The sequence below is a fragment of the Lineus longissimus genome, chromosome 16 (genome assembly GCF_910592395.1).
Source record: "Lineus longissimus chromosome 16, tnLinLong1.2, whole genome shotgun sequence".
NCBI classification, from domain to species: domain Eukaryota; kingdom Metazoa; phylum Nemertea; class Pilidiophora; order Heteronemertea; family Lineidae; genus Lineus; species Lineus longissimus.
In genome coordinates this window covers 7,737,051-7,881,229 of record NC_088323.1, presented here as the reverse complement: position 1 = coordinate 7,881,229, position 144,179 = coordinate 7,737,051, and the positions used below count along the sequence as shown (strand labels likewise).

General features: G+C 42.7%; 8 protein-coding genes across 10 annotated transcripts in view; 3 read left to right on the top strand and 5 right to left on the bottom strand.

Annotated features, from left to right (window-relative positions):
- Window positions 1–5,906, top strand: part of LOC135500335 (ribonuclease P protein subunit p25-like protein) — an 8,610-nt gene extending 2,704 nt beyond the window's left edge. The window contains exons 3-6 of the mRNA XM_064791738.1: window positions 383–519; window positions 872–913; window positions 1,853–1,927; window positions 3,948–5,906. Coding sequence (XP_064647808.1) covers window positions 383–519; window positions 872–913; window positions 1,853–1,927; window positions 3,948–4,338 — 645 coding nt within the window. The 3' untranslated portion in view covers window positions 4,339–5,906. The remainder of the gene's footprint in view (window positions 1–382; window positions 520–871; window positions 914–1,852; window positions 1,928–3,947) is intronic.
- A 24,208-nt stretch (window positions 5,907–30,114) lies between these two features.
- On the bottom strand, window positions 30,115–31,160 carry LOC135500425 (uncharacterized). The gene has a single exon (XM_064791885.1). It carries the CDS (start codon window positions 31,064–31,066, stop codon window positions 30,134–30,136), a length of 933 nt encoding a protein of 310 aa, XP_064647955.1. The 5' UTR covers window positions 31,067–31,160; the 3' UTR covers window positions 30,115–30,133.
- A 364-nt stretch (window positions 31,161–31,524) lies between these two features.
- On the bottom strand, window positions 31,525–44,647 carry LOC135500621 (uncharacterized). The gene is made up of 6 exons (XM_064792169.1): window positions 44,474–44,647; window positions 43,358–43,454; window positions 43,123–43,245; window positions 33,056–33,568; window positions 32,771–32,839; window positions 31,525–32,521 (listed from the first exon to the last, which is right to left on the bottom strand). Exons 4-6 carry the CDS (start codon window positions 33,559–33,561, stop codon window positions 32,428–32,430), a joined length of 669 nt encoding a protein of 222 aa, XP_064648239.1. The 5' UTR covers window positions 33,562–33,568; window positions 43,123–43,245; window positions 43,358–43,454; window positions 44,474–44,647; the 3' UTR covers window positions 31,525–32,427.
- A 34,764-nt stretch (window positions 44,648–79,411) lies between these two features.
- On the bottom strand, window positions 79,412–81,348 carry LOC135500817 (spore coat protein SP96-like). The gene is made up of 2 exons (XM_064792469.1): window positions 81,246–81,348; window positions 79,412–79,944 (listed from the first exon to the last, which is right to left on the bottom strand). The coding sequence occupies exons 1-2, from the start codon at window positions 81,346–81,348 to the stop codon at window positions 79,412–79,414; spliced, it is 636 nt and encodes a 211-aa protein (XP_064648539.1).
- A 6,373-nt stretch (window positions 81,349–87,721) lies between these two features.
- Window positions 87,722–106,265, bottom strand: LOC135500101 (F-box/LRR-repeat protein 4-like). 2 transcript variants are annotated; one of them, XM_064791271.1, is made up of 15 exons: window positions 106,071–106,265; window positions 101,583–101,673; window positions 101,186–101,312; window positions 100,822–100,914; window positions 99,043–99,283; window positions 98,329–98,399; window positions 97,705–97,774; window positions 96,934–97,043; window positions 95,934–96,043; window positions 94,677–94,794; window positions 93,509–93,601; window positions 91,739–91,846; window positions 90,649–90,738; window positions 89,806–89,910; window positions 87,722–89,522 (listed from the first exon to the last, which is right to left on the bottom strand). In XM_064791271.1, the coding sequence occupies exons 1-15, from the start codon at window positions 106,263–106,265 to the stop codon at window positions 89,396–89,398; spliced, it is 1,749 nt and encodes a 582-aa protein (XP_064647341.1). In that variant the 3' UTR covers window positions 87,722–89,395. The 2 variants fall into 2 exon arrangements, with proteins under 2 accessions (XP_064647341.1, XP_064647342.1); XM_064791272.1 differs by lacking the exon at window positions 91,739–91,846.
- Window positions 106,266–106,345: 80 nt separating this feature from the next.
- On the top strand, window positions 106,346–126,733 carry LOC135500347 (sterol regulatory element-binding protein cleavage-activating protein-like). Its single transcript, XM_064791762.1, has 21 exons — window positions 106,346–106,513; window positions 107,283–107,462; window positions 108,157–108,301; window positions 108,839–108,999; window positions 109,103–109,240; window positions 109,458–109,537; window positions 111,081–111,195; window positions 111,742–111,923; window positions 112,049–112,175; window positions 112,372–112,588; window positions 113,591–113,689; window positions 114,166–114,453; window positions 115,013–115,317; window positions 115,702–116,259; window positions 116,608–117,146; window positions 117,735–117,871; window positions 120,237–120,447; window positions 121,246–121,418; window positions 122,198–122,278; window positions 122,888–123,100; window positions 123,891–126,733. The coding sequence occupies exons 2-21, from the start codon at window positions 107,344–107,346 to the stop codon at window positions 124,137–124,139; spliced, it is 4,137 nt and encodes a 1,378-aa protein (XP_064647832.1). The 5' UTR covers window positions 106,346–106,513; window positions 107,283–107,343; the 3' UTR covers window positions 124,140–126,733.
- A 1,400-nt stretch (window positions 126,734–128,133) lies between these two features.
- Window positions 128,134–132,498, bottom strand: LOC135500673 (transmembrane protein 98-like). 2 transcript variants are annotated; one of them, XM_064792277.1, is made up of 5 exons: window positions 132,410–132,498; window positions 131,490–131,817; window positions 130,607–130,816; window positions 130,252–130,372; window positions 128,134–129,737 (listed from the first exon to the last, which is right to left on the bottom strand). In XM_064792277.1, the coding sequence occupies exons 2-5, from the start codon at window positions 131,753–131,755 to the stop codon at window positions 129,621–129,623; spliced, it is 714 nt and encodes a 237-aa protein (XP_064648347.1). In that variant the 5' UTR covers window positions 131,756–131,817; window positions 132,410–132,498; the 3' UTR covers window positions 128,134–129,620. The 2 variants fall into 2 exon arrangements, with proteins under 2 accessions (XP_064648347.1, XP_064648346.1); XM_064792276.1 differs by having other exon boundaries at window positions 132,371–132,480.
- Window positions 132,499–138,812: 6,314 nt separating this feature from the next.
- LOC135500816 (uncharacterized) lies at window positions 138,813–143,797 on the top strand. The gene is made up of 2 exons (XM_064792468.1): window positions 138,813–142,799; window positions 143,768–143,797. Exons 1-2 carry the CDS (start codon window positions 138,813–138,815, stop codon window positions 143,795–143,797), a joined length of 4,017 nt encoding a protein of 1,338 aa, XP_064648538.1.
- The last annotated feature ends 382 nt before the right edge of the window (window positions 143,798–144,179 follow it).

Genomic DNA, 144,179 nt, shown 5'->3' with positions numbered 1-144,179 from the left:
CATTTGATTCCATCTGGACATTTTTCCTAACGGAGGACTGGAATGCAGACAATATGTGACTTGTCTGAGTGGCTTAGTCATTAGTGATCAATCAGATTTGATCAATCAATTAAAATTGATCGCCAGAAAAAAAGGAATGGGCGGCTTTTTATTGCAGTGTGTTGGTTCTTCCTCTGGTTCATCAGTCAACTATTTTTTTGTGTTTGATGCCTTTCCAATTTTGTTTTAGCTCTTAAGATATGTAGAATAGGAGGTGACTGGGCAGCCGGCAGCCGGGTAATACTGCCCTTGATAATGCCAATGGTCCTTTAGGATTGTTTTTGGTATACACCGTGCCGTTTAAATTAAGAGTTATTCTGACATGAATCTTTTGCCTTTTCAGGAAAGGGAGACTAAGCAGCTCACGTGGAATGGGGCAGGAAAGGGAACCTCAAAAGCCATCTCGTGTGCTGAGATATTCAAACGATTGGTCCTTCCAAACATTAAGCTTCATCAAATTACCAAAATCAAATTCAAAAGGTACTTTGCTTGTTTATGCTGCAAAACTTTGATGATTTGAAATCGATACTGTATGTATCTTGATCATTCTCAATTTACAAAGTTACGAGCTTAAGACATGATTTAGAACAGGGCTCTTTAGTAATGGTTTATAAAATTTAGCATGTGAATGATTATGGATTAGCCACTCGAATGTTTCTGTTTGCATTTGTTAGGCATTGCCATTGGTTGTATTTCTGTAAGTGAGTTAGTTACAAATTTTCTTGGTGAATCTCATCATGTTATTGTGTTAATTCAGGGGGGTCACCCCCCCCTTCTCAGTATGTATGTATACATCTCTCTCAGTATTTGTACTATCCATGCTTCATTGCAGAGTTGAAGAAATCTGGAAACCCAAGGTAGAAGGCTTGGATGTGTAAGTTGTGCGTCGTTTTAGTGCATTCATTCTTCACTGTTTAGTGAGCAATTTCATCAAAACCTGTCTTCTGAATAGACACAACTCAACTCAGTGAAAAAGATAAAAGTTATGAAAAAAATATTTCGGTGAAGAAGTTCTATTAGATTTTAAAACTTTAGCCCATTTCTCAGGACAACGGTATAACGATTTTTGGCTATTTTACTCAGAAAACGCACCATTTGAATGAAATTTATTCTTGTACAACATCGAAGTCTGAAGTATCTATCTAAGAAGACAACTGTCTACTCTGTCAAAACCAAGTAATCAATACATGACCAAGAATGAGCGATTGTGAAAAGCACCGTTATAAAGCTGTTTTAACCCACTGCCTGTCGCAATCCAACCACCTTCGTCATGTTGTCAGGACTCCGTCACATACAGCAGCTAAATTGCTCGTTAAAGCGATCCTCTAGTCCTGGGGCAGAAGAGTTGGGTCACACAGTTTGGAATTGAGCTTTTTGATTTTAAAATGTACCCTGTGACGTCTTGGTGTAGATAAAAAAATTTCTGTAGTCGCGCTGATGGCGTTACTGTGACGATATTGAAAATGACGTCGCGTCGTAATAGCGGGGTGACGTAAACTCGGATCTCGGCATGCACTTATGTGGCAGGAAAGGTCTTTCATGCCAGGATAACGAGTACTAACTAAGAGCTGAAACAAATTTGGAAAAACATCAATCACGTTTTGAAAACTAGTTTACTGATGAACCAGAAGAAGAACAAACAGACTACAGTAAAAAGCCGCCAATTCCTTCAAAGAATCAAAACAGAGCCTTCAGTGTGGGCCCAGTGTTTTACTTTTAGGCCCTGTCCACTTTCATTTGACTAAAAAATGCCCAGTTGCCTTGCCCGTTACAAGTACTTGTTATAAAATAGCCTGTTTTATATATTTTCCAGGTTGAAGGTGAATGTTGATATTCCAGCCATCAGTATTCTCTTATCAAAGGAGCCTTTGGATTCATTTGAACCTGGGTAAGTCACCTGTTGACATGGTGTTCATGAGTTTGACACTTGGACCTCTGAGGCCATGGGTCAAATAAAAAAAGCTCTTTCGAGACAACATTTAGAGGGCAAAGTTAAAATGCCGTAAAACCTCTCTATTAAGGACACCCTAGGGACTGACAAGTGCTGTCCTTAATAGAGAGGTGTCCTGATTAGAGAGGTCAAATTGAATGGAACAATCAATTTGGGACCAAAACTGGTGTCCTTAATAGAGAGGTTGTTCTTAACTCTTTACATGCGCTAGCCGCGGCTGGTCGGCGCAAAGAACTTACGCTGTTCTCCCAGGAGCCGCCATTACTCGGCTCCATTCAAACAGTGCGAAACTCCGGCAAGCCGACTACAAGCTACTCCAACTTTAATGTATCGTAATTTCTTATTGGCTGGCTCCATGGTGACCCTATTTGAATGGCCAATAAGAGATAAGCTTCTATTTTCTATTCAGGTCACTCCGTTCTAATTTAGTATTCATGAGGCATGAATAATAACGATGTATTGGCGGGGTTCCCCAGGAAGTTGACCTCGTCGGCCATTTTTAAACGTTTCTTTAATCTTTTTTTTTGATTGACGTGCCGCATTGTTCGGGACCAGCTGGGTTTATTTATGATAGATTTATTTGATTCGAGCTCCGGATCAGAATTTGAAGGTTTTGCAGATTCAGATATCAATGTTTCGGTAGGAAGTGATGATAGTGACTGGGACTTAGATTTTTATTATAAACATTTTGTGTCGGATGAGGACGATAGCGACAGTGATTTCTCTGGCTTTGAGCCAGTGGAAGACCCGGATGATGGAAAGTAGAAAATTTTACGGTGATTTGTAGAAATTTTTTTCTCTCCAAGTTTGCAGGCCTTGTTCTCAGTTACTTTTCGTTAGAATTCAAAATAAATTACATGAGTTTATGCGGAATTTAATTCTTAGTTACTCCTCAAAATTTAAGTCCTGTACTATGAACAGCAACGGAGATAATATCACTTATGTAAACACTTCCTGAAATACGGCCGCGTCAGTGACGCGCTCCCGGGAAACTATATCAGAATAATGACGCTGTGTATTCAGGACTTTGACGCTATGACGCACGCGGGTCTAGCGTATGTAAAGAGTTAATAGAGAGGTGTCCGCTAAGGGAGGTTCCACTGTATGTGATAACATCACGTAATCATAAATTCCAACCAAAATAGATGCACGTTTTAAAACTGGATTAACTGACATCCAAGCCTAAGAGCGGATGTTTTATTTCAACACTTCCCGCACACCGAGGTGACCAAATCTGCTTTATTTAATCCTGCAACTCACATGACGGGTGAAGAATTAAATTTCTTTTATTAACAGTTAGGAGCAATTGACAGAGTTTTCTGGTTACCGGTACTTTCAATTTTTGCAATATCTGGTTTATGAGCAATTCTAAAAAAAATTGTGTGAACTTTTGTTTTATGCGACGCAATATTCAATAAGCCCATATTGAGAAACTCGCAGTGTGCTTGAAATCAATATGGAAAGCCCTGGCTACCCAATTTGTAGCCACAGTGTGAGAATTATGATTTTAGACCAGATTTTCTGTGTTATTTCGTATTAGGTTTTTTAGTGTGAAAAATGTGTGTGTCGGTAATAGCCAGTTTGTGTAGGTCTGCTGGGTTGTTTAAATAGCTGTGCTGAACTGTCCATACATATCTGAGATCAGTTAATTCCATAACATTTTAGGAGTGGGTTTGTCTTGTCTTTTCGATAGGATGTTTGCCATTGGAGGTAAATTTTATGTTCAAGGCTGGTAACCAGGTGGCGATAGTCATCCCCTTGTACAACCAGAGAACCGTAATGGTCGAATGTATGCGGTGTATTACAAGACCACTGACTCATTTGAGGAGACATAAGGACTTTTGAATATTGTTTACTAATCGTTTAGTCATCTATGAAAGTTTCATGATTATGTCCCCTGAAGGAAGGGTTTAAATCCAAGTCTAGTGTTACTAACTGCTCCTCACCTGTCTTGTAGGTACCAGCCTCCAGGTCCATTTGATGTTTACTGGAGAGGCAAAATTGAAGATGAAAATAGCAGCGAGAACAAGACACAAAAGTCAAAACGAGGTGCTAGGACCAGTGTTGGAAAACCTGATGTAAAGTTTCAGAAAAAGCAAAAATCGCATCAAGATTCAAACAGAGCTGCAAGTGCTGCATATGGTAAGAAAGAGACTAAACAACGTAAGAATGAGAAGAGACGTGCTAGTGAGGAAACACGACGAGATGCTAAGGGCGATGAGAGGAACAAGGATAAAACTCTAAAGCAATCCGTTGATTCTAAAAAGGAGACTGGATCTGATGGTAATAGAACTTTGCATCAGCCTGTGCAAGTCAATATCAATGTGGAGGAGCCCATGGAAAGCTAGTCTCGGAGTGATGTACTGCCACCATGAGATGTTTTGACGTGGAAGAAGGTGCAAATCATTCGAAGCTCTGCTCTGGCATTAGCAAGGCAGATGACAGATTCGGGTCGTAAGGCATCTTGGGTCAGTATGATAAGCAGAAAGGGCGGGCAGGAAGGCCATACTTCATGCGTTTCCAGCTGAAAAAATTGCAGAAGTGCAAAATACCCCTCTGCCCTGGTGATTTCCTCAATATCTACCATACCCAAAATAAATATTACTAGCTTGTAAGTGTTAGATGACTGAAAGGCGAAGTCAGTAAAACATTTTTGGTGAAAATATCTTTTTATCCACCTCTGGGGAGCTTATACAAACCGTGGTGTCCGTCGTCGGCGTCCGTTAGCGGAGCACGTTTCGTCACCACTAGGGCAAGATAGCTAAAACTTGGTGTGATGGTAGCTTTGGGCAATATGCCCAGAAGTATTTGTCTTTTTCGCGATATGACCTTCTTTCTGGCCTCCAGAGAGCCATCTTGGAAATAGTTTTTTTGCGTTTTTGAAGCTAATGGTTGTACGTAGAGTGACGAAATTTTTATGGTGGGTGCACCTAATAAGGTTAAATGACATATCGCCCGGGTTTTTGATTTGACCTACTTTTCAAGGTCACAGAGGTCAAAGTTCACGAAATCGCCGATAGGTGGCACGTTTCGTTTCCATTTGAGCTAGAAGGTTCTGAAGTTGTGAGGAGATATTAGCTGCTCAGCGCAATAGTGGTCTAACTCCACTTTTGGTAGTTTTGAGAAAACACCTGACGAAGTCTAGAGGTCATAAAAAAATCAGCTGACCATGATCATCATCCTCATTGGCACAATTTGAAATCTTGGAATCTCCTTTGTTTTGGCCCATAATCAATTTTGATTTGAATAACCGTGTTTAAAATTTTGATTGATTGTTTTTCCCACAATTTGTGAATTTTGTGAATTTGTGAGATAGACCACTCTTGCACTAACCGTTTCGGCATATGAACTATGAACTGAGTTGGACCAAGTCATGTAATTCATCATAAAAGTAACTTATACGTTTTATTCATCTAAAATAAACCAGTTTAGAAAGAAAAAAGGTAGATAAAACATCGCACTGTCTACAGATACAGGACCCGTCATATACAATAACTAGCATTATACCCGTGGCGCAGGCAGGTTCAAATGGGCTATATCTTGAATAGATTAAATTGCAATGAAAACCTAATGCAATACCAAAGGAGCAATATCGAAGAGACAAATTAATCAAACCATTTGTCCACAGACTCGGACCTAGCTGTAGCGTGCTGTATGCGTGCATAAAAGGTATATCAATTGGTCCGATAGAGATGATGACTGAGGCAATGTCAGTGTGCCTCGTTCCTTAGTCAGCAATATGCCCCTTTTTATACGGAGAAGAAGAGGGAGAACTCAGATAGGCCTTCACATGTCGGCTTCCAAATGGCTCGAACCAACTGTACTATCACTACTATAACTTAAAGGCCATATATCAAGGTTTGAAAACATGCTTGATACTCATGAAATATGTTGAGGGTTAAAAAAACAAGATCCCAGACATTAAAAAAATTCTAATAATAAAGTCATTATTTAGTTATTTCAATTTTCAATTTTAAACTATTTGAATTTCCCACCACACACAACTTTAGATTAGTTCCACATGTGGCCGCTAGGGATTTTTTGATGACGTAGATCAGGTCAGTCAGAACAAAGCAAGATGGCTTCCGCATACAGTTCAGAGAGTGAGAGCAGTGAATTTGAGGATGTTTTGGTCGATACAGAAGGATATTTAAACGTTGAGCTGTACATGTTCGAGCCATTAATATCACTAGATCATAATGAGAGTGATCATTCGGACGAAAGTGATTAGAATTTGTGGTTAATCAATTTGCATGGCAGACCTGCCGATATAGCAAAGAAGACATTGATAGACGGTTGCAGATGCATAACATGTATGATTTTTGAACAGACTAATGTTGCACAATATTGTTTCGCCTCGTCAGTGTTGTATCGCCAGTTATGTCATGACGCTGAACTACAATTGAAAAGTGACGGTATTATGCACAATCATCTTGACGTGACGATATAATGCCGTGCAACGTTAGATAGGCCTAGATGTCAGATGACAATAATCTGTCATTGACAGTGGCTGTCACTGACACTGACCTGTGTCGCTGTCACCTTGCTATGGCTGGAACACAAGAAGACACTATGCGGTATCACATGCCCCAATGGGGCCTACACATTATGTATAACAACCGACCTCAGCAGCCTCGGGCATTAAATGCAATTGACATGGTTGGAACAGCTGTTTTTAACAAGTGGCATTTAATATTCATTTGGATGCAGATATCCGGCTTCATGTGATAATCCGTATCGATAAAGTGATCACTGCAAAGTTTGGCCGAAGGCCCAGGCTTCCAACACTCCAAATGTTTGCACTTCCGAATCCACAGCTTCCTCCTCTCTCGTTCAACTGGCTTTGGAAATTCATGAAAATGGGTCCCATCCGTCATTCGATTGTTCTTTGTGCTAGCCTTGACACAATTCGGAGCCACACAATACACCATAGTGAATGAAACACATTACTTCCAGGTGTGCATAATTAATTAAGGCCCTCCTGCTTTTATGATTGCATGACATGTACAGATGACCTGATCTACATCACAACTTTTGCTGAACCCGCCGCCTGGCTCTAACAAGCCAGTTGCTAGCCTGATCAGGTAATCAAGTTGTCAAACACATAATTGGCTATATCTTCAAAATGGATGGAGCTAATTGCATTTGGTTTTCTGTATTGTATAAAGTGTTAGGTACACTTTTGAAATCGTCTTACAGCAGAAAATGGCAAAAAACCTTGATATATGACCTTTAAAATACGTGCTCCTCCTACATGTAGCGATGTCTCGGGCAAGGCACTTAGTCGACAGGCAAGCTAGAAGTTCAGCACCGTGAGCAGCTCCTTGATAAGGCCATGTCAGGTTCAGCGCGCCTCTTCAGATACATCAAGTATTGAAAGCTGTGGTGAGCACATAAAAAGACCATGGTCACCTTAATTTGAAAATCCCTTCATAATCAAGGGCTGGCTCTGACTAAAACAGTACCCATAAACAATAGACCCCAATTTGACCCCAGCTCCTAGCTGCGGGAAAACCCCAGTCCAGCAACCAAAAGTACCAAAAATACATTTTTGTTTACATTTGAACTGCACACATGCGTTTGTTTACAATTTCATTTCCCGCGAAATCTCGAAAATCAGGTGACCTGCAATCGTGGATTGAAAATAACATTAACCTGGGTTCAGCAGGTCAGCAGGTATACCGGCTGTTCCAACCATCTCCCTACAGCCAGCTGTTCAAAATATTATGTTATTCACCCCACAGGGAGTGCAGGTAATTGATTAAGCCACTGCATAACTTAACAGAAATGGCTTGGCTCCTGTGAGTGGTAAGGAGAATTGACAGTGTCCGATTAAAAATCCCTCATTACTGCTCCGCTGAAGTAAATTTCCGAAAACAAACATTATGTTGCATCAGGGTAACATATGCCAACGTGCAAAATTTCGAGACGAAACACTACCCCCAAATGGCATTTTATCGAGCCGCCTTATAGTATTATGATATAGATACTTGGTTTATGCCTAAACGGTTATTTTCTGCTTACATTGCATTGCGGCTACTCTAAAACATTGCGTATTTAGGTTTGCAACAATGGCTTATCAGCCAGTTGCCTTGAAACTTTAGCTTCAATTCTAGGGATACGGGTGCCGCACACGTAGTCAGTGTCTAAAACATTGCAACATTGTAACGGAACAAAACAGAATTACTCACTGATACCTAATATCAGAAGTCTCTGTATTTCACGGTTTCATCCTTTCGTGAACCTTGTTAGCTCAGCTGACAAAGTCAGCGGAGCTAGTAGAATAGCTGTTCAAATGGTGTCCGTCCTGCAATCCATCCATCTAGGGACCCATCTGTGGACAAAATTGGACATTTCTGATTGGGAAGGCCTAGCCACTTCGTTGACGGTGCTAAATTAGGAGTTGCCCAAGGTGAACTCAAAAAACGAAAAATCAGCGCGATCCGACCTGTATTAAGAGAATGAGGTCATTTCGCGTGTAGATTTCTTTCCCTTTTTACCTCGGTCCACAGAGCAAATATTGTTTTCAAATGTGGCTGAATATTTTTTAATATTTTTTAATTTTTTACTTTTAATGGAATTAATATGGTTTTCACCGCCAGTTGGCGCTGCAGGCACATTGACTGAATTTTGGCGATTTCAAATTTGGCGGTGGCTCAACTTTTTGCAAGCAGTGCCGCTGATTGGCCGATCGATAGAAGAGATGCCACCATTTAAAAATGGCGGTAGTCGCTGCTTCAATGAAGATGAGTGAACTTTCTCATGTTCAATCGGTTGATACTCTTTTAATCAACATGACCATGTACCTGAAATTTGTTTAGGTACTGAAAAGAGTCTATATAATTCAGATTTATCGATAGTTTTTTATAATATTGCGGAAATTTTGTGCACAAATTAGCGAAAGTTGGTGCTCGTCTCATGTCATTTTAGAGCGAGAAATTTGTTTCCGTCGATCTCTACCACTGAAAAATCGCTTGCATAGCTTCGAATTTTTGTGAAAATAAGTATCTAAACTTGGTTTCAAATATTCTAGAGAGTTACCTTTGTGGTGATACATATGGTATGTGATAAATATTTGTGGAATTTGTGAAATTCGGTTTTCAAACGTGCCGATGATGCAAGCGATCTCGCGTGAATTTTGCAAGTCCTGATATGTCGACCGGGTGTCAAAAATCACTCGCCTAAATTCAATTCAAAGATCAAAAATAATATCTGAACTTAGTTTCAAATAGCCTACGCAATTATCATTTCGGTGATATATAATGCATGCATGTAATAATTGATTAATCTGCCTAAAACGCGCTATTAAAACGGCGAAAGATCGTGATAAACACTCTGGTGGCGGTCGCACTAAATAACGACCGGTAGGGCCCGGCGTCTGGCGGAGAAAAAAAGGTAGCGGCCGGAGGTTGAAACGGGATTTTTATGCACTTTTAACTGTATATATATGTTGTTTGGATGTATTTCTAACAGTTCTGTAACTTTGATGACCAAGCTTGCGCCCAAATTTGGTGAAATTGATGCTTGTTTATGGACTGCGCTAGCGACCGGAGAATTCGCCGTCGGCCATTTTGGCTACGGTCCCTGAGTTGTTGTGGTTGGCAATTTTGCAACAAATTTCGCCATTTAGGCTACGTTTGTTTACAATTATTTTGAAAGTCACATTATGACATCGTAGTATGAATTCCACTGCAGTTTCGTTACGCAGCAATGCTCATGTTTTTGGTTTGCAATCCTGTACTGTCTGTACACTGCGCTGTGCATGGCTGTACTGTAGCTGTAAAAAAGACAAAAAACATAGCCTAGCCCTATAGGACAGGCTTAGAGTATTACTCAACAAACAGGCCCTCATGATTCATTTGATGGACACCTTATTTGATAGTACCTCATCATTAAGTCCGCTAGATCCTGTTCTGTCACATGTCGTAGACGATAGACAATTTTCAAAATGTAGTACACCACTCGCTCATCTTTAAGCCCAGCTCTCGGCTCACATCATGTGGGCACGGTTGGCTGTTGAGTGTTATGGTTCAGTCTGTGAGACTAATTTAAAGAGGTTACACTTTTATTTTGAATTGGAAAACAGCCCACAGGACTGACTTTTCACTGAGTAATAAGTGTGCCCTTCGAAGGTAAAGTCTCTTTCTGGATTTGCTTCCATAGATGCCTTGTTCAGGATATCATCTGACCGATGCCTGATCAAGCACAGACTGTATCCGGTGGTGTACATTTCCCCGTCTATGTCACCCTTTTTTATTCAGTCAGTGTTAATTTCTCTTCTCTTTTTTTACAGATTAACTGTTGTTGGTTATTGCAAGAGGAGTCGTTGGCACATTTCAAGTCCAGGAAAGCACTTGCTGTTCCCACATTCAGAGTGAGGTGTGCTTACTCGTTTTACTGCTTTCCATTCCCGGAGAGCGTTATCAAATATCTGCTGCAAGGCAACAAATATCTGCCGCAAGGCGCTTCAAATATCTGCCGAAAGGCATCAAATATCTGCCGCACCAATAAAGTTCATTTTGTTAACCAACTCTTTATCTTCTTTTCTTCACATACAAAAAAGACCGTCCCAAACATTTGGCTGCATCCACTTCATCAATGTCCAGACAACAGTCGGTTCATTTGACCATTGTAAAGCACCAGGCCCCACCTCACAAAATACACTGTAATAATTATGTACCTTGTGTCCATGTGCATGTTATTAGTTCCACCTACGCTGCATGAAGACAAGGACTCCACTCTTAGACGTCACCACACAACTCCTTGACGTCATCACACACCCCACTACTGCAACGGCAATAGAAATGACTTTACGTCATAATACCAGGGTGACGTCAACTCAGTACTTCAGCATGCACTGATATAGCAAGAAGGTCTTTCGCATCAGCACTTCTGCGTGCTAGACGTTATAGCTTCACGTTGCCTCATAATAACGTTACCGACACACACTTGGCCCTTGCCTTCACCTATCCATTTCAGCTGAGCGCCAGGCCCTTGGGCCTCTTGTGTTAATTTTTCTACCCACTGTCCAAGCTGGGCGTGGAAAAATATGATTTGTTAGGGTTCACGAACACAGTTTACTCAGGTTTTGGATTGAAAATGGTTGAACTGCATTATGCTGGCCAGGCTTTTATTGGTCAAGATCTGAATCGTCAGAGTCCTCATAATCACTATTATCGTCCGTCGGTCCGTTAACTTTTCATTGTCCACGGGATTACTGAAATTCTACATCATGTATATTCACCAAACCTGGTTTGCAGGGCACTAGTATAGGCCCCAAGAAGCCTATTGATTTGGAGGTCAAAAGGTCAAAGGTCAAGGTCACGAAGACCTGTTTTCATTTTCCGCTCACCTTTCATTGTCCGCGTGATTACTGAAATTCTATATCATGTATAGTCACCAAACCTGGTTTGCAGGGCACTTGTATAGGCCCGAAGAAGCCTATTGATTTGGAGGTCAAAAGATCAAAGGTCAAGGTCACGAAGACCTGTTTCCATTTTCCGCTTACCTTTCATTGTCCGCGCGATTATTGAAATTCTATATCATGTATAGTCACTGTTTGCGCACCATCTATATCCACCAAACCTGCTTTGCAGGTCACTAATATGGGCCCAAAAAGCCTCTTCATTAAGTTTCGAGTGTGATAACTCATTTTCTTTTCTTTTGCATGTACTGCAGTGCATTTCCCCGGTACAACTGCAGAAATGCTACTTCACACACTTTCCACCCTGACCAACCACCCTTTACTCTTATGGCGGGCGTATAATGTGCTCGCTCTGCGTAGCTCTTGTTGATAAATTAATCTGTTGCATTACGATTCACAATAGATAATATAATTGCAATTGGTTTACTTGCTCTTTGCGGTAAGCTAGCTGCCTGCAGTCTTCTTCATGATGGTTCAGATGTAGGCATTCCTCCCTGCACTGGAACCTCATGTGGTTAGTGTCTTTTTCGATGGCGTTGCTTTCGGTATTGTTTGAGAATCAACTGAGGCTTCACTCTCGCTGTCGTGCCCTCTCTTACTGGTTGCAGTCGATATTGTCGACATCCTGTCTTCCTCTTTCTCTGCTTTCTTTGTCGTCTCGACATCTTGCAGCGTCACTTCCATTTGGGGATCAGCATCTGGTACAGATGTAACGTCTTCATGAGCCGCTTTGGTCTAGTTTTAATTCTACAGCATCCAAGAAGTCTGCCATTACATTTTCATCAATGTTACCTATTTGCTGTAGAGTTTAGAAAAAAAACTTCACCCACTCGTTCATAATTTCCTGTGTTGTATCAACCCTTATACCATCATCTTTTCTAACCGACCTGAACAGTCTGTCTTGTCCCCTAGTTTTTTCCAGCTTACAAAAATATCAACTGGAGATTTCTCCCTCTTTGTGCCATTGAGCTTTAGACCTTATTTTGAAGCCCTTGGCCTCTTGTACTTCCGGTTTCTCTTAGCTGGTCCCTGAGATATTGAGATTTCCCCTCTTGTTTGTTTTCATTAGCTTTATTTAAGTCGTTCAATGATTAGCTCTTGTGTTTATGAAATTTCCTACTAAGTTTCTTAGAGAACGTCCTAGATTTTCCTTAACTTGGATTTAAAATAATCCCACCTTTCTAAGTAATTTTCAAATTTATGCGTATCCGATACCAGGTTCCGGCAAATGATCATTTCTACGTTTGGCAAGATTATGTAGACAGGCAGTTGCAACTATAATGGCCATATTGTGATCCAACTGAAAATCAAAGTTAGGAATGAGCAGATTTTTTTCCCTGTTAATTTAGAATAGGGTTTGGAGGAGTAATTTATCGCCACTTAGTTCCGGGTATGCCTATACGTACAGAACCGGTCACTATTCAGGAATAAGAATCCGCGCAACTTCAGATCAGAGCAAGGTACGCTGATGTCACGTTCGGAAGTTGATCGGAAGGCTATGTACCTGAATAGTGACTGGTACTAACTGTATCAACATACTCACTGAACATCTCAGATGCATTCCCTTTGAAATACATGGAAACCTCTTCTTCCAAATTCCAAATGCTCTTTCAATGACTCCCCTGGTTCGTCTCTGAGCATTGTTGTGGCGATTCTCAGTTGGTGTCCTTGGGTTGCGCACAGGAGTAAGCATGAAAGTGCGGCACGTGTAAGCGGGATCACCAAGCAAACTGCTGTTCTTCTTCTTACAGAGGATGACTGGGGAGTGCCATTCACTTGTTGAGGCTTCAATGATGTCGTGTTTCAACATATCAGCTACCTGCTTCTCAATCTCAGCTTTTTCAAGGGGGCCAGTGCGATAAAAGGGCATGCGTACAGGTTTAGCTCCTGGTTCAGTTTCGATCTTATATTCATGAATATGCGTTCTACCAATTTCAGACAAATCAGTGGCAAAACACTATGCCACTCTTTCAAAAAGTTCCTAAGTTCTAACTTCTGAGGTTCTGTTAGATCAGCTTGTGAAAGGTCGAAATTGAGATCGGATTCACCTGTATTGTAATCCTGGGGCATGGGCAAGTTGGGCATGAAATCTTCATACTCGCTTTCGTCTTCAGGCGTCCGGACAGTGTTTACCGTCGGGGGCGTTTCGTCTAGTGATTGAATGGAGTCTTCACAAATATCAGACGCAATGGCGATGACCTTGTTTGACCTGATCCGAACAGGGTGGTCGTTCGGGTTCAGAATAGTGACCAATGACCTCCCATTGTGTATTTTTGACACACAGCGTGCGACCAGGACGCCATTGTTGTCAATGTTTGCGCACGGTTCGATCAAAATATGTTGGTTCTGGTAAATTTGGTCGACATGTACAGGTATTGTAGTTTGACTCCGAGGGGGGAGTTTCAGTTTTGGCAACACGCGTCAGTCCTGTTGGGACCTGTATTAAATCAACTTGTATTTCGTTCTGTAAAGTCAGCGTCGAGGTGTCATAGTCAAGGTGAGCCTTGTTGTCAGTGAGAAATGGTCGACCGAGAATGAGAGTTGAGGTCTCGTCTGGTATGTCAACAACATAGAAATCATGGGGAATGGTAATTTTGTGAAAACAGAGTTTAAGGAGAACTTTACCGAGAACAGTGTGCCTAGTACCACCTACACCAGTGATATATTGGAGTTGACATTTTGCTTTAGGTGTCCTAGGGGACAGGTTGCGTAGCATTTTGTTGGATATGCAGCTAATTTGAGCGCCGGTGTCGATGAGGCATCGCACCTGACGTCCACCGACAGTTGCGTTGATACAGTTGTCTGACATGCTTAAGATACAGGTGCCCTGATGAATTTTTTTAGAGCTTGTAGTTTTACCGTGCCCGACCAAGGGTGTTTTAACTCCCTGGACAGGCGCGCACCCCTATTGGTTAAATGGAGTGGAGCAGCACGACGACCTGCATTCACTTTGGTAGTGACCCAGTTTTTGGCAATATCTGCAGATGGCATTACGGGCGGGACAATCAGAACGATATCGACAATGTGACTTACCACAGAAGAATCCTCTGCACGGTTGATCGAGCTTGTAATCCGGTAAAGATCCTCCGTTGTTTGGACGGTTGTGGAATCGTCCATTGTTGTCTTGTCTGAATGAATTGTTCATTGTTTGTTTGGTGATGGGTCTGCTGTTCCTTGAGTCCTGGGCTGGATAATTGGGGCGATCTGGCTGTGGTGGGTGGGAGTTACGCTGCAGTGTCAGCACGGCTTCAGTGAGGGCGGCAAGTTTAGTTTCGACGGATGAGATATCCTGTTGGGTCTGGATTGTCCGTATGGAGCACTGTTGAAGTTCCTTGACAGTCTGCTCTGCTAATTTTGCCACACGGAGCAGTTCCTCGTATGTTCGCGGGTTGGACGGCATTACATGTGCCTTCAGCTCGGGACGGAGGCCACGAATAAGCAAGGGGAGGAGAAATGTCTCAGGCAGGTCGTGACCCGTGAAGTGGAGCCGCATCTTTTCGAGGTAGACGGTGCACGTTTCATCTCCCTGCTGCTCACTTAGAAGGCCAAGATCTATGTGCTGACGGGTAAACCGTTTCTTAAACGCCGCTTCGAGCGCGGTTCCGTCGTCCTTGTTTGGCTGTGGCAGGCCGGCATACCAAGTACTCGCTGCCGCCAAGAGGAAAAGCGGAAACCACGTGAGTTTCTGTTGGATCGTCCACGCCATGCCGTTGGCGTAACGGGACCACAGGCTCTACCAGTGACGGCCGTCAGTTGTGCCATCAAATTTGGGCAGCGACACATTTGCTTGTAAGTTGAACGTCTGTACCGGTGCTGCTGGGATTGCGCCGATCAGTGGCTGTGGGCCATTTAGTATTACGTGGACCTGAGCCTGCTGTTGTGGTGGAGGCTGCTGGGCTTGTTGCTGTGGCTGTTGAGGTTGCTACTGGGGTTGTTGCAGCGGTTGTTGAACCTGTTGTTGTTGTGGGGGTTGTTGTAGGTGCTGCTGCTGCTGTTGTTGCTGTTGTTGGTCTTGCCCTTGTTGAGCGTTGTCAGGTGCCTGGTTGCCTGCCGGTTGATGTTGGATCGGAGGGGCCATGTTGTATTGACGTCCGGATCGAGTGGTTACCATTGACTGTTGCCGTGGGGACACTCACTTGGGCTGTGGGAGGTTGAGATCTTTAGGTTCAGTCCACCAATTATTATAATGAGATTCCGTAGCTGTAGAGAAAGAGACGAGATTATCGAATGTGGTTAGATGAAGTTTTAATCGGTCTCCTGCAGCATGATCTCAACAATACACACAATACAATATAATATAGAATTACAGTAACAAATATCAAATTACTTATTGAAAACATTCGAATGGTTAACTGGCTCGATATTTAGGTAAACTAATTACAGCCCGAGAAGTATTTTGGGCGGGAGGCATATCAATTGTTTAAAGGTCTAAATCAAGTACAATTACACAATGTATGATGCATCATGAGAATTAAAAGCGTGGTAAAATATAACCGATGGAAGTTAAAGTAAAAGTTCGCTTACCTGCAGAGAAAGAGACAAGAATATCGAATGTGGTTAGATGAAGTTTTAATCAGTCTCCTGCAGCATGATCTGACGATTTCGCCTCGGTCCAGCCGATATAAAGCAGGCCTAGACCATGCCCGGAGCCAATCAAAATGCTTAAACCACAAACGACATCCTGTGCCCCTCACTAGGCTGACCAATCAACGTCCTCCACGTTGGGACGATTAGAAAGAGATCATTTTAGGCTGGACCCTGATGTGCCTAGGCGCGAACTTAATAACTTATATAATTTCAAGACCAGACAGTCTCGTTAATCCGAAACGTGCCAATTTTAATAAAATGTTGACCGGTCCCTAGAGTCTGTTCAGACACGCAGTATTTAATTAATGATCGTGGCAGTAAGATTCGATTGAACTTTGCCGAAGTGGCTGATTAAGCGAGAGTTACAACGAGCGTAGAAATGGTTAGGTAAACGACATGCTATTGTCCAGTTCGTGATAATAGGGAGTAGAGTGATCAAAATAGAATAAAGTGGACGTTCACGTTCAGGCGAGTTGCTGGACACGGCCTGGACAATTGTTACCAGCCAAAATTGGTCAAAAGTAGTTTCGTAAACATCGATAAGCCCACCTAATAATCTTGACAGTCTTATGAATTAGCAGGAGACATTGTTAAAGTTTGAAGAAAATAAATTGTGAAAAAAGTTCTAAAATACGCTACATAATATAGGCATCAATATCCTCTGTGGAAGAGGGTCCCAGTCAGTATCTTCAGTGAAGGCCAGCTTGTATAAGATCTTTCCATCATGTGTAAACTGGAGACCACGCAAATCATGGACTGTTGGGTCACCAGCTTTCTTGCCTGGCCTGACACTTGACAAGTACGCGCCATTCAACTTAAGAATTTGGTCATGCTTGACCACCTGAACATGGTATGGTGATGGCTTTATCCTTGCTGTTTGAAGCACCATGACATAATCCCTTGGAGTGAAGATGTCTGCTGTCAGTTTACGCCCGATCGTACTGTGCATGCTATCACACTCCATTTGGTAATGACCTGCCACAAGATATTTCTGGGTAATTGTCACTCCACAATTCCTAGCAAGATCGAAGAATGCATTGGCAACTTTGACATTTCGGTTCTGGTATCCGCACCCATCGCTCCAGATGATGATCTCTTTGATCTCAGGATGATCGTTTATGAACCTTTCAAAATGGTTGTATTGAAGGTAGGCAAACACCTCGCTGCTAAGGTCACCCTCCGATTCATACCAGATGTAACAATACCCTTCCTTGGATTTCAGGTTAAACAGGGTAAAGTTATGCACCTGCAATTTTGTCTTGTAGTACATAGTGCTTGCTTTGGTTCTTCGGCAAAGCAGGACAGCTTGCAGGTCCATAGTCCACACGGATCTCTCATGGTTCGCTGAATCCTTGTCACGGGATTTTTCTTCTCGTGCTTGGTTTTTCTTGGCAATGTGGTCATCATACACGGCTTTGTTTATATTCTGATGCTTGAATGAAACACACACGTCACATTGATCCTTTCGAGGAATGAACACAGAATATTTGCCTTCATGAAACATTTCAGTGAAAGGGCATATTACTGACGGCTCTCTGTCCAGCAGCAGTGGCTGCCAGTTGATATTCTCGATGCAGCTGGGCAATGGTTGTGCCTGGGTATAGAAATTTCTTGTCTCGGTATGTTGCTGTGTTTCTGCAATAATGCGAATCAACAGTGGGTAGGTCTTTCAACCAGTTCTTGACGAAGTCGATGTCCTCTGTTTCCAACTTTGCCATCTTGCCTGAAAGTATAGCAAAGAATGCCATGTACCCGGTAAAATATTTGTTTCTGGTTAACAACGTTCAACTGACAGTTCTGTGCACAGATATGAAGAAAACCAGAAGTAGTGATGAACAAGAACTCCTGTCAAACACTCTAAGAATGTATCTGTCTGTTGAATCAAATGTATAAATCCACTGACCTTTCTGAATTATTGAAAACTAATCAGATTAAAATAATATTGTTATACTCTTTTCAAGGAGCAATGAAAATCCTAAAACTGATTGCACTTACCACTTTTTGGTCCAGATTTGATTGGCTGGGGTGCCCCTATCGTCTGCAGCCTAGAAATCCACATCAAAAACATCAGACATCATCGGCAATTTAAATGGCTCTAACAACATAAACTCATAGAATATTAACTAAATATGTCTTTTCTCATCATTAATCATCATAGCTTGGCAGAATATGCATTAGATGGCAAGATATTTAGTGGTCAGAATGAGCTAAATTCACGGCTGATCGTCTTCAAATTTTCAAAATGGCCACTGATCAGCGGGTGAAAAAAATATCCTGGATGAAAGGATGGTCATGAATGTCCGACATTAGGCGTTGTACATCGTCTGCTGTATTCCATCTGTTTTCTGTAGTGGATGATTTGAGATCTACTTCAATAGGCGTTCTATTCCTGCAACCTCCAAAGCTCGATAAAATCTTTGCTGCATGTCTATCTGTGACGTGGCTGTCTTTCACTTGCAAAAAGTTAAATCCGGGTGGTGCTGATACCTGAGTATGATGACGCAGAAAAATCTCTTTTAGTCTGGCGGCCTCTGTGAGCTTTGAAACGTCGGCAGCATCTCTCAGTCGTTGGATCTACAAGCCGTAATCAAATCCGTGCGGTGGGTGTGGTGAACGCACCCAGTCTTTGCACCAATAGCCGAGGGACATCTCTCCTAACTCTTCAAACAGATCTTGTAAAGGGTCTTGGCAATCGATGTGAAACCAGGTAAAACATCCCTCGCAGAAAATGACATTCATACCTCTTGATCTTTTAGCTAAATCAAATCATGAAGTGGGATCGCTGGGTCGCATGTCATGCATGTCATGCATGTCACGATTTAGTAGCGAATGGTTGTATCTTCAATATGCGGGGTTTTAGATCGAGAATATGGCAGTGGAGAGGGTAAGGAGATTCAATCAGAAGCTTCCGTATTTTTTCTCCTGCTTTATTTTAGCCCAAAAGGGGACACTTACATCATGATAGTACACTTGGCCCCTGATAAAATATCCAGAGCGGGAGGTTGCGGCGAGCAGCAGATATCGCTTGGACTATATCGCTTGGACTCTGTTGCTTTAGTAGTGTAGATATCCGCCGCCAATAATCGTTAAGATTAAACTGATTTTTAATCTCATCAAGAGTTGTAACCACCTTCTATACCATACGTTTGTGCTCCGCTTTTGTCTAAATTGAAGTCTTCAACACAGTTGAAGTCTCCACCAAGAATATCATTATCATCAGCTGTAATCCATCCGATCTTTAGCTTCTCAGAAAGAGGTTTCCTGATTCTATTCGGGTCATAGATATTTAAAGTAGTGTATGTTTTTCCCTCCCATTCAAATTTTATTCGAACAATCCTCCCCTCGTTATCTTTTTTAAAGGAATCTTTACAACTTTCATTTTATTTGATACAAGAATGGCTACACCCCTGGCATGAGTTGTTCCATTGGACCAGAGAGATTCACCACCCCATTCCCTACCCCAGATCGTATAATTATCATACTCAGTTTCAGCATGGGTTTCCTTTAGGAACATAACGTCAAATTTATTATGTTTTATCCAATTGAAAGTTGCCAATCTTTTATCGGTGTCGACACTCCTTAACCCAGCTGTGTTAAGGGTGCCAGTTCCCAAATTTGTTGGTACTCATTGTGAGTAGAAATAGCAATATCAATAAAAATATCTTGTTATCCAGGACTAAAATGGAAAGTGAGGCAGACTTAAAATACATTAATAAATACATTACTTATTACTAAAAAAGCCAATCTTCTTCTGTTGTTTCTTGTCTTCTTTAATCCTCTTCTTTTCATCTTTCGTTGGTGTGACATCCAGAGGTCTTTTAGATAATCCCCCCATTTGAACGACTGTCCCAGGTGAGTGGAAATAAGGCATTGGCTGTTGCATTGCATTGAGGGGAGTCCCTTGTTGCTGCACCTTAGGTGGGGCGGCTTTATCAGCCACCTCTTCAGCTCTCTTTTCATCAATAACCAGTCGTTCCCCCTCCTCCTCATCGCTATCCTCGATTTGCTTTCCTCCTGTTTACTTTCTTCCTGTTGTTTATCTGGCTTGGCCCAGGCTAGCTTGTCTGGACATCGAAAGGACTTGTGGCCCTCTTTGCCACAGGTCCCACACGGTTCCATGCATGCTTTGGCCAAATGCCCTTTGTCGTTGCAATTCCTGCATTTAACTTCTTTTTTGCAGTTCTTGGCGAGGTGGCCCTTCTCTAAGCATTTGCTACATTTGGCCTTTTCGCATAAATTTCGCAGCTATATGTCCGAAACTGTTGCAAATGTTGCAGCTTACCGGTTGTCCCGTGTATAATAATGAAATAGTTATTACCAATATTACATACAATCATATTACTATACCACAGTTAATGCTCCATTTCTAATAAAATAATATAAGGTTTTTTGTTTATATATTTTATTTACAAGCATATAATATAAGTAAATATATTCCCTTCTCCCAGGTATTCTTTAAACAAAAAGTCCAAGGTAATGGTGACAATAATATGAGTTTACTACATCATAATAAGCTCTGACTCCTCTAACCCTTACAGCCAACTGCATATCCTTAGGTATTATTGTTACCCCATAGCAGTACATGCAACAGCTTGTTATCTCTGCTTAGGCGATTCCTCTGTTTTTAGGATATATGCTGAAAACATTGCATATGATAGCCATAATGTTTCCATTACGGTACAACTGAAATCCCCAGTCCTTCAGTTTCTGGTAAGATTCCTCGTCCTTCACCGTAATATGCTATTCTCCATGGCGCATCCGCTGTACACCCTCATCTTTTTCGATGTTGTAGCTTTCGGTATTGTTTGGGAATCAACTGAGGCTTCACTCTCGCTGTCGTGTCCTCTCTTACTGGTTGCAGTCGTTATCGTCGACATCTTGTCTTCCTCTTTGTCTGTGTTCCTTGTTGTCTCGACATCTCTCAGCTTCACCTACACCATTTGGGGATAGGCACCTGGTAGGCCGACAGATGTGTTTTCTTCTTGGTTTGTATCGTCCTCCTCAGCCTCTTTCGTCGCTGGCGTGTCATGAGTCTCGTTAGCTTTATTAGCTACATTTGTTGCTCTTCTTCCTTTAGTCACAGTTGGTTTACTGGCTCTTTGCGGTAAGCTAGCTGTATACAGTCTTCTTCATGATGGTTCGGATGAAGGCATTCCTCCCTGCTCTGGAACCACATGTGGTCCTCTTCTTTGCATATACCATACATCTTCGGCTGATCTTTATTAAAAGCTCTAAATGAGACCTGCTCACCGTTATTCTTTTCTGCCCAGCTACCGGCGTTTTTAGTTCAATTTCGATAATCCTTTTGGATATATTGTAAAGTTTTGTTCCTTTAATCAGAGTAAAACGGCATGGCGACGTTGTCGTTCCATATTTTGCAAGTACATTGTCAACATTTTCGTGTACAACTATTGGGGATATCCCCTCCAGCGTAATGAAAGCTGCCAATTTCTCTGGGTCCTTGGTTTGAAGCGGAACGTTTTTATATTTGAACACTTGCTCAAGAATGTTCTGTTTTGACTCCTCCGATTTGCCAAAAAAATTTCCAGGGTCAGGATCCAGGGCGGATGGGGAGGGAGGGAGGGAGGGAGGGAGGGAGGGAGGGAGGGACGCGAGGTCCAAAAAACAAATCGCTTGGGCAATCATGTACATGGGGGCAGGGATTCTAATGACGAAGGCTGATGAGAGATGCCGCAGATAAACGAGAGGTAATTCCATAAAAGTAAAAGAGAATCTGAAACCCTTTACATTTGGTATAGTGGGCAGTTTAAGTGCTGGTGGTGTTGTTCAACATCTACAACAGAAAGCCTATCAAGTAGTTTCTGGTCCAAGACACCTAGCAGAACATTAACAGTATGGGAGTATGTAATATTGTCCATTGATGTACTGCGCATGATCTATAACATATGTTTCTGAAGAGTGCATCTACATTCTGGTAAATTAATTATGCAATATTTGCAAGGCTTCAGGTGTATGCAGATCTAACATGGCAAGATATTTTCCATTTTGATTGTATATTGGAAGCTAAATACTGGTTTTGGTGCCAGGGGATCAGAAATTCATTCGTATGGTGTGGGGTCAGGGAAAAATTACGAAGCCTCATAATATTCCGATGATCAGCCAGGTAAAGTGAAGATAAACAATTTGGCACATTCACAATCATAATAACTGGCTTCTGGTTCCATCAAGAATCAATACTTATTGCAAAATATGGCTTGTCAGTCACAATTCTGGTTGATGCTGAAACATTGTCGTTTAACGCCTGTACAGATGAAAGATCGAACTATCAAATCCCATTGATTAAAAGGTGGTCAACTGTGTTGTAAAATTCAGCCACTCTTTTTCTATCGTAGCGGTGAGCTTGCTAAAGGTTGAATTTTTTCTTATCAACATGGTGGAGATTTCATTCAACGTGGATTGTAATAATTGTTGCGGGACCATTTGTATCGGTCTATTGTCCCTGAGTAACTTGGGCTGAAGGGATTACTGTTGTCCTGGGTACATATAAAGTGTACCCAGGTTCAATGTCGTCCGCTGAAACTGCACCCTGGGTCCACTTTCTTCTTACAAACTGTACCCAGCTTATGTATTACGCACCTGGGGGCCGGGGATTGGGGGGATGTGTTCTCAAGTTGTTTATGACGGGTGAATGAAGCGTTTGTTTACCTTTTGCGGATTATCATCGTTACAAAAAATCCGTAAGATAAAAACAAACCATCGGATTGAAGGCCGGGGATGATGAGGAGGGGGGGGGGGGCGTCCTCCAGGTGCCGGAACCACGTCTTGAACTTCGACCCTTGTAACAATAGTCAAGAGGCCACTGACCATCCATAAAGTGGGGATGTACTTCCCCGTAATTGTTGTCGTACAAGGGCAGGAGTGACCGAATTTAGAGTGACCTACCGGAGTTGCTTTCACCTTGCAAAACAAGTGTGTTCACCTTGGGCGTGGCCCGACACAACACGGCAAAACCACTGGCACCTGGAGCTGTCGCACAGGAACCAGAACCGAAAGGACTAATTGATATTACAGGTGGCTTGCGGGGAGGCAGTTAATAGACATAGGGGAAAAAATCAGAGATGTCTTGTGTGACCACTTCAACTCCAAAGCTTGTGCAGGACAAAATGCTGAAAACTGGAATTGAATGGAAATAGGCTAACCTGTGACTGACTGATCAGATTTGATCTAGTTGTTGTGCGCTTTTCGGCAACTTCCTCCAAAAAATGCATCTGGTGATAATGAACCCAGTTGACTTTTGGTATGTCGTCAGCGCCTGTTTCACTGCTCGTTGCTGCCAGCACCTTGTTTTTCTCTAGGGTGTGTTGCGCCCAAAGAGACTTCATCTTCTTCGCTACTTCAATAACTAAATCGGAAAAAAAAGAACTTTGCTCGCGACAGAGCAACGAAGAGAGCACCTGGATTTCTCGACTCGAAAGCTCTGGTCCCGGGATGAATGACAAGGTACCCGGTAAGCTTCGTTGTCTCCAATTTTCATGCCTTGGCATCGATGGATAGTAGTTCCCCAGCCAAGTCGCTAGGGAATTTGTTTACGTCTACATGAATGGCATGGGCACTCCATTAGACGCTGGACAGGTACAGGTTCCAGAAACGTAGGGTGGTCCACTGTACCTGTCAGAGTCGAATTCCACCATTCGACATCAGGTAATCCCATTTTGGGGGTCTTTCCCATCTGTGTACACAATATCGCTGACAATCCCTGTAGATCCGTTGAATAATCAATTTTTGACAGCAAGATGTCCAGTCAGCATCACTCTGCCTTCACGGCACAAAAATAGTTCAGGTAGGAGCCCTCGTGCCTTGTCGCTTGGGTATTCTTATGGATTCCTGTGTTCACTGCTTTGGTTCTTGCTATAGGAGCCGAACAGTTAGCTTCAATGAGTTTCATCTTATTGTGCTCCCATTCATCGGCATGGGTTGGAAAAACAAACAATCCCTTGTCGCTCATCCTCTCAAACAAATCTGGTCCATGTTTCTTCCTCAAGTTGTCCCACTGGAAACCTTGCAGCCATGTTGCCTGTTCTTTGGTGACTGTGTAATTCCTCAGAGCATTTAAGGTGTCTTTCAGTTGGCTGTCTCCATCGTTTTGACTAATTATGGTTTTCAGAATCATGGCCTAATCAAACTCCTGCCAGGCAAGTGCACCATGTAGGCATACATTGACCTCGCCTCATGGGTTGTACACTGGATGATCACAGAACAACTAATAGTCAGGTTGCTGTCATGGTTTTTTTCCTTCTGGTCCGTATATACCAGTGATATCTGACTATCGTGCAATTCATTTGGTGTGCGCCGACACATTTTTCAGCCTTGTTGGCCTTCTTGTGATTTTCATAGCATGTGTCACGTACAAAGCTGCTAGTTCAGTCATGGCATGGGGGTCGACCACAACTGTGCCTGTTTGCAACCATATAACCTTTGGCACCATTGAAGCTGTAGTATTACACATGCCTTGAATCCTTCCGGTGACTTTGAATCTTTTGTGCCATGTTTACTTCAGCATTTTCAACACAGCACGAGGTAGAAGTACCTAGATAGGGTATGGAGTAAATGAAGAATTCAAACAAGATACAACCTGGAAATCATGATGAGTAAGTGAACTTCTCCCTTCATCAAACTCAAAGTATTGTTTACAACAGTATCTATTATAACCGTGTTTGGCCAAAAATATACTGGTTTGCTCTCCCCTCTGCTCTAATGCTTTTCATCCTTGGTACCGGTATGTCGTCTGATACATTTAAATTCCCAGCTGCAGTGTTCGACGCCAACTTCAGTGTTACAGCAAGTCCAGCTCTTGGTCTAATGCTTTTCATCCTTCGTACCGGTATGTCGTCTGATACATTTAAATTCCCAGCTGCAGTGTCCGACGCCAACTTCAGTGTTACAGCAAGTCCAGCTCTTGGTCTTATGCTTTTCATCCTTGGTACCGGTTTGTCGTCTGATACATTTAAATTCCCAGCTGCAGTATCCGACGCCAACTTCAGACTTGTCAGTACCCTGACTGGGGGAAGGAACGGGGTGGGGACTATGAATCCCCGACACACCGGACACCGGGCCATCACCAACCCGGAAGGGAAGGAGGGCCAGGAGACACGGCGGAAACCCCAGAGAAAAAAGAAACAACGATAATAAGGACTGGAATAAAACCATCCTGATATAATCTGATAATATACAATAATTATATATATATATATATACCACAGCTACGCAGCAGGGTGAACTTTTTCTTTTTTGGGTCACGTAACCAGAAGCCCGCGAAGATACTGGAACTTTACCATAGTTCAGGGTGAACCCTTGGACTTTGCACACAGTCTCTTGACTCTCTTTGATGCGATACCCGTGGTTTTTTGGTCCCCCTGAAACAAACTCTTCAATGGATGCGCCGTTCAACTCATCCTTGAAATCCCCCAGATAGTCGCCTAGGGGTGGGTTGAAGTGTTTTTTGTTTGTTTTGTCGTACACGTATATAATACTATCAGTGTCAAAATATAATATAATAATTGTTGATCATGTTTTTCCAACTCCTCATACAATTTCAGCCGCACATGTGCAGTTGTGTAAGCTGCGATAACACAATTTGTGTAAGGACACGCTTCTATGAATTCAGTCTTCTCACGGGATTTCAAAAGAACGAATTCTTCATTCACTAATTGAGAATCTGTTACTTCAATGCTACCGACCATCAATTTATTGATATAAACCTCTGGACTATCCGTATATAATGTCTATACAAAGTTATTTCGTTGCCCGAATTTTCCCCACAACGCACATTACCCTGCCTTGTAGGTACTGCGCATGCCTGCGTTATATTTGATATTGTAACGGTCTAAAGTGATCCCCTCGTGCTTCGCGTAATCATCAATGTACTTCTTTTTGTCTTCTTCGGTCTCGCACCAATCGGGCCAACCGCTAGCTTCTTGCTTCTGCTTTAGAAAAGTATTAATGAAACTCGTAAATAGACCGCCCTCTTTCTTCTCAAGATCATATTGGGTTGTTTGCTCGAAATCCCAAATTTCGTATGTTTGCACCAGACGATAGCCCTTTTCGACCGCTTTTCTGACTTCAAATATAACCCATGTCCCTATCAGAGCGCGCTCATCATCTGAATGGTCACACATTTTAGACGACGTCTCCGCACACTTCGCACAAAGAGAAAACTTCAACTTGTTACCCGTCCTCTGGGGTAAAATAGGAAAATACAATTGATTTGGCGGTAATACTTTACATTTGATAAGACCTTCGCACTTCAGTTGGTCGTCAACCTTTTGCAGATTTTCACCCCAGTACACCACCGGGTGCCCTAGAGGATAATGTTTATATTTATTGACATACGGATAAAGCGATGTAAAATCATATTTGATGCTTTCGTTTTCATTGCATTTGTGATACAGTTTCACAGCGTTCGTTCTTCCCCCGAAAATGGCTTCTCGGGGGTTCAGAGGCTCGGAGATGTTCAGATCTTTTGCTAATGCTGCCAGTTCGGGATCTTCCTTAATTTCCGCTCTGAACTCGCACTCGCGCTTGGAAATGACAGTGTACCCGCGGTCTTTCAAGAAAGTACGCCAAAACGCAGTGGGTTCGCGCAGTTCACCCATAGTTGAACCTGTACGTTGATTCATGGTGTCTCCATTTGTCCACTTTGACCTTTGACCTTGAACTTGACCTAATTAAATGTGTAAATTGAGAAACAGTGGAATTGTTATGCAAAATCGTTAAAACAGTGGAATTGATAAAAAGTAGTTCGGTGAGTTAAAACAGTGGAATTGTTCGAAAAGTAGTCTGTGACATCGAATAGTCAAAAACTAAGCTCGAGACACCAAGTAGCAAGAACCGGAAGGCCGAGCACAGCGAGTAGCCAGTTCCGGTTTTGGACTTGGTAACTCGGGATTAGTTTTTTACATTCGATAACACGGACTACTTTTCGAACAATGGAACTGTTTTAACGAGACGAACTACTTTTTATCAATGGAACTGTTTTAACGATTTTGCATAACAATGTAACGGTTTCTCAATTTACATATTTAATTAGGTCAAGTTCAAGGTCAAAGGTCAAAGGTCAAAGACAATAGGCAATTAATTTGTATTGTTTTTAGCTGCTGCAGGGACTGCAGGCAGGGCAGGGTGCAGGGTCTAAGAAAGTCCAGTCATTTCTATTTTATTAGCAAGGGAGTATTTTCCCTGTTACACCGGTGTAAGAGGGATTTATGACACTTCGTGTCATTTTCAATTTTCGTTAAAGGGCTTAACCGTTAGCGTCGGGGGTTTTAAGTAAATATCTCCGGTGTCCTTGGTCCGAATTCCATGAAATTTGGAGAGTACGTAGCCCTAAGGCGAGCAATTCCGTCCATCTTCAGCTCGGGACTCCTATGTCCGTCAGCCATTGATAATGTGAAGACAAATATATTCGATAGTTTAGGTACAACTACCAAGCAATCATTTATTGGTACAATGTCTACAACGAAAGGCCAGCTCTCCTACTACATTCTACACGCTAAACTAGAAATACACTCAAAAGACATTCAAAACTACAACAGACTACACAATACATGACATTTCTACTTCTTCTTCTGGTACTTATTACGAAACAACAATCTATTACATTTGGTCATCACGTGACCCTTGTACCGGACTAACATATCTACTTTGTGGCACTGTTGCCCCGGGTGGTTTTTTTTTTCTTCTTCTCGGGTGACTCTGGAGTTTTAAAGTCGAGCTTAATCTTCGGCAACTTCAACGCATTAGGCCTAACAACTTTAGATTTGGGCCTACCCCTCTTGGGCGCACCAGGTGCCTTCAAGGGTGACTCTGGATCTGAAATATCTTCAACCTCGTACACCGGAGCTTTAACGGGGCTTTGCTCATTGTAGGCCTGCCGAGGAGTAGGATCTGGGATGTCCACAGTGGGAGAGACCAAATACTGCATCTGGTCGTACACTTCCATCTCCTCTGCGTCTGCAACAGCAGAAGCATCTTTTAGAGCTTCAAGGCGCTCTTCATCGGAATCTATGTCTGATGCTAGATCTTTAAACCCTTGCTCGAGATCAAACTCGACGACATCGTCGTCTTCCTCCAAATCACGGAGCATGGCCATGGCCTCGTAGAAGTTATACAGTTCGCACCACACAGCGGGGTTCAGGGGTTTTTGGATATCTTTGAGGAACTCGCAGGTTTTGCATTTTATGAAGTAGCAACGGTTCTTGATAGCGACCTTGTCCTCCCCCTGAAGCCAGCTATCGATAGGCCTATTTGTGGTTATGATGACAGGGGTGGGATCTACGAAAGCGTCCCTCTTGCATTTCACCGGGGTTTTGAAGGCCGACCCTTCGAGCAGAAGTTTGCTCATGTCACAAATTTCTGGGCTTATGACAAACTCTTCGGCCACTACGAGGCTCTTCTTGACACAATCCATGAACGCGAATTGGTTCAGGAGATGGGGGTGGACTTCCCCGTACAAGTTGTTATACAAAGGAAATAATGATCTTACCAAGAATGATTTTCCGGCGTTGGATTCGCCCTCGAACACCACGCAGTTTTTCTTCGGCTTTATCCTGCACAATACCCCGAAGACCTTGCTCAGAAATTCACGGCGATCAATGCCCCAGGCCTTCAGGATATTGTCCACGACAATAGCCGAAGTATCCACCGACAAGTACTTTTCATTGTCCTGATAAGTCCCAGATATGTTCGCGGCTTGAATACGTTGGCAGAATGGAATGTTCCTTAGTTCCTCGACGACGACGTCCACGGCTTTATTAAACACTTGCTCGAAGTTACTCCGGGCGAAGATTCGTTTCAGGTTGACACGAGTTTGATGCGGCAAAGAGTACTCCCCACTTACGTAACGCATAAACTCCTCTCGATCGTAGCAGTGCTTTTTCCGAGCGAATGCCGTTAACATGGTAATACAATCCTCGTTTGTGAATTTCCGCATAGCGTCTCCGCTAATCATTTGCCATGCCTTAACAGGGCTACTCTGTAGCTCTTTATCGGCGCGATCGGCTGCCCATCTGGTCGATCGTGCGTTCCGGGCTTCCTGCTTGGTCTTGGCGTTTTCCATCCCGACAGCGTCGGCAATGGCATCTCTCCTTCTGCTACACCAACCACGAGTCCTCGTTCCAGCATAGATACGAGGAGCCTGTTCGCAATACTGAACAAGGCCCTTTGGACTGACACAGGGAGCCGACTTACAATAGCCGAGCATATCACCCGCAATACGCTTAATGCGACGTAGAGGGCGGCAATTGTCAGGACGCCCCTCCAGTCGGACGATAAGGTGGAGATGTCCGTGAGGGAACTCGTTACATTCATCACTCGGTTTCTCTTCCTCACGCGGATGGAAATAGACGATAACGTCCAGCTTGTTCAAAGCTTCAACGAATTGTGCAGACTTCGCAACCATGAAAGTTACACCCATCGAATGAATAGACAACGTTATTCCGCTCATCCTACCCGTCTACTTTGTAATTCGCAATCGCCTTTTTGCCCCCGTTCTGGGCATGTTGTATAAAGAGATTTGGGTTTTTTCGCATCAACCATTCCAACCACTTGAGACCTATAGCAGACTGTTTGTCGCATGTATAGCTGTATGGAGGTAGTACGCCAATGGTGTTGGGCTCTATAAAGTTTTGACGGTACACTCGACTGCATGCTGAAGCCATGGTTGTACTTCTCTCAAAGGGATTAACCTTTAGAATGTTTTCAAAAGCCAGAGCGAATAAGACACAACAGCGACGGAGAATCGTAACGTCACTTTTACAGTATGCAAGAAGCTCCTCGAACATGTTGTACTCTTTTCCTTTTTGATTTTCGTACCGCAACATAAATTCCTTTCTACCGTCAACAGACATGCTCTCAGGGTCAAAGTACTTCATGTCGGGTATCTCCCCACCCGCCCCATATTTTCGTCGTTGAATAACCAATCACAAAATTCCGTCACGGTACCCTCCCCCTTGAAGACGCATTCATCACGTCTGTCTCCGCACACAATACAGCTCAAGTCGTCATCATTTTTAGCGCTTTGTTCCCTCCCACAAAAAAGGCAGCAACGCTGTGCAACACACAGATTGGGCACGTGCTCCTTTGAACCATCAGCCAGTATTTTCTCCTGTGTTGCCTCAAAATCGTAGAATACAAACTTCATAAATTCTACGGGGTACACCAGGATCCCTTTTCTTTATCACAGGTTTCTTTATATAGCAGTCGTGTGCGAAAGGCCTGTTCAACCCGCAAATACTGCAAAAAGACATGTAGCATGCATGCTTTGTGCGCCGCGCGTCATAACACTTAGCGTATGTTTTACATTTTTTGAAAAGATCGCACACACTATTGTCGTTTTGGTTTTTGACTTGGTGTCTGTCAAAACACTTATTACTTTTGAAGACCCGTAGACAATCGGAACAGTTTCGCCACTTAACGATGGGACAATCCTCATCGGTTTTACAACAGGCACAAGTTTTGTTGCAAATATGTGTTTTGTAATCCTGGAAGCCTGTATCACAATGAGGACAAAAATAGGCTTTTTCTAAGAAACCGGTCATAGGCATAATAGGGGCATAGTGTTCACCGTAATGATAGATATTCAAGCGATGTTGTGCGTTGTACCCCTCAATAGCCACCGATTCTGTCTCCCGGCCATATTTGATGGCAGGCACATGAGACAGGTCTGCTGTCTCAAAAACAACAGATTCAGAAAACTTTTCAGTGAACACCCTCCTTTTGCAAATAATTCCGAAGTTGCTGGCTGTAAGCCTATTTACTCTGCTCTTGGACCAAAGAGAACTATTGCCCTGTCCAACTGTGTTCTCCTCTAAATTCCTAACTTCATCCAGGCTGAGGTGTATCTGGTCAAGAGCAGACTGTTCAGCATCAGATAAATCCTGTGAAATGGTGATAGCAGGACCCAGTGCTATTGGTAAGGACAGACTGGGACTGGAAGTGTCAACAAGTACATCTTGTGTTGCAGAGAAATCACCGGTCACATTTAAATTCCCTCCAGTGAGGGCAAATTGGTGGCCAAAGGTCGACCCTATCATTGTCTCAAACCCCATTCTAGTTGGGACAAAGGCATTTGCCGCATTCAAATTTTGACAGATCCCCAGGTTGGGGTTTATATCTGCAAGTGCACCGACCAGAGCAAATTGCTCACCCGGCTTTTCAGTGCGAGGACCACGTGCCTCATAAAGGGTACACTGAACCCCGCGCATACTCTTCGATCCATATGATGGTCTCACAACATTATATCCCATAATGGGTTCCGGTTTGATGCCAGATGTTCTTGGCTTGTGCCACTGCTGGGGATTGTCCGTACAAGTACCTGCCTCCGGAAACTCTTTTAATCCCATAATTATGATATGGTTTAGACTATACAAGAGTCCAACAATATGGTTGCATAAACCTTGCACCCCAGCTGCACAAGAGCATTTGGCAGTTTTCACATTTCCATCACTGGTTAATGCAACAGCCAAGGAGTGGGGAGTTTCTTTCTTTCTTTGAGACCTATAGCAATTTGCCTTCAGGTGGGTAGTTGTGTCCCTTTTAACAGCCTGAATGTTGTGAACATAGTTCTCAAAGAAAAAGCGGTAGCACTTTTCTAGGGGCTTCTCAACATATATTGAGTTCTTTCTCGACTTCTTGACATGTTGCATTATGCAGTTGTGGCCAAAAGTTTGGAGTACACACATTGTCTGTTTAGACCATCCATCGCTTGGCGCAGTCGTGTCATCAGATGTGCTGGTACTGGCTACCGGTACTACTGTTGATCTACACCTCGGACAGTTTGCTTGTTTCTGGCGCATGTAACACTTTCCTGGGTCTGGGTCCACTATCTGGTGATTTTGCTGGCTTGCCAAACGAACCCTGGAAGAAAATATCACAAACTTAGTATAAAAGATACAGTGAACTGAAAGACAGCATGATTGTCTATTTTTTAAAAGGCTCAACACACTGGCGTGCTCAAAATACAATCGGTTTGGTTGATCATCTTCTCCCAGATTTAGGGTGTTTTTTTGAAAATCTCAAAAGTGCCACGCCCACCTTTTTTGCACTTTTCGAGATGAGATTTCAAAATTTCGTGAACACCTGTGTTGAGTGAAGAATTTGAAATTTTTTTCCAGCTGATAGGATTCTTTGGACATGCTAGAAAACATTAATAAAATTAATCAAAATACACCTCCAAAAATGTAAACATGCTATATTTTGTTTTGTCTTGCACTGTAGCCTACCACACCCGCCAACACGACAACTTGACTCATGGTCCTGAAGAGTGACTTTTAAATCCAGCAATTAGACCACTTAATCTTTGTCCCGAAAACAACCCATACTGAGATTTCACTGCATGCTGCAACTATGAACTATGAACTATGAACTTAATTGTTTATCAAGACAGCCCTTGTTGCGGCTGTCTTGTACTTCAATCCTCGGCACTTGAGCCAGAACTGAAATTCCGTCTTCTTGGCCTTTTCGAAGTTTCCCAGTCTGGCTCCTGGTACGTCTGCTTCAGTGAGCTGAAAATCGTAAACCAATCAGTTTTTAGAATTGCAACCCAAACATTCTGCTATCCCAGGGTCTCATACAGGGGGGGAGGGGGATATCCCCCCCCCCCCCCAATCAAGTTGCAAACTAATGGTTTTTTAAAGGCCAGTATCCTCATTGAAATTTTATGCCTAAATTACAGAAATCTATAAAAAAATTTAATATTCTCATCAAAGACTTAATATTAAGCTTGATATAGAAAGCAAACCATGAAAACTTACCTTTCCTCCTCCACACACACATGGCTGCTGGCATTCTGTCGAGTCAGCTGACTGTGATCTGTGGACACTCTGGAATGAATTTAGAAAATTGTTTATGATACTGAACAAACTACAATGCATCGTACTTTTAAAATTTTAAAATCATTCCTCTCACTTCTGTTCCCCTGCACTGTCAGTGTGAGCGAACTCATTTCATACATTGGCATACCTCAGCAATGAATGAGATATACTCATATTATACAAATACTATTTGATAGCAGTTGAATGACATTTATTTCAACATACCTATCAGGTGAGTGTGGCACATCAGGCAGATCCGATGGTGCCCCAAAAACATACGAATCCGCAAAGGAAATGTCAAACACATCCGGAGTATCATCCACCATGTCAGCTTCTGTGCCGGCATCTATTGAATATGGACCATCCCATTCAAAACATTCTCTATTTTGAAGATCCATGTCTCTATGGCATACAAGACACAATTCAGTTTTCCTTGGTGGTCCAAAAATGAAGGATGCCCCCGAACTAGAAGTGTCACTGTCATATTGCTTGGGACTAGGACTGCTTGGTGCGCCAAAAACTTCTGACTCTGAGCTCGGAGAACTTGATAAGGGCCAATCGAATCGAAGTTGAGAAATCACTGACGAGTCCTCAGAATCGGATAGTGATGTTTCACTCACAGCAGTAACGGCACTATCAAGGCTCGGGATTGGTGATGAGGGTTCTTGGGTTGATGCCTGTGATGATCGTACCGGCGAATCTGGTGATGACGCCTGACTAGGAGTTGCCATATTCAGACTGAAAAAAGACACATTTTAATTTTTTTTGCAATGGATGTTAATGTTTTATGTTATTATCATCCCCTAATTGTCCCTTTAAGGCAGAAGCAGACAGGCCTGGTTCATTAAATGATAACACATGAGTCGTAGTTCCACCTATCATAAAACCCCATGTTTTTTCAAGACCCGTGTCTTCGCCGTGTGTCAAAAAACCCACGGCGCACTTACACCTATCAGTTGTGTTATATAATGGTTAAGAGCCCCGGCGACAGGTGCGCTGTAGGTAGGGAGCTCTCCTGTGTTTCTTTCCCGTTGGAGGGGGCGCAATACCGAGGCAACTGCACCGCGCCATCTGTCGCCGGATCTTAGAACTTGCAATTGCCGTGTCTATTCAGATTCCACCTATCAAAAAACCTGTTTTGAACACGGGTCTAAATTATCCCCCGATTAGCCCCATCGAGCTCGATGGGGCTTATAGACACGGGGATTAGACACAAGGGTCTATTTAGACACGGCAATTCATAGGTGTAAGCGCAAAAGACACGGGGATTTGATAGGTGGAAGTACGACTAGTGTAGGCCTGTCTGTGTTGGCATTGTTTGATTAATTATACTGAAATCCTCCATGGTGTGAAATCCTACAGTAGGCCTAAACTGGGGGACAATATTGTAAAAACATTTAACTGTTTTGAAATTTAATCAATTGTTAATAATAATTAATACAGAAAAATAAAGTTGCCTTGACTGGGATTTGAACAACAGATTAATTAATTCACAATCTGCAGGGTATCTTTGTTGAAGTTAGTTATTTATATAATCATTTTCTTTGTTTACACTGTACAATCCAGCTGATCTTATACTAGGCCTTAAGGCGACATTCCACGTGAGAGAAAGTGTCGACATTTTCTCTCAGTGACTGTCGACATAAATATAGTTGATCCATCCACGTGCGAGAAAATCGTACTGACAGTTCCTATCGAAGAGATGATTTCTAGCTATCGCGAGTTTCTCTCGAGAGAATGTTTTCGTAGCTTCTTCCACGTGAGAGTAAAACTGTCAGAAAACAGCCATCAGACAGTCATTGATCCCTCCACGTGCGAGTTAGGCCTATTGGGAAAGGTCATTTAGTATGCTGCCTTCGAAGAGTGCGTAGCAGCCGCGGAGGTAGCAGCCGCGGCTGCGGTGTACATTATTCTACAAACGAAGAGGAAACCGAAGAGGAAACACAACACAAGATCTGGGCACACAAGTGGCTGATGAGAAGAGAAACCTATGGGGCCTATCATGCTCTTTAGCAGGAATTACTCCTTGAAGATCCGAAGCATCTTCGAAATTTCCTGCGCATGACAGCAGCTGATTTCGAAGAGTTGGCAATACTGGTTGGGATTCTATAACATCTCTCTCCACAACTGCCCCAATTTCTTTCCACGCCAACGCCTTCTTTCCCCTGTCTCTGTAGAGATTAGATTGCACATCCCATAGGCACGGGTTGCCCTCAAACACAGCTATCAGTTGGAACGTGTCGTTCCGACTCCACTCTTTGCTTGCTTCCATGTTGCTGCTAGCTATGCATATGCGCAAAATGACCAATGCATTGAATACTTGCTGGAAGTTTATTGCAAAAAAGAACCAGTCCTATTCACTGAGAGCACTATCTGACATCACAAAAAGTGTCCGAAATGACCTACCTTTCGTCCGTCCACATGACATAAGATCGCCCAGCTAAACACTTCTGACATTTATTGATCGCTCTCGGACAGCTGCTCGCAGCGTCTTGTCCACATGCGACTTGGTGTCTGAGAGTGTCTGAGAGTGAACTTCTAAGAGAAAACTCTCACGTGGAATGTCGCCTTTAGGCCTAGCTGGCAATTCTACTCCCAATTGCATTCTAAATTATGCATGATAGGCCCATGCAGGCCTAATTTACTCAGTAGAGCAGCAGACTAGCATGCACATGCACCCATCAATTAGCCTAGCCAGCTGATCCATTGTTGTGCCCTGGGCTGCCATGCATTGCATGCAGATTACTGAGCAAAATTATTAGTTCATATTACATGGAATTATGGCCCATTCACACTTCAATTAGTTTACAATTCTCCTCCATTCAATTTCTTACCCGTATCACTTGTCAGTGAAGCGTGTGGCTATTGTTAGAATAGGTCAAACTATGATAAATGGAGCGATATTCTGTCTATTGTTCAGAGTGGCATGCACTGGCTTTTCATGATACGTTCAACACTTCTGGCCTCTGCTGACATCACTTCTTGTGTAGTTCCTAGGAGTTCTCCATAGGTGGCAATGTTTTATGAGAAGCATGTATAACAAATACCGTTCATAGTATGCGTAGAAAATACAACTAGTTGAAAATCTGGAGCCAAATATGCCTGAAATTTTCGTATCTCTGGAATTCCGCATTTTTCTGGGGCACCCACTGCTTTTTCGTGAAGCTCAGAAGCTAATCGGAGTTGGTGCTTGATGTAGCCTTTTCGGATGCCTTCATAGTTCTGGTCGTTTAACACACGGGCTCTTGCTGTCACTATTGCACGTGCTAGGCAAAGGTTGTCTTTGTTTTTTATTTCGACAAAAGTAGTTTTGTCTTTTACCCTTTTTGGCTCACCGTAGGGGAGTCTTTACAATACCGCAGTGTCCGTCGTCCGTCGTCGTCTGTCGTCGTCCGTCGTCGTCGTCGTATCCTGTTTCAAAAACAGTGGCACGTTTCTTAACCGCTAAGCCTATGAACTTGTAACTTTGTACACAGGACTCCCTTGGTCAGATGACCTGTGACACTAAATTTCAGTCCGATCTGATTCTTAATTTGGCCACCAGGGGGCCGAATGTAGATATCTAAAAAGTGTGATATCTCGCTTATTAATGACTTGTTTGGAATGAAATTTTTGTGGTAGGTACTCATAGCAAGGATACATCATATATCATACGGGTTTTTAATTTGACCTACTTTTCAAGGTCACAGAGGTCAAATGGCGTAAATTGGCTGTTTCAGTGTAACTATGGCACGTTTTTCAACCTCCACAGCTATGAACTTGAAACTTAGTACATATAACCCCCTATACCAGATAACCTCTGGTGCTGAATTTCGGTCTGATCTGATTCTCAACTTGGCCACCAGGGGGCCGAATGTGGATACCTAAAAAGTGTGATAATTCGCTTATCAATAAATTGTTTTCAATAAAACTTTCGTGGTGGGTACTCATAGCAAGGATACATCATATATCGTACGGGTTTTTAATTTGACCTACTTTTCAAGGTTGCAGAGGTCAAATGGCATAAATTGGCTGTTTCAGTGTAACTATGGCACGTTTCTCAACCGCCACAGCTATGAACTTGAAACTTGGTACATATAACCCCCTATATCAGAGAACCTCTTGTGCTGAATATCGGTCCGATCTGATTCTCAATTTGGCCACCAGGGGGTTGAATGTGGATATCTAAAAAGTGTGATATCTCGCTTATTGATGACTTGTTTTCGATAAAACTTTTGTGTTAGGTACTCATAGCAAGGATACATCATATATCATATGGGTTTTTAATTTGACCTACTTGTCGAGGTCACAGAGGTCACAACGCAGACACAGATATGGCCGAAATTGCATGTTTTGTGTTTTTCGTGTTGTGGCAATCCAAAGGTCGTGAGTTCAAACCCCGGTCAGGGACGGCCAAAAATATTTTTTTATTTTATTATTTTTTATCTTTTCCCTTTTGTCTTTTCTGACTTGTATCTTACATTTTCTTGATTTTTGGCTCACCGTAGGGGAGTCTTATGTAATACCGCAGTGTCCGTCGTCCGTCGTCGTCGTCCGTCGTCCGTCGTCGTATCCTATTTAAAAAACAGTGGCACGTTTCTTAACCGCTAGGGCTATGAACTTAAAGCTTTGTACACAGCACCCCCTAGGTCAGGTGACCTCTGACACTGAATTTCGGTCCGATCTTATTCTCAACTTGGCCACCAGGGGGCCAAATGTCGATATCGAGAAAGTGTGATATCTCGCTTATTAGTGACTTGTTTTCGATGAAACTTTTGTTGTAGGTACTCATAGCAAATATACATCTTATATCATACGGGTTTTTAATTTGACCTACTTTTCAAGTTCACAGAGGTCATATGGCGTAAATTGGCCGTTAGAGTGTAAACTATGGCACGTTTCTTAACCACTAAAGCTATGAACTTGAAACTTGGTACATATAACCCCCTATATCACATAGCCTCTGGTGCTGAATTTCAGTTTGATCTGATTCTCAACTTTGCCACCAGGGGGCCAAAAGTGGATCTAAAAAGTGTGATATCTCGCTTATAAGTGACTTGTTTTCGATAAAATTTTTATGGTAGGTACTCTTTGGAAGAATACATCACATGTCTTATGGGTTTTCAATTTGACCTACTTTTCATGGTCACAGAGGTCATATGGCGTAAATTTGCCGTTGGTGTGTAAACTATGGCACGTTTCTTAACCAGTAAAGCTATGAACTTGAAACTTGGTGCATATAACCCCCTACATCAGATAACCTTTGATGCCGAATTTTGGCCTGATCTGATTCTTTATTCGGCCACCAGGGGGCCATAATGGAAAAAGGAAGAAGTGCAATATCTTGCTTATTTGAGTGAATTGTTTTCGATAAAATTTTTATGGCAGGGACTTCTAGCAAGGATACACCACATGTCCTACGATTTTTGGATTTGACCTCCTTTTCTAGATCACAGAGGTCAAATGGCATAAATTTGCCATTAGAGTGTAACTATGGCACGTTTCTTAACTGCTGAAGCTATGAACTTGAAAGTTGGTACATGTAACCCCCTACATCAGATAATCTCTGACACCGAATTTTGGCCTCATCTGATTCTTGATTTGGCCACCAGGGGGTCAAAACTGAAAAAGTAGGACGTGCAATATCTTGCTTATTAATGACTTTTTTTCGATGAATTTTTTATTGCAGGGACTCTTAGCAATCACAGGATATTGATCTTGTTGATGTCATAGACAATTATTGGTTGGATCATAAACTTACTGCCCTGTCTTATTACTTGACATCAATACACATCTAAAAAAAGTCTTCATGCCTGATTGTGTTCACCATATTCACCTCTAAACTAAGCATGATCCTGCCTACTAAAAGATGTATACGGTGAGCACAATGGCCCCTGGCCGTTTCATTTCAGGACATGCAATACCCCTGGAGTACTGACCGCCATTCGGCAATCTAACATGTATGAAACTCACGTGAAATACCCCTTTAAAAAGTCACGCATCATTTGACTGTGTAACCCTTTCCAAGTGTGTTAAAATCCTCTCTACGCTCATCCGATCAGGGGCTATGAACGGTATACTGATATGGCGCAGACCATCCCCCGACACAATAAATCTGACTCTGTCTTGAGAATCGTCGTTCCGCCTAAGTGTGGCCAAAAGTTCCGAAAAGACATTGGACAGATGGAAAAGTACATCGTTGTATGATGTACTTTTTTCCAAACCGTCAACGCTGATTTTCATTTCTATGGTGTTTTGTTTATACTGTCTTTTCATCGATGTAAGACCGGTTCATTAGGCTTAATGCATACGCCTACCGCGAGCACAGGGCACAATACCATTTCACTCATTGGTCGAAAGTTGAATGAAGTAGGTGTATTACTAGTAGAATGACAGATTGGCCTAACGAGACACATAGGATATGCAAAGCGCTCGCGTTTATTGTGGTTTGCGGTCGGAGTTTGCGGTTTCAGTGCGGTTTTGCGGTTTGGGTCTGTTTGATAGATCAACGTTAACCCTTTCTCACATAAAACGCGTTTGAGTGGGCATCACAGGCCTTTTGGGGGCTCTACCAGCATCGCTTCAAGACAGCAATGCTTCATGCATTCAGGTTTATTCAGATTGGCTTTCATCCAATCTTTATTCATCTTTTTTGCCTTTATTCATTGTTTTTATTTTTTATTTCTCATTTCTGTTTTTTTTTTATTCATTATTTTGGATTTTTATTCTGGTCCGGTTGTCGATTTTCTCTGTTGACCCGATTGCTTACTGCCCTGCTATCTCAGGCTCAAACTCATCAGGCAGATTGAGGAATTCTACCCCCTCTTCGTCGTCATCGTCGTCATCTGGAACCGAGTGTGGACCTGCATCTATGTTCTGTGGGCGTAACGCTTTCTCAAATCCATGCTCGACGACCTCTGGGCTGATCGCTTCCAAGGCACGGCTGACGATTTTGACGACATCTCTGAGTCCAATTGGATCACACTGGCCTGCTTCGGTGTTGGTGTTTTCGGTCTTCCATGACTTCCATGCTTGTCTGGCGTGACATTTGAAGGATCTCATGACAGCCACATCCAGGGGTTGTGCCAAAGATGTGCATCTAACCGGTACAAAGTTGAGTCTGCCCCCTTCTGCAGTGAGACGATTCCTGAAGTTCTCCGTTCGATGTACTCTGAACTGATCCACCAAAAGTATGAAATGTTCAGCATGGGCCTCATGGACGTATGGGATGAAGATTTCGTCAAGCCAATGGTGACTTGTCTCCTGTCTGACCCATCCCGTGGCGGACGATGTGACCACAATGTTTTCGGGCAACTCGGCCTCTTCCAGAGCTCGAAGCGCGCGAACAAATCCTCTTCTCGGAAAGGTGATGTGGGCTCGCATCTTATCGCCATTCGCCGCCACGCAAAGTGTAACAGAACATCCCAGCTTTGCATTCTTCCTTGAGGTTCGTACATCAACAGACTTGGCACCTTTCTCATTGAGGGTGTACATTAGGCGGAGGTCAAAAAGGAGGAAAGTCTGGTCCATGTTGAAAAACAGGCGTATTCGTATACCAAAATTTTCGATGGTGTTGGTTATTTCATCGCGAAAGTTTCGAACCAGGACAACGGGGTTTTCTGGAATGGTGGTAGTGTTCTTCATGACCTTTCGCAGGCTGATGTCCTTCCTCTTCATAAAAAGTTCCACCCAGCTGTTGGATGCATGGAAATCATGCATTAGTGGTTTTGCCTCTGTGGCGAGTTGTCGGCGCTCTTCTGGGAGGGCTTCCCACCAGGTCTGGAATAGTTGCACGGCCTTCTCCTGGACCTGGACATCCTGGATCACAACAGGTAGACGTCTTCGCCGAACATCCCGGAACCAAATTTCTAGTTGGTCATCGACCTCAGGCCAGTAACCAATCATCCTCTGCTTCACCTTTCGGTCTTTGCCCCGGTTCTGCTCCTCCTTCAATTCCAGGTCATGACGGTTCCACCTGCGAAACGTCTCAAAAGGTATGTTGTGGTGGTTGGCAAATTCTGTCATCGTTCGCACAGTGCCATTTCCAATGGCAACCTCAAAGTATCGCAGGTATCGCAGCTTCTCCGACACGGAATAACTACGCTTTCTTTTAGGCAGTGGCTCATCCATATTTCTACAAGTTGTAGGCAAGGCAAGAAGAGGTTTCCGACAGTACCCAAACTTTATATACGCCTGAAACCTCACTGATTACTCAATAGTTTTTGCCCTTTTAGGCCTACGTGTTGTCCCAACTAAAATGCTAAGGTAATTCTCCCGGATTCCAAACTATGGACCAGACATTGTTGTTCGAAGTTCCTTTCAATCATCCATTACACTTAGCAAACAAGCCTTGATATGCCTTTTTTACGCTTTTTAAGGTACTCAAATTTTGAAATTAAACATCCTGTAAAAACCGGTGGAGTATTTTGTGGGACACCCCGTATTATTCCGCCGCGGCACTCGTCCGTACAAATGACGTAACCCTATTAGGTCACCTGCGAAACATACAGCAGCCCCTCTAAAACCTAGGCCTGCCTTCCAAGTTGACAGTCTACTGCTATTGGTCGTTACCATGCGTGTATTGTGATCCTCTACTACGTACCATCATCAGGTGGGTTTGGCCTGAATATCAGGAACCGGTGGTTTGTCGATGAAAAGCCAGTATTTTCGAACGTATGTTTCACCAACGCTTATGACACGAAACGCTGGTTCACGTTCCGCATCACCATCAGAGTCAGACTCATAATCAATGGTTGGGGGTCCTTCTTCATCATTATCATCATCATCAACCTCATCATCGTCATCATCATCATCATCATCATCATCATCCGTATCACCAACACTTCGAGCGTTGCCCGCAACAACCCTGTTACCACCAGTCTGCACACCTGTTAGGTTGCTTTTTGTTTGTGTGGACCCACCCCTAAAAAAGACTGGTGTACAATGGTACGTTCAGGAACATTTTGCAATTTAAGAGGTTTTTGGGCAATGTTGCCCTTACCGTACCGATCTCCGACATCTGAAGGTGCAGGTATATTTCCCTCTGAAAGTAGACTCCTAAGAATCGGGCGGTTACCTTCTACCCTACTTCGTATCCCTTGCTTTATTCCAGCATGAAAATCAACTGGCCGCTTACTAGGTGGAATCACGTAAGCGGCTGACGTAGTTGCCTGTTGAGAACTTTGATAAACATCATTGGTTTGCCGCTCCGGTGTATGCAAAGGTTTCGCACGCTCTATAACTGCGTCTAGAATTATACTTTGCTTACTCGGGAGCGGCTCAAGGAAACGCTGACCGTTTGCGAGCTCTTCGATCATATGTGTCGCCCATTGCATATTCTCACAGAGGCTCCTATTTGATTGATTTTCATCAGTTCCCGTTGTCGTGATAGCAAGAGGAGCAGTTGGCTCTGTCGGAGATTTATCCGATTGCAGCACTCGGTCACCTGTGCCAGACAAAACCTCTGTTGGGTTGAACATCGTTGACAATACATCATCGGGCGGTCCTGAATGCCCAACAGAATCGTGTGCCCCGTGCAATAGATCAACTGGTAATTTATTTGTGTCACACGTTTCCATTAGCATTTCAAACCCGCCCGACAATAATTCAAACAATTCTGAACTGGTTGCAGAATCGTCTGTCACAGGTAAACCAGCAATCGGATTAACAGGGGGCGTGCAACACTCGACCGAGTTCGCTTCCACCTGTTGTTGTTGTTGCTGATGCGCATCAATCAGTGGGACCTGTGTGGATGTGTCCTGGTCTCCTTGAGATACCGTACGGCGCGGTGAACCAGGCGAAGAAATTGTCTCCAGTAGCACATCTGGAATTTGATACGGCTCATCAACAACGGAAACAACAGCAGGCGCATCAACAACAGCAGGCGCTTGGTGCGAACCCGGTATTTGTGATGGTGGGATTCTGTGGTACGATTTTTTGCAAGTTTGTTTGCGCAATTGACTTCAGATCTTCTGTTATTATAACATCTTTGTTGCTGCCTTCGCCTTCGTAAACCGGTGGCTCAAACACATAACACTTGGTTTCGTAGATGCGATGTTTACTGGCGCTCTTCTCCTGCCCAAACACATGTTCGTTCAGCGGCTTAATGTAGTTGCTCCAAAATCTTGATAAATTGAACGAGTCATCAACAACACACCCAGAAACAGAATTAAACAACACACCGGGGGTGCGCAACATCTCATGGGCAAGATTTGTTCTCAGCAGAACAAAAACGAGATGTTTGCTAAAACACTAGCACTCAATACGTTTTTGTTAACTGCTTTTGATAATATGTCACATGTTACGCTACGCACCTTCAATCGGATGACCATCATTGTTGTGAGAGGGCACTGCTGGTGTTGTCCCTCCTATTGGCGATGCACTTGCAGCTCTCGATGTTGTTGCAGTTGCAGGTCTGAGTGTCTCAGCTGATGTTTCTACAATCACAGAAAAGATACCCTGATTTACAATCGACATAAAAGATCAAATAACAGTAAATTATGTGTAATGGCGCACATTGAACAGAGAAATTCGCAATTTTCAACTAACTGCAGAAACTTGCTTGTCTTCTTTACAGGAGACGTGGGTGCGTGTCGTGACGTCTTCCGTGTCGCTTTCCCAATTTTCACTGGACGTTTGTCTTCCACTGAAAACACACAAAAAGCAGTGTGATTAAAAGTGTGTCTCTTTTAAATATGGCTCGTAAATATTATGCTGCATTGAATCAAAAATGATCGCGAAATCCACACAGACGTATACGTTCCCTTCACAGATGCTGCGACTGACGCTTTAGGTGCGACATCCGCCTTCTTCTGCTTTTTCTTCAGGGACAGACCCGTTGAAGAAAACATGCGTTCCCTTATGTTTTCAGACACCACATCGGCGTAACTGCGGTGTGTTTCGTCGTCTCTGTCGCTATTTCTTTCCATTCTACAGCTGCTGTTTACTGAAAAATTTTAAAAAAGTAGCACGTCTTTAGTAAACGCTAACCACATTTATATCGGACTGTGATATAAGGCTGTCAACAGGACATTTTGTTTTCTTCATATAAGATGCGAATACAAAAAGCAAAACACATTCCACCATGAAAAGTGCCAAGGCAATAGACAGTCATACAGACGTGTGGCAGCGATGCACACTTTGGGACATCATCTTGACTAATGAATGACCGCATGGTTCAACATGACTATAATAGCACCCACAGACCAAATACTATGTATACAATCACACTTTAGAATCATTAGATTTTTTCCACCAAACACAGGTGATGAACAGTAATCGACATGCGCTCAATACAAAGCGAAGCAAAGTGTATCAAAATGTCCTCTCTTGCTGGACATTTTATCGCCCGATGTTGATTTCAACAAACTCCTTGAATTTCGATCAATGGTAGAACATGGTAAATTTGTTGAACTTGAAATCGGCAAACACGTGTCGTTCTGCTCTCGCCCTTCGTTCAGATGAACTGATGATTTGGTGATCGCATTTCGGCCTTTTTATTTGAAATCTCAAAGGCATATTCATCTCATATTGCTTGGGACTAGGATTGCTTGGTGCGCCAAAAACTTCTGACTCTGAGCTCGGAGAACTTGATAAGGGCCAATCGAATCGAAGTTGAGAAATCACTGACGAGTCCTCAGAATCGGATAGTGATGTTTCACTCACAGCAGTAACGGCACTATCAAGGCTCGGGATTGGTGATGAGGGTTCTTGGGTTGATGCCTGTGATGATCGTACCGGCGAATCTGGTGATGACGCCTGACTAGGAGTTGCCATATTCAGACTGAAAAAAAGACACATTTTAATTAATTTTGCAATGGATGTTAATGTTTTATGTTATTATCATCCCCTAATTGTCCCTTTAAGGCAGAAGTAGACAGGCCTGGTTCATTAAATGATAACACAGTGTAGGCCTGACTGTGTTGGCATTGTTTGATTAATTATACTGAAATCCTCCATGGTGTGAAATCCTACAGTAGGCCTAAACTGGGGGACAATATTGTAAAAACATTTAACTGTTTTGAAATCTAATCAATTATTAATAATAATTAATACAGAAAACTAAAGTTGCCTTGACTGGGATTTGAACAACAGATTAATTAATTCACAATCTGCAGGGTATCTTTGTTGAAGTTAGTTATTTATATTATCATTTTCTTTGTTTACACTGTACAATCCAGCTGATCTTATACTAGGCCTTAGGCCTAGCTGGCAATTCTACTCCCTATTGCATTCTAAATTATGCATGATAGGCCCATGCAGGCCTAATTTACTCAGTAGAGCAGCAGACCAGCATGCACATGCACCCATCAATTAGCCTAGCCAGCTGATCCATTGTTGTGCCCTGGGCTGCCATGCATTGCATGTAGATTACTGAGCAAAATTATTAGTTCATATTACATGGAATTATGGCCTTTTCACACTTCAATTAGTTTACAATTCTCCTCCATTCAATTTCTTACCCGTATCACTTGTCAGTGAAGCGTGTGGCTATTGTTAGAATAGGTCAAACTATGATAAATGGAGCGATATTCTGTCTATTGTTCAGAGTGGCATGCACTGGCTTTTCATGATACATTCAACACTTCTGGCCTCTGCTGACATCACTTCCTGTGTAGTTCCTAGGAGTTCTCCATAGGTGGCAATGTTTTATGAGAAGCATGTATAACAAATACTGTTCATAGTATGCGTAGAAAATACAACTAGTTGAAAATCTGGAGCCAAATATGCCTGAAATTTTCGTATCTCTGGAATCCCGCATTTTTTCTTGGGCACCCCTGCTTTTTCGTGAAGCTCAGAAGCTAATTGGAGTTGGTGCTTGATGTAGCCTTTTCGGATGCCTTCATAGTTCGGGTCGTTTAACACACGGGCTCTTGCCGTCACTATTGCACGTGCTAGGCAAAGGTTGTCTTTGTTTTTTATTTCGACAAAAGTAGTTTTGTCTTTTACCCTTTTTTCAGGACATGCAATACCCCTGGCGTACTGACCGCCGATCGGCAATCTAACGTGTATGAAACTCACGTGAAATACCCCTTTAAAAAACCATGCATCATTTGACTGTGTAACCCTTTCCAAGTGTGTTAAAATCCTCTCTACGCTCATCCGATCAGGGGCTATGAACGGTATACTGATATGGCGCAGACCATCCCCCGACACAATAAGTCTGACTCTGTCTTGAGAATCGTCGTTCCGCATAAGTGTGGCCAAAAGTTCCGAAAAGACATTGGACAGATGGAAAAGTACATCGTTGTATGATGCACTTTTTTCCAAACCGTCAACGCTGATTTTCATTTTCATTTTTTGTTTATATTTTCGAAAGTATGTTTCACCAACGCTTATGACACGAAACGCTGGTTCACGTTCCGCATCACCATCAGAGTCAGACTCATAATCAATGGTTGGGGGTCCTTCTTCATCATTATCATCATCATCAACCTCATCATCGTCATCATCATCATCATCATCATCATTGTGCGGTATTTCCCAGCTTTGGGCCTCGCAACAAAAGGGAAATCACACGTGTTTTGAGTTCACAAAACGGTACTACTTTTATTTACCAGCTCACCAAACTGGTGTCACAACGTATTGCCAGAGGGCAGCACCAACACGTGCTGTTCTGGCGTCCCAGATATGATACACCATTCCCTTCGGATGAGCGTATGATAGCTCCTGCCATACGCTTAAACCAAAACAACAATAAACATGTTTTCAAACAAAACCAAATAATTAAGTACTATTCGTACCCACGACCATGATTCTCCAAGTCTACACTCACGTCACATGCCCCAGGACCAATTGACTAGCTCGGCCATGCACATGGTACACAAAAACTGTAGCACTATGGTTAACCAAAGTGAAAATAAATAAATAATGTAATGGTGTAGAAGTGCCTGAAGAAGCCACCCAAAAGGTCCCTAGCACATAAAGTGTGATAGAAAATACAAATGTAAACAAAGTGAACAATAGTGCTTCAGTCAGTGGCAAAGGGGCTCCAAATAACCATTTAGGCAAAAGCAACTATCAAAAGGCATCTCAATGCACATAATCCAATACACATTAAGGTCCCAGTTGCTTATGCTGATAGTGCGTGAAAGTTGCCAGGTTAATAAGTTGAACACTCCACAGCTGTAGCTTAACATGTGATGAAACAACACGTCCACATTTCCGTGCAGACAAAACCTCAAAGCACACCGACAGTTTCTAGTCGCACCCACTTGCTCATTCATATACGAAAACACACACAAGTACATGTATATCATAATGAATACCACAACAAAACTCCTAATCAAATAAAAAGCACGTCAAAAACACTTTGGTACGCAGTACCACAAGCAGTGAATACGTATACAATATTGATACATGTACACAATGTTCAAACCACCAGTACAAAATTCCGATTTACTAGTAAACACATTTGGTATCAAAAGTTCAGTGTCCGCTGTATCATGGCGTTAACCAGCAAAGCAATCCAGCCAACCCATGTACAGTATAAGAAACAACATTGTTCATAATAACTAGTAGCTAAACGGGTAGTCCTCACCACACAAGAAACAGAAATATCTCTAGTAAGATGTCGCACTGTGACATGAAAAAACACTGAGCACCCATTAATATTGAAGTGGAAACCATTCATCGTGTTACCCTGATTGTACCAATAGAGATCTAACATCCCTGAGCTATTGACATTAAGGCACAATATACAACTGGATTTGAGCAGGCACCAAAAGACGCACAAATTCAAGAAATGGCCAGCACGCTGAGTCTCTACCTATAAAATACACCACTGTGTTTTACCAACTCGCGTTTTGCGACTCCAAAGCCACTATAAAATTGAGCACCCATAGATGCATAGAATTATTACGCATCGGCTGAGAAGTAAAAACTGACCTGTTTAAAACGATAAAATACACTCGTGATACAAAACGGGGTGACCAGGGTCCTAGTCACACCCTCAGGCACACCAGAATCGCACATCGCATTTATACAAGAAGATTCGCACTAACAGACAGTTTCACAACAACATAAGCGTCACGTCTCGCCTGTCGACATCCTTACCGTGCCCAAGTAGGTCCCCACTTGTAGGATAATCCAGTTTCCAACTTCACTCACTTCGGTGACCAGTTCTCCTCTGTAACTCCATGGGCAGGGCGCAACTTATCAAGATGGGTACGGTATAAATGCCCATCAGAGTCTAATTGAAGTGTTACGGTGAAATCATCACCTATATCCTTTACCCTATATGGTCCTTTCCAGGCTAGATGCTTGTCACCCTTGAACGATTTTCTGGGATTAAAGTACCAGACAAACTGTCCTGGTTTCAAGTCTTGATATTTTAACGTTGATGGTTCATATTGTTTTTTCTGTATCCGCTGAGCTAATCGAAGCTGGTCACGAGCAATGCTATATGCTTTATGAAATCTATCCTCCAGGTTCCTGATGTAGGTAGGAACAGATTCCCGAGATTCCGATGGTTTGGAATATAAGAGATCAAGAGGAGTCTTCATCTCACGGGCAGTCAACATAAAATGTGGCGTTTCCCCAGTGCTACTGTGGACCGAGGACCTATATGCCATCAAGAACATTGGTAGCATCACATCCCAGTTGCCAACAGATTCCTTGTGATCGTATACATATGTTTTCATCATAGACTTCAAGATCTTGTTAAAATTCTCGACAAGGCCATTGCTTTTTGGATTATATGGGGTGGTCAAACTCCTATCAATCCCCAATTTCTTGAGTAGTGAGTCATACAGCTGGGACACAAACTGTGGGCCTCTGTCGCTGTGCAAAATATACATGCAACCGAACCGTGAAATGAGTTCGCTAACAATGGCATTACATACTTCTGTTGTCTCCAATGTCCTGAGAGGGGCAGCCTCCACCCATTTTGTAAAAGTATCCTCCATGGTTAAGACGTACTGGAAGCCTCTAGGCGTCTGCTTCAACGGTCCGATGATGTCAACACATACCCGCTCAAAGGCCTCCCCAAAGAGCTGTTGGGTCAAAGGTACCCTCTTCTTCTTATGCGGATACTTCATAACATTGCACGCGTCACAATGTGAAACATACCTGGCAACATCTCTTCTCCAGCCAACCCAATAAAATTTAGCCTTTACACGCTCCGCAGTTTTCAAAGTTCCTAAGTGTCCGGAACAAGGATCAGAATGTAGTTTCGCCATAATAGACTGCTTTAGTGTGCGCGGCACGACAAGCTGAATTCTCATTGGTCTATCTGGGATGTCCAATTTGCGACATAAGATTCCATTATCCACAAACAAGTGCCTCCAGTGTTGCCTAAGGGTTTTAACACTGAGGCTCTCGCCTGAGATACATCTATAATTTGGATAATCTGATCCACTCAACTTGAGCTGAAGGATTGGAGCTATATCAGGGTCGGATATTTGTAGATTGTGCATTCCTGACAGTGGAACCAGGTGATCGACCTCTGGGACCAGGTTGGGGTCAGACGGGTCAGCAGGTCTGTGTTGTTTCACCATGGCTTCAAGGGCCTGAGCTCGGGTAGTTACAGCACAGCTCATCATAAGCCTATCGACCTCTTCCTCCACTGACTCATCTGTATGTAGCGTATGTTCACATGGTGGAACATCTACAGATTCTTTGATACGGAATCTTCTTGGTTTGCCCCTGGACATGCTTGTATCTATCCCTGGGTCTATCTCATCGGTCCGTCCACATTGTTGACAGAAAAGTCTACTCATTGCATCAGCATTTGCATGGTGACGTCCGGGTCTGTGTATCACATCAAACGTAAACTGTGACATAAATAACTGCCATCGTTGTATCTGTTCCTGAGCATCTGTTAGGGTTAACATATGGCTTACCGCAGCATTATCTGTCCTGATCAAAAACCGTTGACCATATAAGTATGGTTTGAAGTGCTGTACAGCCTTGATTACCCCTAAAAATTCCCGCTTGGTGATACAGTAACGTCTCTCGGAATCAGAAAGCAGATGTGAGAAATATCCTAAAACAGCCTCTTTACCATCTTGAACTTGACTAAGAACTCCGCCAACTCCCGTGTTGGAGGCATCCGTGTCGAGGATGAAATTACCCTTGGTGACATCCGGGTAGGACAGGAGAGGTGCACTAGTGAGTGCTGCTTTTAGTCGCTTGAACGAGTTTTCATGATCCAGTGTCCAAATAAGTGGACTGTCCTTCTTCAAAATGTTGTATAAAGGCGCCGCAATGTCACTCATGTTTCTTATGAATTTACGATAGTAACCTACCAGTCCCAGAAAACGCTTTACTTCCGTTCTTAGTTTATTCCGAGGTACAGAAGCTAACGAGGGCCACGACTGAACAGCTGTTATCTTGTTGGTCAGTGGCTCAATCCCTTGTGGAGAGAGTTGATGTCCGAGATACTCGAGACTAGTTTGAAAAAGGAGGCACTTTCCAGGCTTCATTTTAAGCTTAGCTTTATGGAGACGCTCTAATACGCACTCTAAGTTATGCATAGTCTCTTGGAACGTTTTTCCATACACTAAGATGTCATCCAGGTAGAGGATGCATTTCTCCCATTGTAAACCCCTGAGCACACACTCCATGAGGCGCTCAAATGTACGTGGAGCATTACATAAGCCAAATGGTAGAACTTTAAATTGAAATAACCCCATCTTGGTTAGAAAAGCTGTTTTTTCGCGGTCCTGTTTCGATTTTAGTGGCACTTGCCAATATCCCGCCTGGAGGTCTAAAGAGCAGAAGTAGTTACTGCCGTGGAGTGAGTCAATGCACTCGTCAAATCTTGGGATCGGGTAACCATCCACTTTTGTTACAGAGTTGAGCTTGCGAAAGTCAACACAGAATCTACTCGTCCCGTCCTTCTTCCTTACAATAATAGGGGCACTCGCCCATGGGCCATTGGCTTCCTCCATAACATCTCTCTGTAAGCCGTCCTGAACCGCAGCTCGGATTTCTCTTTCCTTCTGGTAACCTTGCCTTCGGAGCGGCAGTCGAAAAGGCCGTGCATCCCCAGTATCTATCTCATGACTCACTATATCCGTAGATCCAATATCAGTTGGTGATGAAGAAAAAGTAGGGCCATACCTCAGAAGAAGTGACGCTAACTGGTGTTTTTGTTCCACATCCAAAGAAGCACTTGATTTCTTATACAGATCAATCAGATGTTCAGGCATATCCTCTTCTAGCTCCTCCAGAGTTCTCACGGAAAAACAATCCATGGAGCTCTGGGGAGTAGATTCTGATGAAGTCGTCTCAGATTCCATTCCCATATCATGTTCCAAATTTTCGGAATGTTGATCTGCCTCAGCCACTGCTGCCGGAAAAGCATAGCCAAGTAGCACTCCCTTTGGTAAGGTAATCGTTTCCGCCGTAGGATTGAAAAGTTGGATAGGTGTATGCCGCTGTTTCCTAGATTGTACAGTTACAGATTTGGCAGGCAAGATGTTATGCTCCTGCACAAAATATATGCTTGGTTCCACTACTACCTCCTGTTTTGCACGGAAAGGACTATTTAACTTTGCTGATAAGACAATCTCAGCACCCGGAGATAAAGTAACAGGCCTAAGAAGACAAACCGAATGAGGTAGTAAGTTGTGTTTGACGTCATTTATGGGATATTCCTTTCCATTAAAAACATAAGTGCCACTACCAAACTTCAGATCACAATTGAATCTTGACATGAAATCTGTGCCCCATATTCCGTCCATACAATCCATATCCACTACTGTCATGGCGAAAGTAAACTTCATATCGTGTATCCGAACTGGCATGGAAACCTTTCCCCGAATCCTCATAGTTGATTTACCATCTGCCATAGTTACAGCCTCATCGCAACCTGTAAGTGGTGGTCTGTATTTCCGGGGTATCTTGAAATAGGCCCGCGACGAAAGGAAAGTCGACACTGAGCCAGTGTCCAACAAAAAACAAGTAGGTAGGCCATTCAGATATGTAGTCAAATATGCTCTATAAAGATTGGAACCAAAAGAAGCAACATTTCGAGTTGGACGGCCATGCCCTGGTGCTTCCGGATCAGGGACATGGCCTACTGGTTTGACGACGTAGTCACATCTGTTCCTGAAGGCTGACCAACATCTCTAGCAGCTCTGATCTGTGCATCCATGTGGCGCTTTACATACGGGCATTCCCACCACAGATGATCTGCAGAGTTGCAGATATTGCATCGTCGCTCATCTGAAGAAAACCGGCGATCATTCTGGTTGTATCGGCCTCTGCCAGCCCCACGACCACGCCCGCGACCACGCGACGGGAAATTCTCTCCATTTCGAGATGGATACGACGCCTTCGGTCCATTGTTGTTAGCGTCTGGGCCCAAAGCCGCAACAACCGGAGTGTCAGCTGGAACAGAAGACACCGACTGATTGGTAGAGAGTAAGTGACTCTCATAAGACTTTGCATGGTCCAAAATTTCAGCGAGGGGTCTGTCTTTGTAGGCATATAGCTTATCACCTAAGGGGGTGTCGCGCAGAGCCAGGTAGAATTCCAAACCAAGATCTGGTTTAAGGGTGCCGTATGCACGCTTGGAATAAAGACTTAGCCTAAAAGAGAGGTCGTCCAGAGTCTCCCCTTCCTCTCTCCTCGTATCGCGAAGTTTTGTCATCCACAGGGAACGTTCCCCGACATAATGCTTCTCAAGAGCCTTGACAAGGGAGTCAAATGTCACCTGTATGCCTTGTAAGTCCATGTTGGCTAGAACCTTGGCAGCCTTGCCTTCAAGTTTCTCACGGAGGCCGGTCAATTTTTCCTCCTTGGTCCAAGCCACGGTAATAGCATTAAAATTGGCAATGTAGGCCTCAAAATCAGTTTTCGTGTCATCAAAAGCAGGAATTTTTGGGCGTCGCCTTTTAACAAACGATTCATCCTTGCCGCCAAAAGAACAATTAGAATAATTATTTACCACAGGTGGTGGGGCAGTGGTGTCCACAGCATCATAGAAGTTATCTAATACTGGCATTGTAGTAGATGGGCGAGTGGGAGTCATTGCGACTGGGTGGGGTTGAAGTGATGGCGATGCAGTTAACTCATCCTGTCGAGTTACGGCCTGAGGTAACTGTCGAAAATGCTCTTTACTCTGATGTACATCAGCAAAGGTAACATGTGATGCTGTCTGTGGAGTAGGTACCGTCGCTACGGAAACAGGGTTGTCTGCAGAGTGTGACTGAAAAACTGGTGGCAATTGTGCATAGCCGGTATACATGTTACCAGCTGCTGCGTCGCTCCGAGGTGTTGACGTTCGCTGGTAAGGTGCAGCTGCATAGGTCTCCTCCATGGGTACCTGTTCATAGGATGTCCTGTTCCCTATTGCTGCTATACTCACTGAAAGGGCCGAAAAAACATCTACCAGTTTCTTCCTTATAGTTCCCAACAGCCCTAAAGCAGGTGGAGCAATCATCCTAGGTCCATCCTCACCATTGAGATCCCGCTGTCGCTGTATCACAGGAACCACGCCAGGAAGCTGTCGATGTCGTAGTCGCATACCCTCCTGCATAGCCGGTACATCCTCCTGCACATCCTCGTACACCTCTACATCCTCGCCATCTTGATCTGCCATGGTTGTGCTATATTATCAGACCCAAGTCTGCAACACACACAGTCTAATGATAAACAAAATAAGAGCCTACCTGTGCAACTGTAACAGATGTCGGCAGGCAGACATGCAGCCCAGTCATTTACCAGTATCACAACCTTACATTCATAATACTCTTACCACCATCCACAATACACCGTACACACAACCATGATCATTCCCTGAAGAAGAAAATATAGCTGGTTGTACCGTAATATGACAATGCAAAAATATTATCGAGCTGTGTAAAAATTTAGTTCTTACTTAAGTGGTTCATTCCAATGTCACTTTCTAAACAAAAATAATAAGAATACTTTCATGAATTTCTTCAAATTTACAACGGATGCAGAAAATGTTCAAAATGACTTCAAATATTATCAATCAAACCAAACCAGTCCACAATGATGAAATATCAGTATCGATGCAGCTCCATCAGTCATTAGTTGTGCTGTAGTCGTCTCACTCGCCTCATCCCGAGAAGCACAGCTTGCCGCATGCTGAAGTTATACAGGGATAGTCCCTCCTGAGACGTGAAATGAATGGCATCACCCGACAGCCGGTCCTGTAGATTAACCAACACCGAGCGATCGTGTTTAAACGGAATGATACGACGATTGTCAGCGAGGGCTGACCGGACTGCAAAATTGAAGCGTTCCCTCCTCTGAGAAAAATCTGGTGCAACGTGAAGACCACGTCGAGATTGCCGTCTATCCACTACCAAACACAAGACCACTGCTGATACACGATACACATCGACCAATTCCTGAGCAAATTCCACTAGTTGCCTGGCCAGATATTCAGGTGAAAAATTGTGGGCGTCTACCAAATCGTTAGTACCCAGTTCAATAACAACAAGGTCCGGAGGTTTGGCCACTATAAATGTACGAATAAATGCACGCCCTTCAGAGTCGATCTTTAAACCATCACGGCCACAAATTTGAACATACTCTCGGGGAACTCCAAGATAAGGACCAAAGTTAAAAGAAGTGCCTACCCACCGAGGCAAACCATGAAAGTTAATCATATATTCCTTGTAGCAGCGAACAAACGAATGTCCTACTACGAGCACATGCATGGTAGACACAGCGTCATGTTATCGCAATCACTGTACATTACACATAGCCAGAGCATGTATGTGTATCGTATAACATACTACATAGGACGCTGCGTGAGGACATCCATTTCAAAGACAAAGTTCCAGCCACCTAGAAAATGTAGGGGCCTATAAATATCGAAATCGTTCAGGTGAAATTCATTATTATCATCATCCAGGTCGAGTTTAAGCCGAGGGTCGCCAGATGTGCGGTATTTCCCAGCTTTGGGCCTCGCAACAAAAGGGAAATCACACGTGTTTTGAGTTCACAAAACGGTACTACTTTTATTTACCAGCTCACCAAACTGGTGTCACAACGTATTGCCAGAGGGCAGCACCAACACGTGCTGTTCTGGCGTCCCAGATATGATACAATCATCATCATCATCATCCATATCACCAACACTTCGAGCGTTGCCCGCAACAACCCTGTTACCACCAGTCTGCACACCTGTTAGGTTGCTTTTTGTTTGTGTGGACCCACCCCTAAAAAAGACTGGTGTACAATGGTACGTTCAGGAACATTTTGCACTTTTAGAGGTTGTTGGGCAATGTTGCCCTTACCGTACCGATCTCCGACATCTGAAGGTGCAGGTATATTTCCCTCTGAAAGTAGACTCCTAAGAATTGGGCGGTAACCTTCTACCCTACTTCGTACCCCTTGCTTTATTCCAGCATGAAAATCAACTGGCCGCTTACTAGGTGGAATCACGTAAGCGGCTGACGTAGTTGCCTGTTGAGAACTTTGATACGGCTCATCAACAACGGAAAATACAGCAGGCGCATCAACAACAGCAGGCGCATCAACAACAGCAGGCGCTTGGTGTGAACCCGGTATTTGTGATGGTGGGATTCTGGGCTCATCGTCATCACCAGCATTGTTAGGCCTACATGTACATGTACATGTATTTACTGTTATATAAAATGGTTTCACTACCCTTTCCATTGCCCTGAATTCGTGTGGCTCCGTCATTTCACGCGGTAGTCCATATTTTCCTAGTTGCATACGTTCTGCCATGATGGAATTTAGTGTTTCGGCCAAACGATCCGTCTTATTGCGGGACACCCATGTAGAAAAAGAAGAAAAACTTAAGCTCTATGCATAACTGCATCAGATTTTATCTATGGACTTGCTTTTATGACCGATGGCATCGTCGAGCAACCGCCAGACACGGTATAACAGATGTGTGTGTTTTCTATCCAATGGCTCGTTGTTGCTTTCAAAACCGGTTGAACATCATTAAAACCGATTTCGGACTCGGCAAAAGAACTTTATTCGAACGTTTCTATGCGTTGTCAAGCGTGCAATCCAGGAGTGTGATATTTTTCCGTATCACACGGTTGTATCACATGGGTGCGCGCGCATGCAGTCCGTGACGTAGAACCTCACGGTGACGTCGTGGTCAACAAGCCGTGGTTATTTGGTTTGATAGACGACGAGACGGACGAAGATGGTGGAGAAATTGACGAATTGCAGGGGTACCTCAGAGGTCTAATGCACCCGTCAAAAAGTATCTTGACCCCACCCCCCTCAAGCGTTCACCCTCTATTCACTTTTGCAGCAAAATAATTGGGTCAAGATTCACCTTTGATTCACAACAAAACATGTAAAATTAGGTCAGGATTCACCATTGATTCACACCATTTCTTTTTAGATTAGGTCAGGATTCATTCATCTAAAAAACATCTTTAGTCAGGATTCACCCAATGTTTTTATTCACATATAAGGGACCGAGATTCACCTGGTGTGAAGATTCACCTGATCATTCAAGATTCACCTAATAGTGCCAATAGTGCCCTAATCAAGCCACTTGCATTCGTCATCAAATGAGTTGTCAGTATGGTACGCATTGTCTTCTCTATTATAGCACTAGCAGTAGCATTTTCCTGGGATTTATTTATAAAGCAGACAGTAAGTTGAATCATCAATTAGGCCTAGTTTAGCCATTGCCAGCTAGGTGGCACGGCACTATGGTACAACCTCGTCAAGCAGGGGGGGGGGGGGGCGCAACCAGGAGGTCTGTGTAGTCATGGCAACAGCTAATTGGGTACTATAAGCACAACTTTTTGTATAGAGAACACCGCCTCGCTTTTGACTATAATGGGCTGGTTTATAATAGCTGTTTTGTAGTAAGGAAGTTATTCCATAGCCAGTTATATAACTGGTTGTGATAACAGAGGCCTATTCACAGGTTGAAACCTTATTACATGCGCTAGTGTGTGCTTTGCGCCTTGAATTCCTTGTCTTCTTATACTGAGATCAGTAATAAATTTGGTTCAGTTTGAAGTGTGGTGTGCATCAGAACTCAAAATGTTGACTTTGAAGAGGTTTTTTTTACAAAAACTCGAGGGCTCCAGCCACTTCATATTTTAAGCTGTGGCTTTGAAAATTTCACAGCTTGTTGTAATAACCCTTCTGCCTCGGCAGCTAATGTGAATCCTTCAAGTTGAAATTATTTCTCCTATAAAATAAGTGTCTTATTGACTTGAATTTCTATCATCCATTCTAAAGGAAAATCCGTGATATGATGCATGAAATACATTGTAGCCTGTTTCTGAAGAATGTACATGCCTTATGTTTTTGTACAGCACTGATGGTATGTTCAAAACCAATGTCTTGCCATGAGCAGTCGACCCAAAGAACTAGTATAGGCCGTGTAGAAGTTTTAAGTGTCGTAGGATAGAATGTCTAGGGATGATTCTCTACCATGTGCTTTTAAAATCTCTGAGCTATTGTTGGTGGTAATGGCCTCCAGACTGACCCATTTGCCATCCGGCCATACCGAATACGTCAGAACACAATAGGACCAGACACTTTTTCCAGGCGGACATTTTCTATTTTTGCGTACACAAGACCGGCGCCCCAGGTTGGGTTTGGGGAGGATCATCATACATTGCTGGTAAACAGATAGGCCTTCCTGGGGAAGGTGGACTAGACAGGTGTCCGCGTCCCATTCCAAAAAGCATAACCTACTGCCCCCCCCCCCCGGACTGAGCGAGGAAAGTTGCAAGTCATGGGGACCAGTAGGTTGTACCATCCCTGTTTATCATCTTTGTGTCTTTCACATATACGTACTGTGGAAATCCTCCACACAATGTCCCAATAGTATGCTGTTTCTATTGCACTGTCGTGGTGAAATTGGATGACATTGTATCAACCTAATCATGCAGTATTCTCAAAAACCCAATTGTACACAATATCATGTTGAAATGTTACACCTTAAGACTGTACAGACACCTGAATCAGTTTTGTTACAGGCAAATCTGTTGTCACCAGCAAAACAGTAAAACTGGTAAAAGGACAACCAATAATTGGGTGTAATCAGCTATAGTTGCCCTGTTGGGACTAGTAGCGTCTTGTCACAATCACCGGCCAGTGATTCAGACAATATTGAAAGACAGCATCGTGGTGGTGCTGTCAGGGCGTCAGGACAGTAGGTACAGTCAATCCGAATGGGAATATTTGAAGACAAAATCAGAGGAGCATTCAACAGAGATGGAGCTATAGTTGCCCTGTATTGGGACTAGTAACGTTTTGTCACAATCAATCCCAATGATCAGACAATATTGAAAGACAGCATCGGCGTGGTGGTCCTGTCAGGACGGTAGGTGCAGTCAATCCGAATGGGAATATTTGAAGACAAAATCAGATGAACACTCAGCAGAGGAGCTGTCTCGTCAGTAGATTACATGTAGTCACAATCAAGGCAGCCATGAAGGCTATCCAAGTGCCGCCTGGCACAGTGTGGAAGGGTGGTGTGTGCAAGCTATTGGATTGTCAGAGAGTCCCATGCCGCTGGAAAAGGAGAGGGAACACCACCCTATCCAATTATTTATATTTCAGGTTGCTTTCTTTGTATGGGAAATTGATGACCAAAATGAAAGCAAGGATGGTCTTGTTGGTCAAAGACAGTCATCCCTCCAATTATCGCTTGTCCAGTGTCCAGACAACAGCATAAAGCATGGTACCGTAAATGCTGGGTACCCAGCTCCTATTGGGATGATCCGAAGCCACATCATTGGTATTGCCTGCTATGCCAGGAGGGGTAATCTCATGGTGATGGCCAACCTTTGCCTGATGCTCATTTTCTATCACATACTGGCCTGTCAGTGAACTGTCCTCCATACATGTACCGGGCTTGCACAACCAAGTCGAGTTTGTGATGCAAAGGACGCCAAGTCTGAGCTGAAGTCGCCCCAACATTCAGATAAGCTGTCATGTGTACCTCAGTATGCACAAGTGCAAATGAACCACATCATTTCATTTCGTGCTACAGTCCCAGTCACAATTGACATACCCTCTGCTTTGAGTAAGTGTATGGCCAGCATCCTACTGAGCAAAAGGTGTGCACCACTTACACTGACATTTTGCAGTAGCATGTGCCATGAATCTAGGGATGTGAATTGTGATTAGGACTGTAGATATCATTCATTTTTCAGCAAGACAGAAAAAACTGTAAGAAGGAAGTGAATATTTCTCTTAATTTCTTTGTTTCAAATCCACCACACAATCATTGCACAATACGAAACAAAAATTGATACAAACACAAGGACAATGTGGGAACAGGACTTCTTTTCCACATACATGTATGGTAAAAATGTTACATATTTTGAACATTTTGTAACCCCTGCTGCATTTTAATATTGATGTCCACAGAACAACAACGCGAGTTGTTTTAACCCATCACAATGGACACAAAATTTGAATTTAGAACCATGATGAAGCCTGAAAGAAATGCAAGATAGCCCGGAAAACTCATCAATGTAAACTGAATATTTCAAGTAGAATATACATGCATACATAAGCGAGGTTTGCCCAACTCTCAGTCACTGATTCATGTAGATGTCTCTACTATCTCGCACTGACACAGCAAATCTGCATCATCATCACTTTTGACAACTTTGTCTCACAACGACTAGCTTGGACATGTTTGTTTTTGCCTGCAGAAACTAATAACAAACTTTAGGGTAAACTAACATGCGTAGAGTAAGGGATTAATTTCCATTATTAAGTAACCACTAAAACTAACAAAGTGCTCCCAATGACATGCTTTTGAAAGGTAATAAGACTGCTTTCACGTTTTGCACAATCGCACACGGTTTTTAAACTGTTTGCTTTACCACAACTGCTCTCACGATGAGGAACAGTAGTACCGGTATATTATTATCTTATACACTGTGAACTGTGGTTTAAAATCAAGATGCCTTAAAATCGCACTTTAAAGGGGCACTATAGGCAGACGCAGAGGTTAACAATAACATAGCCATCTTCTAATGTAGGTAAACACAGTGCAGTGCAGTGCCTGCAGACTCAGCACTAAATTTGTTCCTAACTGTGAGAGCCCTCCTTTTTGTGACTTAGTGTAACTTTTATATTGCCTGCCTGTCGCATCAGGTACGCACAACATTCGTTTGAGTTTTGTGCCAAATGACGCGCCAGCGCTGCCACAGTGAGGCATTTATCCCTCCCTGTTGAATGTCTTTCACACGCAACTTTACGCTGCGCTTTGCGCTGTAGCGCGTCATTTGCGCAACAGTGATCAACAATGACACGATTTTATAGGGGATGACATTTGTGACTCGGACTGTTAGATACATGTCCACAGGCAGTAGAAGTTATAATTATTTCCTAGCTCTTTTAGTTTGAAAATGGGCTCCATAGCTTTTCTACAATGATTGATTGTTGATATTCCAATTCAATATGAGCTAGGCTGTACACTGTAGTGTTCAGTCCATGAGATAAGCTCAACCCTTTTATGTTGAGAGGTATATCTGATATTGTAGCTAAACATCAAAACATCAATTTTATGCCCGAAATAGAAACATAAGATAAACACATGAAATTTGGTTGAAGTCCAATCATCGGTTTCAGAGAAATATGACTTTGTTCAATTTTCAAGATGGCCAGCTGACAGCCATAAAATATATTTGATGTCCAAGCACGCCAAATTTTAGGGGTAGATTAGAGGGTCAAGCTAGATATATGTCCACACAAGTTTAGAAGCTTATACTAGCTCAAATAGAAACAAAACGTGCCACTTTAATACGGTGATTTAATGAATTTTGACCTCTCAATAGCTCTAACAGTTACGAAACGTGCCCTGCTAACGGACGACGGAGGCAACGGTATCGGTTAAGCTCACCTCTGCTGAGAGGTGAGCTAAAAAGGAGAACTCCCCCTCAATAACCACATTCTGTGCATCAGCATGTGGGAGAGCGCAATGATGACTCAGCAGGATATGGAAGGATAGTATACCTGTAGTACAAGAGCTAACTTAGATTTCGCAAAATTACGATATGAATCGAGGGAAATCCACAAATTCAAGTTGAATATACATGTCATGCATGTAGGGTAACGCGTAGGAAAAGTATTGACTGAATCAACTATATTGATGTTTGCTAATTGTTCACATAAATGCTGATGTACATGTACCGATATTTTTGGACGATGGTGGCATCATAACATTTCAGGACGCACAGGTTCAGCGGCCGTATTTTTGGTAATGTCCAGATTTGTATAGGGACGTCTGTATTTTTTAAGATCCTCCCTAACTGACAGGGCAAGGGTATAAGAAAAGTGCCTTACATACCTGGTGTTTCATCCATACCCGATGGGACTTTGGCTGGCGTAATGAAGGCATCCAAGTCATGTTGCTTATCCACGTCATCGCCCTTGAACTGTACAATAAGAGGGGACTCCGGGGACAGCAGGTCAAACATTTCCGCATCATCAGCATCCAATTCAGTACCATCATTCATCGTGATCCTGACAATATCAGTTACTTGCCGCGAAAAACTTTGCAGCACCTGAAAAAATACAGAGAACTTTATTTACAATGTAGAAATATAGAAAATCACATCACAAAGCGAGCCAAAACCCCTCAGCTCATTGTCATTAGTCTCCGCCATCGGCTGAGACTTTTGTACTAGGGTATTATTCTCCTCAAGAAATTATTCCAGCAAACTCTCGTCCCCAGGTGAAAGCTTCATATGTACATGAACACGGCAATGCATTGCAAAACATCTATTAAAACGAGGGTGTCCATGAACTGAGAAGTCAATCTGGGTTACAGCCGCGAAAGTGCTATGGGCATGCATAGCGCAATACATGTAAATTTTTAACCAATAAACCTCGCCATACCGGCACGATGACTGGTGCCCCGCGTTATGTGTATTACATATTGGCTGCACATATGGAGGAACGTAATGGATAAAGACCAGGGACTAGTCTACACCATCAAAGCATTTTGCTATAATACCTAATATAATATTTGGAGTTTATGGGCTATGAAATAAGAAAAATGGCAGTGAATTAAAGCAGCTGAGTTTCAAGAATTTTGTTCTTCCCTTCTGGACACTTTATGTTGCCTTGATCAGTCGTATTACGCACATAAACCATCGCTCCGCTGAAGTGAAAGTGCGATGTTTTTGTTTTGTTTTTGTCAACATGCATGGCTGTGTGCATATGAGGCGGAGACTCCAGAGTCTGCTTAAGACTCAACTGACAATTCTAGTTGACCTTGAATTGAAGGTGACCTGAGTGATAGTTCAGGCCTCTTTTTAAAAAGAATATGTATACATGGTATAGGGCACCCACTTGAGAGCTATAATTTTCGGGACACATCACTATGTATGCCCTGGGCACCTGATGAGTAATTCAGCATAATACAGTCTGAAATACAACGTCAACGTAGAACAGTTAGCCCTTAAATCAATAACCCATGTCTGTAATAACCACCTTTCCAACTCCTACAACAGAAAATTCATCTTGGAAGTCCATACAGTCACTAGTTCTGCAGTAGGCAGTCATACCAGTAAACTGCCCCAAAAGCGTTGGCAAAATCCATGATAACTGCCTCGCAAGAAGTTCTTAACCAATTGTCAAAAACTGTGAAGATGTGAGCAGAGGCTTACTATTGCACATACCTTTTGTAAGAAGTTGTTCAAATGACGATGCAACAACAAGATCGCCTGAACTACAACAAAGGACCACATGATATTTGGTCTGAAAAATTATATTATTTTTTGTTCTGGAGCTTGCAAACTTTTGGGCATAATCACAAATTGCTTTTTGTGAGAGTTCCCAAGTGCATGTGAAGTTGGTAAATATCTGGTCGATTTGAAAATGCCCTCAACTGCAAACATCCCATTTATTTTTATGAGGCCCATGTACAGTACAACATCACCACAGACTGTAGTGCTACAAAAAAGTTTGTTTGAGGGCTTTCATTCAATTCATGATCTGTCATGCATTTACCTGGTATCATGGTATGAGTACAAAGAGTAAAGGGTCACAGTGGTTTGTATGGTATCGTCTGAAGTACAGGGACTGGCTGCAAGTGACAGTCTCTTGTCAGCTGGGGGGGGGGGGGTAGTCTCGTGCATGGGTGCATGCCAGATACAAAATAAACCAAAATAGATCGACGACACTTCATTTGCATACCCTACTATAGGAGGCATGCATTTTATATTTCTGGGTCTCGATTATACCTTTGGAGTTTCATCACTACCATGGGCGGATTTAGGGCGGGGGCCGCCCCGCAACCCCCCTTGAAAATTTGAGCATCTTAGAACAACTTTTGGATAATTGACCATGAATTAGCCAGGCCAGGCCAGGCCAGGCCCGGCCGCCCCCCCCCCTTTTTCGAAAACCTGGCCTGGATCTGCCCCCGATGATTTTTAAAATTCACTATGCATGACCATGTCAAAACTGACCTACACATATGACTTCAATGCATGGTAATGATGGCCGCATGATGAGCATGCCACTGCCAGGCCCGGGTGCCAGACCCCAGGCCAGGCCATGCATGGATGCATAGCGAAACGTGTACACTATAGACGGCTTCACACCAAGTTTGTTGTGGCTATCGACGTCATCATGTCTTTTGTTCGACCCATTGTCCGGGCCTATTCTTAGACCACCATGTGCGTTTGCTAGCCAAAATAAAGCCTTATATGGGCATGTGTGAAGTTGACTATTGCACGTGTGCAGGGCCGCGTGCATGTGATGCACTGTCACTAGTATCATGTGATGTGGTGGCGGTAAAGCGTGGTCTAGATCCCTCTCTTACGCTCATAAAACCCACCAAAATGCTCTCTTTGTGTTCTACACTGTATCATCTACAAATCGGTCATTTATCAATGGACATTTCTCTTTGATAAGTGCGAATATTTACCTATTTCGTGACGAACGACAATCGCAAATCGAAGTTTTAAAAACTTGTAATGGCGCTCAATCCATTCTCGGGACGAAGATAAAGCCACAGTGTGTATAAGTGTACAAATAAATAGGGAACAGGGATGGGAGCCGAGGTCGATTCTAAGATAGTTGCTGCGCATGCCTGAGGAGGGTTGGCGTTTACTTCTCTGCAATACAGTCACCACCATTTTGTACAGATTCCTGACAGTAACCGATTCAATGCACAAAGTACATTTTTTAGCACAGATAGTCCAATTATTTTTCATCAAAACAAATTTCAATTTGCAAGTGCTATTATATTACTGAATCATGACAATAAATTGGAAAATTTTGTAATCTGTATAATTTTAATAGCGCGATTCGTGCGGTGCGCAGAGTTGAAAAGTGAAAGACGAATGACGATCCCGTATATCGAAGACGGCGGCGCATTAAGATTATTAGATTTTCTTCTTGAAAAGATTCAACGCTTATTCACCTCGCACATTATTTTGTTCGTCAAAGATTCGTCACTTATTCACTCTCATAATGCAGTTATTCGTCCAGGATTCACCATCAGCTGTTCTTATTTCGTTTGAGATTCACTTTTTTCCCCGACCTGTTCGGCAAAGATTCGGCGTCGACTCGACGTCGAATCAACGTCGATGCCTGAGGGGAGTGGGGTCAAGATACTTTTTGACGGGTGCATAAGTGGACATAAGTGACCAGCACTTTCCCATTTTATTTATAAAGAAATTATCTACTGATCATCATCCTGGTTGTAGAATTCAACTGACTATCCCCATCCTCTTCTTCTATTACTGACTATTCTAACCCTCGTGAGTAAACAAAACTGTAAGCTCTATATCTTCAAGTCTGACAAGGACCAAATTGAAACCAACTCCATTGGTCTCCGATACATATTAAGCCTACCCGACACTGTACTGATCTCCACGTTGTGTGCGAGTCAGCTTGTTACAGGGACGCTTACGTAGAGTATTTGGCCAAACTGGATTCAAATATAATTGATCCCTGGTTTGTTGGTGTTGACCAAATATATGGTCCAATAGACAAAAGTTTATTTAACATAATGCTTTTGACATTCAACGAGTTCATTTACAAGTTCGACGAGGAAGAACTGCTGGAAGATTTTCACAATATCGTCCAAAGTCTCTACGGTCACGAAGGTATTGATATTAACGCGGGTCACGTGGGTGGTGGCTCTTCAATTTTGACAGTTATCGGATGAAGTCTATTCTGGTCAATAGCGTAAGATCTGCGACGTCAAATTCAGAATCATAGTCTTTGCACAAGACCTTAACACAGTCTCTGGCAAGGGGTACGATTTTTTGCAAGTTCGTTTGCGCAATTGACTTCAGATCTTCTGTTATTATAACATCTTCGTTGCTGGCTTCGCCTTCGTAAACCTGTGGCTCAAACACATAACACTTCGTTTCGTAGATGTGATGTCTACTGGCGCTCTTCTCCTGCCCAAACACATGTTCGTTCAGCGGCTTAATGTAGTTGCTCCAAAATCTTGATAAATTGAACAAGTCGTCAACAACACACCCAGAAACAGAATTAAACAACACACCGGGGGTGCGCAACATCTCATGGGCAAGATTTGTTCTCAGCAGAACAAAAACGAGATGTTTGCTAAAACACTAGCACTCAATGGTAACTGCTTTTGATAATATGTCACATGTTACGCTACGCACCTTCAATCGGATGACCATCATTGTTGTGAGAGGGCACTGCTGGTGTTGTCCCTCCTATTGGCGATGCACTTGCAGCTGTCGATGTTGTTGCAGTTGCAGGTCTGAGTGTCTCAGCTGATGTTTCTACAATCACAGAAAAGATACCCTGATTTACAATCGACATAAAAGATCAAATAACAGTAAATTATGTGTAATGGCGCACATTGAACTGAGAAATTCGCAATTTTCAACTAACTGCAGAAACTTGCTTGTCTTCTTTACAGGAGACGTGGGTGCGTGTCGTGACGTCTTCCGTGTCGCTTTCCCAATTTTCACTGGACGTTTGTCTTCCACTGAAAACACACAAAAAGCAGTGTGATTAAAAGTGTGTCTCTTTCAAATATGGTTCGTAAATATTTTGCTGCATTGAATCAAAAATGATCGCGAAATCCACACAGACGTATACGTACCTTTCACAGATGCTGCGACTGACGCTTTAGGTGCGACATCCGCCTTCTTCTGCCTTTTCTTCAGGGACAGACCCGTTGAAGAAAACATGCGTTCCCTTATGTTTTCAGACACCACATCGGCGTAACTGCGGTGTGTTTCATCGTCTCTGTCGCTATTTCTTTCCATTCTACAGCTGCTGTTTACTGAAAAATTTAAAAAAAGTAGCACGTCTTTAGTAAACGCTAACCACATTTAAATCGGACTGTGATATAAGGCTGTCAACAAGACATTTTGTTTTCTTCATATAAGACGCGAATACAAAAAGCAAAACACCTTCCACCATGAAAAGTGCCAAGGCAATAGACAGCCATACAGACGCGCGGCAGCGATGCACACTTTGAGACATCATCTTGACTAATGAATGACCGCATGGTTCAACATGACTATAATAGCACCCACAGACCAAATACTATGTGTACAATCACACTTTAGAATCATTAGATTTTTTCCACCAAACACAGGTGATGAACGGTAATCGACATGCGCTCAATACAAAGCGAAGCAAAGTGTATCAAAATGTCCTCTTACCTTTCTTGCTGGACATTTTATCGCCCGATGTTGATTTCAACAAACTCCTTGAATTTCGATCAACGGTAGAACACGGTAAATTTGTTGAACTTGAAATCGGCAAACACGTGTCGTTCTGCTCTCGCCCTTCGTTCAGATGAACTGATGATTTGGTCATCGCATTTCGGCCTTTTTATTTGAAATCTCAAAGGCATCTCCGAGGCAGATGTTTTTTTTAAATATGCCTAACTTTTCATGATGTCAACTTTTTGGCGCAATTTTGACAATTTACTGGCGTGTACTTAAATGACACATCTTGATTTCTTTCACTGAAGTTTCGGTGCAACCAGCCGCAGCCACCACGCGTCCTGATGAGGGGACGGAGTCGTCCCCTGATTTGTTTAGACATAAGCGTGTCCTCAAAACCAGGTCACGGCTTAATGAGGGCAACCCTACTTTTATTTAAAAAACAGATGACGCGGCCTCTGCTAGGCTATAGTTTATATCAAACAGATGCCTGATTGATGGCCAATTTCATTCGGGATTTCTATGATGGTTGAGGGTGTTTGGCGCTCTGATTAGAACAGAACAATACAATTACTTCATCGAAGATCTTATAAGGACCACTCAGTCCCCTGCTTCTGACAAAGGCACACCTGTGATATAGGACACGCGACGAATGCCTCTTTTGTCACACTTCTGCGCGCATTCATTTGGAAATGTGATGCAAAAATAGCAATACAACAAGTGTTTTATAAAACAGCATTAAAAGGATGCGGAATGAATACAATGTTTTCTCTTGACATCTTGACAGCCGGACATCAACATGAGTGGAGACAATTTCTATGGACGCTTGTCTATGCCCTGGTGATCGACAATACCACACATTTCTATGGATCGCACGCGTCGGCGATGTTTCGGAACGTGCCGGTGTAAAAGTAGAAAGTGTTCCCCTTCCCCCTGGAAAAATAAGACCCTGGAAGTCAAGGACACTGTTAATTAGGTCACTTATTAGCACACTAATTACCTTAACTATCAAGGATAACCTCCACAAACATCATTCTAACTCTCAAGGTCAAGGTTTTTGCCCCATGTTTTCCTTAACTCAAGGTCATGACCTTGGGAACAAAAGGACCTAATTAAATATGCAATTAGGTCACTAATTAGCACGCTAACTAGGTCAATTAAATCTTGCAGTTTCCGATGTACTACTAACATCTTATTGGAAATGCAGCTAATTTGTGCGCCCGTGTCGATGAGGCATCGCACCTGCCGTCTACCCACGGTTGCATTGATACAGTTATCTGACATACTCAAGATACATGTGCCCTGGTGAGTTTGTTTAGAGCTAGTTGCTGTATCGTGCCTGACCAAGGGTGTTTGGACTCCCTGGACAGGTGCGCACCCCTATTGGTTTGATGGGGCGGAGCGCCGCGACGACAGGCAAACATCCTGGAAGTGACCCAACTTTTGACACTGTCTACAGATGGCATTACGGGCTGGACAATTGCTACGATATCGACAATATGACTTACCACAGAAGTATCCTCCACATGGGCGTGCCAGTTGTTGGTCCGTAAGGGATTCAGGGTTCCTTGGGCGTCTTGTGTTGGAGTTGCGATTGAAGTTGTTGTCCGTGGGTTGCTGGGTGATGGGCCGTTGGGTTCGTGTGTCCTGTTGTGAGTACTGGTCGGCGGCATGAGGTTGAAAGTTCGTGTATTGTTGTTGTTGGCCGCATTGTAAAGTGAGGACAGCGTCTGTTAGGGCAGAAAGTTTGGCCGCTATGGAGGAGACACCTGAATCCTGGTGAATGGTGTTGACAGGCGCAGAAGACTGAAGTTCCTTAACTGTGCGCTCTCCCAACTTGGCGACACGTAACAGGTCCTCATAGTTTTTCGGATTCGAGGGCATAACATGTGCCTTCAGTTCTGGACGTAGGCCTCGGATCAATAATGGCACCAAAAATGTATCTGGTAAGTTATGTCCAGCGAAGCGTAGGCGCATCCTCTCCAGATGCACAGTGCAGGATTCATCCTTTTGGTGCTCGCTGAGGAGGCCGAGATCAAGATGTTGCTTTGTGAAGCGCTTTCTGAAGGCATCCTCCAGTTGGGTGCCATTATCCTTGGTCTGTTGTGGCAGTCCAGCGTACCATGTGCTGGCGATACCTAACAGAAACAATGGGAACCTTGTCAGTTTCTGTTGGATGGTCCATGCCATGCCATTGGCGTATCTGGACCAAAGGCTCCACCAATGACGGCCATCGCTTGATCCGTTGAATTTTGGGAGTGTGACGTTGGCCAGCATGTTGAATGGCTGTGGTGTAGTCGGTGCGACCTGTGGTTGCTGGGCCGGTGGCTGGGCTGGCGGCTGGGCCTGCTGTGGTTGCTGTTGGGCTGGTTGGGCTGGCTGCTGGGCCTGCTGTGGTTGTTGGGGTTGCTGTGCCTGTGGAGCTTGTTGCGGTTGAGGTGCCTGTTGCTGTGGTTGTTGCTGTGGCTACTGTTGCTGTGTTGGCTGGGCTGGCTGTGGTTGCTGCTGTTGCTGTGGCTGCTGTTGGACAGGCGGAGCCATGACGAATTGGTACTCAAGTCCTGAATGATTCTTGACCATGTAGTGTTGTTACTGGCTGTGAAGCGGTCGGCAGTTTACCGTGTTGTCCTGGGGAGAACTCGCTTGGTGTTGTGGGAGGAGTTGGTGATCTTGAGGTTCAGTCCACCCATTATTATAAGGTGAAAATATCTGAAGTGAAGGAGACAAGAATGTAAAATGTGTTGTTAACCCCTTGAACCCCGCCGCCCCATACTAATCTGTCCCGGCGGCCCGGGGGGTAAATATCCGGAAATAGACAAACATGTTCATTGCCCTGTAAAAGATGCATTTTAAAAGCTGTATGCACATATTTGGTATCAAATAAAAGGTATGAACTTACTCTATGCTCTGGTGCTTGTTTTTTCCATTCTATCTCCAATATTGGGCCTTGTTGTGCCAATCAAACCAACAGTTCTGATCCGGCTTCCCGATACACAAGTATTCCTCGCAGAATGTGCACCTGAAGACAGTCTTACACCTTTTAGGTAAGTTCTTTTCCTGAGTTCTAGGGTGTGCTGCCTTCTCCCATTTGTTCTTCTCACAGCAGACTACACACCTATGGTTAGTACTTCCATCAGCACTCCTTTCTACCCCATGATTTTCATCAGTTTTGAGTCATCTCAGATTCTGGGTTTCCTGTGATCTCTGGTCACCATGTGCATTTTCTGTAGTTCGAACATCCTTGGCAAGTTCTTCACACAGGGCCTCAATAAAGAAGTGGAAAGTGTATTATCTCTTGGCTGGGACATCATGGGGCTTGACATATCCCATCTTGACATATGCATTGTAGGCTACCCACATAAAAAACTTCATCACGAGCCGTCTTGGCCATTTGTAATGACGTCTGCACTTCTGTAACTTCATCATTTGATCATTTTTGTCGGTTCCTCCCATGTAGGAGTCGTAGGCCTTGACAGCTTTAGGACAAGGAACTGCTATCCTTCTGTGCTCAGTGGCATTGTATCTGAGAACATTTTCAGGAGGGGCAGAGATGTAGATACTAGTGACAAAGCATCACAAATGTAACCATGGTCACTATCTGTTAGTAGAAAGGACTTGATACCCTACTCAGTAGGCTTATCTTTTATGTACTGCTTGAATGATTGATAGTTTATTCTTGGTCGGGATCATTCCCTCATCTAAAGAGAGTTCGCATTCTGGTACAAAGTAATGCCTGAACTTTGAAAGTATGTGATCTAATATTGGTCTTGTCTTGTAGATTTTGTCCTGCTTGTCAAGGCCAGGGTCTTCCTCATTCACACAGTGCAGAAGAGACCAAATGGAAATAAATCTGTGCTTTGGCATGTCTTTAGAAAAGGCAGGCGTATGTGCAAGGAAGGTGTCCTTGGACCTCCAATATTGTTCATATCGATCCTTGTATACCAACAGCTCCATTGTTATCCTTAGACCAAAGAAGGCTTTCAATTCTGATAGAGTAAGGGGTTTATCTATCAAATTCTTAGCATAAAACTTGTTGGGGTGTGCAGCATGTACTTGTTGAGCACGCTGGTTTGTCTCAGTCAACATCAAATCCCAAATTTCTTCACCCCAGTATAAACTGAAGTAATCGAGTGGTGTACTCTCAATGTTTATTGTATTTGGAATGTTTCTTGGCCCTGGTGCATGGTCAGGGTCAAATACACGTTCATTGAATCCTGTAGTGTCTGCAGTCCAACCTGGTGGAGAAGGAGGCCTGACATAAGGAGCCCTTCCCCTTCCCCTACCTCTACCACGTGCTCTCCCACCTCTGACACGGACTCCCGCCCCTCGGACACGGGCACGACCCCTAGGGACAGGTACTGCAACTGGAACATCATGATCTGAACTAGCTACACTATCGTTGTCATTATCGCCGTCAGATTCACTTTCAAATTCACTTCTTGGGTCATATTCATCACCTAACACACTCTCTTCATCAGAACTCAAAATGTCATCCATTACCTCATCAAGAGTCCTCATTCTACTGCTCATTTTGGCGAAAATCCGAGGAAAATCGGTCCACAACTTGCTGAATTATCGATTGAAGTTTCTCCCGAGCTGTCTATGTTACGGGCTCGCAGATTGGCTGGGTTTTTACGCGGTAAAACAGTGTTATAAACAGGGGAATCCCCTCAGGCCGGAAAACCGGCCACTGGGGTTCTAGGGGTTAAATGAATCGACGTTTTTAATAAAATCTCCGCGACATAATCTCTTGTTTACACGCATACAATAGTCATAAATCAATGTATCAGATTACATGAAGTGAAGTGGTATAAAGACATGTACATCTTAGTGATCATTACGGATCTCTAAATATGAACAATCTATCTAATGGTTAACCGGAACCATGCAAATTACGAGCTAGCTAAAAGCTAGTTTCGTGCACAATATGACATTTTATGAAAGTTAAATAAGCCACCGGAGTTGTGAAATAAATGATCAGAAATTGTGAAGAAAGTTTGTTAAATGAATCGACGTTTTTAATAAAATCTCCGCAGCATAATCTGGCGATTCTGGCCACGCCGAGCTGTTTTAAGCTGGCTTGGATTATGCCCGGAGCCAATCAAAACGTCTGAACCACATGCGACATCTTATTCCCGTGACTTCACCGACCAATCAACGTCGTCCACCTTAGACGGTTCGAAAAGGCCCTTTTTGCGACGGACGCTGTTGCGTCCGTACATGAAATTAATAACATGCGATCAAATTGATATTGCTAATTCAAGAACGTGACATTTGGCTTATTGAAAGTTGAGCAACGTCATGGTCAAGCTGTGTCCGAGCAGGTTGAATTTTATTAAATGATTTTGACAATGAGAGTTGATTGCTTCTCGCCGATATGGTCCCATTAGTCAAAACTCACACCGAGGGTCGAAAAGCCTATATCAGTTTGATATTTGTCAAATTCGTGATAACAAAGGCAAGAAACTTGATATCAGACAGGAATAGATGTATCTGGATGCAAGGTGGCCAGGGGCAACACACGACACTTTCATGCTGAGAAACTTTTTGAAAATGGCAAGATGGGGAATAGTTGGCTTTGAGGGGATGCAGGTTATCCATTGAAATGGTGGTTGCTGGTTCCATTTCCTTACCCTGCCAATGACGCTCAGGAAAGATACAACAGGGCACATAAGCACCTCCGTTCAGGGGTGGAGCGTTGCAATGGTGTATTGAAAATGAGGTGGCGATGTTTAACGAAGCCGATTATGTTTCAACCACCCAGAGCATCACGAATCATTGCAGCATATGGAGCGTTGCATAACTTCTCAATAGACCATGGCCTCCCAATTGAAGAAGATTTTGATGAAGAGCTGCTCTTGAATGACCCCAATTTCCAGGCTGGAAATGCCATCCACCAAAGAGACTTGGCTGGAGTCAATGCAAGGATGGAACTCGTGCGTCGGGTTTTTGCCAGAGATTAGATCTACAGCACCCTACCAATTTGGGAAGTTCAATCAGACATTTTGTTAAACCAGGGCCCATATTCATAAAAATTCCTAAGATAAGTCACCTAAACTCTATGTGTCATACTTTAATAGTCATGATACTTATGTTGGAATTCATAAACCGTCCTTAGTGTCATACATTGTTAAGTATGATACCTATATTTAGGCATCATGCTTAAACGTTTTTCCGAGACATTCCCAGGGTTGGTGATCGCATTTCATAGATTATGTTGCTCATTTTTGTGGTTTGGGAAGGTATTGGGGCGGTCTAAATTGCATGGGAAGGCCTCGGATGGTATGCACATTCTTCATAGTCCTATCTATTCAGCATGGACAAGGCTAAGCGCAAGCCAAATTTTTCGGAAGGTGAAAAATATCGACTTTGCGAGGAATATGAGAATGTATTTAATGTAGTGACGGGAAAGTTCAGTGCCAATATTTCAAATAAGAAGAAACATGATGCGTGGCAGAATATCACCTCCGCCATGAATAGGCGAAATCCGTCGGTTACGAGGTCCGATGCTGACTATCTCAAGAAATGGCAGAATTTGTGTTCAAATGCAAAGGATGAATACAGGAAATATCGTAAAGAGCTAGCTAAAACAGGTGAGAGCAAAATAACTTTCAAGTTTAACATTTAATACAACAAAAAATAATTTTAACAACAGTTTTTTTATCATGCTGTATTCAATTATTTGCATTTATCCTTTAGGAGGAGGACCGGCACCAGTTGAACCGTCACTGATTTCGCAGAAAGTGTTGGCAATTTTGGGTGAAGATGACCCAACACTCACAGGGATAGAAGGTGGCATTGAAAACACGCCGGCTGTTGTCTCAAATACTCCCACTACAAGTACATCTACGGCAAGTGGAAGTAGTAGTTCAAGGCAAGTACATGTACTGCAATCAGTCCAAATACTGGCTGCAATCAATCCTGATTCAAAGAAATAGTCAATTTACATTTACGTGTACATTTACCTGTACGGTAATCGCAACCATTGTTTATTTTACAGTACGGATTCCATTCGTGAACAGCAATCGCAAGCATGCAGTCAACTTCTTACAACGAGAAGGAGTCTTACACCGTCTGCAATTCCGGATCCTTGTCCCCCTTTGCCAGACGTGGAATCAGCTACGAAGAAACAAAAAGCCAGTGTCAATGAAGAAGCTACAGCCCGAGCAGCCAGCCACGCAGAGCTTTTGGATCTCGAGAAGACGAGGTCCACATTAGAAATCGAAAAGCTTAAATTGGAGAAAACTAAACTTGTTTTAGAAATTGAAGTGTTGCAACTTAAGAAGAGAAAGCTTGAACGAGATGAAGTTGGCAATTATGATATGAGCAATAACCGACCATACGATTACTCTCTAACCAATCTTTGATGTGTAACTTTTGTGAAAATAAAAACAAAATGTATATCTTGACTAAACTAAACTCACCTTGATCATTAGAAGTGGACATTTACCAATTGATTTCTTCTCCCAACCCCGTATGCTCTGTCAGGTAAGGGAACTACGTTTTCTGGATCAACATCGGGTTGCGGTCGCAGTTCGATTGGTTGTTCGTCAAAATCGGGCAGCCCTCTGTTGATGGCAATATTGTGTAGAAGTGCACACACGCCAATTATCTCACATGATTTTCTCGGGTTGTATCTCAATTTGCCGTGGAGACAGTGGAATCTTCTTTTCCATTGTCCAATGCCTCTTTCCACCAAACATCTTGTTCTCTTATGAGCTCTGTTGTAGGCACGTTGTTGGGCAGTGTTAGGATTGAGGAAAGGTGTCATGAGCCATGGTCTCAGTGGGTACCCACTATCTCCCAAAAGCAATTCGTCTGCTGCTCGTTCCTCAAAAACTCGTGGAAGTGCACTTTCCCTAAGAATCACAGAGTCGTGGGTACTTCCTGGCCATTTTGCTACCACGTTGATGAATCGACATCTAGCATCCATCACGACTTGGGTATTTATTGAGTAATAGTTCTTCCGGTTGACGTAGCGCCACTCGTGCTGGCTAGGGCCTTGAATCCAAATGTGTGTGCCGTCGACCAAACCAACAACACAGGGAAAGTTCGCAATTTCATGAAACTCGGCGACAATGTTCGGAATATTTGCAATACTTGGAAATTCCACGGCTCTTGGCAACAGAGGAAGCAGTGCATGGGTCACTTGGGAAATCACTCTACACATTGTTGGTTGTGATACGTGCACTGTATCACTTGTGACCATTTGAAATGACCCGGAAGCATAAAATCGAAGGGCAGCAAGTAGTTTTAGTGAACTTGGTAGAGCATGATTCCTCAACGTCTGTGGCTCAAGTTCATCACCTACCACATCAATCAGTTCCAAAATGGTTTGCCTATCGAAACGATATCGTTGATAAAGTTGCACATCGTTATAGATGTCCAACGGATGGACACGGTCCCGAAATACCCTCTCTCGCCGCGTAGCACGTTGTCCTTCCAGTTCTTCTAGCGCAGCGATCATAAACACAGCCATTCTCCACCAATGTAGAGTCTAAATTGATTTTTTTATAGCGAACACCCAACCTACTCAAAGTTAAGACAGGTCTGGAGGTGTCTTAAATATAAGTAGGAATTTGAGTATCATACTTTTGATAAGTAGGATATTGAATTCCACTTAAGTATGATACTTGAGTTAAGTAGGTAGATAGGTGTCATACTTTGACTTAAGTACGTTTATGAATATGGGCCCAGGGACTCATGAATGAAAAATATAAATTAAAACATTCAAAATTTGAAATTTGAATAATATGTCGAGTATTCAACTGTATGCAAAACTATACTACTCAGTATGCTTCATATGGGGAAATCATAGTCCTCCATAACTATCAAAGACAATACATCGACAGAGAACCTGCTGTCTGATTTCCATATGATACTGTCTCTAATGGTGATTTAACTAAACCTAGATGTCCAAATTACATTCAGATACCTAAAGCTAGATGTGCATGTTATAGTTGGATAGCTAAACATTAGATTTTGCATAACTAAACTTTTGATATGTCGAGTCTCCAACTCTATAGGTCTATGCAAATTGATACTATCATCCGATTTCCAAATATGATGCAGTCTATATCAATGGCACATCAAAACTACATTAGATGTCCAAGTTATACCGGTAGTCGGAATGCTAAACCTATATGTGCATGTTAGTTAATATAAACTAAGATGTTGCATGTTATAGTTCGATACTATAACAGTGCAATAGCCTAAATCTAGTTGTAATCAATATTAACTGTGTAATGCCACTCCTCTTTCAGCAAATTTAGAACCTAAAACATGTACCTATGGAAATTGCGAGAGATAGACTGGGAAACTCACCAATAAAATGAGGCCTTGTCAATGAAACCCACGTTGGCAAACTTGAAGAATGTGGCAGTCCTCAGATAGCTTCCACCCGAAAGAAGGAGGCAGGTACTAAGAAGAAAATTCCCAGCATATCCGTTGGTGAACATAGGCTGGGAAGCCCAGCTACCTTTGTGCTTTACCTTTCCCTGGCACTCCCAGATAATGACAGTGCAAGTGCCCCTTTTCACAGGACGAAAAGTCCTCTTGCACTGGCATTTGTTGCAACGCAGACCGTAGGCCTGCTTCACCAGATCTACAAGTCGATCGACAAATGCGATACACTTTTCCCCCGATATGATTTTTTCCATATCCACATCGCGCACCTCTGAGTCTTCAACGATAGCCTCGCCATCTTCATAGCCTAGATTACTATCCTCCACACCAAAAACTTCATCTTCGATGGTGGAAACTTCAAGAAACCTGAAAGGATCGATCATATGCATAATGCATAATAATTCAAATAACAAGCATGCCACAGAAATATCTGCAATAGTTATTACTGATGGGGTAAGAAGTATTAGAAGGGAAATTTCATTAATTTTTCTTACTGGTAGGGGTGATGATGCTTTAAAGTTAAAGGACAAAATATATGTACACCTGTAGTGTTTCTTTACGGTGGCTGTTGTGGGGACAGAAAAATCTTCAGCAGTCTGTTGATGATTACACTTCAAGCAAGGCTCTTTTCTGTTGGAATCCTGTGTAAGTACACAGGGCACAAGATGCGCTGATTTAAGTTCAGTCTCATTACCTGACATTTCCTTCTCCATCTGAAATTCCATCCTCCAATATCGACTCAATGTAGAGCTGGTGATGCATAGTATCATCCACGTCCACTCTGTCATCCTCGTCACTATCATCGGAGTCATTGGTATGGAATGAACGAGGGTCCACTCCAATATGTGCCGTTGCCAACTTGCCATCGTCAGAAGCACAAGACACATCACTCACGCCACAATCACTAAAAAACCAAATCAAAATGTAATGATAGGATTTATATAAATGACGCACAATGAATGATGCTGGTCAAACTGAAAATCTTCATTCAGCGCTTCAAGGACCACAAAAGCAATCATTTTTAATCAATATCTGAACAAGATGAAATCTTAGCAGGCTAAAGTGGAGGGGGAAGTACCCATGCAATCAAGCCTCACGGTGTTATTTTGTTATTCAAAATTTTAATTCATGTGTTTGCTGTATGGTACATGCACTGCATGAACCACTGAGAGTGCATGTACCACTGAGATTCTTCTAGTCACTTCATAATCAGCCTCCAAATACATGTACCTGAGCCTAACTTCAAAAATCGAAACAGGGAGCCTATCCTTCCACACACTTTATGGATGTGTGATTATTGATGATAACAAGGGTGTGTTGACTTACATCAAATCATCCGAATGAAAAGGTTTCAACGGGGTTGAAAACAACTTTGCCTTTGTCATTGGCCGAGAGTGACCTGAAAAGATGACGACCTTTACTAAATACCCTTATCTCTCCACGATTCATACTGATTATAGCATGATACCATTATAAACCAAATTACACATAACATGCTTGCATTATTTGGAGATTTTAAGGTATGATACGGAAAATGTTTTAAGAATAGTTTATGTAAATCAATTAGCCTAGTTCCAAAAAGGATCCATGTCAATTGCAAAAGTACCAGTCAAATCGTAGTCGTGCTTGTTTAATACACACCTATTGTGTTTACTGCCCTTGTCGTCAGACCTAACGGCGTTTTATCATAAGCAGTGACACGTTCACCAGAGGCTGGAAGATAAAAAAGCATATGCATATCAAGCCAGTAAGATATTGAGTTGAGAGCAACTGAGCCAACTCTTCAACACCGGCTTTTCAGAAAAGGTTTGGAAATCTTTAGTCTATCCCCAGAACAGACCGACTGCTTCTGGAATTAGCTGGCTCAATTGGGTTGTCAAAATTCTCATTCTGTATATTTTGGAAAATATTTGTTGCCATGATTTGCAAAAGAACCTCTCCAATTTACATGTATATCTAAACACTGAACAGCACAGTTGGCGAATAACAATTGAACTTTATAGGTACCTTCTTTGAAATTCTCCACATTACCATCACAACTCAGGTTCTGCAACTTTGCACTAAGGGTTGACTCATCCACATGATCAAGTTGAACATGGCCTGAAACATTGGAATGAAAGATGAGCACAAATAAAATTGTAATTCTAGTGACTAACATGATCAAATGTCATAATAAGAAAGACTGCACCACAATACAATCTCTAATGACCAAAGGAACATATTGTTCAATTATATTTACATATACAAAATTAAAGACTGTCTCAATGGAATGGAAAGGGAAGCACAACAGTGACCAGGACTTAGACTTCAATAAATAATCATACCAACCTGATAAAGCAATCCTTGTTTCTATTCTTGGCAGGGTACATGGACTTTGATTGGATTCCTTACCAGTAGTTGGAAATTTACAGGAAACGGGACTGAAACATTGAACACAATCATGCAATGAAAATGATATTCAAAAGTATAACATCGTTATCATAAGGCCGAGGCCTACTAGTACTAGTGGTAGCCACAACAAGTTGTGGCTAGCAGTGACTACCTCCGCCTGCAAGCTATACGTGCCAGACATGCCAGAAGTAAACTCGATAGTCAATCAATGGCCAAATATCATATAAAATATGAACTGATCTGAAAATGACCTGGCCTTGGCAGTTGGGGCTTCTGCCTGCTTCATATTCTGGTATTGGCCCTAGGTTTCACTAGGCCTAGCCTACGGCTAAGACTAAGTTGTTGTTTGTAAGATCGTTTGTAAAATCAAACAATGGTAAACTGGCGGATACACCGTAACTGAGCGACTGAATATTCATTATACTTACTTAGATCGATTCTGCGATCTGCAAAGCTTGCAAACACCATCACGATCACTGCTAAACTTCTGATCATGAACATGATGAACGTCTAAAAGGTGTTGGCAAATGCACTGGCACTAGGGTAACCGGATTCCGCCAGTCTGCTCTTGAAAATAGGCCCAACCTCGCCTAAATAAACCCTCTGCCCTTCTCTATCCCTCCTCTTCTGACCATCTCCTGGCGGTCGTCCTCTTCGTCGCAATTGACATGGGGGACGCTCCTCACACTTCGACGAACCTTGCAGAGATGGAAGTAAAACTCTTTCTTCCGCCATGTTTCTTCATCAAACCCAAAATTCGCGATGTGCTAGCTGATAGTTATTTACAAGCTCGCGCATACAAACCAAGTAGTGTACATCGTAATGTATCAATAAGATACAAGATAATTTAGGAACAAGAGTCAATGTGTTGTGATCGTCGGTTTTTATTTGTCCTCCTATAGAGCCGAAATTCTCTCTGCGCCACCTATAGTTACCTCATGGAACTGAAATAATTTATTTTTTCGTCTGACCGCTACGTCTTGCACTTTAATTGAGTGTATTCTCCAAAAGACTGCTGGTAATAATCAGAGTACCCGGTACCTCCCTGGAATGAATTTGAGGTGGTAGGGGCCGCTTGAAATGAATGTGTACTGGTATTATTACGTGGAGCCAAGTCAGTTGGTTCAGACTGTTTGGATAGCAACTGCAACTTCTTCTGATAATACTTCTCCTTCAGATTATACATCTTCTGTTGTACTTTAAGCTTTTTCTTCTCAATCTTCAGCATCTTCCTCTAGTATTCCGATGCAGTCATCTTGCTCGTATTCTTTGAATCATTACCAGAATATGGGTTGTCTCTTTCACATCTTTTTGAAGCTGATGTTGTTGCTTTAGTAGCACTTGAAGCTGATGTTGTTGCTTTAGTAGCACTTGAAGCTGATGTTGTTGTTCCTCTAGAAGTACTTGTAGCTGATGTTGTTCCTCTAGCACTTGAAGCTGATGTCGTTGTTCTAGCAGCAAGTTGTCGAGTGAGAAATGGTGTGACAGACGAGGGCCTGCATCTCGGGGGTGATTCAGGGGTTTGGGACCGAGATGGGTTGGCGACCGAGGCCGTGGCGAGAAGGTCTGGGGAACTGCTGCTTCTTTGTGTCAGCTGTGTCGGTGGCGTACGGCATTGAGCTAACAGGAATAATGGTGGTGAAGGTGACTGCGGGCTTCGAATTGGCATATCATCTTGTGGTGAAGCCCTTGATGGCGTTGGAGATGGGTCCCTGTCATTGAAATATGTTGGCTGATATTCCCCAGAACCAAATGCGCCGGCTATTCCTGTAATGAAAAGCTTTTTGAATTATATTGTAGATTCTCCATTCTCTGTCTGTGAGAATGGCCTTTAAACTTTCTTCCGCATCATCATCGTCTGGCAGAGCCTCCCCTCCTCCAGTCTGACGACGGTGTTTCATGTTTTCCCGTATATGGCCCGCAACTTTGTTTTTCACATCACGTTTAACCCTTTAAGGACTAACAGAGTTATAATTTTACCAACCTCACGGACTAACAGAGTTTTGACTTGACAAAAATTTTGAGACATCATCAATTCAAAGTGATTTTTGAAGAACAAGCATCAATGCAACAGCCTTGGTGTAATTGAACTTTTTTGAGCATTTTACCTCTACTTTTTGAAAATGAAATCATCTGGGGGGTATCAAGAACTCAAGGTCTGGTATTTCCGCAAAATCCTCATCTCCAGAACCATCGTCCGCCATAAGTTCCTCCAGAACGTCTTCTACAGACAGATGTCTTGTCATTTTGACGTCTTGACGAAGTTGTCCCGCAAAAAATTGATAATTATCTACACTCAGAATCGCGCTACGAAGTCGCAATGAATAGCAAACTTGTAGCATATGATCTGGGGAATCCCCTCCGGGTGGTTATAAATAGCAAGCTCAAACCATGGAATAAGCGGAACGAAGTATAGTCGGACAGCACAATATCTCGCCGGGCGGCGAGAGTAGTCCAGAACGTTGATTTTTGATCTCTCGCCGCCCGGCGAGAGTAGTCCTTAAAGGGTTAATAGAGATCCATTTATCCTTGATAGATAATAGAGTTCTTTACAGGGAAATTGTTGACAGTATCAATGCTTTGGGGGGATTTCAAACTGTGTTTTTTGTCCATCTGGGTAATTTTGCCATGTTTGGCGGTTAAGGTGACATTATGTTGGATAAACATATCCACCAAACACTCCACCTCTGCAGCAGAAAAGTCTGGTTGGCGCTTTCTCTTTTGTCTCGGGGCCTCCATGATGCCAAGTATAAGCCTATACAGACACTGAAAGGCCTTATTCTAATACTAAGTAGTGACTAAGGACTAACAAATGACTGTGGCTGCTTAGTTAGCGTAGAAACCCACAAGAAAACACATGTTATCACACAAATCTATAAATATATTTCCTGGCCAAGCTGATAAAAAGCAATTTACGACCAACCACGCACCTGGCATGGCATTAATTTGGGTCACAGATAGTGAAAGTTGCCGATAGTCTATCGGGGCTTATCTGTGATTTCTGTGTGCCTGTACCAGACATGACTTTAGGGGGTTACCTATAGTATGCCTATAGTGGCTATCGGTACCTGTAGCTATCGGTTGTTCTGTGCGGTCGCCCCTGAACATTGTCAATGGCTTCTTGCAGGGAGTCGGTTTGATGATATCAGCTGTTGTTGCCACTGCAGACATCATGCTGATCCTGTCTTATGCTGCAGCCAAAACATCAGATAGGCAAACTGAGCATTTCTTTTTTTGGTATTTTTGTACTTCTGACTCCACTCAGTGAACTGGGAGCATATGACGTGTTAACTTTAGTTTAAATTCAAACAAAATGGGCTGTAATGCTGCTTGTCTTATTTCTGGCCATCTGAGTTGTTGCTTTCCATCAAAATGATTCCATTGGTGCTGTATGGGGTATCCACTGGACTAGGAACTGTAATGTGAATTTTTAAATCATGTCAGCACTTCTTTGTCAACAAAACCTTATATATTATTACTGAGTTTTGGAAGTTTGTGTTTGTGTTTTGATCGATTGACATGAAATGTGCCAGGCACACTCCTCGGGTGGGTTACCTCCGGAATGTGCAGATTTTTTTTTTAAAGGTCCGCTTAACCCTTTTTCATAAGCCGTTGTAGGAGACTCTTGCCAGAGGGCATCACTTAATAAATGTCAGTGCATTGCCATATTATGGGGGCAGCACCTAACATCATAACACACAGCAATCTTGACACTAGAGGCGCTGATTTTGTTCCTTACAACGCCTCTAGAACTAGTAAGTTGCCACCATCTTGAAAAGCAGTGCCGCGGATAAAAAAGGAAAGAATTTTTCGATTTGCTAAGAGGCTATCGCATCACTACTAAGCCAGCGAAAATGATTGCTGGCCAACGCTGCATTTATAGTTATTCATAAAATTCGTTAGTGTCATGGTTTATTTATAAAGATTATATTTTGTTATTCATAGATTAAAAAAACGTTTTTTGAGAGAAAGTGACACTAATTCGGCCTGAATAAGTCTTACAGTCTGAACTGGCGACGCAATATATGACATAGAATTACCAAACACCTAAATCTCAGGATGCTGATATTCAAGATGGCAGCAATTGATAAAATCTAGTGTCTGAATTTTGAGGTTGTAAGAGACCTACCATGTACTTTCGATGTTTTGTACATTGTACCCATGTATTTCAGCTGAGTGTTAAGGCCCTTTGGCCTCTTGTTCAGTACACACTTTGATGTCATGTCTGTGATTTTCATTATAGATGACTTGTATGATGTGATGGCGGGCGGTATCAGAAAATGCATTCGAGCCATGTCGCTTGTGTGACGTCTGGTGTAATTGCGGAATTCCACCAGATGTCACAAGTGACATAGGTCTATTACGTTTTCTGACCTCGTCTGCCAGTACGCCAAGCAAATGATCTACATTTGCTGCGCAAGCTTGTAATATTAGTTTCTGTAGCCATAATCTGTTAGTCCCTTTGGGCCCTAACCCTACAAATGTTATTTTGTTGCAATGTCTTTTATATTGGTGAAATAAAAGTGTAAGTTAATTAATTTGCTGTTTTGTGTAACTTCCTTCGAGATACTCCATGATCATTTTGCGATTTTGTACCCCAAGTTATATGGCACAGCTTAATCCCCTGGCCATGGAGGATTTCCTTTATTACCAAGTGTTTGGCATGTTTGTCCATGGTTGGAAGTTAAGCAACGTTGAACTTTTATCTCACAGGGCACTTTAAGTAGACTACTTGGGCCTTTCTTCATGCACACTATGTACCTGAGGTACCTCGTGAACCTGGGACAACATTAGGACCTTCCTGGTAGAGCTTTGTAACTGAGATGGCTCATATACATAAAATACCTCATGTAGGCTACCTGGGACAGATCAGGACCTTTTCCATCTGGTAGAGTTTCGTACCTGAGGTGACTCATGCACCTGAAATATCTCATGTAGGTTCCGGGGCATCAACAGGACCTTCTGCTCTGGTAGAGCTTTGTACCCAAGGTAGACCCTGTACTCAAAATACCTCATGTAGGCTACCTAGGACATCATCAGGACCGGAGTTCCCATCTGGTAGAGCTTCTCCCTTGGGTAGTTCCTGTACCCTTAAAACCTCATGTAGACTACCTGGGACATCATCAGGGCCTTTCCCATCCGGTAGAGCTTCGCACCTGAGGTGACTCATGCACCTGAAATATCTCATGAACGCTCCAGGAATCAACAGGACCTTCCACTCTGGTAGAGCTTTGTACCTGAAGTGGCTCATGTACTTAAAATATCTTATATAGGCTACCTGGGACAGAGCAGGACCATTCCAATCTGGTGGAGCTTCATACTTGAGGTACCTCATGTGCCTGAAATACCTCATATAGGCTACCTGGAACAATATCAGGACCTTCCAATCTGGTAGAGCTTTGTACCCGAGGTAGACCCTGTACTCAAAATACCTCATGTAGGCTACCTGGGACAGAACAGGACCTTTCCCTTTGGTAGAGCTTCGTATCCGAGGTGACTCATGTACTCAAAATACCTCATGTAGGCTCCCTAGGACATCAACAGGACCTTCCCATCTGGTAGAGCTTCCTACCTGAGATGGTTCATGTACTTAAAATACCTCATATAGGCTACATACAACAGAGCAGGACCTTTCCCCTCTGGTAGGGCTTCGTACCCGAGGTGGCTCATGTGCTCAAAATACCTCATACAGGCTACCTAGACCAGAGCAGGACCTAAGTTCCCATCTGGTAGGGCTTGGTTCCTGTGTTATGGACCCGAAATACTCCTGTAGGTTACCTGGGACGATATCGTGACCTTTCCCTCTCGTAGAGCTTCCTACCCGAGGTAGCTCATGTACCTGTATTGGCTGTAATACCTCATGTGGGCTACCTGCGACAATAGCAGGACCTTTCTCATCTGGTAGAGGTTTGTACCAGAGTTAGCTCATGTACCGGAAATACCTCTTGTGGGCTACCTGGGACATCCTATGATGACCTTTACCATCTGGTACAGCTTCGTACCAGAGTTAGCTCATGTACCTCATGTAGGCTACCTGGTACAGAGCAAGACCTTTCCGATCTGGGACAGCTTTGTGCCCAATGTAGCTCATATACTGGTAGTACCGCATGGTCATCACGTAGGCTACCTGGTACAGAGCAGGACCTTTCCCATCTGGGAGGGCTTCACACCGGACATGCCTCATGTAGCTCATGTACCTGAAATACCTCATTTGGGCTACCTGGGACAACATCATGACCACCTGGGACAAGGTTATGACCTTTCTGCCTCTAATAGAGCTTTAGTCTCACTGTGGTCTTGCCCAAGTTCCCCATTTGGCAACTGCAGTGGCCTCCTTGAAGAAGACAATGTACCAAAGATAGCTCAACTACCTGAAATACCTCCAAAGGCTCAGCAAGATGGTTGCTCGAGGTCCAAGACAAACCAAAGTACCCTACTTGGTAACTCAAGAAGCCTCCCTGAAGTTTCCTATGTGCCTGAGGCAACTTATCTATCCGATGGTGCCATCAGTATCCTTCCGCCTCTGGTAGAGCCTTTATTTTATGGTGCACTGCCCGACTTAGCAACTCAAGAACACTACTTGTAGCCAAAGTACCAGAGGTAGCTCATGTATGTACATTCGACAACATTAGGACCAATTTGCCTCTGGAACAGTTCCCATCTCTAAAGTACATTCGGTTTCCAGTTCTGAATGATTACACAACAAAAACTAAATCATTTGTTTGACATTGGCTTTATTAACAAAACTTAGTAAACATCACTGGTGCTGATAAAATACTCCATACATTTTAAATCGGTTACTCCCCATTGGATTAAACTGTTCATTCAGCTCAAAAAAGAGTATCTTACCAAAGCCAAAGCTAACTTTGAAATCTTATTTTCAATGTTAAGTTAAAATTATGTTTGACCATTTCTCTATTATGTAGGAGCCCAAGCGGTGGCTATGGGTGCGGCACGAGACCACTGCTAAAGCAGTAAAATCGAGGAGCAGTGTGAAATAGAAAGAAGACGACTACATTGCATGGCATTTTAGAATAGGACTTGTTTGGGATGGGAATCAACAGTTCAAACACTATGAACACGCCAACCAATACAGTTAAGCATCTACAGGTACTACGAGTTACTCTAAACCTGGACATTTTAGTGGTTTGGAAATGTTTGAGCCTATCTCTGAACTAATGCCCTTGGTTGATTTGTGCTGAGAACTTCTTTCATGTAGGAGCCAGACTGTGAAAATCAAAGGCTTGTAAAAATCGTCCAGATTTGTGCTGAGAACTTCTTTCATGTGGGAGCCAGATTGTGAAAATCAAAGTCTCGTAAAATCGTCCAGATTTATGCTGAGAACTTCTTTCATGTGGGAGCAAGATTGTGAAAATCAAAGCCTCGTAAAATCGTCCAGATTTACAGTACATGTAGTTCACAAAGTACAATAATCACAAAAGTGGGATAAATGCCCCGGAATAGTTAGAAAATTATAATAATTGCCACGCAAGCATGCATAATACTCAAAATATAATGTAATGTATACACATGTACTCTTGATCAAAAATTCTTCATGTATATTGTAAAATATATATATGCCACAAACCAACAAATCACAAAGTTTTGATCCATAAATTGGTCCAGCATATATCACATAGCAGTCCATACTCTTACTAACTATCACAGCCAAGTCGGTGGTGTCAGTAGGACACCCACTGGGGGTGATATCAATAAAGACTAAAATGTTTTTGCTAAAAACACCATGTACATTTACACAAGGCCTTTCTGTACAAAACTGAAGTAAAAGCATTTACTTAAGTATGTTTCCCAGAAGCTGATACTGTGATAGTGGGCACTGTGCATAGAGGTAGGAAGCTAGTGTACAAATGTGCCCATTATCACCCAGCTGCAGGCTACATAATATAGTCTTTAACAGTTTCTTAGGGTCTTTATTAATATCATCAGAGTCTTTATTCTATTAATATCATCAGAGTCTTTATTCATATCATTGAATAAGTGCTCCAGGACGGCACATCTCAAATGAAAGAGTCGGTGGTGAAGAATGTAAGTCCTACCATATGACTTGGGTCATTTTGCCCTGCACCCATCCAATTTTCACTTCGTCACAGTACATACAAAGGCCATGCAATCACCCAGGAAAATGAATTCCCCAGAATGCCGAGAATCTTATCAAGCCTTCCAACTTACCGAGGCAGACTGCCTAGCCCAGGATAGTGCTCCTTGAGGCCTGGCCTCACAAGAAAAACATCAAAAATATGCACTCGTAGCTTAATTTTTCGAGAATAAACTGTGTTCATCTGGTAACATGAACAATATGACATCATATGCACTTCATTTTGAGGTAAACTAACCAGCAGATTACTCTGTGGTGCACGCACAAAATCAATCCATGCATATTTTCCAATTTGTTCAATTTCCATTGGACAAACCATCAGGGCATTTTTCACTATTTGATGCAAATCATGCTTGAAGAACCTTAACCAGATGAACACAACAATATTTCGTTGAAAGACCCCAACAACACAGTTTTTTTAACGTTATTGAATACATTTTCCTTTCCAAGACAGGCAAGCTCGGCAAACTGGAAGGCCTGATAAGATCCTCGGCAATCTTGGAAATTGATTCTCCAGGGTGGCAACGCTCACCCAAGTTACGTGAGAGATGGCGATTTTCTACATGATAAAATATTCATTTTCTTCAATTTGTGCTATCGATCACTCATCAATTGTACTTGACAAACACGCTATATCTTAATCGCTGGACATCTTAACACAATATTGCGAAACAATTGCAATTTTGTCAGACCTATAATCTAATTGGTTTTAAAATCACTATATATACAAATACATATATGTAAAAACTTCACCGTCCTTCTGCACACATTACAATTAACGTGGCAGTTCCCATCCTTTGCTTGGATCACATTTTGTCTCATATAATTACTCCTCAAAGTGAGGAATTCGAGTCAGCGGGTCTATATTGAGGCATCAAATCCTTCAAGAGTTGAGCTAAAATGCAGTCAAAATCCTGAGCCAGAGGCAGGGGTTTTGATGGCATTTTAACGATACCCTAGAAGGTTTTGGTATCTCAACATACACCTGACACTGGTGGTTCAATTTTGACTCTAAAATGCCTTGTAATCAGTGAATGATATTTATCATAACAAAGGAGGTTTGTTGAGCTAAAATGCAGTCAAAATCCTGAGCCAGAGGCAGGGGTTTTGATGTCATTTTAACGATACCCTAGAAGGTTTTGGTATCTCAACATACACCTGACACTGGTGGTTCAATTAGTGATTCTAAAATGCCTTGTAAGCGGTGAATGATATTTATCGTAACAAAGGAGGTTCTCGGTTGAGTTACCAAGACCCTCTGCACTCAGAATCACACTGCTACTTCACACACAATCAGTGTTTTCCACTGCCTTTGAGTTAAAGGGGTACACCGTTCGTAATTACTTGTGGTCCAGTTACATAGAAATCCACAATGCCGTAGTGCAGTTATTGAGAATACGAATTTGTTTAAACTTGCTATTCATAGTATTTGTATATCAGTCTACACAACGTCAATGTTGAAATTTATATTTAGTACATATTTCCGCAATTGAAATTTTTAATTCAATTGCAAATTCAAAACTTTTATAGAAGGGCGTAGGCCTTTAAGAGGGGGGTAATCTAACGATTTTGAAGATTTCAAGGACTTCCGAAGCATTTAAAATGCATTTGGGGTCATTTTGTAGCATTTTAAGGTAGATACAACGAATTCAGAGGTAAGTTTTTTAAGGGGGTGCGGAAATTGGACCCCTTGGGGTAAGGGGACAGGGCACCCCTTTTTTTAAATGGTTTGGAGAACACTGACAATTGAGCTGACTGGCTACATTATAAATATGACCCAGACTCGTCAACGCCTTTGCCCAGGAATTTGCATAGGTAGATAAGGGACGCAATCAGTGAGAGATAACACCAGAACACCCCTGCAAAACAGTTCGGCAGTTTACGTAGGACCAGTGTAGGAATAAAACTAATGGATTTTCCCTTGGAAGTAATGATAACTGCCGATTCTAGAATGCCTATTCAAAATCTTTTGAACAAAAAAATGCAATCTGGATGACACAACATGGCATATATCACTTTGTCATCCATCACTTACTATTCATAATACTTGTTGGTATTAAAAGCAAAAGACGTGAACTGTGAACTGTGACACTCTGAAATCAAATGATTCTGGGAGGCAACGTTGACTGTAAAATGCCTAATTTCAATGCCTGCTCATTTTTCGCTATAATTTTTACCATCTATTTTTTGGCATACCACAAAAATTCTTTTTGTTTTTCGAATCAAAATGTTTTTGTTTTTCATGAATAAAATATTATTTACTGAATTCTCGAAAACTTGGTGGTGTGCAGTAACGAGTATTCATAGTTTTACGAGTAACATGTTTCAATTCATGCATTAAATCAAAACAAAAGCTGAAATACATGGGTACAATGTACAGAACATGAATGGGCACTAAAAAAACTAGGAAACATGACTCGAAAACTGGACAATAATGACATCTAGACCTGTATGACAGCCAAACCCGCATCATTTAAAAATCGATACCAAACTGTTGGTATTAGTCGTCTTGCTGCACCCAATGAGCATGTAAACCACACTGAGGTGCCTCGGTGACGTTTTTGACAAAAAGACAGCTCTACTTGGGCATTGTTGAATGAACCAATACTGACGGATAGCATCAATTTCTATTCTAATACTCCTCAAAACTACACGTATGTTGCCACAATAGTAAGACGCATTGTATTTCACATAGAAAACAACGCTGCATTGCAAGAATTTACCACTTGTGACCCACCACGACAAAATGAGTCGCATGTCGCACAGAAGATGAGCCTGAAATGACACCAGGACATAATAGAGGAAATTGTTGTACAGTGGAACCTCCCTTTGCGACACCTCTCCATTAGGGACAACCTCTCTATTAAGGACACTAGTTTTGGTCCCAAATTGGTACTATCCATTCAATTTGACCTCTCTAATCGGGACACATCTCTATTAAGGACAGCATTTGACAGTCCCGAGAGTGTCCTTAATGGAGAGGTTCTACTGTACTCAGATGTCACAAAAGGCAGACAACAGTGAAATGAACAACCAGTATGTCTCAACCTGTCAAGCTCGGAGCGACATGTAACTTTCGTCATGGCGGGTTGCAGTTGTTGTCTATTGGAAGCTCTTCTTGATGTCAACATTCGGAAACTGGTCCCGAAGACCTTGAAGCATCGCGAAATCTACGGCGGCACAAAAGGACACGTCGAAAAATTTCAACTGGGTGCAGTTCTCCAAAACCCTGCAAATATAGTTTTAATTTAAGCAATCTTCATGAATAAAAGGGTGAGTTCATTTTGTATCTTGCTAACAAAGTCACGGAAGATGGGAGGGCATTTGTAAATGAGATGTCCACGTTGCGTATCAGTGCGTACAGGTGGACGAGATATCAGAACTGCTTTCTTCAAGAACTGGTAGTTTTATTGGTTGCCTTTCTGGTGGTGTTAAATCTTAACCACACTGATATCAAAAGGTCCCGGGGCCAGGCTTTGGGTTTCAGAGGGTTTGTTGTGAACATCACATACCTTTCAACCAATGCTGCTTTAACCTCTCCCGTGCCTAGAATGTCCAGTTGTTCTAGATTAGGGCAATTATCAGCTAAAGCCTTGAGATCTTGATCAGCAACGGTTCTGAAAGTGAAACCACAGCTCGTTCAAACACCATAGTAACGAAATGTGATCCAATCTCCCACTTCTCCAAGTCGGGGCTAATCACCTATCCAAGCATATCCAGTCATGTCTTTGTATGGACCGTCAGTCCAACTTAGCACTTCCTCACTGTGGTGAGGCTTCGCCAGGACCCCGAGGAACATTGATCAGGCTTTCAAACCGATGCTGCAACACGGGCTTCAGCATTTTAGCTGATAGAGTTGAAATATATGCTTCAAAAGTGCCTGTACATGTTACTCTAACACCTCAAATGCTGGAACCAGAGATGCAAAATTGATTTGTAAACCTAAACATATCTCCTGGCATAGTAGGGAAGCTGTCATTAGATGTGTGATCTTAATAGGGCCTTGTTTGTATGTCGTTTAAGTTTGAGGCTGGATTTGCTTGGAGAGGTGGTTGTGGCAATGACTCGGGAGAGGTGGGAGATCAGAAAGGTTGGAGCTGATTCCTCAGGGTGAAGGTGAATGGAGGTATTTGAGCACATTGCGAGGACCAGCAACATGGAGCAGCTAGAGCCCTGAGAACAGCATGGCGAGACTTGCGGTGAATGGCAACCGACTGGTTAAGATTCCGCCAAATGATTGCACAGATGATGACTTAAAATCGCATCATTGCGGAAAGCAAGTAAGTATTTCTTCTTTTGATATAGGTCATAGAATATAGAATACGATTTTCACCAATTATTTAGAGACTACCTACCGGTTGGCAGTGAGATATAATTTCCTGAGATTCCTTCCAGAGGTTTTGGCTAATTTGACAAGACATCCAGATCCTGAACGAATGTTCCCACTGAAAAGAGAAATCGACTTATCAAAAACTGACCAGCTCAAACCAGACACTGAAAGCACAGTGGGATGATTAAATCACTCACAGGTGCAAAAAACCTGCAGGATAGCCACGCAATCTCATTCTATCATTCTTTTTGGTCAGTTTTCGGTCGCCGTCAATGTTTCCTCAATAGTTTTTACCCCAAACGGCAGAAATATGGGCGCAGAGAATAGTAGAATGCGCACATTTTGCGCGGTCATCCTTCTCAGTAACACGTAAAGCCTAGCAATGGACTTGGAACCAGAAGCAGTTAGGCCTGTGTTTTCTCAGTCACATTTGGCAGATGACTGTCAAGTTGTAAGCCGAAAATGGAAAACTGCAGGCCCGTCAGTCACTCCTAACCAGGAGATTATGGATATTCTCCAAGTGCATCAGAAAATCTCTGAGAGCTCAACACACATACCAGAAATGGGAAAGCGGACCTTTCATAAATTCCTTTCAAAGCACTTATATAGGCATATAGGCATATATAGGCAGAGGCTGGGCAGGCAAGATGAAGTTACACGAAGTCGCCAATAGGGGTCTTTCACATTTCAAAGTAGGTCGAAATGATTCACGCTTGTACGAGCCATATATTTAGTGCTGAATCTGACATGACCCAGGGCCCTTACTGTGTATATTAGTCACCTGAAGATGGCCACATAAGCCCCTCTGCTCCTGTCTATAGTCCCCCTTTAAAGGGGATTTCGCATGACCAGTGCTTTAGCCTACTTTCTACATTTTTTGGGGCGGTGAAAATACACATTCACATTTCCAGTCCGGCACAGATCTTGTATCCAGATTTGCCCTGATTAACATGTGAACAATAGGGCCCACAATAAGGTTCCATTCAAAAACTCGCGTAAGGCTTGATGACGCATTATTGCTTCGATACGGACTGAGGCACGCGATGGCCATCGTATAGGTCGTACGACATTCACTTTAATTCAAGGTTACAGAGCACAAAACCATGACAACGCACCACCATCCGATGTCCAACTCCTGCAACTCTTTACATCCCTGAGAGAGCTGTAACATCCCGACATCAGTCAACGTCTTGGCTCGCCAGCAATCTAATGACTTAAGATGACTGTAAGGTAAAAGATGAGTAGTGCTATACATGTACATGAGTTTCATGACGTAATGTCGTTAACAGCGTTCAATTTCAAGACAGCGCTACGCATTGCAGTGTCAAAACTTCAAGCATGCGTCGTCCTGCTGGTTGGAAAACATACAGGTTATCCTCACCTATAACGTCTTTGGGTGACATTGCAATGAGGCCTGGTGGGGTATTTAATGATTATGTGAAATTGACTTCCCTCATACTAGATAGGAATGAATAGTGGTTCTTGAATAATCCTATGTTACCGCCTGGAGGGCGGAGTTTACTACAAAGATTTCTTGAGTATTCAAACCCACTCTTGGTGATACCCCTTTGTGGTCCTAATTAAACATATGGTACATCTGCAGTTGTACAAGAAGGTGTAGAAGATGTTATAGGCAAGGATAACCTGTATTTTTGCAAGCCATTTCCATAGCATTGGAATCCAAAATCTGCAAGATCGCCTTGATGGAACTGGCTGAAAGTTTTATGGAGCAAAGAATTTGGGCAGTTCTATCAAATGCGGAAGATCAAGTGAAGTTTGGACAATCAAAAGTGAATATATGTTAATTTTAAGAACGATTCTTCCAACCAGCCTGAGTGCGCATGCCGAGAGTAGCTTGGCAACATTCCTAAAGATTGCATCGTGAAACTCATGTTTTAAAGGCCAGAAGCCGGTATAAAAGGAGCTCCTAATGGCTGACATCCAGTCACGTGACCAATAACCGGGGCATTCAAACCTCCGACACTTTCTCCAACAATCTCACAGATATCTCTGGCACCAGTCCAAAGTGTTCCTTCAGACTTGTCTACCAAACTCATGAATATCTCATCTGCATGTCTGTCAAAATACAGCCCTCCCTTTGGTATAGTTGATGAGATATTAAAACATTTTTATCTGTAATGACCGTTAGTACATCAGGTTGATGGACAGATGAGGGAGGAGTCTGCCATATTTGGATAGTCAACTGACAGATGAGTCAGTCACATGATCTCTTACACTGAGGTTATTTCAGTGAGTAATAGGTGTAATGTATTAATAGCACAGAGAACTAGGACAAGTGGGACTGGCCTGCTGTGCTACGTCACACCTTGAGATAATTGCCATACCCGGGTAAATCTGAGCGTGGGGCTTCTGGCCTTTAAACATGTATTGTTAGAGGAATGCCAGTAGCATGTAGCTTTATCTTTCTGATTTAGCAACAGGGTACAAGCTTTACAATTTCTCGCTAGCATTAGCAACATCTTGCATAATATCAGTCCGGCAAAGCCTCCAAATAGGCGAGTTTTAGCATGATGAAGCTCTTGCCTGTGAATCAATTGCTGCGAGTCTCTCCTTGGCATCTTGATCAACAGGCATATGAATGTTAGCTTAATCGACTAGCGCCAAAATGTGGCCAGATATGAAAAGAGTTTTTGCTCCTATACCCAAATGTAGAGCATTTGCATGTAAAAGTTGCAACATCTACAAATGTGTGAGATCTCGGTAAATCTTACAGACGTTTGCCTCGTATTTCACTTCACTTAGATTGCAATGGCGGCCATTTCAAACAGGGGCGGAACGACGTCGATAAAAAATAGTTCCGTTCATGCGCAAGGAGGTTGGCTTGCAGCGCCACCTATGGGGCCTGGGGGTCTGGAGTTACTCACATGCAATGTTTCGCCAAGGTGGCAGTGATTTCGTCATAGTTTTGAATAAACGTACAACACCCTATGTTCAAATGCTCGAGGTCATGGTTCACGCTAAAAATATCAAAAGTTTTAACATTTAGTGGTACGGTATTTGTAGAAACATCAATACGACAGAGGGTTATTTTCACTTTCACTATTTATTTGTTACCTACTCATTCATGTCATTCATCCATCGACATGGCCATTGGCTGCACCCAGCAGCATGGCCTAAATCTCATTGACATATCCCAGACTTTAAGGAACTGAAGCAATCACAGTAGAATCTCTCTGCACCCAGCAGCATGGTCTAAATCTCACTGACATATCTCAGACTATAAAGAACTGAAGCAATCACAGTAGAATCTCTCTGCACCCAGCAGCATGGCCTAAATCTCATTGACATATCTCAGACTATAAAGAACTGAAGCAATTACAGTAGAATATCTCTGCACCCAGCAGCATGGCCTAAATCTCATTGACATATCTCAGACTATAAAGAACTGAAGCAATCACAGTAGAATCTCTCTGCACCCAGCAGCATGGCCTAAATCTCATTGACATATCTCAGACTATAAAGAACTGAAGCAATTACAGTAGAATATCTCTGCACCCAGCAGCATGGCCTAAATCTCATTGACATATCTCAGACTATAAAGAACTGAAGCAATCACAGTAGAATCTCTCTGCACCCAGCAGCATGGCCTAAATCTCATTGACATATCCCAGACTTTAAAGAACTGAAGCAATCACAGTAGAATCTCTCTGCACCCAGCAGCATGGCCTAAATCTCATTGACATATCTCAGACTATAAAGAACTGAAGCAATTACAGTAGAATCTCTCTGCACCCAGCAGCATGGCCTAAATCTCATTGACATATCCCAGACTTTAAAGAACTGAAGCAATCACAGTAGAATCTCTCTGCACCCAGCAGCATGGCCTAAATCTCACTGACATATCTCAGACTATAAAGAACTGAAGCAATCACAGTAGAATCTCTCTGCACCCAGCAGCATGGTCTAAATCTCACTGACATATCTCAGACTATAAAGAACTGAAGCAATCACAGTAGAATCTCGATATAAAGGACTACCAATTGGATGCGGAGCTAATGCCTACACCACCTTAGAGGAAACAAATCATGTTACCTTAGTATTTTTTTTAATGAATCTCCATCGATTTGTGACCTGTAGAGATTCAATCGTGTGAGATTCACAGACAGAAGCGGCGTCCAATCCGATATCGGGCAGCTGTGGAGATCGATCTCTGAAAGAAACGAGTCCCAGCAGTCAGTGAATGAATTTGTTGTCTTCTGTACGTGACGTAACCCAGGCACCTTGTATCTGGTGTCTTTGCCACGGCAAGCAAAAAACCCCACCAAGTGAGAAACATGCACAGCTTACGTTGGACTGTATTTCTGGCCGAAGATGGAGTCACCAGGCCAATACCCCAAATGACTCCTATTAAACTGAACAGATAATTATGTCAAGTGTTTTTGCGACAACTGTAGTTGTATGAGACAATCTTATGCGATCGCCACACATGCTTAAGATTGTGTTATATTTTCACAGGTTACAAAAGTAAGAATCCTGAATTTGCCTTCTAACGTCCGGATCCTTTTCTAAAACTGTTTCACAAGATTTGACACGCCAAAGTCATAGTTGATAAAGTAGTTTGTCGGGATGACAATTCGAGCACATGACTAGAAAGACTCGGGAGACTGGAATAACTGGAATAACTAACTATCTACCCAGAGCGTGCGTACACGCTGTTTTATATCCACATACAGCTTTGTCTGCACCAATCAGGGGGCAGCGTTGATGCGTCTCCATCCAATGAGGAGCCGCATCAACGCTGACGTAATTGATCAAGCTGGGGAGAATGGAGAATTATAAGTAGACCGTGGGAATTTTTCACGATTATCCACCAGTATCTTATCTGAACCCAATTCCAATAACCCCGCACACTTAATTCCAAGAATTACACATTACAGTGCTACTCATAAGAAAGGTTTTACAATTACTATACAACAATTGTTACTAACAAAACAGTTAAAATACTGCAAAGCTTTGCTAAGCATATGCACTTCATACTATCTAAAAGTATAACTGCTTTCCAAAATTTAAGCTATTTGCCCCAATAGAACCTCTATTAAGGACACCCTCGGGACTGACAAGTGCTGTCCTTAATAGAAAGATGTCCTGATTAGAGAGGTCAAATTGAATGGAAAGAACCAATCTGGGACTGAATTTAGTGTCCTTGATAGAGAGGTGTCCGCTAAGGGAGGTTCCACTGTATTGAAATGCATGGATTTTATAGTCTATGTCCAATTAGTTTTAGGTCTTTGGTAAAAAAAACTACAGAAACCGGATCTCGAAGACAAGTACATGTTTATTACAACCTACCTCTCAGCTTTGGACAGCACTCCACGATCGTTTTTAAGACTTTGTCATCCACAAATTTACAGCAGGCTAATCGTAGATCTGTCACCATCATCCCACAAACACGGAGGAATCTGGAACCATTGTTATCAAATTAGAAACTGACACAAATCAATTTATTACATGAAATTCTTCTGAACACGGGCTCTTCAGGTCTTGATGTGGCATTAGTGCCCCAATTGCCCAGCCCCTAAAACCTCCAATTAGTTTCTCAGTGAGATTCATGATGATATATTTCAGCCACATATCGCTCGCTTGATAGAAAGTAAGTTTTGACACAATCAATGTTAATCATCACCTTATGTTTCAAATGGTTCCACGGGCAGCGGTAGCCCAGTGGAAGAAAGTCGGCCTAATGACCAAGAGGTCGTGAGTTCGACTCCCGGCCGAGTCACTGCTTAGTTCCCCTACTGGTCGAGTTCAAGTCAGCGCCGGGTTGCTTCTTGAAACCCCCAATCGATTTCTGGACCAGGGTATAAATAGTATGATAACCAAAAAAGCGCTTTGAACAGGGAAACGTGGAAAAGCGCTATATAAGAACTCAATGTTATTACATGTAATATTATTTTAAGTTAAGACGTTGGACAGCAAGATGTGATTTAGATTTAAGATATGATCATCAATATGAATCAAGACTAGACTAAGTCACATGAGGGATAAGTGTCTGGCTGATACGACATCTAGCGGTCGGTCAGACGTCTGACTTCTGAATAAGAGTGATGGAACCATTTGTAACGTCAAGGTGATGGATGATTAACATTGATTGTCTAAAAACTAAATTTATATTGTCACATATTTCCCGATCAGAGGAAGGTTTCGCAGGTATCCCTTGATGTGAGGCCTGGATGAATTCAAGGATATTTTGAAGTAATACATTGGGCAGATGCGTGTGTTTAGTAGATCAATGGTTAGAATTATGGCTTGATAGAACGAACAGTTAATATAAACACTGAACAATCCTTACCTATTAAGTCCATCTTGAGTGATGTGGCCATAATTTCCACACCAAGAAAGACTGAGTCTTCTCAGCAGCTTACATCGACTGTGAAGGCTATCTAAACCATTATCACTCATCTGAAAAAGAAACATGATTGATAATATTGTTCTATAGAGACCACAGAAAAAGTTTGTAAGGTCAAAGGAAACTAACTTATTCAGTTTCTCTCCAAAACCCTTTGGGGAATGGGAGTAAGGGGAAAGTTAAAGGGGGACTATAGGCAGGAGCAGTGGGGTTAAATTGGCCATCTTCGGGTGACTAATATGCACAGTAACGGCTCTGGGTCATGTTTGATTCAGCTCTTAATATATTCGTTGTGCAAGCGTGAATAGTTTTGACATAATGTGTGATGGGAGAGACCCCTATTACAGACACTGTGTAACTTTATCTTGCCTACCTAGCAGCTGCCTATAGTGTCCCTTTAAGCCAAATGTATCGACAAGAAAAGTGTCCAAAGCAGCAACTCAGTTGCTTTTGTTTATGGGGACGGAAACATGCATACTGTCTCCATTTCAAAATGCGTCTGTGGAATGAAAGAGTGCTTCAGCAAGCAGTGACATTTCTCCATAGGACAAGGCTGGATAGATCAAGCAGCAGCTTGTCGACATATTCAACTTTAAAGCTGGCTTACCGATGGCCAAAATCGACTCCATTCAGTGCTGCAAAAATCATCTGACTAAAACTTTGACAGTCAAAGCTTAGGTGACAGGATTGCGGTCTATAGGAGATTTGACTTACCGTTGCCCAATAAGGCTGAGCATTAACAACAGTGAAATGCAAAGGGTCATATGCATGTTTCTGGAAGAGTCTGAAATTAGAATAACAAAATCATGACTAACTCCCACCCTTTTTTGTTAATGACTTCATCATTGGACCACGAATGGGAGCATCAATGTACATGTAAACCCTGAACAGTTGGATTAAAACCCTATAATTGTATTATCACCAACAGATAGAAAGATGGTGCCTTGGAGAGAGATAAGCATGCTTTAAAAAGCCTCCTTTTAATATGTTATAGGAAATGACATTTTGAATTGGTTTCAAAGGAAATAAAGCCAAAATACATAAAAACGTCATTTCCAACCACACTGCCACTTGAAAACAAATAAAAACATGCTTATCTCATTCAACACTGGAGCTTGGTTTCTGTGTAATGGAGAGCTGAAAATAGCGCCCTTCTATGGCGGGTGGTAGGTATCCTTAAAGTATGCTCCAGGGCTTACTGCAGGGCTTGACTAAAGATGAGGGTCTATTTACCATGCGTGGGTCATACTTTACCAACTGAAAATCCGGTTACACAATGTTTGGTACAAGAACAAGGATGTCATCGACAGTGACCCCAACACTTCTCAGTCAACTTACTTGCAAGTGGAGACTATTTTGCACAACGTCCTGAGATCGAGAAAGCTAAAGATTTTCTGGATAACTTCTTCCTGAAATACAGACACAGAAAAAATAAATGTACAAGCATTTATACCATAATGTAAAGGGACATAGAATAGGATACCTGAACACTGTCAAGATAAGCACGGCCCACAAAGTCTGTTTGCTTGAAATGGAACACAACAAAAAGCAATAATAGCAATATAGTGCAGAACCTCTGTATTAAGGACACCCTTGGGACTGACAAGTGCTGTCCTTAATAGAGAGGTGTCCTGATTAGAGAGGTCAAATTAATGGAAACAACTAATTTGGGACCAAACCTAGTGTCCTTGATAGAGAGGTTGTCCTTAATAGAGGGGTGTCTGCTAAGGGAGGTTCCACTGTATGGCAATATAATAGCAATTTGTATGTTTATTCGTACAAAACTAGTACAGATTGTTGTGCACAGTGCAGATCAACTTGTCTTTGAACCTTAAGTGCATTACAAAAACGTATCTTATGTATTATTAAATAGTGCAAAGGAAGTCTATAATTTGTCCTAACTCTTCCTTTGATAAGAGACATGTATGTACACGTATATAGTAATATATTTAGCAGTATTCATAACCTATATTCAAAGAAATTATAAGACCATGAGGTTTAGGATGACTGCCACAAGTACTATCAACCATTGCACTGTCGTACTCGACTTACTGGAAGTAAACTAAAGTATCCTTCAGGCGGATCACTGGAACCAGAGCCCAGAGACAGCCACTGCATCATACCCGACATGGACTCCTGGTGCTCATCAAGACTCAGCACATCACGTTCTTTATTAAGAATCTTGATAATTTTGCTAATGTACTCGTCACTGCATCTTTTGCCTGTGAGTTTCACAGCATCCAGTTCCGTATAGTAATCGCACAGTGTACAACAGAACTCTAATCGCAGAAACCTGAAACAGACAGTCAAACAAGGCAAAGTTATTTATTTCTGGGGTTTCAAATGTCCGATATCATCGAATCCAGTTGCATATCCATAAAATTTGTGCTAAAATCATAGAGCACTCTCATTCCTTTTTAGCTCACCTCTTAGCAGAGGTGAGCTTATCCCATACCGTGGCGTCCGTTGTCCGTCGTCGTCGTCGTCGTCGTCGTCGTCCGTCGTCCGTTAGCAGGGCACGTTTCGTAACTGTTAGAGCTATTGAGTTGAAACTTGGTACACATGTACCCTTATGTAATGACACCTGGGAGACCAAGTTTCGGTCCGATTCGTTTCATGGTTTGGCCACCAGGGGGCCAAACGTTAAAAGTGAAAATATGCAATATCTCCCTTAATAGTAGTCGGGAAATTTTGAAAAAAATATGGTAGGTACTTCTAGCAAAGGTGCATCATATATCCTCCGGGTTTTTGATTTGACCTCCTTTTCAAGGTCACAGAGGTCAAATGGTGTAAATTGGCCATTAGGATGTAACGATGGCACATTTCTAAACTGCAATGACTATTGATACCAAATTTGGTACACATTTACCCATTAGTCAGGTGATCTCAGGGACCAAAGTTTGGTCCGATATGATTCACCACTTGACCACCAGGGGGCAAAATCCAAAAACCTTAAAGATGTGATTATTCCTTAACATCTTGCCCGATTGCCACCAATTTGATATCATGGGCACATCTAACCACCATACAGTTTATGTCACACAGGTTTTTAATTTGACCTTCTTGTCAAGGTCACAGAGGTCAAATGGCGTAAATTCGCCGTCAGGCCGTAACTATGGCACGTTTCTAAACTGCAATGACTATTGATCACAAATTAAGTACACATGTACCCCTTGGTCAGGTGATCTCAGGTACCGAAGTTTGGTGCGATCTGATTTGCCGTTTGGCCTCCAGGGAGGGGGCCAAATCCTAAATTCTTCAAAATGCCATTATTCCTAGTAATGACTTGCCCGATTGGCACCAATTTTATATCATAGGTACATCTAATTCTAACAACCATTCAATGTGTCACCCGGGTCTTCTTTGATTTGACCTACTTTTCAAGGTCACAGAGGTCGAATGTACTGTAAATTGGCCATTTTTGGGAAATTGTAATTGCTTGGACCTACATCAAACCTAACACTACATGACACAATATCATGCTCTTTATCCATCTTTCCTCCACATGAGGTGAGCGCAATGGCCCTGGCCATTTCATTTCTACATGTTTGACTGCTTACCACTGGTATCCTGTAATGGTTTACAGACTACCAGTGGGAAGCAGTCGAACCTGATTCGGGGGGGGGGGGGGACTGGTCTCCTTAGCGCTGGTAAGCAATCAGTCTAGGTGAAAGAATGATAACTCTGATATAAAACTCGGGCAGTAAATGCCTGTCTAAGTTAACCTAAGTCGGCAGAGTCCAGCCTTTGTGGCGAGGCTAAAATTCTGGCCCCACGTGCATACCACAAAATGATTAAATAATGCAGACTTATCACAATAGGTTTACCTACTTGACAGGGTAAGGTATCAGAGCTAAAGACGGAGAGAAGATCCTGGACCTCCTTGGGACAGGTTTAGGCTGACCGGACCACAGTGTCATCCACCTGAAAAAAGTTAACTTGGTCATTAAATGTTTGACCTGATGCCTCTGTGCAAGTTATAATAACGCACGATCTGTTATCATGCCCCTGACAAAAATTGAAGGCATTTATGTCTAGGGCATTTGCGCCAGTGTCCGTCAAATACTTCTGCCTTTAAATTCGACCAACGCCTTGGTTGACCTGTCCAATTCCATTTATGCATTTTGGGAGTTATCAGGTTATATGCTTTACAATAGCTTTGTTTCACCATAAAACTAAACAAAAAAGAACTCACAATTTTTTATCACCATTTCCTGACTGTTCTGGAGAAATGCAAGCGACAATTCTTGAAACAGCTCCAGGGTTGTAAGTTTCATAGATCTCAATTTTGGTCGGTATCACTGGAGTGTCGAAAGACAAATCTGCAAGAGGAAGAATATATTTGGGTCCCGTTGAATGTAGGCCCACACTTCTACCTTACTCATAGATTAGATTTTTGGAAATGTTTGAAGATGATGCAAAATTGCATTCAAAATGGAACCAGTTGACCAGAGCTAAAGCAGCGCAGGAACTTTGTGAACAAGATAATTCTTTGAACAGCTGCGTGAGGATTTTTGCAACGCATAGGAGAAAATCTGATGTTCTTTGAATTGTTGAAGAATTCTTTTGAACTGTCATACCACTGAACTCACCTATGTAATCTTGGCTAACGAATTTGGATGGAACTCTTGGTATCTGACCAGCATAGGAAGGTGCTAACTTCCACCAGGGTCCATATGTTCGCTGAAATAGAAACAATGACATGTATTAGGCCTCTGAATATAGACGCTTTGTTTCTATTTCCCTTCATGAAAATGGTTCTTGCCTAGTACAGGAAGTGGAGAAGTGTTATACCTTGGACTAAATGAAGACCAGATAACACTGTCACATCAGGGACTGGATTGGAAGTTGGCATTTCTGCTTTACCTAATGAAATGGCCAGGGCCATTGTGCTCACCTCATGTGGAGGAAAGATGGATAACGAGCATGGTCTTGTGTCATGTAGTGTTAGGTTTGATGTAGGTCCAAGCAATTACAATTTCCCCAAAATGGCCAATTTACAGTACATTCGACCTCTGTGACCTTGAAAAGTAGGTCAAATCAAAGAAGACCCGGGTGACACATTGAATGGTTGTTAGAATTAGATGTACCTATGATATAAAATTGGTGCCAATCGGGCAAGTCATTACTAGGAATAATGGCATTTTGAAGAATTTAGGATTTGGCCCCCTCCCTGGAGGCCAAACGGCAAATCAGATCGCACCAAACTTCGGTACCTGAGATCACCTGACCAAGGGGTACATGTGTACTTAATTTGTGATCAATAGTCATTGCAGTTAAGAAACGTGCCATAGTTACGGCCCGACGGCGAATTTACGCCATTTGACCTCTGTGACCTTGACAAGAAGGTCAAATTAAAAACCTGTGTGACATATACTGTATAGTGGTTAGATGTAGCCATGATATCAAATTGGTGGCAATCGGGCAAGAAGTTAAGGAATAATCACATTTTTAAGGTTTTTGGATTTTGCCCCCTGGTGGTCAAGTGGTGAATCATATTGGACCAAACTTCGGTCCCTGAGATCACCTGACTAAGGGGTAAATGTGTACCAAATTTGGTATCAATAGTCATTGCAGTTTAGAAACGTGCCATCGTTACATCCTAACGGCCAATTTACACCATTTGACCTCTGTGACCTTGAAAAGGAGGTCAAATCAAAAACCCGGAGGATATATGATGCACCTTTGCTAGAAGTACCTACCATATTTTTTTCAAAATTTCCCGACTACTATTAAGGGAGATATTGCATATTTTCACTTTTAACGTTTGGCCCCCTGGTGGCCAAACCATGAAACGAATCGGACCGAAACTTGGTCTCCCAGGTGTCATTACATAAGGGTACATGTGTACCAAGTTTCAACTCAATAGCTCTAACAGTTACGAAACGTGCCCTGCTAACGGACGACGGACGACGACGACGACGACGACGACGACGACGACGACGACGACGACGACGACGGACGACGGACGCCACGGTATGGGATAAGCTCACCTCTGCTAAGAGGTGAGCTAAAAAAATAACAGTGTAACACCCTGCCCCTCCAGTAAAAGTGCCCCTGCCTTTCTTCAGAAAAGTTCATGCATTCATTTCTAGTATCCAATCCATCAATCAATCGCTACTGGGTCCTGGCGTTGCAACCCTATAGGATTTTCACCAGAGGGTTGGAGACCACTATGTCATGTATATAGGCCTAGGTGTGGGACCGGTTCATAAGAAAGCAGGAACGGACCGAAACGAACCAAAACGGGCCGGATCGGAGTTAAAATTTGCCGAAACGGAGCTTCTAGTGGTTTTAAATGGCATCTATAGGCAAGATAGGGCCCCTGAATTATATAATATATAATGAAGATCAGACTTCTTTTCCATCGTGATATTGATGATATTGCCCGATTTGGTCGAGGCCGATTCCAGTAGCAGACGGCGCTTATACTGCACAAGAACTGATGACGTCACTTCAGCTCTGTGTGAAAGTAAATTTAGTCCTCATTAAATATTTAGGGGCTATCATGGAAAAGAAGACTAATCTTCATTATATGAACATAATTTATAATTCAGGGGCCCTATCTTGCCTATAGATGCCATTTAAAACCACTAGAAGCTCCGTTTCGGCAAATTTTAACTCTGTTTCGGTCCGTTCCTGCTTTCTTACGCACCCGTGTGGGACTCTCTGTCTCAGAGTGCGCGCATTTGACTTGTTTTGGCGCCGAATTGTCTTCTTTGAAGAGGCCTATTCATGTAATTTTTTTACAGAGTCAAAACTTGACTTTATAACTCACACAACGTAGTGAGTGTAATGGTTACGTGTGTATAAAGTGTAAACAAAATTCATATATCCATCATGTCCATCGAATCTGAAAAAATTTGTGCAGACCCATGACAGTCCCGGTTCCGGTACAGTTTGTTGCATTCCATACGGGCCGCGCTTGCCGATCCTGCTTTCACGACGCACCGCAACCACAGTTACCATGATTCCCGTTGTTGACGCAATTATTTCATGACGTCATGAGCCATTGACCAATCACGCAAGTAGATTTATTCACACCGGCGCCACTGTCTTGAAGTGTATCTAAAAATCGTCTGCTAGAACATACAGGACAACAACGTCGGCGGAGACAGATGTGACATTTTATTGCAGACCAAAGCAAACGTCCTCTTCTTCTCGATTTACGTACTTTACTTCAAAAAAGTCAGTTTTAACACTACTGCACAATTATAGAGTGGTCTTAAAGTTCCATTTGGATAGAGATTTGACGGACTGATTTGGAAATTCATTCCAACCATGCAACTGTTTCAGAAATGAGAAAAAGCTCCTGGGTGTCATGACATGCATGATGTGTCTTGCCTCTGCATTTTTGTACTCAGACATGTCAGAGGGTTTTCAACTTTCATATCATTGAAGAAATAATTCATTCCAATGGTATATCAATCACATCATTTATTTAAAAATCGTCTGCTAGGACATACAGGACAACGTCGGTGGAGACAGTTGTGACATTTCAATTTTCATTGCATAGAGATTTGACGGACTGATTTGGCAATTCATTCCAACCATGCAACTGTTTCAGAAATGAGAAAAAGCTCCTGGGTGTCATGACATGCATTCAATTATTATTTCACCACAAAGAGCTGCTTCTTTCAGCAGATATGAGACAGCTACCGGGGCAGGGACTATTTCTTTATGGGGCCTTATTGTTCAGCGTCTCCAAGGAATTCTATTTTTAGAGTCCAATGGGGGGGGGGGGGGGTGGGGGGGGGGCCTTCCCCCCAATGTACTGACTAAAACCTGTCACTTTCAGAGAACGGGGAGGGGGTTTGGGGGACTCATCCCCCAATGTACTGGCTATATATGTCAGAAGGGGGTTTGGGGGACTCATCCCCCAATGTACTGGCTGGTAGTTGATAAAGTATGGAATTAGTGAAACCTTGGAAACACTGATAAACCTTGGAATATTCAATGTAAACCATGGAATCACTGTGCAAATAGCGCGGGAAATCGGGTGCGTTCCTTCCACGATTTATACCCTCCCAACTGACAGTCTCGTCCCAGCTGACTTTATTGATAGCAATTTGCCAGTTAGTTCAGAAGCCAACATTTTTAATGTGGAGGATGACGTCATCAATTGGCAATGCGCTGTGGTCGTTAAAATATTTTATTTCTCTTCAATGGAAGCAAAAATTAGTTTTTATGATTGTTTTGTATTCCATAGACGATAAAGTATTATGCTCGGTACTAGATGCACGAGATCATAGGACAAACACACACGTGAATAAAAAAACCCGCTTAGAACTGGTGACGTCACAAAGATCTCTGCATCCCTCGATGCGTACTGGAAGATGTAAGAAATCGCTCACGGCGAAGGAAATTTTCATCCGCAAACTTCGGTAATAAACATACATGACTAGGCTTCTTTTATTCATCGTTTGTTATAAAATATCAGTCAATCATAGACAATTAGGCCTAGACATAGTCGTCAACCTTATCCATGCATAATGCATGACAGGCCCCCAACTTCCCAAGCAACTCGTCTGATCGAAAAGGCCCCGTGTGGTGGTGGCGTATTTATAAGCGGAGCGCTATTGGTCCATATTATGGGTGTGTGGTGGGCGTGTCTTCCCATATTTGGGAGATCAGTACTGTACACTGGAGGCGAGGTACAACTGGGTTGTTTTAAAATATAGACTATTGAATCGGATATGCGACAGATTTCTAAATTACCATAAAATTCTGATCTGATCATGTAAGAATAAGCTCCAAATGTTGATTCGTAACCACGTTAGGTTCGAATGGCATTATTTCATGTTTTTATGCATTTTTAGGACTGATTCCAAGGTTTATCACTGGTTCCAAGGTTTCACTGATTCCAAGCTTTATCAACTACCGTACTGGCTATATATGTCAGAAGGACGGGGGTTTGGGGGCTCCCCCATGTCAAACAGTTGTGTGAGTTCACTAGAGATTGCTCTTTACATATTAGTGAAGGAGACAAGGCCAAGGGTCAGGGCGGTGGGGAAAGTGACAACCGTGGACTGGAAGAGGAAGTGGTACATCATGAAGTGAACAACTCAAAACAAACTAACCAAAACACAAGCCTGTGTAAAGTCACCATATTTTGGATATATTTCACTAGCACCAGCCAAATTTTTGGCTGAATAACTTAGACCGATCTCTCCAGCATACTGTGAGCTGAAATCAACAACTTCCGAGGCAAACTGCTCGAATTCCTGGTCCAAAATATCGGGAGATTTCTGTTGACTAGAAATTTGGGAAGCCATGTTTGTTTACCCGAATCCAACCCCGTTGTTGGTGTCGTGAACCCTTATCTTCTCACGCCGCTAATAAAAAGAAATGGCGGTCGAGAAATGACTAATATCTTATAACTGGACAGAATAACTGTATTTTGACCTCTTAATGATCCTTATTTGTAGTTTCATTGAGCTCTGAATTATTGTTCTATCATTCCTTAATTCGAAAATATCAAGTTGGCAACTGGTCACTCTTTTGGAAGACAGAATAAATGGAGGTCAGTTTGTTTACATCGCGATTTCATGCTGTGACTACAGTTAACACTATACATTACATGTACTACACACACATGACACAGCATGCATGTACACTCCGGAGGCAGTGGACCGACCTTGTTCCTCACCCTAACCACTGCGACAAATGGTGAGCTTTCTGGAGGTTTTGTACCGACAACCACAACGAATTGGTGGGTGAATGCGCTGCCAATAGACAACTGGCTGGAAGGGGCACTGCCCACTGACTGTACTAGTCTAGGCCTAGTCGAAATAGCATTTTGTGATTAATATTTGCTAATTAGCACAAATAAAGTTTAAAGTGGTCATATTCCCAGTTAGCTTTTGTTACCTTAGATTTTAGAGTAGAAAGATTTTTGCATTTTGATCATTTTTGTTCGTTGTTTATTCACATGTAGGTCAACTGCGTACGTACCCATTAAACCGGGGGGGGGGGGGGGGGGGGGGAAATGCAGTGTAGGAATGAATGAAGTGTATGAATATCAGCTGCGCTATTATGTATGCCAAAGCAGTAAACGTCGAGCATTCCGATTCAGTGACAGAAAATGCCCTTACAGTTTCGTTACAGCAATGCTCATTGGCTAATCGTCCAGCCCCACGAATTCCCGCTATTTGTGGCAGTCCATAAGGAGACCAAATTAGTATGACGCGATGGGCTGCCTAAGGAGTCTACATGCATAGGTGCACTCACTACGTGTACAATGTGTGATGGATTGGATTTTGTAACATTTTTTAAACCTAACATTTTTGCAGAGTATCATGTAGTAATAGAAGAGCTTTGTTGACAAGTGTGAGAAGAGGCTGACGCAGCTGCATGATGAAACCGTGGTTCAAGGAGAAGATATGTGACATCTACTACACCCATGGTCTGTTCTGCGCCAGTCATCCTTATATCATCATCACTATCGCCCTCAGCTTCGTTTGTCTGTGTTGGTAAGTTCAAATGAAGAGCTTTGTTAGTTTATGTTGGTATTAAGTTCGAATGAAGAGCTTTGTTAGTTTATGTTGGTAAGTTTAAATGAAGAGAGCACATGTATGTTAGTCTGTGTTTTGTAAGTATGAATGTTGGTCTGTTGTGTTGGTAAGATCAGATGAGGAGCAATGTTAGTCGGTGAGTGTGACGGTAAGTTCCAATGAAGAGCCATGTTAGTCTAAGTTGGTAAGTTCAAATCAAGACCTACATGAGTAAAGTCTGTGTTGGCAAGATCAGATGATGGTTGCGTTGTTCTTCATGTGATTTGAAATAAATTTAAAGGATATTTGTTTAACCATTTTGTAATAATGAAAAAGTGGTCTCGATTTTTAGCTACGCCACAAGGGCTAGACCCTGCCGACCTTGTTGGACTCTAACTGCCAAGGTTTTATATCAGAGTGTTCCTTCTCTTAGACTGGTTGCCTACTAGGGCTAAGGAGGCCAGTCTCCCCCTCCCCCCCCCCCCGCCCTACATGATGTAATTTCATGTTAAACCTTGTTTTAGATGTGTGGGTCTTTTCTTGAAGTTTTCACCGAAGCCACAGCTGAAGTGATGGTTTTTCAAACTTGTGCATAATGTAGCTTTAGCATAGGTGAGCACACGATCTCTAGCCATTTTGATTTATAAGTACGTGTATTACATTTCCACTGCAGCTACCCACTGACAAACCTGCCATATCCAGGCAATGCCCCGCTGCAGTTTGAGACACCCGTCCAGGGCTACGTGATTCCGACGAAGCAGTCTCCATTGCCAGGGCGACGCGGAAATAATGGCAATCCAAACAAAAATCCGCTGTGGGTGAGTTGTAATCGTACTTCTCTGTCAGTGTTGGTACCTTTAAAATCATATCAGGACGTTGCAAAAGCTACCTTGTTATGTAGTGTACAGCATGTTAAAAAAAAGTCTTGTTACTTTTGAAAGTTGATTTAACGATCTTTTAAACGATGTTTCCAATGACGATTTTTAGCAAGGACAAAATTGCAGCTAGCTTGTTGATTACAATTGATTTTATGCTCACTGCACTGTTTATTCAGAGGCTGCTCAAAAAGGCTGACATATTTCAACCTACATGTATAGTAGCTGATTTTCATTCAGCACCGAGTAATTGAGGTTCAAATGAAGGGACTGGTTCCGGCTCTATCCTTCTCACCACAGCAGAGAGCTTTGGTGGCTTTCCGGCCATGCTGAGGTCAGGTGAGATGAGGTGGGATGAAGATGGAAAGCCAGATAAATTGAATAAGTACTGCTGTAAACTTTCACAACTTCTCATTTGAAGAAATTACAAACTTCATTAAAAATATTCTTTAAGATAATTTTCTTTTCTCCTATTTTCAGTATTCAGGACCATCACTCGGTTATGTACAACAAATTGTTGTCAAGGCAACTGTGTCTCCATGGCAACCAAATAACTTGATACCATCAGATGCCTTCAGGGGCCCACTCTCTAAGATCTTTGACATTTTGGACCTAATCGATGAGTTTCAATACCATGACGGGTGAGTATGGACTTAAGCAAATCAATTTATTTTCTTTCACTGTAGTGCTGTATCCAATTTTACTGACAAGAGAACTAGACAACACTTGTTGTTCATTTTGCAGAGACAAGGTGTACAGTGTCCATGACCTTTGCTACCAGGTGCACGAGACAACCACGAGGAAAGGGGTGAAGGGACTGCTGCCAGAGTACAACTGCCTGGTCGTATCGCCGGTCGGCCTATGGGGCAGGGATCGCAAAAGGTATGTAGATTGTGTTAGAGGGAAGTACAGGCCAGCCATGAACTGATGTCATCAAAAAATGTCTATAGTATCATAGCTAGGAAGCCAATTGCAATGTACAAAAGAAATGAAGTGATGTCTCAAGTGAGAGCTGGCTCAATAGATTATGTGACGTAGTCATTAGGTAGTACAAGTAGACCAACCCGAATATGTGACAATGATCTGATTTCACTTTCAGGTTCAAGGAAGACAGTGAGCTCATAAAGACTTTGTATCAAACTGCCTGGCATTCTCTGGATATCAGCCCTCTATTAAAAGGTATTGACTTCTGCATTCAACCTGCCTTGAATATAACTTCAGTCATGTGGCGGAGATGAAGCGGCTTGTCATTTCGTTGTCATGCTGTGTTCACCACAGTTTTTCCTCGACATTGGTATCAGAATTTCTGTTGTAAATCCTGGTGCAGGGGACAGTCTTGTAATATGAGGACTGCTGCCTGCACTGCTATCTGGCATTGGCTTTCTGCTGTCTCCCTTACTCCTATTCGTTTTAGGTACCCAAATAGGCCCCAGTGGCCATAACGGGTCTTTCTTGTAGTGGTGTTTTCCGTGGCAAGAGGTATGGACATCACTGCAATGGAGCGCGTATGAACCAGTTCGTTAGGCAATGCGTCACAAGCTCCTCCGGGGCGATGACATAGCACTGTGCTTTATGTTATCGTAGGCCTACTAGACACAGCTCTGTTGGTCTTAGCAGAATTTTTTTGGCTCAAATGTGGTGGTTGACAGTAAATGAAGTACAGTAGAAACTCCCTCAGCGCCCACTTCTCAAAGGACACCCTCTCTATTGAGGACACTAGTTCTGGTCCCCAATTGGTTATTTACATTTAACTTGACCTCTAATCAGGACACCTCTCTATAAAGGACAGCACTTGTCAGTCCCGAGGGTGCCCTTACTGGAGCAATTCCACTGTTAGCTCGGTCATAGTTATTTTATTATAGACCCCACATACAACAAATGTGGGTCTATATTGAGATTACTAGGAGAAGGTACTAGGCTTCTGCATTCTTCCCAGGTTATATTATGGAGGTAGTCCAGCAAAACTGCTATTTCAACTTAAAAACTGTCACCCCTGTCCCATCAAACTAAACTCGATCTAGTGCACCTGGCAAAGATTTTTTCGAAATTCGGATAATTTTGATGACTTTGAAGCATTTTTATGCGCCGATTTTCTGATTTGCTTTCAAATCTCCGGCACGATTCTGTCAATCACACGTATATTAGCATAAGCTCCGCCCCGTAATGGTGACGTCATATCCTCATGCATCATGGCGGCGGTATCTCTTTGCCGAAGTGGCGAGCTGTCGAGTATTTTGAGCAAAGAACGACGGTTGACATGGTTGAATGAAGGAATAAAATAAAGGAATAGCCTTAAATGCTTGTCGATGATCCATCCTGCCCATCTGAAAAGGTTAGGGTGCTGTTTAAATGTTACTGAGCGTATGATTTTGAGAAAGCGCGAGCGTGTTTGTCCGGAAATAGATCATCCGCGAAATGGAATAGTCTTCACTCCTCCATACGTGTACTGTGTGGGCCCGTGGGGGCTATCAAATTTGCTGACAAGCAAATTTCAAATTTCTAGTTTACTCAGCTGTCTCTTCAGCCATTGAAGGGTGAACCTGCAATTTCGAGGAAATCAAAACTTTCTGGAACTTTTTGAAAAAGTCATCGTCAAAGCTGATGTCCTCTCCCCACAAAGAAGTTTTGGCAATGGAAATTGGAATTTCCATGGAAAGAGTGCTTTTTGACGAATTTTTTTGTAAATAGAATTTTTGATATGATCTATTCTCATTTCCTTCAGATATCTTGTTTGGTGTGCCGTGGAAAGAGACCGGCGTGTCGCGCTTTTTCTTCCGAAACCGCCAACGTATTGTCTCCTTTGCCGTGACCATCGTCTATAAGACTTACAATGAGGGGTGAGTGTCGCAGAGGAGTGAGACATTTCCAATATTTGGAGGATTTCCAGTTGTTCCCCTCCTAAAAAGGCCTGAATTTGACAGCAGAAATGGAAAGATCTATACCTAAGCTCTCTGTGGAACTTTGAATTTTTTTAATTGGTCACAAAATTACCATTTTAGAGACATGTTTTGCCAGTGAGGGCAGTTCAGAGGACATAATTTTCACATGAAAAGTTTCTGTTTCTTGCTGTGGGCACTGTCAGTGTTGTTCAGTGCCTCAGAATATAATTTTCACTGGCTCTTAATACTGCTGTTGATAAAAATCTTGATTTATTTCAAAATGCATTGGAAACTCTATGAAGTCATTGATTGTAAAATTGTCATCTTTTGGCCTTTTGCCTCTGAAGCTTGTGAGCAGACAGGTATTTTTATGGGCGATGCCAATATATTCGGTTTGGCACATGTTGTGTCTGGTGATAAAAACACTTCATCAATACTGCAGTGGGTAGTGACATGTTCTCGGGAGATTTTTTAGCCCTTAGTTATTTCTTCCCATTTTTCCAGGTTCGTGAGGGCTCTCAGGGAGAAGTTAGAGGGTGTTTACCCAGCGCACAAGGCCAACTCGAACTCAAGCCAGGCTGGCAACATGGTGCATATCTACTACAAAGATGTCAACTACTTCGTGGAATATACGCCCCTACTTGTCACATACGTGGTGCTGTTTTTATACATACTTTTCTCAGTCCGTGAGTATTTCATATCATTATTTTATTCTATCAAATTCATATTTTAATCTCAACTCGGCATGGAAATAGTGGAATTACAAGTCTTGCGGTCTCCCTTAATTACTTTGCTTCTTTTTCAATTTCAGGTAAAATCGAGATGGTGAAATCAAAATGGGGCTTGGCGCTGAGTGCAGTGGCAACAGTCGTGGCCTCACTCTTTATGTCCATTGGAATTTGTACATTCTTTGGACTCCAGCCAATTTTACTTGGCTCGTAAGTGCTTATTAACCTTTTACATCTACTTTTGACCTTGTGCAAGTCATTTTACTTTTGATTACCTTGTCCTGTGAATGTGATGTAAACCTGAGATTCCTTGAACCTTATGCCACAGACGTCGAGCGGTTTACATCGTTGATTGTTGTAACACATCGAATTACATACATTCAGTATCCCATCATGTATATTTCAGTGAGATATTCGAAGTCTTCCCCTACTTAGTGGTAATCGTAGGCCTTGAAAACGTCCTGGTGCTGACGAAATCTGTAGTCTCGACGCCCGCAACGCTGTCAGTCAAGGAAAGAGTTGCTCGAGGATTATACAAAGAGGGATGGTCGATCACCAAAAACCTTGTGACGGAACTGCTCATTCTCCTGGTCGGGTTCTTCACATTCGTCCCAGCGATTCAGGTTGGTCTTTATTTGGTAGAATGTTGGAGGTCATTTATGTGCTGCGCAAACAAGCAATTTTAATTACATCTACCCGTAAATTATATTCGCTGCAATGTGCAACAAAAGGAAATCTGCAGGTAAAACTGGCAGTAGCTGGGTTTGATATCGATCTGCAGATCTGTGACCTGCATTGCCTGTCGCACACTGGCAATTATCATTGCATGCAGTTTAAATCGCTGACAGTAGCAATTTAAATTGCTTGTCTGCAGGGCACTTAAAAGGCGATTAGGCTACCACTCCACATGACTCCTGGTGACAAAATTTCAGATAGTCCGGTATTTTGGAGCTGTATTGTAAAACAAATCCTGGTGGCCCCAAAATTAGATCCCATTTTGTAAAATCTTAACAGTTGTCAAAACTCACAAGATGTTTTCACTCTGGAGCCCATAAACAACATGGACAGGACTTACCACTAAAGCCAAATGGGATTCAGCCCCCACTCCCTGTCATGATAACCAACAATTTGTTAACTGAAATCCCATCTCTTCGAATTGCATGAAGGATTTACGAAATTGACCGGATGTCAAAATAAACGTGGTGTCTGAGAAAGGCAAAGAACGACAGTGAGGTGTTGCACTTTGACCCTGAGCCTTGCAACTTTTCCTGTGAAAACCTATTGTTCAGGGCCAAGCGTCCATGTGTTTGCAGCTGGTGCACTTTTTCTCCATGGAGGACACCAACACCCTCGACATGCCATGTGTGAGGTCTTCACCGGCTGTGATGCTGCACTTTGACTCCGAGGCTTGCATCTTTCCCGTGAACACCTATGGTTCAGGGCCAAGCGTCCATTTCATGGCCACTGGTATAGTTTTTCTCTGGGGACACTCACACCCTGAACATGCCACGTGTGTCCCTGAAACTGAAGTTCGAGATCTGCCCCTGAGCTATGGGAGCGCACTTCAGGTCACACCCGTATGAGTTCTAGGGCCCCTTGATAACCATTTCTGTATTTTGTTTCAGGAGTTCTGCCTATTTGCTGTCGTTGGTTTGCTCTCAGATTTCTACCTGCAAATGCTCTTCTTTTCCACGGTTCTCTCCATTGACATTCGACGTATGGAGGTAGGTTTGATCTTTGAAAGGCGGCAACATACTTCAGCTAAGCAACTCTTCCTGCGTACCCCTACCTCAATTATACCAGCCAAATTCTTCAGGGTTGGCTCTCAGCTTAGCAAAAGTGGTATTGATAGAAATAAAAGTTGGATTTAAACTTCTTTCAATGTGTTGTAGAATCATAAACAATTGATTCCATTGGATTTTTTTTTTATTTAAGGAGGAAAAATTGATTGATAAAATCATGGAGATTCAGAAACACCTGAGTCACTCTTGGTTTATACAGTGTAGTGTGTTGAACATTTGAGGAACTTTATTTTGTCCTGACCTGAGCTTTCCCTGGACATTTTTATAGATGCTAGTTTGGGTGGCCTTGAATAAATGTTTTTCTTCAGCACAATTTAAGAACCTTCATAAATTCAGTCAGGCAATCCCTTCATTTCTTAACACCTATTTTTCATCACATTGTCTTGGTTGTATTTTAGCTGAGTGAAACATTACGGCCCATTGAAGAGAACCAGGAGGAGACCGCTGACATGCCCAAGCCGAATTCTCTCCTAGGATGCCCCAAGAAGAGTCTTATCAACTACTTCTTCGGGTCAACGCGTCCACGCGGTCACCGGTCGCACTGGCCTACACACCCCACGGGCTCACCACCGCATTCGCACAGGAATTCTATGAGTGAAGATTTCATTCCTAAACGGCAGAAACCGAAGCGGTTGAGGGTGCTATACTTCCTTGGAGACAACCGGGTGGCTCAGAGACTGCTCATGGTATGTACGGTCTCTATATTTGTAAATGTATGATACCAGATTGTTTTCTTCATAGATAAAATACAGGCATTATATAGCCACTTAATGCCGTAAGACGTATATATATGCAAACTCTATCTGAACCGCTCTGCCATATGACGTATATATACGTCAGCCATCCAGAGGATTGTTCCATGTAAAATCCTGTACTAAAACCCCTATTCAAACAATCGTCGGGAATCTCCAGCGTAAACCGAAATTGAGGAGGCTTCGTTCTTCACAAAAACACCAGCTGGCAGCTTTTGATCGATTGCCGCTGCAAGGACGAAAAATGACATTTTCCTGAAATTAATTGTGGCAGAGCGGTAAGGTAAGAAAAATTTTATGGCGGCATTCAGTGGTTAATAGTCAAATTTAACAATTAAGATAAAAATCAATTCCGCTACCTGTACCTGTCGAAAGCAAAGAGGTGTGTTATCATGAACATGATATTTTAAAGATTTTTTTCCAAATTTACATTGTCCACCTCAGCTATGAGGCTGCCTTAAAATTCATCCCGTATTTGTTCATTTCTCTTCAGATATGCACAGTGATCTGGATTGCCCTGATAGTCTACAAGACAGGTCTTGCAGAACACGTCATCCGCGTGACGCTGAACGGCACCGCTATGGTGCCGGAACCGGAGTATTACGGCGCACCAGTAATCTTGGACGCCCCCAATGGTGATAAGGAGACCCTCGTAAAGGGTACGATGAACGCCAAGGGGACAGAGACGCATGCCGTGTCAGCCATGTTGGAACACGATGACATGGAACACTGGAAAAAATTGTCCAACTCGCACTGGCCGTCGTTGTTTGGTTTCTATAATATATCATTATTGAGACGGTATGTTCGGCTTTTTTTTAGCTTTCACCCTGGCTGATGAGGAACTTCCCATAATAATGGGAAAGGCCTAATGATAGTTACTGCAGGTGCACCAAAATCCCTCCAAAGGAGATAAGAGGCCTACCCGGTACTTAAAGCCTGCTCCAAGATGTTGAGAAATATTGCAAATCGCTTTTATTTTCAGAATTGCTCTTGAATTTTCACAAAACTTACCTCATATGAATCTGCACATCCTGTTCCAGCGTTTTTTTACCCCATTCAAAACTTCGCTGGGATCACGATTATCTGCCATGTGTCATCTCAAGTATCTCGTACGGAGTAGTAAGCAGTCTTCATGTATTTGGTTCAGAGAGAATCTGTTGACAACTTGCGTTGTTTTTGCAGATATTTCAGTCTCCTACCATCGACGCATCTCTCCATCATCATCGATCCAAAAGATGCCATCGCGCTACGCAACCCCGCCGAAAGCAAACAAGCCGCCATGACAGAGAACAGACTCGAGCACCCAGAATATTTCTACTCAGGTGCTTTCTCCAACATTGATCTCAAAGGGGAAAAGCTGATTGAACAAGCACAGTATCTTCATAAGAAGTTTTATCCCCAATCGCGAAAAGAGTTCCTCCTGACGGTTTCCCTCGCCCTTGCGAGTGCTATTGTGGTAGTTTACTTCATGACGTTGTGTTACGGTTGTATGTGTTCGAGGAATTATCCTAAGATGCGTCGGAATATGAATCGATTGTTCGAGCCGATGATGAGGCGAAGCTCCACCGGGTACAAGAAGATCATCAAGGAGACGGTGCCGCTGGTCTTGGCCGGGCATCAGCAGGAGGTCGAGTGCATGGAAGTTGACGGACCGTTTGTTATCAGTACTTGTCTCGGCGGCGAGATCAGGGTCTGGGACTCGAATTCGGGAGATTGTCTCACAGCTATTCACAGGAAAGGGTAAGAAATCATGCATTCTCTATACCCCATTTTCTGCATCCCATCAACGTAGTTTCATCCTTATAGTATAGATGGCGACACTTTCGAATAGTTTCGACCGTTCAGTTAAAAGTTTGCTCCGATGTTTATTATTGGTATCGATTGTCAGCACACGGTGGCGCTGGCTGAAAATTTGCTGCCGCAGCAGAAGGGTTAAATGATCACATCATACAAGTATGAAATGAAACACGCAAGCGCTTCAGTGATTCCTTCTATAGGTGACGTGTTGTTATCCAAGACTTGAAGAAATCGCAAGAAACGTCTTTTTGTCTTGATTGACAACAAAATGGCGTTTATTTATTTTTACAGAATGATGCCGCCTCATATGGAGAGAAAGCCATGTCCAGGACGAAACATCAATGATAGTGAGTCGGATCTTTACGACGAGTTCCACGGAACGAACTCGCCATCTGTCGACAGTAGCCCCGACAACTCCCAGATTGACATTCATAAACGTAACGTCCATGATCAGAAACTCTCGTCCCCAGGTGATCGCAAACCTGGACATAATCGCTGTGCATCAACAGGGACAAAAAATATCAACAAGTTCGAATTCGTGCCAGATTTGAGTAGTACTGTTCAGACAGATTTCAGTGCCATAGCAAAATCTCGACCCGAGTCAAATCGAGCAACTTCTTTAGACGATTTACAACATTTAAAGGAGCACGGTTATGATTTCGGTTCGAAGTTTGATCCGCATTTCCAACAGCAGAGGGAGTTAGTTGCCGAGAGTCGTGAGTATGAGGAACAAAAAGAGATGAAACGTCAGCGGGCAAGGACGGATGTTGCTCAAGTCATGGAGGAGAATGAACGCGAGGCAACTGAAAGGACGAGAAGTTACAGTACAGGTGAGGATGGTCGTAAATTCTTATTTCTCAAATTTCTGTGTACTGATTAATCCAGGAGTTAGAATGTGTGTGAGTGGAAAAAACAATTTCTTGAAATCTTTCACTTATCAATGAAATTTGGTGTTAATTTCTCAAGCACCATGACTGTCCTTGAATTCTGACTTGATTCCCAGAAATATCAGTAAAAGTCCTTAAAGATTTTCTTCATTCCTTGTTCGATGAAATTGAATTGCTTCAACAAATTTTACGCATTTATATTGCAAGGACGTGTTTACATGATGTGATGAAAATTACCATGAATATCACAGGGTCGAAATGTATATGAGCCTTGAATAACTGCAGTTTAGAGCAGATACCTGAGATTACATACATTCATAATTGCAAGTCACTTTGATAATGAAACTCAGGTCCAAAGCGAAAACATTTCATTTGTTTTTTATCACTGACCAGAGTTTCATTATCAAAGTGTCTTGCAATTATGAATGTATGTTACCCCAAACATTGACGACGAGACTAATTGAACGGCCTGAAAACATTCTGAAAAAACTATCGGTGTTTATCACGCTTCATGTGACTTTGTTTCTTCAGGTGACCAGCCCTCAACTGTTCATTATGATGCCACGCGTCACGAGAGTGAGTTTGTCAACAAGGAGGCACCCCCTATCTGGTGTCTAGCGTGCAGGGATAATCTGATCGTGGTTGGTTGTGGCAATGGGAGAATCGAGGTAAGAAATGGTTATGTAGTGTTTGGCATTCATCCTTTGAAATCGGCACGTTCAACAAACAGCCAGTGAAGATTTTGTATTCTTCCTTTGAAATCGGCACGTTCAACAAACAGCCAGTGAAGATTTTGTATTCTTCCTTTGAAATCGGCACGTTCAACAAACAGCCAGTGAAGATTTTGTATTCTTCCTTTGAAATCGGCACGTTCAACAAACAGCCAGTGAAGATTTTGTATTCTTCCTTTGAAAACGGAACGTTCAACAAACAGCCAGTGAAGATTTTGTATTCTTCCTTTGAAATCGGCACGTTCAACAAACAGCCGGTGAAGATTTTGTATTCTTCCCTTGAAAACGGAACGTTCAACAAACAGCCAGTGAAGATTTTGTATTCTTCCTTTGAAAACGGAACGTTCAACAAACAGCTAGTGAAGATTTTGTATTCTTCCTTTGAAATCGGCACGTTCAACAAACAGCCGGTGAAGATTTTGTATTCTTCCCTTGAAAACGGAACGTTCAACAAACAGCCAGTGAAGATTTTGTATTCTTCCTTTGAAAACGGAACGTTCAACAAACAGCCAGTGAAGATTTTGTATTCTTCCCTTGAAAACGGAACGTTCAACAAACAGCCAGTGAAGATTTTGTATTCTTCCTTTGAAAACGGAACGTTCAACAAACAGCTAGTGAAGATTTTGTATTCTTCCTTTGAAATCGGCACGTTCAACAAACAGCCGGTGAAGATTTTGTATTCTTCCCTTGAAAAGGGAACGTCCAACAAACAGCCAGTGAAGATTTTGTATTCTTCCTTTGAAAACGGAACGTTCAACAAACAGCCAGTGAAGATTTTGTATTCTTCCTTTGAAATCGGCACGTTGAACAAACAGCCAGTGAAGATTTTGTATTCTTCCTTTGAAAACGGAACGTTCAACAAACAGCCAGTGAAGATTTTGTATTCTTCCCTTGAAAACGGAACGTTCAACAAACAGCCAGTGAAGATTTTGTATTCTTCCTTTGAAAACGGAACGTTCAACAAACAGCTAGTGAAGATTTTGTATTCTTCCTTTGAAATCGGCACGTTCAACAAACAGCCGGTGAAGATTTTGTATTCTTCCCTTGAAAAGGGAACGTCCAACAAACAGCCAGTGAAGATTTTGTATTCTTCCTTTGAAAACGGAACGTTCAACAAACAGCCAGTGAAGATTTTGTATTCTTCCTTTGAAATCGGCACGTTGAACAAACAGCCAGTGAAGATTTTGTATTCTTCCTTTGAAAACGGAACGTTCAACAAACAGCCAGTGAAGATTTTGTATTCTTCCCTTGAAAACGGAACGTTCAACAAACAGCCAGTGAAGATTTTGTATTCTTCCTTTGAAAACGGAACGTTCAACAAACAGCTAGTGAAGATTTTGTATTCTTCCTTTGAAATCGGCACGTTCAACAAACAGCCGGTGAAGATTTTGTATTCTTCCCTTGAAAAGGGAACGTCCAACAAACAGCCAGTGAAGATTTTGTATTCTTCCTTTGAAAACGGAACGTTCAACAAACAGCCAGTGAAGATTTTGTATTCTTCCTTTGAAATCGGCACGTTCAACAAACAGCCAGTGAAGATTTTGTATTCTTCCTTTGAAATCGGCACGTTCAACAAACAGCCAGTGAAGATTTTGTATTCTTCCTTTGAAATCGGCACGTTCAACAAACAGCCAGTGAAGATTTTGTATTCTTCCTTTGAAATCGGCACGTTCAACAAACAGCCAGTGAAGATTTTGTATTCTTCCTTTGAAATCGGCACGTTCAACAAACAGCCAGTGAAGATTTTGTATTCTTCCTTTGAAATCGGCACGTTCAACAAACAGCCAGTGAAGATTTTGTATTCTTCCTTTGAAATCGGCACGTTCAACAAACAGCCAGTGAAGATTTTGTATTCTTCCTTTGAAATCGGCATGTTGAACAAAGAGCTTACTGAAATTATCATCTTCGGTGCATTATTAACCCTTTTGCCGGGAAATTATCATGCTAAAATTACCAGTTGTTGACGATCTTGACCTTATACATGTAGGGTATTGGATCCCTCATTCACAAGTTCTGACACACCTAATTGGAAAAAGCTGGCCTTAAATCTCATCTGTCAAGGTTAAAACGTCAGCTGCAAGTTCATCCTGCCCAGAATTCTGCGAGCTAAATTCCATGTGTCTCCCAAGATCGCAATATGCATGTACAGTAGAACCTCTTTATTACGGGCACCCTTGGGACTGACAGGTGCTGTCCTTAATAGAGAGGTTGTCCTTAATAGAGAGGTGTCTGCTAAGGGAGGTTCCACTGTACTTAAGTTAGTACTGGCTATATAGTCTTTAAAAACATTTCGTGTTTTCAGTTCTGGGATGCGTTAGAAGGCAAGCTGAAATGCCTCTATGCCAGCAGTACATCCGGTGTAACAGGACTTTGCTTCGTTGCCAAAAAGATCATCGCAGCCCGCATGAGCGGTATCATAGATTTCCTCGAGTTGGAGACGTTCTCATCCACCCCAATTCAACCGGCACCGCCGCCAAATAACAGTGGATCATCACAAAAAATATTCAATCGAGGTAAGTTAGGGTTTTTTTTCGTCCCAGGGATCAAGTTAGGCTGGTTTCCTTGTCCTATGGCTGACCGGCGTGACTTTGGCCGCTGTTATAGGCACTTGCTGTCAATAGGGTATGCATAGTTTATGCACAGTTTTGTCAAGTGATGTAAGCGACGAGTACTAGTGCAACTTTAGCAGCCACACTGTGCTGCATCACTCATCTGAGCTAGGCCAAATCTGCTCAAACAACTGGTCACATGACTTTTATTTGCTCGTCGCACACTCTGTCCACTACCAGTTATGCACTGACCACAATCGTTGTGGTCTAGTTCTGGATGTCATTGGGTATCAAATTGTGGTAAGTATTTTTGTCGATGCAGTAGTTTGCCGTCGGCACTCTTTCAGCGTAGTGATCAAGTTCGTGTGGGTTTGTAACAACGAAAAACATGATGGCGTCCATGAAAACCATGGAGAACAGAAGTCTGAGTTTCACCACACTGACAAATCTAAGCTTCCGAACGAATAGAAGCAATGAAAATAAAAACTTCTCTTCATCCCAGCAATTTTTGTGTGAGAGAACAACCATTCACGCATGATTCTAGCGTTAAAACAGCTGCATTTTCTTCTTTTGACAAGGCAAACGGAATGAACGCCACTGTGAACCCGAATTGATGTTATCAGCTGGGCATGCACCGAGCTCGGGTTCTAGTGCTGATTGAGCAACTCAACTGAGGTCTGCTGAAAAGACTGAGGATCAGATAACCTCTGATATTCTGTAGTTGATAGCAGATTTTAAACTCAAAATTTCTGTTTTTCACAGGTCATTTTCGAATGGGCAGTGGGCATAGATTTAGCGCGGACTTCAGTCATTGTTGGAACGACATCATTCATTGTACTTTACACACTTCGATCAGAGCCCATCAGCTGCCCATCACCAGTCTTCAGTCAGAGTGCGGGAGAGTGGTGTCGGCCAGTCAGGATCATACTCTCAAGGTAACAGCATTTTCACACAATTGCCTCAAGGAGCCTCATAGCCTGGTAGTTTTACACTGCTGGCTACCACGCAATAGGGCCCTGGTTTCATCCAGGGGAGAGCCCAGGATTGTATTTCTGGATGGATCGGTGTGGCTTTCACGGAACTGAAATTCCTCTTCACTACACATACAATGTATGAATATTTGAGGGTGTGTCGTATGAGACTAAATGCCCTGGTCCCTTGTACCTGAGTGTCTATGCGAGGGCTAGTAAAAGATCCCACAGAGGTGGAAAGTAGCCTCGAGTAGACATCATACCTCCGGCAAAATTCCAATAGGGTTATGATTCCGGTAATGATATGATACGATTATAAATGCAGGGTTGCTCACACTCAAAATATTCAAATTAACACCATCAAAGTACTTCAGAGCAATTCTGCTGTAGCCTTTCAACTAGAATCTATTCAGCTCGGGTGTCAAAACAGAGAAAATCGCATTTTGCATGTATGTTTTAAAAAGATATCCTCATGTGTTTCAGTGACTGGAAAGATGTGTTGAGAATTTCGCACTTTTCAGTTATATTTTGTAACAGTCAGCCAAAATCAAGGCTCCAATTAAGACTTATTTCGTGGAGGAATCAGTCTCACCTTTTTACATGTAATCTATTTCGTGAAGGAATCAGTCTCACCTTTTTACATGTAATCTATTTCGTGGAGGAATCAGTCTCACCTTTTTACATGTAATCTATTTCGTGGAGGAATCAGTCTCACCTTTTTACGTGTAATCTATAATTTTCAGGTGTTTCGAATTGAAGAATGCCTGTGTTTATATACATTACATGGCCACATGGGATGCATCACTGCACTAGAGTTGGATAAGGTAGGACCTGTTAATGCGGCACATGTACAAGCAAGGCTTCGGTATCAATGGATCAGTGATCTGATAGGGGAGCCTCATAGCCTAGTGGTTGACACTGCTGGCTACCATGCAATAGGGCCCGGGTTTGATCCCGGGGAGAACCCAGGATTGTATTTCTGGATGAACTTGGCGTGGCTTTCAAGGAACGAAAATTCCTGGCTCTTCACAACACATACAACGAAATGAAATACTCGTGGGTCTGTTAATTACCTCTCAGCCACCGGCATTGCCGGGGGGTCGTCATCCTTTTTAGCATCTATCTAAGGGTATGTCTACATGTACTTGCGTATCTGTCTGTTAGTCTGGCCATTAAAATGACGTAAACGCTTTTACATGAGACAGCTTGAGGACAGACTTTTGCTGAAAACAGAAAAATTGCAGTTGGTCTTATGTAACGCAATGGAATTCTGTGAAATTTATGTGGTGAGTGATCGACTGAGGATACGTGATGAAGTCTTGGGCCCAGGGGTATCAGGTGCGACCATGCATGGTATAAGTTCTGTCTATAGGGATAAAGGTCCAAATGCGTATTGAGATTGCTCATTCATATCATACACTCTCTCTCTTCAGAGTGAGCCGTTAGGAGCTGCCAGCGGTGATGAAAATGGTAGCATTCGTCTGTGGGAGTTGTTAACCGGGAAGTGCATTCATAAAATGTCTGGCCATAGTTCTGCAGTGACTGGGCTGGCTTGTACCCCTTCCTATATTGTAAGCACTGGCTTGGACGAGAGGCTGTGTGTCTGGCAGAGAAGTAAAGGAACTTTGATGTATAACTTGGAACTGGTATGTACAGTGGAACCTCCCTTAGCTGACACCTCGCTATTAAGGACACTAGTTTTGGTCCCAATTTGGTAGTTTCTATTCAATTTGACCTCTCTAATCAGGACACCTCTATGAAGGACAGCACTTGACAGTCCCTAAGGTGTCCTTAATAGAGAGGTTCTACTGTATCTGTTTATTCCCTGATTAACATGTAGTTGGCTCCAGCTTCAACCAGATTGACCTCATTCAGTCTGGTTTGGTTGTGTTTCACCCTCTATCATTGTCTTATGACGACGTTATGTCACGTCTGATATCAATCTGGGCCAAGTTTATCCAATCGGCTTTAGACAAATCCCAGTGTTGGCATTATATCCTTCAGTACATTTGCAATAGTACCATTAAGATTTAACACCGATGTTTCTACTCATGCCAATTATGTAACTGGGCTCTGGTTCAGGTATTGATGGTCAGGCACTTGCAAAAATGGCACACCTCATCGCAATAGAGCTGGTTATGATGTAAGATACAGCCTCTATGGACCAGTGCGGTATTTTTCTTGTTTGTATTTTAATAGTCTAATAGTCAAATAAATAGTACACATATGACTGGGCCGAAGCAAAGCATTCAAGTGGCCCAGTAGTTTTCTTTGGCAGAAATACATAAGTCAGCACATAGCAACATAGCAACATGTGCGACCTGGTTTCTGGGAGGGCCTTGTTTTTTTATTGTCTTGCAAAGGTAAACCAATACCTTTACCCACTGTGTAGACTATGCAGTTTTTTTACTATGGTATTTCCTGTCGCACTTTCAGGGCCCCGGTGGATTCTCCAGCCTCTCCATGTTGACGAGCAAGCTGATGGTGGGTGGCAGCCACGGCGGCATAGAACTTTACGACATATCAAGAGGTCAACTCGTGCGATCCGTCCAATTCTTTGCCGACCTTGAACACTCGTCATTTGTACAACATTTACGGACTGTCAATCACTCTGTGGTGATCTGTGACTATGGAAACCAATTGCGCATTACGCACTTTCCCCAGGTATTGGAGAAGGTGGAATAACAGCAGTTGTTGACATCAACGGTCAGAGATGCCAACCCCCTCTGGAAGACTGGCAACTTCTCCATTTTGGAGCCGATGTGAAGATTTTTTTCACTGTGCATTTGACGAATTTTCCTACATTCTCCCTGCTTGTTTAAAGGTCTACGCGGTTTGTTAAAAATTTTGAATTTGTAATTGAATTGTAATTCAATTTGTATTTGTGAAAATACACTCTAAATATAAATTTCAACATTGCCGTTGTGTAGACTGATATACAAATACTTTGAATAGCAAGTTTGAACAAATTTGTATTCACAATAACTGCATTAGGCATTGTGTATTGGTGGATTTCTTTTTAACTGGCTCACAAGTAATTACGAACGGCGTACCCCTTTAAGAGTCATCATCCTCATGTCCTGCTGCAGAGCAGTCATTAGGGCGACCCTGTGCTTTTAATGATGCGGCACCACACGATTCTGTCCTCAGCGAGGCAGATCGTGTCATTGTTTAAGAACATCCCCCAGGGTAGTCAGAGGAAGTTAAATTGAATTTCCATAAACCTCCCAATTTTATTTCTTTGACCTCGTTCGTTTTTAATCGAGGAGGTTAGCAACTCTGAACCATATGTCAACTAGAATACAACAACATTCCGTAAACTCCTTTATTTTTGCAGGCCTAATACTTCGGTCATTTCTGACAAGTAAATAAGGTAAAATAATGTTTTTATATAAAAGTGATGAATATTGTTGGCATCCTGTTGGTATTGATCAAATGGTTGTCTCTTTGTTTACAGTTTAAATTCATAGAAAACAAATGAAAGTGAATTCCGAAAAAAAAGTGAAATAATTTGCTTCGGGATGTAAATATAAAAGAGTTTACAGTTCTCCATAATTCTGTCGCATATTTTCCAACAATGCATTTTCAAGCGAATGTACATGTACATGTATGTATGCATGGTCTATATTTGAGTGGAACCTGCAGTAGTTGGCTCGCCCACTTTGGGTACTAGTGCTTGTACCAAGATTCGAATTTGTCCCCCGAAAGGAGGGAAGGCGTTCTTTTTTTATCTCGCCACAAGCAGGTGAAAAAGGCATTCTTTTACACAAAAAACTGTCCTTATCTGTTAGAACTGACTTTGTCAAGGAAAAGTGAGATAAAACCTAGATAATTCTATTACGAAGTAGATAAAATGCACATGCACATCTCCTATAGGGTTATGATGGTACAATGTGCATCATACAACCACACTTTCTCTTCAACCTTGTAAATTTCATTAGATCCAGGGTTTCTGCCAGAGGGGAAAATGGATAAAACTGCATGCCCAAAAAATTCCAGGGTAAAGGTATGTCCCTGAAGAAAATCAGTCGGAAAAAAAATCAATTTTACTATTTTCCTGGTGAAGATCGACATCTATTCCTTACTGTTGCCAAGAAACTCAAAGCATTCATTGTTGTATTGTGTGATCACACCTTTGTATAATGTGGGACCAGGTTATTGAATTGAGTATGCTCATGAACTTGGGGGCTTTCCGACTTCTCCCCGGAGCGTTTGGTCTCTGTTGCAGAGATATTAGGGTGTTTCCGCATCGCTTACGATTACGATTACGATTTTAAAGTCGTAATCGTAATACTCTCAAAACCGGCATGAAACAGAAATTTTGTTTCCGCATTCACACCAACGACTTGGTGTACTGTAGTATAGGCCCTATACTCTGCTCTCATGCTCTGGGTGCACTTTTCTCGGCACTAAAACATGATCAAAATCGCCGTTGATCACATTAAATGCAGTACCTATGTTTGACAGATATGTTCTAAAGTATTCTTCAATGAATATTTCACCTTGAATTTGATATGTAGCGTGGAAAATAAGCTTTTCGCTAATCCATGTAATCGTTTTTCGACTTACGAAGGTCAGCCGGAATCCTCGTAAGAACGAGACGAAAGTACCATCGACGATTTCGCTGGGGATGACGTAGAACCAAAAATCGATTACGTCAAACACAAATCGTAATCGTAAGCAATGCGGAAACTCGCTAACGCCGCGGAAAATGCATGACGACCCCTAGCTCACTTTTTGGGATTGATTGTATTCATAAGGAAGAATTTGAGGCTGCAATAGACTTGTTTATACTCATTTGCCATGTGTTGGTTAAAGGGGGACTATGGGCAGGAGGAGCGGGATTCAATTGGCCACCTTCGGGCGCCTAATATACACAGTCACGGCACTGGGTCATGTTAGATTCAGCTCTCAATACAGTAAAACCTCTCTATTAAGGATACCCTTGGGACTGACAAGTTCTGTCCTTAATAGAGACGATGATGCTTTCAAACTCATGATGTAATTTTGCTTCTGAATCAAAATCATATTCAGGTTTTATTTGCAAATATCCTGCAAGAAAGAAGTCCTTGCATCTTTGTATTTGTTATGTCACATCAGCCTCTTTAGAGAGTTGATAGGTTTCTGGATGCAGGTGAATGACATCATTTTGTAACATAACAAAGATATCCATCTCGTTGTTTTTTATGTCTTGATAAAAACAATTTATTACAAATGCTGTTTATTTTTGGTTCAACTGAATCATGTAGACTGTTGTAAATAAATAGATTTTTATTGAATATTGCTCACTCCTTCTTCAAGGCAATGTGACATGCCAGTCATTGCAAAAACTCTGGATTTGGCCGGTTAAGATAAGGAGCCCTATGGTGTAGTGGTGTATCTTTGAGAAAGGTAGAGCATGACATGCAACAAATTTTCAGACAAAGCAAATGAGTGAGGTAACGTCAGTTGAGCTCAGAACAATGCAGTAATGCTGGTGGAACAGTGCATTCAGCCCGTTCCTCAGCATGAGCAAGTCAACGGGATTGCGAAAACCTCTCTCTTGTTTAGACGGGAACATGATCGAGAAATATCTCAATGCCATGGATCGATTCTCAGAACGGGAAAGCGAAACCTCACTGATAAGTCATCCCCCCCACTTTACGGCAGTCCATGGGGTCTTGCTGCGGGGGGGGGGGGGGGGGGATATGGATATTGACAATCCTCAACCTAGTAGCAAATATTGAAATCCGAAGCAGACTATAGGGTTATTGTATAACACATTTCTTTCACAGGATGACTACAAGTATTTTAACACAATTGTTCAAAAAGGTTGGTTCAAAGATATTTTAAATTGAAGTCGATTTGTAACATTTCTAATTGCGCACTGCATATCAATTTCACAGTGCCTTATTGAATACAGATATACAAATACTACACCTACCAAGTTTCAGTAAACTGGCATGCATAGCAACTGCACTAAGACATTGTATTTCTATTTTTCTGAGCCACCAATACCCCAATATAAGCAATTGTCAAAAACTGGTACAACGGTGAAAAGGGAAAAGGGCTTGAAAAGTTGAGCAGAGGCATAAATCATGTACTAAATTCTCGTTTTTAAACCACCAGTCCTTTGGCCATGCCCCAGTCCACGATTTTAATACTGCATAACCACATTCATGAACGGAGGCATGCCTTCAAACACAAATTCTGTCTGGATTGGCTAGTTCAACAATGAATTGACAGATTCGACGTAACCGACTGGTCATCATTCTGGTATTCTAACCAATCTCTGGTAATCGAAACCATTTCTTCAATAAGCAGCTAAGATAAGATTACACACTACATGTACGGGCCTATGCTCCGGATGGTCATCATTCTGGTATTCTAACCAATCTCTGGTAATCGACACCATCTATTCAATAAGCAGCCAAGATAAGATTACACACTACATGTACGGGCCTATCCTCCGGATCGTCATCATTCTGGTATTCTAACCAATCACTAGTAATCGACACCATTTATTCAATAAGCAGCTATGATAAGATTACACACTGCAGGCCTATGCTCCGGATTGGCCCGAGCGTTATCGCAATGCTAAATTATCACCGCCTCATTGTTGAAAAGGGGCTGGGCATACAACATGATGACCAGGTCGTTTAAAACCGAGAGTTAAGTAATAACACTATTATGCATCATCTTGATGACAGATTTTATTTTAGAAAAATTTACAGATTTACAGGTTTACAGATTTACAGATTTTTTTAGGATTTATAGGTCAACGAGGAGCTACATGTATGAGAGAGTTATTATTACATTGGGTTGGTTTCTTGATGCATCTGAAAAGAACAATCGACTAATTCCATCAACACCATAAGTATAAATATACATATACAATAATAATGGAACTACAATATAGTCTTGATAGCCATCAGAATACTCCTAACACCTGAGTATTTGAAAACATTCATACCGGTATCAAATCCATGGAAGACATTATACTGTCAAAAGACATTCACATTCAGTTGAGTAAACCAATTTTGCATACATTTATAAATTCAATCTCAATCTAGCATCCCCATTAGATAACAATTAAAAATATTGAATATGGCAATGATTGAGTATTTCTCTGACACAATGTATCAAAACTAAACTTTTACTTGTGAAATTAAATTCTATCTTCGAATCTCATTTTTTGATAAACATTTTGTATAAAAATAAACACTTTGATATGATCAGCTGTCACTACAAAAAAATAAACTTTATACAAATAATCTTTTGCACACTATTTCTACATTAACAGTATTGTAACTTGGGCTCCAATGAACAAACTATTACTTATTAATTCATTCCTAACTCGGTCTGGTTTTGACTTCTGTCAGTCTTTCCCAAAAGGAGTTCTTAAAAAATTATGTACAAAGCAAGCAGGGGGGTCTAAAGTAGCCAGCAAGCCCAAATGCTTTCATAGTTTCCAAACATATTTCATATTTTCTATCAAGATCTTGCAGCTTGGAGCAAAAAGGTAACAGTTAAGTGTCTGCATTTACTTGTCTTTCCCCCTCTGCTATCTGGCCAAACCATCTCCCATTCTAAGCTGAGGGGTCGTTCATTTAGTACACAAACACAATTTTCAGAACTCCCCGCCCTTCGTGAGCCAAGACCACCTACTGGGTATGTGTGCGGAATGATCACCAGTTGTCAATGGCACAGATGATGTTGCGATGCTGCATGATACAACATGATTCGACTTGTTTTTGCACAAGTGTGATTTTATGACCTCATAAATCAATTAACTTGTATTAACACAAACTTCTCATCTCTTTCATACTTAGTGTCATGTTATGGACAACAAGAAGTTCATGTCGTATTTTCATCCCAAAACACTCACACCTGAACCTGCACACAAAGTAGACCTCATCTTGACAAATGCCCCTTCCTTGTTGGGCAAGTACTAAATGAAAGGCCCCTCAGATACTGCTATAAAACTAAGAAGCACTAATTATGTATTTTCTCTTGATTTCGACCGCGTTTTCTCTGCAGAATGCACCAACGCTTTTGAACCGTTGACACATGCTTGGGAATAATGAAATCCTGGACACACCAAAAATATCATTCCAGAACAAAAGTTTTCGATGAAGAACATTGTTTTTGCAGGTCACTTGCACTGCCTAAAATGGAAATTGATTTTCACATTCTGATGTCCATGACATCTTGTCTATCACCGGGTGACTGCTGCCCGTCTCCTCCCGAGGATGGTGCCGTCCACACATCTGCATCATGTCTCACACGAGCTTCCCGCAGAAACTGAAAAGTAAAGTTCAGTTGCTATAGTCGAGAAGAGGATGAATATTCATCTGAATAACTTACCAAGCAATATTGATCGGGGTCAGTAGCCCAAAGATAACAAAGCAAAGACAAATCGATGCATTAGCAAGAATCGGAACACCAATGAACTCTTTTAACGTGCATGCGTGGAAATTTTGTTCCAACATAATCTGATAGTGGTGGCACTGTCTGTTGACTTCACATCGTTATCTTGACAGGGTGTTCGGCATAGATTGTCTCATCGATAGTCTAGACGGTCATCTCGTCTTCTTGTGTTCCCGAGATGCCATGGAATATCTATGGTTTACATTGTCTTATCTTCGCTTTGTCTTGTCACTGCTTCGTCTTTACGTCACCACCTGGTGTCGTCAAGGTAATTTTAAGCAGTCACCCATCCAAATAGCTCACTATATGACTCTGACCCAAAAGGCCTCATTTTGACCATAGCAGGTCAGAAATGTGGTCTGAAGGAAATCTTTCGTGTAGAACTCGCCTTTAAGTGTCCCTCAACATCAGCCAGAGATTTATCAATCCAATCAGTCACACCAGATAGTTGGCAAGCATTCTTGGTGACCAGGGCAAGGTGGCTCACTGACAACACCAAAGCAGTACACCTGAAGAGAAAGAAATCAAGAATATTAAATCTTAAGGGTGGAGCGGGTGGGTCTACACTAACATGTCGAAGGTGTCAGACCAGGCACAGAAGGTTTGGAAACCCCAAATTGATTTCTTTTAGTTTTTTGGCAATTTTTAAAACCATTGGGCGCAAAGATCTTGTTTTCTTGCAACTACAACTGACAAGGTGATGACAGTGCAGGAGTTTAAGCCTAAGAGACCGTTTTACGAACCTGGCCTCGAGTAATTTCGGATCCATAGGTGGGTACATAGAAATAACCACGTCATCAACACGAGGACTGATGCGCTTGGCCACCTCAATGATGTTGATGAGCGTCTCCGGTGAGCGTAGCTGGCTGGACTGGCGCATCGTGATGGCGACCAGCTTCTCGGTCAGGAGGTGGCAGATCTTGAGAATGTCGATGCAGTGCGGAACAATTCCCCTAGTAAAACAATACAAGAAACGCACGGCTGAAGAACATGGAGTGATGACCAGGAGTACTAAACACTAAACGCCAACAGGTCTGAATTAAATCAGATCCAAAAAGGCATCCTTACATTTTTTTATCTCAGATAGGCCAGATTATAAAAGTAGATGTTCAATGGAACCTCTGTTAGCGGACACCTCTCTATTAAGGACAACCTCTATTAAGGACACTAGTTTTGGTCCCAAATTGGTTGTTTCTATTCAATTTGACCTCTTTAATCAGGACACCTCTCTATTAAAGGGAACTGGAACCACCGAGCGATTTATTCAACTTTTCGACTTTCACTGCACGAGAACGTCAAACTTCCAACTTCCTATTCGAGTTCAGATTTGTAGCTCCGCCCCCATTGCCCGAGCACGCGCAGTTCAATTTGTTATTATTGAGAATCATCGATCTTTCATTCATGAGTTTTCCTAGTAAATTCCATAGTAGTGACGCCACTCAATGATTGACAGCTGTGCGCCATGTTTCATTCATGCCTCGTTCTGATCACCCGATACGCGGGAAATGAAAACGAGGTCATACGAACTGGCTTGGCGGTTTCAGTTCCCTTTAACTTGAGGACAGCACTTGTCAGTCCCGAGGGAGTCCTTAAATAATAGAGAGGTTCTACTGTAGTATGTCTTACGTGGCATCATCAACCCAGTTTTCATCCTTCAATATCTCCTCCCACTGAGGCGGTGTGATACGAACATCATCCATCTCCACCTCGCCATCTGGTACGACCTCCATCGCCCCAACAAGCTGAACATCTGGCCTTGTCTCCTGCTGCATGGCGCTGATCAAGTCCTTCTTGCGACAGTATTTGTGCTTGAGAACCACAATCAGTACAACCAGTGACCCGACGAACACTGTTGTCAGGACACCTATTGCAACAGCAACCACGATTTCCATCTTTTTAACGTGTTATCATCGATGAAGAATCAAATGTTACAACCATTTTATAAAGTAAAAGTCTGAAAAAGAAGAATAAACAGATGTAGGCCTATACCATTAAAAGCCTGCAACACTGAATAAGAAACAAATAAAGACAAGTAACTTCGAACCAGTCGGCTTAGCCTAGCTCTCATGGCTCGTCTTTAGCCTAGGCCTAGCTGACTTGACTCATAGTGCACATTTATTTTGTCGTCTTTGTTTGGGCTATGCCTCGTCGAAATCGTCCATTTACCGATTAATACAGCAACGGCGAATGCATCTAGAGGGACTAGGCTACGTCCCAAATATTGCCCGAGTGGACCCTTTCACTCGGTCTCTCCCGGTTATTGCGGTCCCAAACAAACCTAAATATAATAGGCAAAATGAACAAAATGTGGTGTGCGACCATGAGGTATTTTGTTTGCTGCTTGTTTCTTGTGGCCTTCAGTGGCTTCCTCCGCCTGGTGTACGCCTATGCGAGGGCCTCTCTACTAGACTAGAGTATTGCTGCATGGTTTGGCCCACTCACTGACAACACAGGTGTCAAGTTAGTTGGGTTCACTTAGGCCTACTATATCAGATTTTGCAAATAACCTGTTTCATGAAATAAGAGCTACATGCAACGGTGGGTACCAGTTAATACGAAGTTGTCATTGAAAGTGTTGACAAGTGAAACGTTTCCCCAACTTGTCAGTTCGATTTGGCGATTTGCTGGATTTTCAATTGATTGAAGGGTGTGATGAAATTTGACCAATATAATGACGTCACAAGCTTGTTGCGCAAGGTTGAAACGCGGGAAATACGAATTCGGTCATTCCATGGTCTCACTAGCCGGTGCGCGAAATTTTTTTCTGCAGGATACTTCTGCCACAGTGTACATCTGACAGCCAATCACAATTGGCGCGATCTTTGACGTCACACTGTTTATTTATGCATGATAATGCAAATACAATGGACGATACCGAGTCGCATGCCGAGTGCCACTTCAACTGTGAATGTGACAATAGTTCATTGTCTGACCCCAATTATGCTCAACTCAAGGTTTGTGTCGTAGTGTTTAGGAATGAATTGCACAGATTCATTGTAAAATTGATGATATTATGCGTACAAAAGAGGCATCAGCTGATCTGATCGCTACATTGCAGTGCATGCATTGACGGATTTGTGAAATTTTAAGGGGTAGTGACACTGACAGTGTTGCCAATGTTGATAATTATTAAAGGGACAGTGTATCCGATGTCTGCTGTTTGTTGAAGGTATCAGGCCTATTTTGGTAGTTTGAACATTGTTGAAGGGCCATTGTATAAAACACATTTTGACAAGCAAACAAAATAAATTGAATGGTGGCGCCACCTATGCATATACAGCAGAACTAGTTACACGGTTGACAGATAAACATTCAACCTCGGCTATTTTGCCGAGCACAGTGCGCCTTTAACAGACAAGTCCAATAAATACAGTCCACTCGACATTGACGACAATGAAAATACATGTTAAGATACTGCAAATAAATATATTTTAGCTAATATACTCCTCTAACCATTTGCTAACTTGTTCTTTCCAAGATTATCAGAACACGTGGCATTGTTGACATTATTGCGCCATGTGGAAAGATGATGTCAACAAAGACACGTGCTTGCCTTGAATTCTGATTGGCTGTCAGATGTACACTATGGCAGAAGTATCCTGCAGAAAAAAATTTCGCAGCCGGTGCGGAAGCCAGGTCTAGCTGCCTCGACGTTATTTCATGCATACCCCTGTTCCAGCGGCTGTAGACTTAGCATTACCTAATACTCTCACACAAACCTATACATTTCTGAATAGCTTTTCACTTGTAGAATACATCTGGCTAAGTTTCAACGTCGTCTAGACATACAGTCATGCATAGACTGATGCAGCACAATGCAAGAGACACCCTGTGTGTTAACGCAAATTTTAAAAATTTCACCTTTATGCCTTATAACTTCAAGATTAACAAGGATGGTGAAAAAAAAATTCATACACATCTACTCGATCATCACCTTGAGAAAGCCAACTGACGACTATTTCAATCTTTAATACAAAAATAGGCTGTCGTTGCGGCTTTTGTTTGAGTTTTTTGCCCTCGAAATTTTACCAAGCCTGGAAGCTCGAATGATACCGAACACCAAAAATTTTCAAACATTATACCAAGACCAACTTAATGGCGAGCACCTACTGTGCATGCTCAAGAATTGTCCCATAAGAAGTATCGGTTCCCAAACATCTCGGCACACTGACCCGTGCTAACTTTGGCAACTCCTCAAACCAACTCCTGTCCTCCTCTGCAATCTCACCCTCGATTGGAACGTCCCAAACGACTCCGGCGACCCAGAACTTTTGTAGGAGTATTTTTCCACGAATTATGAATGGTGATATGAATCCCATGGGGTCGAAGACGGCAGGCGGTATTTGCACCACGCCACCACGGGCACCACGCGACCACCACGCCACCACGCGAACAGGTGGAGCGATCATAATGACGATATCAAAACAGACCATCAGACCACAGACACTTGAGAGTTGTGGTTACACCTACCAATTATAGATGGCATGTTGGTATACTGCGTTGTTGCCTGACGGGATTTACGAGTATTTATTACTTGTTAATGGCATTCGCAAAAAGCAGGGCTATTATTAAGCCGCTATACATCCGTGTCCAACCGTTTGTCATGAGAGATCTTATCACACCATTATTGTTATCACAATACTGTCACTGCGGAGAAAGTATAGATCGGAGACCTATTATTGCGAATTAGTGTTGTACAGAGACTTGTCCCCGGTAAAGGTCCTGTACGGCATGTACGCTTATGCATTGAAGGCCTATTTGGTACACTGATGTGAAAGTAAATATTGTGACCTGTTTTAAAGGTCCCGCCCTATTGTTCGACAAAGGTTCAGTGATTTCAAATACCTGACGGGCTCATCTTGCCTATAGGTGTATTGTCTCATGTGTGAATAGTTTCGACGTCCTGTGAGAGGTGAGAGACCCCTATTGGCTACTTCGTGTAACTTTATTTTGCCTACATAGCTGCTGCCTATAGCGTCCCTTTAAACACTATGAAGACTGTGACACTGGTGTGAAAGTAAATATAGTCCACTATTTAAAAGTCCTGGGCCTGGTTGTTTAAAAGAAGAAATACATTTTTAAAGATAACTTAACGTTAAAATTCCTGACTTGGCGTTAAGATAACGTCAAGTTTTATTTTGAGTTGTTCAAACAATATTAGCCTAACATTGGCGTTATCTTTAACGTTAGATTTAACTTACCTAAAACCCTAAGTAAAATCTAACGTTATCTTTAACTTGATTACCTATACCTACCATGGCAACTAACATCAGTGAACCAAGATGCAATATTTACTAACATTAGCGTTAGTTTACCCTAACGTTGTTTTGAACAACCCAAATTTAACGCCAAGTTAGCTAACGCCAAGTTAAGGAATTTAACGTTGATATTTAACTTAACATCAATGAAATTCTTTTCAACAACCGGGCCCTGTTCTATTGTTTGATGGGATTTCATGAATAGCAATATGGGCCCAGGCTTATACATCGTAGACGTATTACAGTCATTTGAAAGTCAGTATAGTCTTCAAAGGTCAGGCGGGCGCGTCGATTATAATAATAATATACAATGTATAATAATGATCACAATATTGAAGATAAGAAGAAGAATTCCCAAGCTTGTTGGCTTGGGAAGCCTAGTGATTCACCTTCCCTAAAGAATGCATAAGATTCGAGACATGTCCATTAAAGGGGCACTATAGGCAGCATCTTGGTAGGCAACATAGAGTTACACAAAGTAGCCAGTGAGTCTCTCACCTCTCACAGTTTAACCTAGTCACGCCTGTAACAGGGATACATTCAGTGATGAATCAAATAAGACCTAATGCCCTTACTCTGTTTATAAGTCAGCTAAAGTTGGCCAATTTGACCCCCTGCTCCTACATAGTCCCCCTTTAATGGTAAACTATAGGCAACAGCTAGGTAGGCAAGATAAAGTTACACAAAGTCGCCAATAAGGGTCTCTCACACAACAGTATGTTGAAACTATGCACACGTGTTCGAGTGAGTGATAAATCTAACTCCTCCCCCCCCCCCCCAACCCACCCCACTTAACGAACGGCCACCCCTTTAAAGGGAGACTATATAACCCACTCGTACTCGTATGGTTTTTGCAGGTCAGTCGTCAGTTGGAGTAGGTCTAGTTACTCAACGGTAATTCAGTACGTATTTCCGTAGTTGGCGTATATGGCAAGCCAGAGTGGACACAGTTCGTATTTTATATCCTTATATATTGTTATTTTATGTGGATATATATTCATATTTTATGTCCATATATATTCCGACCAATCAGAATGAATTTCTTTATATGCACAATAATTCATTTTATATACACATAAATTCCATTTTATGTCCACATAAATTCAATTTTATGTCCACATTAAAACCCGATTTTATGTCCATATAAATTATTTTATGTGGAGATATATTGGTATTTTATGTCCATATAAATTAGATTATATCTACACATAAATTATACCGGACGAATTTATCACCACATAAATTCCCATTTTATATGGACATAAAATCAGCCAATCAGAATGCCGCTTTATATGTGCTTATATATTCCACTTCCGTATTGAAAACTTCTACTTCCGTATTAGAATCGGTCACTTCCGTATTAAAATACTTTTGGCCAATGGGAACCATCGTTTCATTGGCGCGCGCAGCTGCATTGTGGGTCGGAAGAGTCATTGTTCAGCGGATAATAGGCAGAGGGTTGACTGTTGAACTCTGCACACTTAACACAATGCCACGCTCACTCCCCTGCACGCCCACAATACAATGGAGTTGCGCGCGCCAATGAAACGATGGTTCCCATTGGCCAAAACTATTTTAATATGTCACATACAACTGCTACAGGATGATGTCTAAAACGTAGGAGTACAGTACATCAACCAGTCCCCGTTGAAGCTTAGGACCTTGGAAAATGTTGCTATTCAATGCGACTCCTCCCGACTTCGCCGATGCATCGAAGACAATTCGCACTTATAGTTGTTGCTTTAACCATGCGGACTACTGGAAAATGTGGCAAGAACCACCTCGACCCTGGTGATTTGATGTCTTCCTTTAAAACCTTTCGGATTTACCCCTTTTCAAGATACTGATCTGTGGTGTCGGAATATGTCTTCGGTGTGTTTGGATCGGGAGTTTTCATCAGTCTCCGCTCTGTTGACTTAAGACGATCTATTGCAGTATCCTCATTGTCCGGCAATGGTAGGTAATTCCCTCGCCATGGAACTGCAACTTGGTGTCGCTTCTCTTTTTCGTGGTATTCCATCATGTTCTTGACCATGTCCAAGGCCACTTGCGCTCAGCCTCCGTCAGCGGGTTACTCTTCACCTCTACTCCTAAATTCTCCACTTCCCAAAAGCGCTGCATAGTGACGTTGATCTCTTGGAGGACTCCTGATTGCACACAGAAGGCAAAGTGAGTTGATTGTTCACTCTTCTTAGTTGGCACTGGTCCAATGCATGTCCAACCGAGCTTTACCAAGCGTGCACTGGATTGACCTGTCTCTCCATCCACGTCTTCTAAGCTCTGGTGCAGCTCCGGGTAATCTGATCGACTGAGGTTCTCTTTCCCGCCTTGAGAAACTTTATAGTCTTCAGATGTGGATAGTGTTGAGCGTGCCGATTCCGATCTTCTGCGTGCAGGTCTCCTGTGATGTTTTCGACTGTTGTAGCGTTCATCACCATGTTAACTTTACCACTTAAGCTTTCCATCCCAAACTCGACAGGCATGGTGGCAAACTTGACCATTTAGCACATTGACCTTCGCCTCTGACACCTGGCCGCTGACGCCTAATTCTGCTGCTACATCCGCGTTGACATAGGTAGCGGGACTGCCATCGTCGAGGAGGGCATTGACTTTTAGCCGTCGACCTTGGTTCTTCAGAATAACCGGTACCGTCCTCAGGGCTGTCATCTCCCGTTTACCCGTCCCACCACTACCAGTGGCTAGGGTGACACAATAAGATCTCTGTTCTGGTTTTTCATGCTCTTGACTCTGATTGTCCTCTGATCTCGAAACTGGTAACTTTCCACCATGGAGTAGACGATTGTGGCTGTCCTTGCATCCTTTTATACCGCACGTCCGACTCCTCACAAAACTGTCCCCTATGTGCCATGACATCAGTAGCAGGCTTTCTTCTTCACTTTTGCGGCTATCCACCGTTCATTGGGTGACATGGACTTGAAAGTCTCACACACCCATAGTCCATTGTATCCCTTGCAGCAGACTGGGCATTGCTCACCCCTCTTTCGGTCCTGAATGTTCCCTTTCTCAAACCTGGCATCACGTTTGTCCCATCTAGAGTTGTTCGTCTCCTTGGCCTGTGAGTATGGGCCCTGCATCAGCATTGTCCTTCGGATCGGCCTCTCACTGCCACTCTTTTCCCTATTTATTTTCTACTGCTACTATTTGCCAATGTGCCATAGAGGGGGTCGTTAGATTCCACTGCTTCTGCTGACACAAACTTTTCAAACTCTTCAACAGTAGGGTAGCTCCCGGTTCTCTGAGCGGTATCTACTGCACGACGTCTCCATCTGTGTTGCAGATGTGGTGGCAAACGTTCCACCATCAAGCAAAGAGATTTGTTGGTGTCGATCTCCTTCAGCTTGTCCTGAACACTTCAACACAGCTTTTCAAATTCCTGCAACTTCTTCGGTTCAGATGCTTTGATTCCAGCTCCAGTTGTTACCCGATCTATCCACGCTTTGGTAATTGTTGCAGACAGCAGTATTGTTACACCCTGTATAATTGTAGTCGCATAAATGTTCTTGTGTTTTTTGTCATAATAAACGCACATGGTTTTATACAAGGAAACGAACCGATTTGTTCACGTTATTCCGGAGCAATAAGGGTGGCTTTATAGCCTTAGTGTGGCTTCCCCCACATTAAATGGTGCCGAAACACCGGGATAAATAGGTATACAACGAAGAGGTGTACAATGCAGGCTGCTGTGCAGCGCAGATCGGCCACAAAAGGCTGGGTTACGAGGGCGATCAAAAACCTCGAGAAAGCTCTGAAAGAACGCAAAGACATTGGGCCAGGCGGCGCTGTCGATGACGCGATCTTCGAGGAGGGCCTTTCAGAGTTAGATTTACGGTTGGCTTCGTTCAGGAAGGCACAGAGCGACGTTGAAGCTCATTGTCCGAATGAGGAAGAACTGTTAAATTGTATCGACGAAGCTGGTACATTTTTGGATAGGATCAGTGTGATCCGAATTGAGACTCTCCGTGTCAGGAAAGGTGTCCAGACAGGCAGTGCTGTTGGCGCTGTCAGCAAGACTGACGTGGAGGATAACTGGGACTCACGAAGTCATGATTCCGATAACAGCTACAATGCATCAAAGCTTGTGAGGTTGCCTAAGATTGAACTGCCCAAATTCAGGGGCGACGTTACACAATGGCAGTCCTTCTGGGACAAGTTTAACGCTTTGGTTGACAAGACGGACATTCCTGTAATCAGTAAGTTTACGTATTTGGATTCGCTTTTGGAAGGCGAGGCCAAGGCGGCCATCGCTGGACTTTCAATCACAAATTCACATTACGACGATGCCCGCCAAATACTGGAAGACAGGTACGGGAGACGGGAAAAAATCGCGTTTGCCCACATTCAGGGACTGTTACGAATGAGCACTAGGCCAAACGCTGGGACCAAGTGTCGTGCGGGCCAATTATCAAAATTGTACGACGAAGTGCAGGCCCATGTCCGCAGTTTGGAGGCTTTGGACATTACTGGCGAACAGTATGGGGTGTTTTTGACACCAGTAGTACTCTCTTGCCTCCCAAGCGAGGTACGCTTGGAGTGGGCAAGAGATGGAGAAGGTCATGAAGATGATCTTGACTTTCTTTTGGACTTTCTGAAAACCGATATACGCCGGAGGGACACTGCAGATTCCTTTAAGGAAATTGGAAAGTCAAACACAGAGGAGAAAACGTTTGAAGCTCCTGTAGCAACGATCGCCGCTTTGCAGTTGTCCAGCAAGAACGGGTGCGGACATTGTAAAAAACCATCGCATCCAGCGCACAAGTGCTGGGAAATAACGAGATGTGGTTCTGTTTCTGAGCGAAAGGAGAAAGTACGCAATTCGAAACTTTGCTTCAAATGCTTGGGGAGTCATTTCGCCCGTCAGTGTAACGAAAAATGTTCAAAATGTGGAGCTGGACACCACCATCTGCTGTGTGAAAAACAAGGATCGAGGAATTCAACTTCAAGGCCGAGGAATGCTGCCACTACCGAACGCTCTTCTGGCGCTGAAAATGGAACTTCTAACGTTGGCAATGTGTCACAATCTGCGCGCGCTGATAATGTGTCAGGTTCATTCGTGTCGAATTCTAGCGCCAATAATGTGCACGGTCAATTTGTGTCAAATTCTAGTTTGTCAAATTCAACAGGAGATTTGCGCACGATTCTTCCATTGGCAACTGTGCGGGTTCGTGGCAGCCAAGGGTATACTGATGCCACCCTACTGTTTGACAGCGGGTCAGATCGTTCGTATGTCTCCAGTTCGCTGGTGAAACGAGTTAAGCCAGAATGGGTATCGTCAGAGCCGATCTGTTTTGCGGCTTTTGGGGGTGGGACTTCGGCCAAGGGTCAACTGCATAACGTCTACAATCTAGAGTTGTCCAATGCTGCAAAAGGTGCAGTACATGTTGAAACCATAAATGCTGTGGAGGTCCCCTTGATTTGTACCCCATTACAAAGGCCCCAGGTTCCTCAAAGCGTGTTAAATTCATTTGGTGAGGGTGTCGAGTTTCATGGTGTTGAGGCAGGGCAACGATCCATTGATATTCTAATAGGGATTGACACCTATTGGGATTTCATGAAACCTGGCCTCAAAAGACACCCAGATGGTCCGGTGGCTCAAGAAACCATCTTTGGGTGGGTTTTATCTGGTTGCTTAAAAAACCCTAAAGTACCCAAGTCATTGACCCCAAACTCGCGTAACCTTTCTCATCAGCTTCTTTGTTTAGATTCTCATTCTCAAGGTGTCACAGACCAGACGGTGAGAAGTTTTTGGGAGCTGGAATCCATTGGGATAATGAAGAAGGAGACCGTGCCTCCGGATCCGGTACATGTAAGGTTTAAAGAATCTATAAGGTTTGTACGGGGTAGGTACGAAGTAGCTCTTCCATGGAGGAGTGATTTTAGGCCGGGCGTGCTGCTAAACAACGAGATGTTGGCTAGGAAGCGCCTAGCCTATTTGTCGCGTAGACTAGACAGGGATCATAACCTCCAGGACCAGTATGATGCTGTCTTTCATAACTATGAAAACCTTGGCATCATTGAGGAAGTAAAAGAGGAGGAAGGCATTGGTCCAGTATTCTACTTACCACACCGTCCTGTAGTCAGGGAGACTAGCCTGAGTTCAAAGGTTAGGCCCGTATTTGATGCCTCAGCAACAGGATACAACCAGGTATCACTCAACGACTGCATGGAAACTGGGCCATCACTGATGCCCAGTCTTATAGAAATTTTGATTAGATTCCGTAGGTGGCAGGTGGCGCTTACTGCTGATGTTTCTAAAGCCTTCCTGCAGATTGGTGTTCGGGAGCAGGACCAGTCAGTGCATAGATTCCTGTGGGATTGTAATGGCACTGTTCGGACGATGAAGTTTCTACGGGTACCCTTTGGTAACAAAAGCAGTCCCTTCTTGCTCAACGCTACCATAAAACACCATCTAGCTACTTACCCTCTTTCTTTGGCTAGAGAAGAGTTGGAGGAGAATCTCTTTGTTGATGATTGGCTCACTGGAGCAGACACAGATGATGACAGCTGTGATCTGTTTGATAATGGATCCCAGATATTTGACAAGGCCGGAATGACATTGGCAAAATGTCATTCTAACAGTCGAGTTTTGGTCGGTAAGTTCAGCCAAGACCTTGGATCAAAGCACCTACAGGATGACTCAGTCAAGGTGTTAGGCATGAAATGGTTTGCCTTAGAGGATTGTTTCTCATTTGATGGAGTAGAGACGCCCTCTATTTCTGAGTTGTTTTGTTCAAAGCGTACAGTTCTCAGTTTCACTTCCAGACTTTTCGACCCGCTGGGATTCCTTAGCCCCTTCGTGATGCTTGCCAAAATCCTGTTCCAAGAGGTTTGGACTCTCGGGTTAGGTTGGGATGAGGCCCTTCCTGATGAAATGCGTGATAGGTTTGTATCATGGGTAAGTGGTATTGTGACACTGCAGAGTTGGAGAATTCCACGTTGTTTCTTCCCTGGCACAACTTGGAAGGAAAGTGTAAACAAACTGGAGTTACACGTGTTCAGTGACGCCTCAATGAAGGCCTATGGGGCCAATGTCTATGTGAGACTCCCAGATGGACATGGTGGTTACAAGGTGTCTCTGGTTACTTCAAAGGGTAAAGTATCCCCATTGAAAAGGGTCACCCTGCCTAGACTAGAATTGTTAGGCGCTCTCTTGGCTGCAAGACTGTTGAACTTTGTTGCTAAAGCATTAAAGTTAGATCTTCAGAAGACAGTGTACTACTGTTGGTCAGATTCTACCATTGTTCTTGCCTGGATAAGGACTAATGCATCCAAGTTTAAGGCCTTCGTGGGGAATCGGGTCTCTGAAATACAAGAGCTTACAGACCCCTCTCATTGGTCTCACGTCGAAAGCGCAGATAATCCTGCAGATTTGGTCTCTCGGGGATTGTTAGCCAAGGATTTGATAACTAGCAAGTTATGGCTGGAAGGTCCTTCTTGGCTCTCCAAGGATCTTGTTCTTTCAGATGACAAAGTGAAGCTCCCATTGGAGGCTGGCATACCAGAAGAAATGGTATCGACCTGTTTGGTAGTTGGATCCTCTCCTCCAGATTTTGCCATTCCTGTTGAGAGATGGAGTTCATTCGAGAAGACACTGCGTATCACAGGTTATGTCCTCAGGTTTATTGAAAATCTGAGATTGCATAAAGTAGGTCAATCCAAGGTGGGTCCTCTCTCTGTGGATGAATTGACTGTGGCCAAGGACAAGTTGTTTCAATGTTTGCAACAGCATACTTATGCTCCTGAGTTTGCAGCTTTGGAAAAGGGAGGATGTATTCCAAAGTCCTCAAGCATCGCTCAGTTGTCCCCTTTCTTGAGTGAGGATGGTTATCTCAGGATCCAAGGGAGGCTTCAGTTGTCGAGTCTGTCGTATCTGGAGAAGCATCCTATCATATTGCCCACCCATCATCTTACCAAGATTATGGTTAGGGGTAGACATGTCTTCCTAAAACATGCTGGGGTAGGCTCTCTCTTATCCAATGTCAGGACTTGTTATTGGATTGTTGGGGCCCGAAGATTGGTAAAAGAAGTCAAAAGGGAATGTGTCCCTTGTCAGCGATTTGATGCAGCGGCATGTAACCGTCCTGTTGCTCCCCTACCAGCCCTCCGAGTCAAGGAGGCACCTCCATTTACTGTCACAGGTTTGGATTATTTTGGGCCTCTCTACTGTAGTGATCAGCCTGGGAAGAAAAAGTATGTTCTTCTCTGTACTTGTGCAGTAGTGAGAGCATTGCATTTGGAGCTCACCGACTCAATGTCGCTACAAGATTTCTTGCTAGCCATTCGCAAGTTTGCTGCGAGGCGTGGATTGCCATCTGTTATATTCTCAGATAACGCGAAAACTTTCCTTGCTGCTAAGTACAAGCTACGGGAGGTCTACGGTCATCTCTGTCCCAAATGGAGATTCATTGTTGCCCGCTCCCCCTGGTGGGGGGGTTGGTGGGAACGCCTTGTACGCTCTGTAAAATCTGGTCTGAAGAAGTCTGTGGGGAGATCATCTCTCACCAAGTCTGAATTGGAAGCCGATCTCCTGGAAATAGAGGCCTGTGTGAACTCGAGACCGTTGACATTCGTTGGCGACACATTGGAGTCGGCCAACCCACTCACACCATCTCATTTTCTAATTGGCAGGAGTTCCAGTTTCCAACCAGGAAGTTATGACCTGTCTGACACTGAGCCTGTGGTGACTACAGATGATCTGAATGGTAGGGCAGTATTGCAGCAATTGCGTCTCCAGCAATTCTGGTCTGTATGGAGCGCTGAGTATTTGAGAAGCTTGCCTCATGCTGTGATTAAATTCAGGAACAAGGGTAAGTTGGAGGTAGGTTCACTGGTATTGATCAGGGAGGACAACTTGCGTAGATTGCAGTGGCCTATGGCAGTTATTACTGAGTTACACCCTGGTTGTGATGGCGTGGTTCGCAGCGTGTCACTTAGGACCGCAAAGGGGGTATTGAGTAGATCTGTTCAAAGACTCCATAGTCTGGAGTTGTGTCAGGAATACTGTCAAACAGCAGCTGGCATCAGTGGACCAGTTGACCAA

Coding starts and splice junctions, on each gene's coding strand:
- LOC135500425 (XM_064791885.1), bottom strand. CDS start 31,066: ATGGGGTTTGAGACAATGATAGGGTCGACCTTTGGCCACCAATTTGCC.
- LOC135500621 (XM_064792169.1), bottom strand. CDS start 33,561: ATGGCAACTCCTAGTCAGGCGTCATCACCAGATTCGCCGGTACGATCA. Junction 32,840..33,055: donor GTGCCACACTCACCTGATAG/GTATGTTGAAAT, acceptor AATTCATTCCAG/AGTGTCCACAGATCACAGTC. Junction 32,522..32,770: donor GTGTGTGTGGAGGAGGAAAG/GTAAGTTTTCAT, acceptor TACGATTTTCAG/CTCACTGAAGCAGACGTACC.
- LOC135500817 (XM_064792469.1), bottom strand. CDS start 81,348: ATGTCTGCAGTGGCAACAACAGCTGATATCATCAAACCGACTCCCTGC. Junction 79,945..81,245: donor AGAACAACCGATAGCTACAG/GTACCGATAGCC, acceptor TTTTCATTACAG/GAATAGCCGGCGCATTTGGT.
- LOC135500101 (XM_064791271.1), bottom strand. CDS start 106,265: ATGGCTTCCCAAATTTCTAGTCAACAGAAATCTCCCGATATTTTGGAC. Junction 101,313..101,582: donor CGTTAGCCAAGATTACATAG/GTGAGTTCAGTG, acceptor TTCCTCTTGCAG/ATTTGTCTTTCGACACTCCA. Junction 98,400..99,042: donor GATACTTTAGTTTACTTCCA/GTAAGTCGAGTA, acceptor TCTGTATTTCAG/GAAGAAGTTATCCAGAAAAT.
- LOC135500347 (XM_064791762.1), top strand. CDS start 107,344: ATGATGAAACCGTGGTTCAAGGAGAAGATATGTGACATCTACTACACC. Junction 114,454..115,012: donor TGGCTCAGAGACTGCTCATG/GTATGTACGGTC, acceptor ATTTCTCTTCAG/ATATGCACAGTGATCTGGAT. Junction 117,147..117,734: donor GACGAGAAGTTACAGTACAG/GTGAGGATGGTC, acceptor TTGTTTCTTCAG/GTGACCAGCCCTCAACTGTT.
- LOC135500673 (XM_064792277.1), bottom strand. CDS start 131,755: ATGGAAATCGTGGTTGCTGTTGCAATAGGTGTCCTGACAACAGTGTTC. Junction 130,373..130,606: donor CCGAAATTACTCGAGGCCAG/GTTCGTAAAACG, acceptor CTTTCTCTTCAG/GTGTACTGCTTTGGTGTTGT. Junction 129,738..130,251: donor ATGTTGAGGGACACTTAAAG/GCGAGTTCTACA, acceptor TTTACTTTTCAG/TTTCTGCGGGAAGCTCGTGT.
- LOC135500816 (XM_064792468.1), top strand. CDS start 138,813: ATGCAGGCTGCTGTGCAGCGCAGATCGGCCACAAAAGGCTGGGTTACG. Junction 142,800..143,767: donor ATAAAGTAGGTCAATCCAAG/GTGGGTCCTCTC, acceptor TCTAATTGGCAG/GAGTTCCAGTTTCCAACCAG.